General features: G+C 48.9%; 2 protein-coding genes and 1 long non-coding RNA gene across 7 annotated transcripts; 1 reads left to right on the top strand and 2 right to left on the bottom strand.

Annotated features, from left to right (window-relative positions):
* Positions 1 to 20,665: 20,665 nt before the first annotated feature.
* LOC125621851 (uncharacterized) lies at positions 20,666 to 22,999 on the bottom strand. Its single transcript, XR_007352597.1, has 2 exons — positions 22,781 to 22,999; positions 20,666 to 21,920 (listed from the first exon to the last, which is right to left on the bottom strand). It is a non-coding gene; the product is annotated as an uncharacterized LOC125621851 (long non-coding RNA).
* Positions 23,000 to 49,201: 26,202 nt separating this feature from the next.
* Positions 49,202 to 107,361, top strand: LOC125621506 (uncharacterized). Its single transcript, XM_048818355.2, has 7 exons — positions 49,202 to 49,400; positions 50,365 to 50,488; positions 52,636 to 53,680; positions 63,261 to 63,333; positions 67,511 to 68,505; positions 80,870 to 81,914; positions 103,882 to 107,361. Exons 3-7 carry the CDS (start codon positions 52,667 to 52,669, stop codon positions 104,898 to 104,900), a joined length of 4,146 nt encoding a protein of 1,381 aa, XP_048674312.2. The 5' UTR covers positions 49,202 to 49,400; positions 50,365 to 50,488; positions 52,636 to 52,666; the 3' UTR covers positions 104,901 to 107,361.
* An 8,029-nt stretch (positions 107,362 to 115,390) lies between these two features.
* Positions 115,391 to 124,645, bottom strand: LOC125621786 (zinc finger BED domain-containing protein 6). Of its 5 annotated transcripts, XM_048819091.2 has the most exons (3): positions 124,567 to 124,645; positions 123,986 to 124,154; positions 115,391 to 122,378 (listed from the first exon to the last, which is right to left on the bottom strand). In XM_048819091.2, the coding sequence occupies exon 3, from the start codon at positions 120,218 to 120,220 to the stop codon at positions 118,766 to 118,768; it is 1,455 nt and encodes a 484-aa protein (XP_048675048.1). In that variant the 5' UTR covers positions 120,221 to 122,378; positions 123,986 to 124,154; positions 124,567 to 124,645; the 3' UTR covers positions 115,391 to 118,765. The 5 variants fall into 5 exon arrangements, with proteins under 5 accessions (XP_048675048.1, XP_048675051.1, XP_048675050.1 ...); XM_048819094.2 differs by lacking the exon at positions 123,986 to 124,154; XM_048819093.2 differs by lacking the exons at positions 123,986 to 124,154; positions 124,567 to 124,645 and adding an exon at positions 124,297 to 124,535.
* Positions 124,646 to 143,359: the final 18,714 nt, after the last annotated feature.

The following is a 143,359-nucleotide window of genomic DNA, read 5'->3' as shown; positions in this document are numbered from 1 at the left end:
GTTCTGCCACTGGCCAGAACCAGCTGACTCCCAAGCTGGGGTGGGCCTCTTCGTCCTCAGGTCACCAGTTGTTAGGGTTCCCCATCTCCAGGCCGTTGTTTGGGTGTCCTGGCTGCTAGGCAAGGTCACACCTGGTCCACTGCAACAACAAACCCTCTCCCCCCACCTTCTTAAACATGCAGCACATAGGAACACTGAGGAGTACACACACTATTCATGTAAAACACTACAAAAATCACCAACTTTGTTACATCTCTCCCCCCTTTAAGTCTGAAGTGAGTGGGGTCACTCCAACCGGTGATCTGGGGAAGTTCAGGCCCTCCTCTCCAGGACAAAGCATCAGCTATAACATTCTGCTCTTCTTAACATGGTCCACGCCCATATGACCCTCTTGGCGGATCAGACTCCACCCTAGGAGTTTGGCATGAGCCCCTTTCATCCGGTGCAGCCACATCAGGGTGAGTGGTCAGTGTACACCAGGGGTCTCAAAAACGTGGCCTACAGAGTTATTTCCTTCTGCCTGCCATAGCTCCCCTCATCCCCCGCCCCTCTGCCCTCCGCCCCCAAGCGTGCCACATCCCCGCACCTCCACCTACTTCCCAGGGCTTCCCACTGCCAAACAGTTGTTTGGCGGGGCTTAGGACTTTCCAGGAGGGAGAGGGAAAGAGCGGGGACGCGGCACACTCAGGGGAGGAGGCGGAGAAGAGGTGGGGACTTTGGGGAAGGGGTTGGATTGGGGGTGGGGAAGGGGTGGGACGAGACAGGGCAGGTGCAGGGCCTCATGGAACGGGTGGAGTGGGGCGAGGGCTGGGGGTGGAGGGTCGGGGGCTTTTGTATCTTTGTAAGAAAAGGTGTCAATGATGGAGCCCTCAGGCCAATGTACTAGTCCTCATGTGGCCCTTGTGGTGATTTGAGTTTGAGTGTACAAGCACTGCCCAAATAGATACAGCTGCAGCTTTTTAAAAGCCCATCGCTGGGCCAGGAATTCCTTCTTTACGGCCGCGAAGTTCTGCTCCCAGGGGAGCATAGAATCATAGAATATCAGGGTTGGAAGGGACCTCAGGAGGTCATCCAGTCCAACCCCCTGCTCAAAGCAGGACCGATCCCCAATTAAATCATCCCAACCAGGGCTTTGTCAAGCCTGACCTTAAAAACTTCTAAGGAAGGAGATTCCACCACCTCCCTAGGTAACGCATTCCAGTGTTTCACCACCCTCCTAGTGAAAAAGTTTTTCCTAATATCCAATCTAAATCTCCCCCACTACAACTTGAGACCATTACTCCTTGTCCTATCATCCGCTACCACTGAGAATAGTCTAGATCCATCCTCTTTGGAACCCCCTTTCAGGTAGTTGAAAGCAGCTATCAAATCTCCCCTCATTCTTCTTTTCTGTAGACTAAACAATCCCAGTTCCCTCAGCCTCTCCTCGTAAGTCATGTGTTCCAGTCCCCTAATCATTTTTGTTGCCCTCTGCTGGACTCTCTCCAATTTTTCCACATCCTTCTTGTAGTGTGGGGCCCAAAACTGGACACAGTACTTCAGATGAGGCCTCACCAATGTCGAATAGAGGGGAACAATCATGTCCCTTGATCTGCTGGCAATGCCCCTACGTATACATCCCAAAATGCCATTGGCCTTCTTGGCAACAAGGGCACACTGTTGACTCATATCCAGCTTCTCGTCCACTGTAACCCCTAGATCCTTTTCTGCAGAACTGCTGCCTAGCCATTTGGTCCCTAGTCTGTAGCAGTGCATTGGATTCTTCCGTCCTAAGTGCAGGACTCTGCACTTGTCCTTGTTGAACCTCATCAGATTTCTTTTGGCCCAATCCTCCAATTTGTCTAGGTCCCTCTGTATCCTATCCCTACCCTCCAGCGTATCTACCACTCCTCCAGTTTAGTGTCATTTGCAAACTTGCTGAGGGTGCAATCCACACCATCCTCCAGATCATTAATGAAGATATTGAACAAAACCAGCCCCAGGACCGACCCTTGGGGCACTCCGCTTGATACTGGCTGCCAACTAGACATGGAGCCATTAAACACTACCCGTTGAGCCCGACAATCTAGCCAACTTTCTACCCACCTTATAGTGCATTCATCCAGCCCATACTTCTTTAGCTTGCTGGCAAGAATACTGTGGGAGACCATGTCAAAAGCTTTGCTAAAGTCAAGGAACAACAAGTCCACCGCTTTCCCCTCATCCACAGAGCCAGTTATCTCATCATAGAAGGCAATTAGATCTGCCTCCTCCCCAAGTATGCCATGTTCCCACTCCTCCCCGCTCCCTCCCAGAGCTTGCTACAGCTGTTTGGTGGTGGCAAGCCCTGGGAGGTAGGTGGAAGAGTGGGGATGCGGTGCACTCAGGGGAGGAGGCAGAGGCAGAGGAGATGATTCTAAGAGGCGGGGCCAGGGCAGGAATTTGGGGAAGGAGTCAGAATAAGGGCAGGGAGGGAGCGGAGTTGGGACGGGGACTTTGGGGAAGGGGTTGGAATGGGGGCGGGAGGGGGCGGGGCTTGGGGCCTTATGGGGGTCGAGCACCCACTCGCACCAGTAGAAGTCGGTGCCTATGGTAGGTAAGAGCAGGGTTTTGTGCTCAGGTTCCGGGATGTCTTTTTCTGCAAAGAATCCAAACATTATTATTTATGGAAACAGTTTAATTTGTGAAATGTGGACCCATTTCAGTTTTTTATCTTTTTTAATATGGAATACCAATGGGCTAAGGCAGTCCACTATGGAGTAAGAGCCTAGCCACTTTGATTTCAGTGAGTGACCCCCCTTTTCCTGTTTTAAAGTACATGACTTGGTCCCCTGTTTCCCACAGGGCTGCCTTTGTGGGCCTTTGTTTTTGAATTTTGTTGTTCACGTGTTCGATGGCCTGATTAACCCTATACTAGAGGGTGGTTTTATCTTCTTGTAACTGTTTGAGCCATTGAAAATAATCATGCTGGGTTATATTGGAGTTCTCTTCTTGACCCTGTACCAGGTAACTAGGATTCATTATTAGGTGCATTAGATGTCCAAACAGAATTTGAAAGGGTTGACTTTTTTACAAAGGTTCCCCCATTGTTAGAATCTATTATTTTGGGAGTGCCATATCTACATCCTACCTTTTTAAAGAACTTTTTGGTTACCATCCTGGTGCTGTTATTTTTAATGGGAAATGCCTCCACCCATCCTGAAAAGGAATAAATTTTATTACCAATAAGTACTGGAATCCTTCCTTACTTCTTGGCAATTTATCAATAAAATCAATTTGAACCCTGTGCCACGGCCCAAGCCTTCATTGCTGCATCCTGGGTTGCCAGTGTGGAGGACGAGTCTTGTACTGAGCACACCGCACACAATTTCACACCCATGTTTTAACATCATCCTCCATACACTCCCATTCTGCTACTTGCTTTAGCCTTTTTAAAGTTCCTTCCACTTCTTCATGCATAAACTGATGGGCTATATTAAGTAACTTCTGTTTCTTTATTTTTCCTGGAACTTGGTTGGATGTGTCAGCACAGACGTTCCTTTTCTGACCTCTGGTTACAACTGCTATGTCATATTGTCAGGCTATTGTATCTAGCTGGTTATTCCAGGTGGCCTCCACACCTGTTTCTTTACTGTGTGCAGTATTGGGTTTACAATGGCGCCAGAGGCACCCCGGTGCAGGGCCCATGCTCAACAGGGTTAGCCGGCCAGGTGCTACACTTCACTTGTGCTGCGAGCCAAGGGGCCACCGCAGGCTGGCTCCTCTCCTCTCCAGCCCCTCCCCCATACTCCGCTCAGCTGTCTGACCAGCCCAGGTATCCCCACCCCATCCCCTCCACCCACTCACTCCTCCACCAGCTGGGCTGGGGGGTTCTCGGGGGTCACGTCCCACAGGGGTCTGCCTGCCCCACTCCCCAGCGTGGCTCTGGCTCTGGGCAGTCTTACTCTGCCTGCCACCTCCCGCGGCTGAGCTGCCTGGGACGAGTGCAGGGGCCAGATCATTCTAGGCCAGCATGGGGGGGATGGGGCTCGTCTGGGCCCCAGGTAAGGGGGTTCTGAGGGAGCGCGACCTGGGCAGGCCCCTCCTACTCTGATCCACGACCAACCCCAGCTGTGATGTTGACTCAGCACAGAGAAGGCAAATAGGCCCCGCCCAGCGGGCTGGTGAGCGTGGCTGGGGGGCAGGCAAGGCAGGGGTGTGGGTCTCTGGGGGTGGCGCTGGGCAGTGGGGGTCTGTGTGGGGTACTCCTGCACCCCAGGGGGAATGAAAACAGCCCAGATCCCCCTCCTGCAGCGTTCTTTGCTTCCCCGCAGAACGTGAAGGAGGAACATGGGTGGGGGTGATTGGGAAGGCTCATGGCATAATTTGGGGGCAGTGCCCCTGTCATAAATATAAAGGCAAGGGTAAACACCTTTAAAATCCCTCCTGGCCAGAGGAAAAAACCCTTTCACCTGTAAAGGGTTAAGAAGCTAGGATAACCTCTCTGGCACCTGACCAAAATGACCAATGAGGAGACAAGATACTTTCAAAAGCTGTGGGGAGGGAGAAACAAAGCCTCTCTCTCTGTCTGTATGATGCTTTTGCCGGGGACAGAACAGGAATGTAGTCTTAGAACTTAGTAAGTAATCTAGCTAGATATGCGTTAGATTCTGATTTCTTTAAATGGCTGAGAAAATAAACTGTGCTCAATGGAATGGGTATTCCTGTTTTTGTGTCTTTTTGTAACTTAAGGTTTTACCTAGAGAGATTCTTTATGTTTTGAATCTAATTACCCTGTAAGGTATTTACCATCCTGATTTTACAGAGGTGATTCTTTTTACTTTTTCTTCTATTAAAATTCTTCTTTTAAGAGTCTGAATGCTTTTTCATTGTTCTTAAGATCCAAGGGTTTGGGTCTGTGGTCATCTATGCAAATTGGTAAGTATTTTTATCAAGCCTTCCCCAGGAAAGGGGGTGTAGGGTTTGGGAGGATTTTGAGGGGAAAGATGTTTCCAAGCGGGCTCTTTCCCTGTTATATATATTTGTTAGACGCTTGGTGGTGGCAGCAAAAAAGTCCAAAGGCAAAAGGTAAAATAATTTGTACCTTGGGGAAGTTTTAACCTAAGCTGGTAAAATAAGCTTAGGGGGTTTTCATGCAGGTCCCCACGTCTGTACCCTAGAGTTCAGAGTGAGGAAGGAACCTTGACATGGTGGCAGAGCGGTGGGATTAACTTGAGATCAATTTGAGATTTTTTGAACCAGAAGCACAGATTTTAACAGGAATTTTTTTTTTCCTTTGGGCTGCTGGAAAGCAGGTTTTCGGCTGAAAGCAGTTAGAGGTTTTTTTGTTTGTTTTTTTTGTCTCTGCCTGGGGGCCAGAGCAGAGACAAAAGGGAATGGTCTTTTGTGAGCTGGAGTTTTCTCTACCTAAAGGCAGGGTAGTTAACCTCCTGCAGGGAAATTCATAAGTCTTCACAGACCTGAAGAAGTTTTTTTTTTTTTTTACCTAAGAGCAACTAGAGGGGTTTTCTGCCTATTTGCCTGGAGACAAAGGTGTTAGGGGTTTTTTTAAGGATTTTTCTGTAGGCTGACAATCATTATCAGAGAACATAGGTATCCAGACAGCACAGCAAAATTTTACAAGCCAAGTTTTTTGTTTGTTTTATTTCTAACTCTCGGGTGTAAAGTTAGTTAAAAACAGAGAGGCAAACATGAGAGAGCCCAAAACAGAAACAGCCAAAGAGGCTGCCCACAGGAGAGCTAAGGAGGCAAAGGAAAAAGAAATAGAGGAACAGGAAAAAGCCCAAGAGGCTGCCCACAGGAGAGCTATGGAGACAAAGGAAAAAGAATGGAAGCGTGCTGAGGAGAAAAGGGAGGCTGCCCACAGGAGAGCTATGGAGGCAAGGGACAAAGAACTGGAGGAGAAGAAAAAAGAGAGGAAGCATGCACTGGAGATGGAGAAGGCAAAGGCTCAGCAGAATATACCAACAAACCCTAGCAATCCTTCTCCAGGTACCACTTCCCATCCCAGAAAGTTCCCCACCTACAAGGCAGGCGATGATACAGAGGCCTTCTTAGAAAACTTCGAAAGGGCCTGCCTTGGGTACAGCATCTCTACAGATCAATACATGGTAGAGCTGAGGCCACAGCTCAGTGGACCTTTAGCTGAGGTGGCGGCTGAAATGCCTAAGGAACACATGAACAAGTATGAACTGTTTAAAACCAAGGCGAGAGTCAGAATGGGGCTAACACCCGAGCATTCCCGTCGGCAGTTCAGAGCCCTAAGGTGGAAACCAGACGTGTCATTTACCCGACATGCCTACCACATTGTGAAACATTGGGATGCCTGATATCAGGAGCAAGTGTTAAATCTCCAGAAGATTTGCCCTTCCTAATGCAAATGGAGCAGTTATTAGAGGGTGTTCCTGAGGAAATAGAAAGATACATCCTAGATGGGAATCCCAAAACTGTAATTGAGGCGGGGGAGATTGAAGCCAAATGGGTGGAGGTGGCAGAAAAGAAAAAAACTGCTCGCACTTGGAGCGGATACCAGAAGGGACAACCTCAGAGCACACACTACTACTGGGGGCAGCCCAAGGCCCCACCTACCCGCCCAAGGAACCCTCCAGCCACCTTATCGTCATGCCACACCATTCTCCAGGAACCAACCTCACTCCAGTGACCCATCAGCTGGACGATGTTTTAAATGTAATGAGCTGGGGTATGTAAATGCCAACTGCCTCAAGAACCCCAACAGATTACGGTTCATTGCACCGGAATCACACCAGAGGTCCTCAGCCCCAGATACCTCCCAAATACCCTCAGAGCGGAGGGAAACTGTGAGTGTGGGCGGGAAGAAGGTCACCGCGTGGAGGGACACCAGAGCACAAGTGTCGGCTATCCATGCTTCCTTAGTGGACCCCAATTTAATCAACCCAGAGATCCAAGTGACCATTCAACCCTTCAAGTCCAACTCTTTCAATTTGCCTACAGCCAAGTTGCCTGTCTAGTACAAGGGCTGGTCAGGAACGTGGACTTTTGCAGTCTATGATGATTATCCCATCCCCATGCTGTTGGGGGAAGACTTGGCCAATCATGTGAAGCTAGCCAAGAGGGTGGGAATGGTCACCCGCAGCCAGGCTAAACGAGCCTTGAGGCCTAACTCTGTTCCAGAAACTTCTACCAGGACCTGGTCAGAGGTGATGGACACGGACCCCAGGCCAATGTCTGCAACAGCAGTAGTGGATCCAGTTCCAGAGACCCAGACGGAACCAGTCCCAGAACCGGAACTGGCGGAACAACCAGCACCAGACCCATTGCCAGCACTGAATCCAGTACTTGCGACCCCAACACCAGAGGGCCCCACCGAACCTGAATCGGCAGCAGCCGATAACCCTACACAAGAGGCTCAGCCGGAGCATGAACCCCAACATAGTGCACCAGCAGAGAGCGGTTCACAGTCAACGGAAACAGCCCCACCCCCTACATAGTTTCCAGAGGGGCCAAGCCTAGGTCCACAATCCAGTGAGGAACTGATGTCTCCAGCATCAGGGGAACAGTTCCAGACCGAACAGGAAGCAGATGAAAGCCTCCAGAGAGCTTGGACGGCGGCACGGAGCAACCCACCGCCTCTCAGCTCTTCTAATCAATCCAGATTTGTTGTAGAAAGAGGACTTTTATACAAGGAAACTCTTTCTGATGGACACCAGGAAGACTGGCATCCTCGGAGACAGTTGGTAGTTCCAACTAAGTACCAGGTCAAGCTCTTGAGCTTAGCCCATGATCATCCTAGTGGCCATGCTGGGGTGAACAGGACCAAAGACTGTTTGGGGAGGTAATTCCACTGGGAGGGAATGGGCAAGGATGTTTCTACCTATGTCCGGTGTTGCGAGGTATGCCAAAAAGTGGGAAAACCCCAAGAACAGGTCAAAGCCCCTCACCAGCCACTCCCCATCATTGAAGTTCCATTTCAGCAAGTAGCTGTGGATATTCTGGATCCTTTTCCGAAAAAGATACCCAGAGGAAAGCAGTACATACCGACTTTCACGGATTTTGCCACCCGATGGCCAGAAGCAGTAGCTCTAAGCAACACCAGGGCTAAAAGTGTGTGCCAGGCACTAGCAGACATTTTTGCCAGGGTAGGCTGGCCCTCCAACATCCTCACAGATGCAGGAACTAAGTTCCTGGCAGGAACTATGGAAAGCCTTTGGGAAGCTCATGGGGTGAATCACTTGGTTGCCACCCCTTACCATCATCAAACAAATGGCATGGAGAAGTTTAATGGAACTTTGGGGGCCATAATACATAAATTCGTAAATGAGCACTCCAATGATTGGGACCTAGTGTTGCCTCAGTTGCTTTTTGCCTACAGAGCTGTACCACATCCCAGTTTAGGGTTTTCATCATTTGAACTTGTATATGGCCGGGAGGTTAAGGGGCCATTACAGTTGGTGAAGCAGCATTGGGAGGGGTTTACACCTTCTCCAGGAACTAACATTCTGGACTGTGTAACTAACCTACAAAACACCCTCCGAACTTCTCCAGCCCCTGCTAAAGAAAACCTACAGGATGCTCAAAAAGAGCAAAAAGCCTGGTATGATAAACATGCCAGAGAGCGTTCCTTCAAAGTAGGGGAGCAGGTCATGGTCTTAAATGCGCTCCAGGCCCATAAAATGGAAGCGTCGTGGGAAGGGCCATTCACCGTCCAGGAGCGCTTGGGAGCTGTTAATTATCTCGTAGCATTCCCCACCTCAAACCGAAAGCCTAAGGTGTACCATATTAATTCTCTAAAACCCTTTTATTCCGGAGAATTAAAGGTTTGTCAGTTGACAGCCCAGGGAGGAGATGACGCTGAGTGGCCTGAAGGTGTCTACTACAAAGGGAAAAGTGCTGGTGGCGTGGAAGAGGTGAACCTCTCCATGATCCTTGGGCATATGTAGCGACAGCAGATCAAGGAGCTGTGCACTAGCTATGCACCGATGTTCTCAGCCACCCCAGGACTGACTGAACGGGCATACCACTCCATTGACACAGGTAATGCTCACCCAATTAAAGTCCAACCTTACCTGGTGTCTCCTCAAGCTAAAACTGCTATAGAACGGGAGATCCAGGATATGTTACAGATGGGTGTAATCTGCCCCTCTGGCAGTGTATGGGCATCTCAAGTGGTTCTAGTTCCCAAAACAGATGGGGAGATATGTTTTTGCGTGGACTACTGTAATCTAAATGCTGTAACTCGCCCAGACAATTATCCAATGCCATGCACAGATGAACTATTAGAGAAACTGGGACGGGCCCAGTTCATCTCTACCTTGGACTTAATCAAGGGGTACTGGCAGGTACCGTTAGATGAATCCACCAAGGAAAGGTCAGCCTTCACCACCCATGTCGGGCGTATGAATTTAATGTACTCTCTTTCGGGCTGCGGAATGCACCCGCCACCTTACAAAGACTTGTAGATGGTCTCCTAGAAGGATTAGGAGAATATGCAGTTGCCTACCTTGACAACGTGGCCATATTTTCGGATTCCTGGGCAGAACACCTGGAACATCTACAAAAAAGTCTTCAAGCACATAAGGGAGGCACGACTAACTGTTAAGGCTAAGAAGCGTCAAATAGGCCTAAACAGAGTGACTTACCTTGGACACCAGGTGGGTCAAGGAACTATCAACCCCCTACAGGCCAAAGTGGATGCTATCCAAAAGTGGCCTGTCCCAAAGTCAAAGAAACAGGTCCAATCCTTCTTAGGCTTGGCCGGTTATTACAGGCGATTTGTACCGCAATACAGCCAAATCGCCGCCCCACTGACAGACCTAACCAAAAAGAAACAGCCAAATGCCGTTCAGTGGACCGAAGAGTGTCAGAAGGCCCTTAACCAGCTTAAAGCGACACTCATGTCTGACCCTGTACTAAGGGCCCCAGACTTTGACAAACCGTTCCTAGTAACCACAGATGCGTCTGAGCATGGTGTGGGAGCAGTTTTAATGCAGGAAGGACGGATCAAGAATTCCACCGTGTAGTGTTTCTCAGCAAGAAGCTGTCTGAGAGGGAAAGCAACTGGTCAGTCAGTGAAAAAATGTTACGCCATTGTCTATGCTCTGGAAAAGCTACGCCCATATGTTTGGGGATGGCGTTTCCACATGCAAACCAACCATGCTGCGCTCCAGTGGCTTCATACCGCCACGGGAAATAACAAAAAACGTATTCGGTGGAGTTTAGCTCTCCAAGATTTTGATTTCGACATCCAACACATCTCAGGAGCTCCTAACAAAGTGGCTGATGCACTCGCCTGTGAAAGTTTCCCAGAATCAACTGGTTAAAATCGTCCTTGAGATGTGGAAAATATTGTTAGTCTTTATATACTTGGTAGTATATTTAGAGGTGCATGTGTCTTATTAACTCTGTTTTCTCCTAGAGCTCCAAGAAGAAATCACAGCCAGCATTTCACCCTATCTGTGATCTGGGAAACGTGTCATAAATATAAAGGGAAGGGTAAACACCTTTAAAATCCTTCCTGGCCAGAGGAAAAACCCTTTCACCTGTAAAGGGTTAAGAAGCTAGGATAACCTCGCTGGCACCTGACCAAAATGACCAATGAGGAGACAAGATATTTTCAAAGCTGGGGGGGTGGGGGAACAAAGGCTTAGGTTTTAACCTAAGAAGGTAAAAATAAGCTTAGGGGGTTTTCATGCAGGTCCCCACATCTGTACCCTAGAGTTCAAAGTGGGGAAGGAACCTTGACAGAGGCACTAGGAGGTAGGCGGAGGAGCGGGGACGTGGCACGCTTTGAGGGGCAGAGGCGGTGGGTGAGGGGACCTATGGCAGGTTGAAGGAAATATTTTGGAGGCCCTGCGGGACGCGTGTTTGAGACCCCTGGTCTAGATAATACTCAGTCCTGCCATGAGTGCAGGGGACTGGACTAGATGACCTCTCAAGGGCCTTCCAGTTCTATGATTCTTCCAGGATGCTGCCCAGAGTCGAAGTGGGGGTGCGCACACCATCTGTCCTAGACACAGCTAGACCTTTGTGCACGCTGCCCATTAGCGCTGGCTGTAGTGGGAGGAGGAATCAGAGGTTCAGGAACTGGACTAGGGCCCAGAAGAGCTGGATTCAGTTCCTGGCTTTGTCATAGACTCCCTGTGTGACACTGGGCAAGTCCCTGCAGCTCTGTGCCTCAGTTTCCCATGTGTCATATGGATATAATTCTGCTTTGTCTAAGTAGACCAGGAGCTCCTGGGGCAGGGATTGTCTCTTATCAGGTGTCTGTACAGACTCCAGCACCACCGCTGGGGCCTCCAAAATACAAGCAATTCTTATTAACCATTAATAACTGACCAGATGCTCAGGTTCTGTCCTCTACCTTCTCAGAGCTATGACTCCCAGGTGGGCTCCCCAAGAGAGGATGAGGGGGCCTGGCTGTGAAAAGCCCAGCACCCCTCAGATGGAGCTAATTCGCTAAATGCTAAGTACTTGAGTATTTTTCATTGCAGTGATTATACATTCAGATAAGCAGGAGCTGTGCCTTATTGCAATGTGATTACAGCTTGCTCTGAGATTAATTAAGGAGCAGTTTCTTTTTAAAAATTTGGAAAGTCAGTTTAAAAAAATCTGTAAAATCAGCATTAAAGTTGGGACACGAGTGCTGAGAAGCCACAGGATGGGGATCCAGGTGCTGGCAGCCTGCTCTGCTCCACCTGTCTAATGCCCAAACTGAGCTGCTGCCCCAGCCTGGCTGGACAGATATAGGGGTTGAGTTGGAGATCGCCTGCTGAAGAACGAGCAGCATGAATCCTTGGGGTGAGTGGGCCAGTCTGTCTGGTCAGGTTTTTTTTGTAGTTTGTTTACAGTGTGGCCTGTTGGGGCCTGCATGCCCAGGCCTCGCTAGCGGTTCAGGCTCCCTGTGACTGTGGCAGCCAATTGCACCCGTTCACCCTGATTCAGTCTCAGGTCATGGGCCACCTTTGTCACCACTGTGCAGGAGGGAAGGTGCAATGTGTGGGGAGCCAGCCAAGGGGCCCCATGCACAGAGCACAGGGGAGGGCCACACCCTATAAGAGGATTCAGAGGGTCTCAGGCCAGAAGGGACCAGTAATCCCACAGTCTGAACTGCTGTGTGAGGCAGGCCAGAAGATTTCCCTGAATCACGGAGATGCCGGGTGTTTGGGCACAGTCCCCTGCCACAGGGAGAAATGCCAGGAGAAGGTGTGCCATGCAGCAGAGCCTTGGCTGGTTCCTGAGAAGACCCATTCCCATGCCTCAGCCTTTCCTGCAAGTGCATGTGAAAGGACTGGAGGAGAATCCTCCGATGGGACCTGGCTTGGTTACTGGGCTCCAAGGTGATTTATGTGGGAACAGAGAACTATGGGAACCCCAGAGCCGAGAAGGGCCAGGCCCCAGCCTCCAGATTCTCAGAGTTCACAACCAAACCCTCCTAGCCGGGAGGGCTGGTGGGTGTCCTATGGTCCTGGGGACCAGGAGAGGCCTCAGCAGAGACAAGTTGCAGTCCTAGAGCTGCTGCAGTAGCTGACAGAGCCCTGGGAGGCAGCAGGGTCTTTGCTACCCAGAGAGCAGCTGTCCCCAGCGAGTGCCCAGTGCTAGCCAACTCCCCTCCAGGCTTGGGCGACAGGCTGAGGCTGTTTGGGATGTTCCCCCATGCCTCCTCATTGATGCTGCGTCTCACAGCCCGACCCCAGAGATGGATATTTTACCCTGCTTTGCTCACAGAAGGTGGGAGGAGCCTAGCAATGGCACAGGTTGTGTTTTTAGACCGTGCTGGAGTTTCTTGGGGAGAAGATAAGGGCTGGGTTAGATGGTCAGGCTGCTTGGAGCCAGACTCTTGGCCCCAGATGTGAGAGAGATGCATTTCTGGGCTTGTTCTGGGTCTAACATGAGTGTTTGGAGCCAGCTCCCTGCATGGGAGTGGGGAGAGCTGGGACACTCGGGTGCACCTGACAGCTTTGTCCCCAGCTGGGGCACAGGGGAGATGGTGCCTCCACACCTGCCCAATTCTCCAGAGGCAGAAGCAGCAGGGCTCCCCATGCTGGACCGCTCCTGAGAGCTCACACCCAGGTGTCACAGCAGGGTTAACTCTGTGAATGCCGCAGTGCAGAGAAGGGGGCGAGATGTCCCAGGAAGGGCTGACTCCGCATGGAGGGTCACCCCACTGCCCTCTGGGAAAGGCCTGGCACCAGCATCTCTGCCCTGCCCCAGACCTCTCTCAGCAGCACTGGCTTCCCCCCAGAGCTCTCTTGGCTCCCGCTCCCACTTCCCCTTCAGCTTGGGAGCAAGAGCAGGGGCTGCCTGCTGAGGAGTTACTGGAGCAAGGCGGGGGGCACAGGGGGAGATGTCTTGCCAGAACAGACTAGGGGGACAATGGACACAGTGGGCTCCCCTGCCTCCCAGTACAGACACTCCCCAAGGGTGTGCAGTTTGTCTCCAGCCTGCCCATCCCACATCTTATGTTAATGTTATGTTAATCCAGGAGAGACACAGTGAGCACATCTGCCTCCCTGATTCCTTAATCCTGCGCCCACTGCCTTCTGCTGTGCGCATGCTTGCCTGGCTGGGTCCCAGGCTGGTTCCCAGGACACCTGCTGTCAGCTCCTGCTACCAGCCATGGGCACCTGGGGCTCTGTGCCTGACACCAGCGCAGGGAGTACAAAACCCAGGAGCCATGGGATTGGCAGGGAGCTCTGGGATTCCTCCTGGACACCACATTCACACAGCAGCATCTGCGAGTGACACTTTCCACCAGCTCCAGCCATCTCGGAGACTCCCTCCATCACAGCACACGAGGCCTGGCCTCAGAGTCTGGCTCCACATCCGTGGGCTGCGTGATTTGTGCTACGCTGCTAAAAGCAGCTGTGTAGACATGGATGCTCAGGATCTCAAGCCCTCTGCCCTTCTTAGGCCTGAGCACCCATGTCTACACAGCTAGTCTCAGCTCCAAGACCTGCCAGAGCCCCACGCTGCTGGATGGTGCTCCCCAAATGTTTTACGTCACACCCTCTCTTACCCACAATGTAAACTGCCTGTGCCCCACCCCCAACCCCCGCCAGGAGGGGGACGCGGTTGGGGCAGGGAGCCAGTCCAGAGCCAGACTGCAGTTTGGGATCAGGAGCCAAGGGCTGAGGCTACAGCTGGGGCCAGGAGCTGGGGGCTGTGGGTGAGGGTGGGGTGGGGGGTCAGGAGCCAATGCCACAGCCAGGCCAGAAGCCAGGGGCCAGGGCTTGGACTGGGTCAGAGCGGAGCTGAGGGCAGAGCAGGACTGGGTGGCACTCCCTCCCAGCCCCCATTGTGCCCCCGAACGCAAAGTTTGGGGATCTCTGTTGTAGACCCAGGCTCTGGGACTTGCTGCCATGGGTTTCTGCTTGCTGTGTAGACGTAATCCCAGTTTATCCCCGTGAATGCTGTCCAGCAAGTCCAACTGTGAGCAATTCCTGGTCAAAGAGGCTGACTCCCTCAGAAATCCATGCCCCACAGCAGGTATCTGCAGTGACTCCTTGAACCCATTTCAAATCAGAGGTGGGTCCTAGTCCCCTGGCATACCGTGTGGGACGGTCTTCAGGCAGTGTAGCGAAGCAACAGTTCAGACATAGTCCAGACAAGCCGGTACCCGGCTCCCTTGGTCTTGCTGCTGTACGATCCATCCTGCCTTCCTCTGTCTAGCTGTTTGTTTGCCTTTGTCCCAGATAAGAGACTGGGGAGGCCAGTTCTCCTCGTGTCTCCTGTCACCACCGCCCATTGGCCTTGCTGCAAAGCCGTGCTGCGGTCACACGTTCAGCCCGCTGGGAACCCCTGCTTATAGGCACCAATTGCTCAGTCTTTGGGGTTTCCAGTGTCTCTCTCAGGTCTTCCATTGATATGGGCTGGACCCAGCCACTCCTGAACCACCCATTCAGACTACCGCAGAGAACACATCTCCAGTCTCCTGTGCTGCTCCGGGGCAGCATTTTAACCCTTGCGGGCCACTGGGTAACAATACCACAGTGATAGTTATGACCCCTGTGTTTCTATGTTACAGACAATTCTCCCTCCCACCACAGGAGGGCAGGCCTAGCCCAGCTGTATGGGACTAGTCCTTTTTGTGCTGCAGTAACCTCTCCTTGGAAAGCATGGTTCTTGTGCCTGGCCTGCCCTTGCCCGCTGAGTCCGTCTGCCATGTCTGGAGTCTCCCTGTCACCCAGACCTGACCATGCCGCCCTGCACAGCTGCCTGCTGTGTGGCTGGAGCCTGTCGCACAGGCAAGGTAATGTGCAGCATGGCTGGGAAGCTGGGAGCAGCTGCAGCCCCCATCCAGAAATTCCAGATTCCCAAAACTCTAGCACTGGCCCCATCCCCAGTGTGTCCTCCAAAGCTGAGCCCTGAGCTTTCCTGCCACCTCCTTGCAGGATTCCCCGCATAACCCTTGTCCAAGGGGACATGAGGCTGTAGCAGTCAGGGGGAGATACCCCTGCTCCCTGAGTCCCTGCCCATTAATTTAGTTGGAATGCAGGGGCCCAAGGTGTCAAAGATGTTAACATGACCCTGAAACTGTTCAACATTAAACCGTGTTCAACAAGGTCCAGGGTTGGTACACAGCAGCTCAGCCTGCTCAGTGCCAGGGCAAACAACCCACTACAAATCCTTTTAATCTTCTACCAACAAGACAGAAAAGAAGGAAAAGCAGCTAAAGCGTTGGAAATCTCAGTACAAAGAGGCTTTTATTTCAACAACAGCCTTTGTTCCTTTAGCTGGAGCGAGTTTTTAGAAGTAAAAGCCCCTGGTCTGACAATCTCTTAGATGCTAACTGTCCTTGTGGGGAAAGGAGAAAATGGACTGTTGTTAAAGACAGATCCCACTGCCTAAGAAGACACAATGAGACACACACAAGGGGAGGGAAACAAACAGCAAAGCAGGAAAATGCAGCTTCTGTCTCGGGCACCAACTCATGCTTGGAACCTCATGGCAGCAGAAATACTGGCCCAGCACAGAGTGTGATCAGCCACTCTGAGACTTAGCAACCATGCACCAGCATCGGGCTGCCTTGCTTTTAGCTGTCTCTGGTCACAGGCTCCCAGCGCTCTTACAAAGCACGCAGTCTTGGGCAGCTAAGCTCATTACACAGAAGGCAAGAGGAGAGCACTAGGAAAGAAAAGAAACGGTGGGGAAGGAAACGGACAGAATGGGGTGGGCTCGACAAAGTCTCCAGCTGTGTCTACACTTAGAAGGCTACAGCGGCAGTGCTGCAGCTGCACATGCTGTTGTAGCGAGTGTCTACACTGAAGTACAGCGCCAGGAGGGGCTCTCCGGTCAGCACTAGTAATCCACCTCCCGAAGGCAGTAGCTACATCAATGGAAAAAATCCATCCATCCCCCAAACAACGCCTGGGCCAGGGCTAGGGCAGCAGAGCTACAGCTCTCTGAGTGGGGTTTTTAGACCCTGGAGAGACACAGCTATGCCGATGTGAGCTTTTGGTGCAGGCCAGCCCAGGTGGTGTCTGGGACTTAGCCAGAGGCGGTGTCCCTAGGTCCCTCTCTCTGGCTCATCTGGTCAGGACAGGATGGCGAATGCCCAGGGTCCCAGGAGACGGTGAGGGTGGCACCAGGATGGTGATGCTTGTTCCTTCCCTTTCCCCAGCCGCATTTTGGATCCATCCATCCCCATTTTCCCCCTAGTCTCTTTCTGAGGCCCTCCAAAAGTGAGTGACAGGCCAAACAGCTCAGCCCCTCATTAGTTTGTCTACCAATAGGCCTAATTTCTGACACACCAATTTTGGTTTGTGGATTTTCGGTCCCACCTGTCTCTTGTTTACCCAGTGTGACCCGAACACGGTCCCTGAGTTACACCACAAGGCCTTTTTATTTGGCTGATTCACTCTGTCTCCTCCTTGCACCTTTTCCCAGCAATGTTCATTGGGCTCCGACAGTGCAACATGCTAGGAACTTAAACACACGTTTTACAGTTGCACTCTCACAGAATCATAGAATACCAGGGTTGGAAGGGACCTCGGGAGGTCATCTAGTCCAACCCCCTGCTCAAAGCAGGACCAATCCCCAATTTTTGCCCCAGATCCCTAAATGGCCCCCTCAAGGATTGAACTCTCAGGGTAAATTTGTTCTGTGGTGTACAGCACCCAGCACAACAGGGGCCTGGTCCTAGGTGTCAGGGTAATATTGACAGTGCATCACGCGACCAGCCCATCACGGGGCATCCCGGATGTGCAGCCGGTGGTGCCGCAAGCGGGAGGAGCTGTCGCTGAAACCCTTCCCGCAGTCAGGGCAGGTGTAGGGGCGCTCGTCCGTGTGGGACCGCTGGTCGGTGGCCAGGTCTGTGCCCTGGCTGAAGCTTTTCCCGCAGTCCCAGCAGGTGTAGAGCCACTCCCCAATGTGGATGCGCCGGTGCCGGATCAGCTGGGAGCTGATGCTGAAACCCTTGCCGCAGTCGGGACAGGTGTAGGGCTTCTCACCGGTGTGGGCACACTGGTGCTTGATGAGGTAGGATCCATCGCTGAAGCAGTGCCCGCAATCTCGGCAGGCATAGGGGAGCTCCCCAGTATGCGCCGGTGCTGCCGCAGGTCTGAGCTGCGGCCAAAGATCTTCCCACAGTCAGCGCAGGCGTAGGGGCGCTCGCCCATGTGCACCCGCTGGTGCTGCACCAGGTCTAAGCTCTGGCTGAATGTCCGCCTGAAGTCTGGGCAGGCGAAGGGGCACTTGCCCAGCAAGCCAGGCCCATGGCAGGGCCCCTCCTGCACATGGCAGTGCTTGTGCCGTGTCAAGTGGGAGCTGCGACTGAAGCTGCACTGGCAGTCGGGGCACTGGTAGGGCTGCTCACCCGTGTGACTGCGCTGGTGCTGGAGCCGGGCAGAGCTCACAGCAAAGCTCCTCCCACAGGTGGCGCAGGCGTAGGGACGCTCCCCCGTGTGCACCCGTTGGTGCTGCGCCAGATGTGAGCTCTGGCTGAAGTGCTTCCCACATTCAGTGCAGGTGCTCTGGCTCTCGCCTGCGGGCGGCGTCCTACCACCCATGCTGGTCTTGAGAGCTCCCACATGGCGTGCGGATTCACCCCATCTCTCCACCGGCTGGTTTCCCTGCTGACTCTCACGGGCTTCTCCCTGCCCAGGATTCTGGGAAATGTTCCTTTCAGCATCTCCTGACAGTGCCCCCTGTGGTTCCACTTGCTCAGGACCTTCCTGCTGAGGAGTCTCCTCCTCGCTCTCACTCACCGTCCCATCACCTGCTGGGACAGAGACGGAATCCAGACAGGAGTCACTCCCTGTGCGGAGGAGGAGGGAACCTCAGATGGGGAATGAGAAAGGGCTGAACAAAAACAAATAACTGCTGGGGGAGACCAAAACATCAGAAGCTGAATCCAGCAATCCTCTCCCCGGAGCAGAGACAGGAGAGTACCAATTCTTCCTCCACATCCCACCCAAGCAATCAGGGGAAGGAGGCTGGTGGGGAGCGAGCTACTGCCAAGTGCCAGGGTGGGTGGGAAGCTGTGGGTGACATCTGCCATGAGGATATGGCACCTGGTGGCAACAGTCCTGGTCTGGCTGAGATGAGGAAGAACAAGGAGAGCTCACAGTGACTTGGTAGGAACCCCAGATGTTTTCTTTTACTTGCTGACAGTTTTTGAACCAGCTTAGCTGATTCCACACTTGTGTGGGTGCTCCTTGGGATCTCTCGTTCCTCAGAGCCCTGGAGACCCGGGGATCCTCCCCTCCTTCCATCAGTGAGATCACTTTGCATTGGGGAACCAGAAACAAATGAGACCAGAATTTATTACATATTTCTCTAATAATTATTAGACAAAGTAAGCTCCTGAATTTAAACCCAGCCCCTTTCTGTGCTGGCGGCAGGTGTCACCCTAGCAGAGATGGTAAAGACCAGATAGTTCCTTCACCCCACCCCTGTAAGCACAGGGAACAGAAGACACAGTGTTACAGAAAACTGGACCCTGAATGTAGTCGCTACTGGGAGAGATTGAGACGGGCTCAATGTTCAGAAAAGGAGAAACAACTATGTTTCTGTCATCTAATGATTATTCACCCCTATAGCAGGTTCAGCCAAGGATCTGAAAGCACGTTCAAAACATCCTTGAAAGTGTGACATGGTATAAACACAGTAGATCAGGGGCTGGTGTTCACCCTGTCTGACAACACCAGAACAAGGGGATGGTCAATGCAACGGAAAGGTGGTAAATTCAAAAACGAATCAAAGGAAACCAGTTCTCCACACAGGGCAGGTTTAGCTTGTGGGCGTTGCTGGTGTGTCTACACTGAATAAACCCCCGTGGCTGGCCCATGTCAGCTGACTGGGGCTCAAGCAGCTCAGGCTGTGGGGCTGTACAATTGCACAGTGTATATAGAATCATAGAATATCAGGGTTGGAAGGGACCCCAGAAGGTCATCTAGTCCAACCCCCTGCTCAAAGCAGGACCAATTCCCAGTTAAATCATCCCAGCCAGGGCTTTGTCAAGCCTGACCTTAAAAACCTCTAAGGAAGGAGATTCTACCACCTCCCTAGGTAACGCATTCCAGTGTTTCACCACCCTCTTAGTGAAAAATATGTTCAGGTTGGGGCTGGAGCCTGGGCTGTAAGACCCTGTGAGGTGGGAGGGTCCCAGAGTCTGGGGCTCCAGCCTGAGCATTAATGTCTACACTGCATTTTGAGAGACCCATAGCCCATGAGCCCAAGCCAGCTGAGCCGGGCCAGCTGCAGGTGTTTTACCACAGTGTAGACATCGCCACTGAGGCTTGGATTCTGAAGCGCAGGCTCCTGAGAGGGGCTCCCAGCTGCTGTGCTGCAGAAGGCAGGCACAGGGATAGGGTCAACGCATGCGTGTGCCCGCTCCCACTGGGGGGAAGTGCTGGGCCGTTGACAGCCATGCCCAGCGGGTGTGGAAGGCTACCATGCCTAGTGGGGAGTGATTTACACCCACTCACTCTGAGTGCAAATGAGTGCCCAAGGGAACAGGGAATTGGGACAAAGAAAGTGGAAAGAGAATACACAGAAGGAAGGACAATGGTAGATTTGGGGGGGGGGTTACCCTCATGATGCGGAATCATCCATCCCTATGCCTCACTGTTCTAGTTCTCATTCTTCTGCCGCTTCAAACCCATGCCCCTGCCCTGGGGTTTGTCCCCAGCCCTCAGGCACCTTGTCCTTGGGGCAAAGGCACTGCCTTTTATTTGCCTGTAAAGGTCCCATCGTGCCGTCAGTGGCAATATCAAAAAATAATGAGGATCTCCCTTTTGCAGAGGGCAGAAGTGACACCCCCACTCCCCCCGAAGTAAAGTGATGTCCCCCAGGCTGAACAACCAGTTAGTGTCAGAACCGGGGACAGAAGCCAGGTGAGAGTCTCTGGCCTGTGTAAGACAGGAGCTCAGCGCAGATGATCTAATGGCCCCCTCTGCATTTAAACTCTATGACACACAGGAGTCTTGACTCCCAACCCCTCTGCTCTGACCTCTAGACCTCATTCTCCTCCCAGAAACAGAATCATACTCCCCCACTACCAGAACCAGCAACAGAAACCAGGAGTCCTCTCTCCCACTCCTGCTCAGACCACAGCTTCACTCCTCTCTCAAGCCTCAGAACAGAACCCCAGAGGCTTGTACCCACGTGGGTGATTTGGGTTTTTTGACACAAGCTTACCATTTTAGCATGGTTTCAGAGTAACAGCCGTGTTAGTCTGTATTCGCAAAAAGAAAAGGAGTACTTGTGGCACCTTAGAGACTAACCAATTTATTTGAGCATAAGCTTTCATGAGCTACAGCTCACTTCATCAGATGCATACTGTGGAAAGTATAGAAGATCTTTTTATACACACAAAGCATGAAAAAATGGTTGTTTACCACTACAAAAGGTTTTCTCTCCCCCCACCCCACTCTCCTGCTGGTAATAGCTTATCTAAAGTGATCACTCTCCTTACAATGGTATGATAATCAAGGTGGGCCATTTCCAGCATAAATCCAGGGTTTAACAAGAACGTATTGGGGGGAGTAGGAAAAAACAAGGGGAAATAGGTTACCTTGCATAATGACTTAGCCACTCCCAGTCTCTATTCAAGCCTAAGTTAATTGTATCCAATTTGCAAATGAATTCCAATTCAACAGTCTCTTGCTGGAGTCTGGTTTTGAAGTTTTTTTGTTGTAATATCGCAACTTTCATGTCTGTAAGCGCATGACCAGAGAGATTGAAGTGTTCTCTGACTGGTTTATGTATGTTATAATTCTTGACATCTGATTTGTGTCCATTTATTCTTTTACATAGAGACTGTCCAGTTTGACCAATGTACATGGTAGACGGGCATTGCTGGCACATGATGGCATATATCACATTGGTGGATGTGCAGGTGAACGAGCCTCTGAATAGTGTGGCTGATGTTATTAGGCCCTGTGATGGTGTCCCCTGAATAGATATGTGGGCACAGTTGGCAACGGGCTTTGTTGCAAGGATAGGTTCCTGGGTTAGTGGTTCTGTGGTGTGATATGTGGTTGCTGGTGAGTATTTGCTTCAGGTTGGGGGGCTGTCTGTAGGCAAGGACTGGCCTGTCTCCCAAGATTTGTGAGAGTGTTGGGTCATCCTTCAGGATAGGTTGTAGATCCTTAATAATGGGTTGGAGGGGTTTTAGTTGGGGGCTGAAGGTGACGGCTAGTGGCGTTCTGTTATTTTCTTTGTTAGGCGTGTCTTGTAGTAGGTGACTTCTGGGCACTCTTCTGGCTCTATCAATCTGTTTCTTCACTTCCGCAGGTGGGTATTGTAGTTGTAAGAATGCTTGATAGAGATCTTGTAGGTGTTTGTCTCTGTCTGAGGAGTTGGAGCAAATGTGGCTGTATCGCAGAGCTTGGCTGTAGACAATGGATCGTGTGGTGAGGTCAGGGTGAAAGCTGGAGGCATGTAGGTAGGAATAGTGGTCAGTAGGTTTCCGGTATAGGGCGGTGTTGGGTGCACAAATGCCATCTGCCCATGCAAAATAACTGTGTGTGCAAAATGGGGGGGAGAGCACACATTAAAAGGGCACAATTTGCACCATTAATGGCTGATCAGACACTTGCAGGGCCTGCACAGGATTAAAGCCATCCATAGCAAAGAAGCACAGTGACTCCATGTTCATGTTACACAAGCTCCCCCATTTCCAAAGGAACCTCATCCCCTTTCCAAAACCTCTCTTCTCAGACAAGGCCCTGGCTACCCTGCCCAGCACAAACTGCCTTTCTACAATTCTAACTTCTGTGTCTGACTCTTCTGCCTTCATTACATAGAATTAACAGGAAAACAAGCAGACTGTCCAATGAAACTGCAGGCACTGAAATTAGCTCCAGTTTATTAATTAAATAATAACACGTTGCATTTCTAAGGGGCCTTCCAAGCAAGGACCTTAGTGCATTCAGTAATGTGAACAATTAGTAATTATTATCTAATGACAGACTGAGCTTTGCTGTACACATATTAAAGAGTAATTTATGGCTCATTAATAAACCCCCCAGTCATGCATCTGAATAGCAGAGCTCGTTTGAAACAACAATCGGATTATTCCCCAAACCCACTTTCTATTTTAGATTAACTACAGCCCAAGGGGCTGCTTTCAGGCAGTCGAATGATAAGAGACAAACATACACGCATACAGGGGCGTTCCTGGTGTTATAGGCCCCCGGAGTTGGCTCGGCTTCTTGCAGGCGCTCAGGGGGGCAGAGCCTGGGGGGGTCAAGGAGGGCGGCAGCTCGGGACTCGCAGACCCCCGCCCCCCCCGGGAGCAGAGCTGGGGCGAGGAGGGGCCGTTGGTGCGGAGTCACTTTCCCCCCCGGCCCCAGCCCCTTCCCCGGGTCTCTCCCCTCACCTGCAGGCTCCAGCTCAGGGGCTGGTGTCGGCAGAGCCCGGAGCTGGTTCCAGCCCCCGGAGAAAGTCCCCCCGGCTGGCCCCGAGGGGCGCTAGGGAAGGGCTCTCCCCGCACACACCCCGCTGGGGCGCAGCAGCGGTTCAGTCAGGACTCCCGGCTCACAATGGAGGCGACAGTAGCAGGCTCTGAGCCGGGAAGCTGAACAAGGAAGAGACAAAGCATCACCTGGAGCCCTCTAGCGCTCAGCAGGGCTAGGCCAGCACGGCGTGCAGCAGCGTAAGCCCCCACGGGGGACGCTGCATATGCGGAGGCATCAGCAGGGAGCAAGACTAGGACACTACATTGCTTGGGACAGGGAGTCTTTTCCCCCTAGGGGGCACCAGTTCCAGTCCAGCCCCGGGGTGGGGGGACTGGCTGGCACAGGGAATGAGGTATGAAGCCTTGCCCACTAGGGATCTAGTTAGTAATAACCAGAGGTTCTACTTTTCCATGATAACCCCCCCCCTCCAAATTATCGGATTTAAAAATCCATGTTTTTCTGCTGTTAAAATCGAACACTGAAATTCAGTTTCACTAGCCACAATATCTGTAGGTTTCGGTTGAGCACAATGTTTTATTGATATATTTACAGGTTTTAAGCAAGGTTCGAAGCCTGCCAGTCCCATCAATCATTATAATAAAATACAAGTAATAGCATTGCAATTTGTAATCTGTAGCCTTACTGTATACTGTACAGAATGACATTGCCGTCAACGTCAAATTTGTCCTTGCCAAATTCAGTGGCACGGGCTTTAGGGGGGATTGTTAAAGTTTTGGCTTCTTTTCATAATTTACTCAGTTCTGGAGGCTGAAGTGAAATTTGAGATGCATTAAACACAACCCCCCATATGCCACTGAGTAACCTCTGTGCTGGAAGCAGTTTATCGGATAGGGTATGTACACCCTGCAGCTGGCTGTGAGCCTTCCAGCCCACGTGGACACGGTTGTGCTAGCTGGGATGGAGCTAGTGTATTAAAAGTCACAGTGTGGCCATGATGGCTCTGGTGCAGGTTTCGGCCTTAGCCATCTGAAATCAGACCGACGGGGCCAGGTGGGCTTGAGAGGCCAGGCTGCCACATCATCCACACTGTTATTTTTAGTGTGCTAGCCTGAGTCGCTCTAGCTGGGCTGAGATGCTCACTCCCAATCGCAGTGTAGACATAATCCAAGGCACCTGTCTCTCCCCACTCAGTGCACAGGCGCTGAGGAGCCTAGCGTAGGCTTTGTGCATCACAGTGATTTTTCCAAGCACCGATAACTCACAACACTGACTTCTTTTGTGCATTCATGCCAAAGAGATGTACTGTGTCTGCTGGGAGGATTTCAAAGACCTGGTGGTTATTGACTGTGGGCACATCAGCCAGTGCTGGGGGGAGTTGGAGCCAAACTGCTCCTGCCCCCAGTGCAGAGAGACCACCCAGCAGAGAGACCTGCAGCCCAACAGGGAGCTGGGGAACATGGTCAAGTTAGTGAAACGACTAGGGCTGCAGGCAGCGAACGAGCCCGATGGGGAGAGAATGTGTGAGACACCAGGAGGCTCTGAAACTGTTCTGCAAGGAGGATCGCCCCCCCCCCACACACACACACACACCTGCCTGGTGTGCAAGGAGCCCATGCTCACCGCACACACTGTGCTCACCATGGAGGAGGCTGCCCAGTAAGGAATCACTATCAGCATGTGGGACTACAGCGTCAGGGGTGCACTGCACTCACACAGCCCCTGGGTGTGTCTGACACCGCGTGGAGCAGAGTCACACCTTGCCTGAGCATGGGGCTTGGCTGCAGCTCAGGAGGATGGTTCTAGCAGAGTTCTCCAAAATGGCATAGTTTTCAGCAAAAGTGTGAGCAGATGCCCAGGTAGCTGCTCTGCAGATCTTGGGTACAGGGATACCCTTGGAGAAGGCGATGGTCAAGGAGACTGACCTCATAGAGTGTGCATATTGTGGATTGGGGTGCTAAATTGTGACTCTGGTAACAGAGCCTGACACTGTTTGAGACCCATTTGGAGAGTCTTCGAGCTGAAATCGCTGTGCCTTTCAACCTATCTTCAATGGAGAAGAAGAGTCTTGGAGATTTTCTAAAAACTTTTGCCCTGAGCAAATAGAAGGCCAAGGCTCTCCTCATGTCGAGCATATGGAGGTTTGGGATAAAAGGTTGGAAGGCGAATGAGTTGGTCCATACGAAACGCAGAAGTCACTTTCGGGGTGAACTTTGGATGTGGTCTGAGAGTGACTTTGTGAGGGAAGAACACTGTGAAGAGCAGATGCGCCATCAGAGCTGCTATCCCCTCTGTCCTTCTTGCTGAGGAGATGGCGATCACAGGTGAGTGAAAGAACAAGTGGCCATGGGGTCAAAGGACAGTCAGGTCTAGTCAATCCTTTTAATGTGAGATTGAGATCCCATTGTGGAGTAGGAAGCCTGGGGTGGGGTAAACAGATTGCTAGGCGTTTGAGAAAGCTCTTTGTAGTTGGGTAGGGAAAAATTGAGTATCCTGCTACTTGCTGGTAGAAGGTCGCTATTGCTGCTAAGTGTACTTTCAGCAAGCTAATAGAGAATCTTGACATTTCTTGACAGTCATCAAATATTTTAGGACTACAGGTATTGTGGCTGTATCCAGGGTGATTCCTTTGGACTGGCACCAGATTTGAAATCTAGTCCACTTTTGTAGGTAGATATGATGTGGAGCCCCTTTCCTACTGAGTAATAACATTTCCTGTACCACATCAGAGCAGGATATTTCTATTTGCTGGAATCATGAAGGCGCCAGCCAGGCTTTGAGCCACAGTATCCACAGGTTGGGATGGAGAGTGCATGTCTCGTTCTGTGAGAGGAGGTAAGGAGAGGTTGGAAGAGTCACTGGTGGACTAGCTGCAACAGGTTAGGGTACTACATCTGTCTAGGCCAGGTGGGAGCAATAAGTATGATGTTTTTCTCCCTTTATATTTTCAATAGGGCTTTCAGCAATAGAGGGAATGGAGGAAACATGTGAAGGTGGCCCTTGTCCCATGAGAGGCGGAGAGCATCCCCCATGGAGCGCTGGCCGATCTCTGCTCTGGCCCAGTACATTTCTTGTTCTGGTAAGTAGCAAACAGCTCTGTTGAGGATGTCCCCTATTGCCAGAATTTGTTGTGGCGTATCACCATATCACCGAATCTATCTCCTATTCTCGGTCATGTGGGAGCTCGCAGCTGAGACTGTGTGCTGTCGTGTTAAGCTCTTGTGGTAGGTAGGCCGTGGATATTGTGACACTGTGGGAAATGTACCAGTTTCACAGCTTTAGTGCTTCCATGCTCAGGGAGGGCAATCTGGTGCCCCATTGCTGGATTATGTAATACATACAGGCTATACTGTCTCTCACGACCTTTGTGTGTGTGCCTCTGATCAGCAGGAGGAAGTGAGTGCATGCGTTCCTGACCACTCTGAGGTTGATGTGCAGGCACATCTTGGATGGGGACCATTTGCCCTGCCCTGTGAGACCATTGAGATGTGCACCCCATCCTGTGAGGGATGCGTCGGTGGTCAGGAGAAGTGATGGGAGATTCCCGTGCAGGCGTTGGCTGGGTCTTTCCAACAATCCAAAGATTGTTTGGTCTTGCTGGGCATCAATAGTAGTTTGTTTATGCTGTCTCTGTTTGGCTTGTAAATCGAACCGAACCACACTTGGAGGCATCTCATGTGTAGTGTGACCAATGTGCCCACAGGAGCTGGTGGCAGTGTCTGCCTGAAATTTGGGGGCTGGATTGCAGTGTCTCCATAAGCATGGAGTGACTGAGGAATCTGTGATGAGGAAGGAGTGCCTTCACTTGGACAGACACTGTGAGAGACCGTCCCTGCCCCAGCTGAGATCATGGGATGCTGCATGGACACAGAGACTGTCCCTTCAGTGAAAAGCACCCTCATGGCTCAGGCACATCACCCTCCCCCTCCCCCCATAAGTACCTGGCCCAGGACCTGCAGCTGTTAACACCCAGCCCCTGACTCTTTCTGGCCACTTGGCAGTCAGGAATTTGTTTACACGACTTGTCTGGAAGTAGCCCGGTACAGATCCCCCAGCCCAGTGAGAGGAACCCCCTGCTAATCATGGCGAACAGGCCAGCCTCCCAGGGGTGCAGGCTGACTGGGGGGGTTCACTGGGCTCAGACCCAGCCCGAGAAGCAGGGGTACAATTAGCGAAGTTGAGGCCTGTGTGGTCTCTCACCATGGGTGCAGTGGTGGAGAAAACAAAAGACACGACACTAGCCCTGGGAGCAGTGCAGAAAATGGGACATGGAGGCACCTAAACACCCCCCAAATACGACATCTTTTGTTAGAACTGCTCAAATATGTGGAGTCATTTTGGTGGGCTGAAAAATAACTTTAAACAACAAAAAATTCCCCCCACCAAAAAAACAGTTTCCTTCAAAATTCACCAACAGTTTTCCAGCTTTGTCACCCTTGTCTCTCCACGAAGAATGGGAAGCAGGGGGAGAGGGGGAAGAAATAACAAGCAACCCCCACACACACACCAAAATGCCAGTTTGGGGTCCGGTTTGGGGTGTCAGTTTCAAAAGGACTGTGCTGACTAATCCGACCCCATGGCTACTCTCTGGCAAGTCCCCTCAGCCATGCTCCAAACCCGGATCCACCCAGGTGACTCCAGCCCCCTCGTGGCCACGCTCGTGGGGAATAAATGGCTCTAATTCGCTAATTCCCTTCCAAAGTGGCCTGATTCCTTGTGGCTGACAGTGCCTGTGTCCCAGAATAAGGCGCTAGGATGAGAGCTGTTCCCGCCGAGCTGTGCAGGGTCCCCCAGGGGCGCTGAGCCCTGGCTAGTGTGAAAAATCGGGACACTTTCCTTTTTGTGGAGGACAGCAGGGTAGTTTCCTATTTAAGCCAAAGTGCCTCCTATCAGGACAGCTGGACACCCTGTCCCTGGTCACCCACTTAATGGCTTGTCACCGGCTTTTCCTAGCTTACCTCTGGGGAGAAACAAGACCAACCTTTTTGAATGGTTGGCTGAATGCAATGTCACCCATTCGCTCTGCCCTTTGCTCCCAAGTGGTAAAGGGACCTGATTCTGCCTTGCGCTACAGCCCCGCTTTCCGAGCCTGGTAGTGTTAATCACTGGGACAGCTTTGCCAAACCCCAAACGCCCAAAGATCACGCCCCAAGGGCGGGTGGGGAAATCATGAGATTGCGTGAAAAAATCCTGAGATTTTAAAGCAATCTTGAGGGGGTTTGTTCTCTGTCTTGGTTTTTTGGGGGTGTGGGGGATTGAGGGGCCTTCATGGCACATTTTCAAGTGTTTCTATATCACTGCAAGGGCTGGTGCTGGGTCTTTTGTCATTTCCCCCAACTGTACCGATAGCAAGAGGGCAGACATTGCTCAGATCCTCAGCTCTGGCCCAGGTGATCCCCACACACAGGGCACTGTGCCTGTCACCATGGAAAGGGCTCAGACAGTGTCTGCCTCTGGACAGGTTGAATTTTGGTATCTGCTAAAAACACTCAGCCCAGCTCAACACCAACATCCCTTACCTTCCCCAGGAGCAAACCCATCAGAGTCTGCAGCACCTGCCGGAGAAGTACGGGAGGGGTCCTGCAGGAAAGCTCCCCACAGTCTGAGTGTCGGGACAGGAGCTGTTAGCTGTTCCCTTACCAATGGCTTCTGTTAAACACCCCAAGCTCCATGCTGAATCCTCTTGTGTTTTCCTTTCTCTTCCTGCGGGGATGATTGTGGAGAAAGATGAGTATTTGGAGCTGGGAATTGTACAGAGGAGAAGGTTGCTGGGAGTCTGTGACATGAGGTGAAATAGCACCCCCAATGGGTATAAAGTGACCCTAGGGGAAGGGTACGCTGCAGAGTTATTACAGCCAACCATGAGACTGGGGGTTGGTTCCCTGTCTGCACTGTTTTTGTTAGGAGTGTTTGCAAACATCTCTGCCAGCAGCCCCTAAGCAGCCTGAGGGAATGCTTAGGGGATCTGATTACTATATATACAGAGATTGGCTTGAGTCCTTGGAAGCCTCATCCCCTCCTAGGTTTCAGGAACAGACTGTAACCCCACCCAGTCACCTTTAATGGCCGTTCATTGGGCCTCTGACAAGCTCAAGGTCTTGTCTTCACTACACTTTTGTACCTGATTGCACCTGTCCTCATTTGTAACTGATTACTCAGTGACCCCACTTACAAAAGCTGGTGTTGACACTGGGCCCCCCAAGCACTTGATCCAAGCTATTTTACCCTACACTAATCCCCCAGGGGCACTATTCCAAAACAGAGTAACTCTTCAGGAATGAAATAATTGTGATTCCAGAATCACACCCACATCGAAAGCTACTGCAGAATAGCTATGCCAATGAGGCTTGCCCCACCCAGACAACCATAAGAACTCCAAAAGGAACCTCTCCCCTCATTGCCATGCTGCCTGGACTGGCAGTACCAGGTTTACAATGGCGCCAGTGGTGCCATGGAGCTGGGCCCATGCTCAGAAGGGGCCCTGGCCCATTCCGCTTGCACTGCTCCCTGAGACCCCGTCAGCCCGCTGGCTCACCCCCGCCCACCACTTGCTCCTCTCGGTCTGCCAGTCAGCCAGCCAGCCAAGAGCTCCTCTCCGCCCCCCTGCCCCACTCGCTGGCTTCTCAATGCCTCCTGGCCAGACCCCAGTGCACCTCTGACTCCGGGCAGTCTCTGCTTCCCACCACCTGTGGGGCCCCACCTGTCTCCCTGGAACTGAGCTGCCTGGGATTGGTGCAGAAGCCTGGCCCGTCTCAGCCAGTTGCAGGGGGGACAGTGTTGGGGGCTTGGATGGGCCCCTCCAGGCAAGTGGGTCCTGAGGGAGCCTGGCCAGGGCAGGCCCTGGCCTGTTTGATTGTGCCACTCCTGAGAGGCCGGAGCAATTCCCCGAGCTGGGACCAGCCTTGGCTGCACTGCCAGCTCAGCCCAGCAGATACAGTCCTCTGCCAGCAGGGGCGGCCCTTCCATATAGGTGAACTAGGCGGCCGCGTAGGGTGCCAATTAAATGGGGCGCCAAATTGAAGGAAACTAAATCAAATTTAAAAAAAAAGAAAATGGAAAAAAAAAGAAAAAGATGAAAAATAATACAAATAACATAATGAAGATGTAATTATTTCAATTCCCATGCACATATGGTGGGAATATGAATTATAATTCATTTCTCTATATTTCTGAGAATTTATTAATATGTCAAATATTTTATTTACTGAAAAAATAAATAATATTTCAGCTTTTTTTTTCTTTCAATTTGCGACGTAGGGTCAAGATGACCCACTTTGCAATTTTGATAAGCAATAACTCAGCCACAATAAAACACATCCACCAATGGCAAGAGCTGCAATGCTAGTGACACCTAATTCGACTATACAGCAAGGTCGCATAGCCGGAAATTCATCTAGAGCAGAGATATCGTGAGTTGATACATGTCAAAAGGTCATTTTAACACATGTTGCAGGTAGATGGTTAAGAATCGAGTGAATACTATGGAAAATTGTGTTTCTTGGTGTTAAAGAATAAAGAATAACATCTTTCAGCATTATAAATCCAAAATGTGAGTATCTTTAAGTGTTATTAAACCTTAGCGTTATTATTGGGCTGTATGATTATGAACTTTTCTTTGTTATAACTGGTTCACATGTAATAAATAAGGTCCACAAAAGAAAAGTAACAGCGTTAACACTTAATAGACTATGAAAGTGATGACGTCACACTCCAAGCGGGTAACTGTGAGGAAGGGGATTACTTTCCAAACAACCAGTGTCGGGTTATAACGTCGAAAAAGGTAATTTTGTTTCCGGGTAAACACTGTAACTAACTGTTTTAATAGGTAAATGAGTGTGTTACTAATCATTGAACTTTTAAGCAGTGAAAAGACGCGTTGGGATGGCTGCAATGTGGTTTAAATCGCCAACCATGTGCTGGGTATGTCAGCCATCCTTAACGCTATCATGCTTGCAGTCGGAAGCACAGTTATAACAATATTCAAATGCCCCATGGCATAAAGAGGAAAAAGAAAACCCTCAGAAGCTGAGTAGCGTAAATGAAAGGCTGAGAAGGAAAAGGACCAAGCAAAACAGCAGGGATCCTTCCTGAAATAACTTCTCTTTAATCCAAATAAAGATGGAAGCAGTTCACAGCATCCAGATGAAGGAATTTTACTCGGAGAGGAGGTTAGCTCACATTCATATGGAATCAGTTTGGAACATCAAGATGAAGGTAGCTCACATCCCAAAAAAGCAGTTTGGAAACTCAAGATGATGGAAACTTACTTCTAGATGAAGGCAACTCACAGCATCAGACTGATATGGAAGTGGAGAAAATTTATTCACCTTTAGAGACACATGCAGAAATTGGAGTAAATGAAGTAGAAGGAAGAAAGGATGAGGAAGTTACAAACAAGTTACAGTATGGGGACCCAGCTTCATGGCCCAGATGTGATGACAGTGGCGGCAAATACTTGTGGAACATGAACACAAACAAGTTCATGCATTTCCCTTCCCTAAGGATGGAAATAAAAGAAAATTTTCTGATCAGCATTACAAGAGGAAACTCATTAATGGGGAAGAAATTCATTGAAACTGGTTACATTATTCAGTGTTGAAGGACTCTGCGTTTTGCTTTTGCTGCAAGTTGTTTAAAAATCAAGCAATTGGTGCATCACTTATTGAAAATGGTTCGAAGGACTGGAAAAAACATATCTTCAATTCTCTCTTCACATGAAAGAAGCACAAAACATTTGGAATGTTTTCAAAATTGGAAAGAACTTGAACTACGATTGAAAAAAGGAAAAACTATCGATGAAGAAAATTTACAAGTGATCAAGGAAAAAGAATATTGGCAACAAATATTAGAGTGTCTTTAGTGATTGCTTTAGTGAGAGTGCTCAGTGGGCAAAATTTAGCATTCCGCGGCCGCAGTAGAAATGAAAAATTATACACTCCAGGTAATGGAAACTTTTTAAAATTTGTTGAATACCTAGCTTTGTTTGATCCAGTCATGAAGGAGCATCTGCATAAAATAACTAACCATGAAACACAGGTTCATTACTTAGGAAAAAATAAGCAGAATGAACTGATTCAAATCCTAGCAAATGCCATTAAAAAGAAAATTATAGAAGCTGCCCATTCTGCAAAATAGTTTTCAGTAATACTGGACTGTACACCAGATGTGAGTCATATTTATCAAATGACGATGATCATTCGTTTGTGGAAATGGAAAAGTCTGCAGATGAAGATGATAATGTTGACATGCTCATAAAGGAACATTTTTTTGGGTTTCGTACCACTGAAGGAGACGACTGGAGCATTTATGACTGAAACTATTCTACAAGAGCTTAAAACTTACGTGGCCAAGGCTATGATAATGGGAGTAATATGAAGGGTAAAGACAATGGTGTGCAAAGGAGAATGATGGAAATCAACCCTAGGGCCTTTTTCGTTCCTTGCAGTGTGCATTCGCTGAATTTGGTTGTCAGTGATGCTGCTAGATGCTGTTTGGAGGCAAGCAGTTTCTTTGACCTGGTGCAATGTGTTTATGTGTTTTTCTCAAGCTCAACATGCCGTTGGGAGATTCTGACTCACCATGTGCATTCTCTAACTGGGAAACCATTTAATCAGACAAGATGAGAGATTTGCATTGCTGCTTTGAAGCCTCTTTGCTATGAACTTGGAAACATTTATGATGCCCTAATTGAAATTTCTGATGAATTTCTTTACTGGATCATCTGGCAATATGGCATGTTCAGATGCAGAAGCTCTTGCAAATGGCCTTTCCAAGGTCAAATTTGTGACTTCACTCATTTTGTGGTAATATCCTTTTTGAGATTAACCTCACAAGTAGCAGCTTCAGGAAAAAAACTTGAACATACATTCTGCTACTCAAAAACTGCAGTAAACTAAAAATATTCTGGAGGAATTCAGAAGTGATGAAGGGTTCGAAAGAACACTGGTAGAGTCTCTTGAGCTTGCTGAAGAAATAAACTTTCTGATAGAATTTGAACGAGCACCAGTTTGCATTCGGCAAAAGAAACAGCAGTTTTCATATGAAGGCTGAGAAACGCCCATTCAGAACCCAAAACAAAGGTTCAAGGTGAATTTCACCTTTGCAGTCCTTGATACTGGTATTCACTTAGTTGATGAAAGATTTCCACAGATGCAGCAGCTAGAGTCAGTATTTAGCTTTCTATATGAGATCCACAGCTTGCAAAAGAAAACAGCAAAACAGATAAGAGAATTTTGTATAAAACTAGAGTCGGCATTGACTCATGAAAATTCAAAAGACATTGATGCTACAGGTTTGTTTAGTGAGCTTCAGGCTTTTTCAAGACGACTTAAGAAACATTCCACTCCTGAAGAAGTACTGAAGTTTGTTTGTGAAAATAAACTCACAGTTTTCCAAACATGTTTATAGTTCTATGCATTCTTTTAACTTTGCCAGTTTCCATAACTAGTGGGGAACGTAGCTTCTCAAAGTTAAAATTGATAAAAACATATCTGCATTCAACAATAGTGCAAGAGTGACTTTTTGGACTTGCCACAATGGCAATAGAGCATGAAAAGCTGGAAAACTGGATCTAAAAGAACTAGTGACTGAATTTTCAAAACTTAAAGTAAGAAAAGTCATGTTTTAAGAGCACAGAGTGTTTTTTATTCAGAGTGTTTTGTAAATACAGGTTAAAGTTCATTGAAGAGTTTTCTTATTTCTTTCTATATTGGATGTGGTGGTAAGGGCAGTTAAAGCAGGATAGTATAATGGATGATTTGGGATTTGTAATAATAAAAATTATAAATGCAATTTTTTAAATGCATTTTTATTTGAAATCGTACTGAACTATCATCTGGCTGTCGTGTAAAAATCTATTCTGAAAATTTCGTGTCTCTATTTCATCTGATATCAGAAACATTGGTTGGACAGATGGACGGATGGACAAACTGAATAATTAAGTCTGTTTAAAAAAAATGCTTAAAAACCATTAAAAGGCAAAAAGGGGCAAAATGTTTCCCAGTTTACTAAAAACCTCAGCCTAGATCTGCCCTTGGGAATTGGGGGTGGGGGCGCCAATTGCATGGTTCGCCTAGGGTGCCAGTTGCTGGCAGCTAGTCTCGGGCCACCCCTGCCTCCCAGCAGAGCCAGTGAGTGCGGCCAGGAGGCAGGGCATGGGGGAATGGGTTTTGGGGGGGGGTGCTGGGCTGTGTGTGTGGGGGAAGATCTGTGTGTGTTGGGGCACTAGAGAGTGGGGGTTCTGGGGGGGTGCTGGGCAGTTGTGGTGGGGCTGTGGGCAGGGGGGCACTGGGCAGGGGTGGTGCTGTGCATTTGTGGCAGGGTCTGGGTGGGGGTGCTGGGCATAGCGGGTCCGGGTGGGCTCTGGCCATAGGGAATTGAAGGGTGTTCCAGTGTTGGGTGTGGGAAGGGGGAGTTCTGTGGTGTGGCATGGGCCCACCCCCTAGCGGAAGGGGCATCCTGGCAGCACAGGGCCATTGTGCGTCTGGCAACTGCTGGTTTGTAAATAGTGCCTTCACACTGGGCTGGGCAGCCCATGGCTGCTCCTGCCATACCATATCCCTGGCTGGCACCTAGCTCCAGGGACCGACCCCGCCCCACCCCCGCACCATGCTCCATTGCCCCCATGGGGGCCCAAAAACACGTTTGGCGCCAAACCCACAAAAGGTTAATTCAGCCCTGCCCATTGCCTTCCAGGGCAGGGTGGTTTATTTCCCCCCACTGGAAACCCCCTTATGTTCTCATATAAACGCCCACCCATGCTTCATGCGGTGGCACTCACACTGCAAATGTACCACAGTTCATGAGTGTGGCACCTAGGGCAGCTGTAGATGGTGGCACAGGGACACTGGGGAGTTAATGGTTAAATTATTGAAGCTACCCATTGCCACTATGCATACAGCTGGCATTTCCCTGCATGGCCTGCAGCAAGGCCCATGGCACTGGGGAAGGGGCAGCACTGCTCAGGGCCCCTTGCTCGGGAACAGCCTGAATCAGGGATCAATCCCCTTCTTTGTGCTGCAGTGACATAGGCTGGTCCCTCACTCATCCCAAGTGCTCCCCATGCCAAGATGCAGGGCAGGGTCCATGGCTCCCAGTGCTGGTGCTTGCTGTTTGGGGATTTTCAGCAGGAATCTCATCTCGCGCTCACTCTGGTTTGGTTTCTGGACTCAGAAGAGCCCAAGAACATACAGGTAATGGGGGCAAGCCCACTAACACTGATGCCTGTTGGCAACAGATTGGGCCCTCAGTGACTCCACACCCTAAAGGGAGAGTCAATCCCTGGAAATTTCCCATCCTGGTAGAGTTAAAACATGACCAGGGGGTGAGAGCTAATGGCCCCACTGGCATAGGAACAATAATAACTGCGCGGCCCCTGAGTAAAAATAACATTGGGGTGGGGGCAGGAAGTAGCTGGAGAGACTCAAGCCCTGAGTCAGGGATGTGAATCATGGATAATTCTCTGAAAATATCTGCTCAATGTGCAGCAACAGTCAAACAAGCTAACAAAATGTTAGGAACCATTAGGAAAGGCATAGATGATAAGACAGAAAATATCATAACACCACTACATAAATCCATGGTACACCTACATCTTGAATACCACATGCAGATCTGTCACCCCACCTCAAAAATAAAGATATATTAGAATTGGGAAAAGTATGGAGAAGGGCAACAAAAATGATTAGGGGTATGGAACAGCTTCCATATGAGGAGAGAGAAAAAAACAGACTGTTCAGTTTGGAAAAGAGATGACTAAGGAGAGATATATTAAAGGTTTATAAAATCATGAATGGTTGGAGAAAGTGAATAGGGAAATGTTATTTATCCCTTCACACAGCACAAGAACCAGGGGTCACCCAATGAAATTAATAAATGGCAGGTTTAAAACAAAGAAAAGGAAGTATTTCTTCACACAATTCACAGTCAACTCATTGCCAGGGTATGTTGTGAAGGCCAAAAGTATAATGGGGTTCAAAAAAGAACTCGATAAATTCATGGAAGATAGGTCCATCAATGGCTATTAGCCAAGATGGGCAGGAATGCAACCCCATGTTCTGGGTGTCCCTAAACCTCTGACTACCAGAAGCTGGGACTGGATGACAGGGGATGGATCATTCAATAATTGCCCTGTTCTGTTCATTCCCTTCTGACAGGTTTCAGAGTAACAGCCGTGTTAGTCTGTATTCGCACAAAGAAAAGGAGTACTTGTGGCACCTTAGAGACTAACCAATTTATTTGAGCATGAGCTTTCGTGAGCTACAGCTCACTTCATCAGATGCATACCGTGGAAACTGCCGCAGACTTGTGGATTTGTGCTGGAAATGGCCCACCTGATGATCACTTTAGATAAGCTATTACCAGCAAGACAGTGGGGTGGGAGGAGGTATTGTTTCATATTCTCTGTGTATATATAAAGTCTGCTGCAGTTTCCACGGTATGCATCTGATGAAGTGAGCTGTAGCTCACGAAAGCTCATGCTCAAATAAATTGGTTAGTCGCTAAGGTGCCACAAGTACTCCTTTCCCTTCTGACAGTGTCCAGTGCCAGATGGACCATGGATCTGACCCAGTGTGGCCCTTTTTATGTTCTTAATCCACGTCCTGCCAGCCATGCAGGAGACAGACATGTTGGGAGGGGGAGGAACTTGTCCCTGAAGGGGACATACACCTGCAGTCTAAGGCCCCACTGCCCTCTTGGGGTCCTGTGAGGGGAGGGTCTAACACAGGGATCCTGACTGGGAGGTGCAGCAAAGGCCATCCTAGCTCTGAGGTGCCTGAGGGTGTGTGTGTCTGTGTGTGTCTGTGGAGTGGGGGATGACACACCTTAATTCCGCCCCCCAAGCCAGTGGAGCAGCTGGCCTGCATGGGAAGGATGCTAGGGCCCCCCCAAAGGTGAGACAGCTGGAGTGTGCTGGCCAAGGTTCTCCAGGGGCCACGTCTAGGTGGGTTGGACAAAATCTCTCCTGGGGCTTGAGCTACTGCACATCCCTTCCAATCCCACTATGCCTCAGGACCCTTGCTGGGGACAAACTCTGCACTCACCCTGCACAGAGCAAGTCAAAGATCTGGAGGGGGCAGGGCAATGTGGCTCCCAGCCACTGGGAGTTCCAGTCCCCCATTACTGGTGTCCCAGAGCTCCAGTCCCCATTGCCACCCCCACCCCCACCACCCCAGAGCTCCACTTCTCCCATTGCCACTCCCTCCCAGGATCCCCTGCTATCCCAAGAACGACTCACTGCAAAATGAAACGATAAATCACTCACGGGAAGAAGATGATAATGGCAGATTCCCTGCACCAGCTCGGACTCTGACTCTCCCCCAGTAGATATGACTCTGGATTTGGACACAGCAAATCCCTGGCTCATCCTGTCTGAAGATCAGAAAATCAAGAGACTCAGGGACACATGGCAGAACCTGCCTGACAATCCTGAGAAATCTGACTATGGCTAGGTCTCACAGTGCCTAAAGACAGGTTTCAGAGTGCCTAAAGTGGGCCACAGCCGAGAATGCCAAACTTAGGGCAGACTGATAAAATAGGGCAGATATACCCCAAAACTGGTAGCTATTTCTATAATTAGATTAACCAAACCAGTAACAAAAGCAAGCTTTTGTGTCACCAACCAGTCAAAACACAGTCCCCCTTAGGCAATCCAGGTCTTCTCACCATCCAGACACCTGGACTTTATGATGAGAGGTTACTGAAAACCCAATTCACCATACATGAGGTCAGGGCTGTCCCTAGCTATTCTGGGGCCCTATGCAGCCCCCTGCGGGGTGTATATGTGTGGAGCCCCAGGCGTCCGCAGGAGCGGGGCTGGCTTGGGGGGTAGAGGGGACCCACCCCCCAGCACTCACTGGTGGCGCGGCAAGGGCCGGGTCACTGCAATTCCACTGCTGGTGAGTGCAGGCTTGGCCCTGCTGCAGTCCTCAGGGAAGTGGAGGTGGGGCTGGGGTGGAGCAGGGTGGGGGCTTTGGGGAAGGGGTGGAATGGGGGCAGGGCTGGGGTGGAGCAGGGGCAGGGGCCATGGGGAAAGAGGCAGAGCAGGGGCTGGAGCAGCACACAGCTGCACAGGGCACCAGGAAATGTGGTGCCCCAAATTTCCTGGTGCCCTATGCAGCTGTGTACTTTGCATATGGGTAGGGACGGCCCTGCATGAGGTTCTACCAAACCCAAAGGATCAGACACTTACCCCCATGTTAATATGTATCTCAGTGTGACTAAGTGGGGATTTTCCCTTGTTATGTTTTATGTGAACCTATGTGAGTCTTACTGTTTTGCATGAATGCTGTGTGTGCCTCAGTTTCCCTGTGTATTGCATCAATGTCTAGGTGGTGGGAATAAGGGTGTGTGACTTTTGCGGGGGCTGCTCCAGCTGCCTGCATAGATGCTATGGCTGCCCCTTCATAACCTGAGACCCAGGAGGGGGATGCGACCAGGTGACTCTTGGCCCGGGAAGCAAGACAAAGGCTGGAGGAGGAGCAACAGGCAGGGCAGCGGCCAGGCAGCTGGAAGCAAGTCAGTCTGGGCTTGAGGTGCAGGGGGCCAGAGCCCTGGCTCTGGGTTCCCCTTCCCCCCAGGATGGACTTGGCTGAAAGTCACTGATTTCTCTGCTAACAAGTTCTGTCCTATGCTGTGTTCCTGTTGTCTAATAAACCTTCTGTTTTACTGATTGTTTAAGTCATGTCTGACTGCAAAGTTGGGGTGCAGGGCCCTACGGCTTCCCCAGGAGCCCCGTCCGGGCAGACTTGCTGCAGGAAGCGCACGTTGTGAAAAGGGGATGCTGAATGCTCCGAGGTCAGACCCAGGAAGGTCGAAGCTGTGTAAGCTTCTTGCCCTGGAGACAGTATGCCCAGAGAAAGGAAGTTCCCCCAGAGTCCTGACTGGCTTCGTATGGAGTAGTTCCAGAGCATCGCCCTGGTGACTCCGTGACACTCAGATCTTACACAAATATCATGCTGTCAATCTTTAGTAAACTAACTAAAGATTTTATTACTAAAAGGAAAGAAGAGAGTTATTGAATGATTAAGCAAAAAGAAAAGGAGTACTTGTGGCACCTTAGAGACTAACCAATTTATTTGAGCATGAGCTTTCGTACGAAAGCTCATGCTCAAATAAATTGGTTAGTCTCTAAGGTGCCACAAGTACTCCTTTTCTTTTTGCGAATACAGACTAACACGGCTGTTCCTCTGAAACCTGAATGATTAAGGAATCAAGATACATAAAAGTGATTTTCAGTGTTCATAGATCAGGATAAAAGTGATGTTATATTTCCTGACTTGTAAAAAGTCACTCTGGTTTTACCCAAGCAGGTTGGGGATCATTCAGTTCCTTGTTCAATGCTTCCTCAGAGATCGCAATCCAGAGATGAGAAGCAGAAATGAAGACAAAGCAGTGATGTCACAGTTTGCAATTTATAGCTCAGCTCACATGCTTGGAAAGTTATTGGCTAACATGAAGTCCAAGGTCACATGAGCATGGAAAATTACTGGTAAAAGACGGAATTTTAGGTCACATGTCCTCATCACAGGTCCTTACATGGCCCATCAACCTGTGATGGCTAATCTGAATGTAAAATTGTCTGGGGGCATCACCCTGGAACACAACACTTGTTTGAGATAGAAATACATAGCCAATAATCATAACTTCAGATACAAAGGTGATACATGCATATAAACAGGGATATCATACTTATCAGGTTACAACTTTTCCATTGATACTTTACATGACATACTTTGTAGCAGATTTAGTGCAACTTCATAACAGTGGTGATACATTAGTGATTTTAACAATGGTGACACAGCAGTGAGGATACATTAGCATATATCTGGTTATCATTCCTTTTATACTGTGTTACACTGGGCATCAGGCATTACTAGGAGGTGGAGATGGGAGACAAGATTGAGTGGGGCTTGTGGGTTTGCTGAGACTGCCCCAAAACAGGCAGTCACAACATTACCGGAGATTAGGTACGGCATTGTGTGGCTAAGGAATGGGTACAAGGCTCTCACCTCCTACTGACCCCTCACTGTGAGCCTGAGCCCAGACAGGTGGGCATTTTCCTGGACTACAAGGTCTCATTGTACAATGGGGCTAATGGGTCCCCATCTCTTCTCGACCTCCTGAAATCCATGAAACCCTTTAAAGGTAGTTGGGGTTATCTAGTGACCTTACACACCCATAGGGGGTGTCAGCTCCAATCTAGCCCCAGGGTGATGCTTTGTGGGAGGGATAGAGAGACTTTGCCCCTCAAGTGCACTGGCTCTGCTCCAGATTGATGGGGCTGGCAGACTCAGAGTCACAGATAATGGGATACAGGACCCTGAAGGGGCTGAGGATGGCTTCTGTCTGGGAAGCAGGAATTATGGGACCAAACCTGTAGCCTTTGCTCATACAAGGAGTCCTGTTTGGCAGTGACCAACCCCAAGCACCTCTTAGAGACCATTTTACACCCTGTCATGGGGTGAGTTGCTGCTGCAAGGAAGGAGGCGCAGGGAGGCAGCGGGGGCCCACAGGGCTGGGATGGAGTCAGAGCAGAGAAGGGAGATAGGCAGCTTCAGCCAGGAAGCCCACCCCAGCAGAGACCAGTCTAGTTGTTGAAGCCCTATCAAAAGTGACCTCCATTATAATGGAATAATGGCCTGGTCTCAATGGAGTCACTGATGGAATACCTGCATGCCCCCACATGGTGGAGTCCACGCATGCCTCCCTTCTCCATGTCTGGTACTGGGCCCAAAGAAGCCTGGGTTCCTTCTGCACCTTTTCACCTTCCTTTCCTGTGCAGTTCACTGACAACTGCTCCTGCTGCTGGAGGTTTAAGCCTCTTTAAGAATAAGTAACCACACTGAGCCAAATGCCAGCAGGGGCAACTCCCCTGAGGCTGGAGGTTTGGAGTGGCTCCCATGGAGTCTCCATAGTGCTGCCACGGTTTTTGTAGATCCATGTGCAACATTTCTGGCCAACTTTGGAGCCAATGGGGTTTCAAAAGGCAGCACAGGAATAAAGGGGCTCTCTCCCACCTTCCCCTGGGCCTCAACCTATTTCCCTTTTGTTAATTTCTCTCCTTTCCTCCTGCTGCATTTGGCCCTGAATTCTTTGTTACTAAATCAGATCCAGAAATAATAGAAACCCCCAGAACATGGCCACATTAAATCCCACCCCCTGGGCTAGTTCTCCCTGATGCATCTCAACCTGGCCCATCTCCCCCTGCCCAAAGCCCCCTGCCTCGCTAGGTCTCTGGCCACTCCACTGCCTTGATGGTAGGGTGACCATACATCCCCATTTTCCAGGGACATTCCCCAGATGAGGTACTGTTTCCCCACACAAACAATATCCGTGGAAAGTCCCCAGGTTCATGAAACTTATCCCTGAATACCCTTACTTTTAATTTCTCATGTTGGTTAAAATGCCTACTGCATGCCTACGTGCTTTAGAAAGAAATATCCAGAATGTTTCTATTATTATTATTTTATTACTATTAGCTATAACATAGATGGTACAACACTATTGCAGTTGCCATAGCTACAATGCTGACTGAATGGTGTATGATGTAGAAGATCTGGTGTAAAGTGAAAATGTCATTGTCAAAAAATTATAAATTCTGCTTTAATAACCAGCTTCAAAAGGATTTTCCATATTTACAACCAATAGAAAAGAAACATCTATATTATGTTCAATATGTCAGTCAGTATTTTCCATTTCAGGTAGAGACAGCAAATCTATAAAAGAACATGAAGGTACCACAAAACATAAAGCTGCTCTTACAGCATGTGCTAGTTCAAATTCCATTACCAATTTTTTTTCACAAAGTTGAGCCAACACAGAGTGAGTATGACCTTGCTTTGCAAGAAGGAATATATGCATATCATACCATTAGACATAATCACAGTTTCAGGTGAATGGACTGTACTTCCAATTTAAATAAAAAATGTAGCAACCCCAAATTCTTGAGTGCATGGACAAAGTGTGAAGCAATAGTTACTTGCAAATGTTTTTGCTCCATGGGCAAATTATGTGATTGCAGAGCCATTGGCCATTATCTTTGAAAACTCGTGGCGAACGGGGGAAGTCCTGGATGACTGGAAAAAGGCTAATGTAGTGCTAATCTTTAAAAAAGGGAAGAAGGAGGATCCAGGGAACTACAGGCCAGTCAGCCTCACCTCAGTCCCTGGAAAAGTCATGGAGCAGGTCCTCAAAGAATCAATCCTGAAGCACTTGCATGAGAGGAAAGTGATCAGGAACAGCCAGCATGGATTCACCAAGGGAAGGTCATGCCTGACTAATCTAATCACCTTTTATGATGAAATTACTGGTTCTGTGGATGAAGGGAAAGCAGTGGATGTATTGTTTCTTGACTTTAGCAAAGCTTTTGACACGGTCTCCCACAGTATTCTTGTCAGCAAGTTAAGGAAGTATGGGCTGGATGATTGCACTATAAGGTGGATAGAAAGCTGGCTAGATTGTCGGGCTCAACGGGTAGTGATCAATGGCTCCATGTCTAGTTGGCAGCCGGTATCAAGTGGAGTGCCCCAAGGGTCGGTCCTGGAGCCGGTTTTGTTCAATATCTTCATAAATGATCTGGAGGATGGTGTGGATTGCACTCTCAGCAAATTTGCGGATGATACTAAACTGGGAGGAGTGGTAGATACGCTGGAGGGCAGGGATACGATACAGAAGGACCTAGACAAATTGGAGGATTGGGCCAAAAGAAATCTGATGAGGTTTAATAAGGATAAGTGCAGGGTCCTGCACTTAGGACGGAAGAACCCAATGCACAGCTACAGACTAGGGACCGAATGGCTAGGCAGCAGTTCTGCAGAAAAGGACCTAGGGGTGACAGTGGACGAGAACCTGGATATGAGTCAGCAGTGTGCCCTTGTTGCCAAGAAGGCCAATGGCATTTTGGGATGTATAAGTAGGGGCATAGCGAGCAGATCGAGGGACGTGATCGTTCCCCTCTATTCGACATTGGTGAGGCCTCATCTGGAGTACTGTGTCCAGTTTTGGGCCCCACACTACAAGAAGGATGTGGATAAATTGGAGAGAGTCCAGCGAAGGGCAACAAAAATGATTAGGGGTCTGGAACACATCAGTTATGAGGAGAGGCTGAGGGAACTGGGATTGTTTAGTCTGCAGAAGAGAAGAATGAGGGGGGATTTGATAGCTGCTTTCAACTACCTGAAAGGGGGTTCCAAAGAGGATGGCTCTAGACTGTTCTCAATGGTAGCAGATGACAGAACGAGGAGTAATGGTCTCAAGTTGCAGTGGGGGAGGTTTAGATTGGATATTAGGAAAAACTTTTTCACTAAGAGGGTGGTGAAACACTGGAATGCGTTACCTAGGGAGGTGGTAGAATCTCCTTCCTTAGAGGTTTTTAAGGTCAGGCTTGACAAAGCCCTGGCTGGGATGATTTAACTGGGAATTGGTCCTGCTTCGAGCAGGGGGTTGGACTAGATGACCTTCTGGGGTCCCTTCCAACCCTGATATTCTATGATTCTATGATTCTATGAACTAATTGACGACTTGAAAGATGTTGATGGATGGAATCACTGACATGTAAAACTGCATCCTGCCTTGGTTTGCTATTTCAAGGCTTATGAAGGCAGTTCATGTGTGCAAATTAAATTTGTGGATTTTGTGGAACTTAAAGGAGAGATATCAGAACTTATTGCAGTTGAGATAATAAATGTTATGAATAAGTATGGAATAAAAAATAAGATTGTGGCATTAGCAGATAATACAAATACAAACTTTGGTGGCCTATACAGACATGGAAGAGAAAATTTGTACACCAAAGTAAAGATGAGCTTAAAAAGGGAAATGATAGGCCTTGGGTGTCCTGCTTACATAGTGCATAACTGTGCCTGAACTGCAAGGAATATACTGCAAGGAATAAAATCCCGAGAGCATTCTTATTGAGATTTTTGGATATTTTCACATATTCACTGTTTGCGTGGAAAGACTGAAAAGTTTTTGTGAGTAGATGGGACAAGAATATCAGAATATTCTGGGATTCAGTAATGTCAGATGGCTGTCGATTTTACCTGCTTTAAAGAGGATCCTTCAATTTTATGAGTTATTGAAGTCATTTTTCTTGTCTTGCTTTTATCCATGCAAATATCACACAATCAAATCACTTGAGGGAGATGATCGCTGTGCAGTAAAGTCAGCCAATATCTTAAACAATCTCAAAAAGAAGCTGGTTACAAGGTGTAAAGAAAAATGTGTGCCTGTTTTAAGAGAAAACTATTTAGAGATCTAGAAGAAGTGGGGGTTGTGACACATCAATGCTATCTTAATGTGTCAAGATCTTTCTTCAATACAGTTATAAAATACATATGTGCATGGGGAAACCTGTCATAAATATAAAGGGAAGGCTAAACACCTTTAAAATCCCTCCTGGCCAGAGGAAAAAACCCTTTCACCTGTAAAGGATTAAGAAGCTAAAGATAACCTCACTGGCACCTGACCAAAATGACCAATGAGGAGACAAGATACTTTCAAAGCTGGAAGGGGGGGGGGGAGGGTTCTCTCTGTCTGTGTGTTTTTTCTTTTGCCGGGACCAGAGCAGGTCAGAACTCCTGTAAAGGGTTAATAAGCAATCTAGTTAGATATGCGTTAGATTCTGTTTCGTTTAAATGGCTGATAAAATAAGTTGTGCTGAATGGAATGGATATTCCTGTTTTTGTGTCTTTTTGTAACTTAAGGGTTTGCCTAGAGGGATTCTCTATGTTTTGAATCTGATTACCCTGTAAGGTATTTACCATCCTGATTTTACAGAGGTGATTCTTTTACTTTTTCTTCTATTAAAATTCTTCTTTTAAGAACCTGATTGCTTTTTTCATTGTTCTTAAGATCCAAGGGTTTGGGTCTGTGTTCACCTATGCAAATTGGTTAGGATTTTTATCAAGCCTTCCCCAGGAAAGGGGGTGTAGGGTTTGGGGGGGATTTTGGAGGGAAAGACGTTTCCAAGTGGGCTCTCTCCTGGTTATATTTGTTAGACGCTTGGTGGTGGCAGCAATAAAGTCCAGGGACAAAAGATAAAATAGTTTGTACCTTGGGGAAGTTTTAACCTAAGATGGTAAAAATAAGCTTAGGGGGTTTTTCATGCAGGTCCCCTCATCTTGTTGTACCAATAAAATAAAAACCAGCAGGATCTTATTAAAGGGAAAAAGGCAAAATACCACATTTACTGTGAATACAGAAAGAATCATAGTAAGCAGTTAGTTATAGTTATAACATTCCATTCAATCTCATATTTATTCACACATTCATTCATACAAACATACACACACACACACACACACACACAGGTTCTGCAAGGTTGTTATCATAGTTACCAGCCTTAGAGTTGCTCGTGCCAAGCCACTGGCCAGGTGGCCTGGACATGAGGAGGGAGCAGGGCCTTGTCAGATGCTCATCTGATGCTCCTGGAAGTTGGTTTGCAGAATCAGACCCCAAAGTTCTCACTTTTTAGAGTCTATTTTTATAGGAATTTCTTCCTATGCCAGTCTATGGGAATTGCTTCATCATGCTGTTGCTGAATCAATCAGCAGATAGCACATTCCTGACGGCTCCAAGATGTTATCTTGTTCTTTGGTTCTCCCATTCTTGAGGCTGTTGGGTGGATTCCAGTCTGCCCTCCGGGGGGGGGGGGGGTCCTCTGGTTATTTCCACTTGACGCCTTCTTCAGCCGATGGACACTGGATTCTTAGGCTGGCACCTCCCTGATCATTCAGTTATTATCCACACCAAGCATCCATCCACATACATCCTCTATCTCTATTTTAATCACAATTGTTAATACAACAAAAGGGCGGGGAGTCTCTGGGTGCTGTTTCTGTTGTTAGAGTATTGCTTTGAGTCTCTCTCTCTGTGAATTGCTTTGAGAACAGACTCTGTCTTAGAATGTACTAACACAGTTAGCAGCTTGCAAGTTTCACACATAGAGGGAGAGAAACAGTACCAAAAACCAAGAGACCTCTTAATTAGTAATACCCTGGAATTTGAACTATGGGGAATCAAACTCATTTGTGATTTTAATACAGAACTTCTTTAATATGATCCAACATAATCCCCCTTTTGACACTAAGATTTATAATCGTCAGTGTCACTTTCTATGTAGCCTATTCAAGAGAAAGTACTGTGAGGCAATTTGAGTTTGTGATTCCAATTCATGCCACATACATGATCCTAGTGATGTATCTTTTCTACAAGGTTCTGGGGCAACAGGCAAGGTGAGGCACACCCACTTTTGAGGACTCCATTCGGTACAACCTCTAGTGTCCAATAGCTTCCCTCCCTCCCCAGCCCACTGGCTCAAGGTCCAGGGTAGCCAAAAGGATCCCATGTGTAATATGGGGAGTGGGTTAACCTTCAATACCTTTGCCTCCAGGGACTGTTGGTGTGCAATTTTGACAACAATTTCTCCCATTAACAAGTCTGGTTTACAATACTGGAAACATATTGCATCCATTCATATTGATAAGTGTCAAACAATGATCTCTTTCTTTTTTAACAAATGCATCAAACCCTTAATATTTCCCAATATGACCCAGAACATTTTGTGTTCCAAAGTAGCTAGAGCAAGTATCTGCATTTCAGTGCATCCCATAGCTATGGCTGTGTAGTTTCCTATTTCTAATATTTTTTTTTCATATGGATAAGCCATGTGGTAGTATTAAGCCATTACTAAAGATTCCATCGGCCTTTTAGGTTACCCAGACCAATTTGGACCAAGTCTACATTGGCATGTACTTGTTTTTGTATCAGGCTGTCCTGTAGCTGATGTCTGCAAAAGGGGGATTATGTTGGATCATATTAAAGAAGTTCTGTATTAAAATCACAAATGAGTTTGATTCCCCATAGTTCAAATTCCAGGGTATTACTAATTAAGAGGTCTCTTGGTTTTTGGTACTGTTTCTCTCCCTCTATGTGTGAAACTTGCAAGCTGCTAACTGTGTTAGTACATTCTAAGACAGAGTCTATTCTCAAAGCAATTCACAGAGAGAGAGACTCAAAGCAATACTCTAACAACAGAAACAGCACCCAGAGACTCCCCACCCTTTTGTTGTATTAACAATTGTGATTAAAATAGAGATAGAGGATGTATGTGGATGGATGCTTGGTGTGGATAATAACTGAATGATCAGGGAGGTGCCAGCCTAAGAATCCAGTGTCCATCGGCTGAAGAAGGCGTCAAGTGGAAATAACCAGAGGACCCCCCCCCCCCCCCGGAGGGCAGACTGGAATCCACCCAACAGCCTCAAGAATGGGAGAACCAAAGAACAAGATAACATCTTGGAGCCGTCAGGAATGTGCTATCTGCTGATTGATTCAGCAACAGCATGATGAAGCAATTCCCATAGACTGGCATAGGAAGAAATTCCTATAAAAATAGACTCTAAAAAGTGAGAACTTTGGGGTCTGATTCTGCAAACCAACTTCCAGGAGCATCAGATGAGCATCTGACAAGGCCCTGCTCCCTCCTCATGTCCAGGCCACCTGGCCAGTGGCTTGGCACGAGCAACTCTAAGGCTGGTAACTATGATAACAACCTTGCAGAACCTGTGTGTGTGTGTGTGTGTGTGTGTATGTTTGTATGAATGAATGTGTGAATAAATATGAGATTGAATGGAATGTTATAACTATAACTAACTGCTTACTATGATTCTTTCTGTATTCACAATAAATGTGGTATTTTGCCTTTTTCCCTTTAATAAGATCCTGCTGGTTTTTATTTTATTGGTATAACAATCTGTACCCTAAAGTTCAGAGTGGGGAAGGAACCTTGACAAAAGCATACAGATGATTTGAGAGATTTGAAGTGTCTGCTTTTAAAGAAAGCTCCTTTAAGATCCAAATTGAAAAAGCAGTCGAGTTACTGCAGAAGAAATACCCCAATGTGACAATTAACAAGGATGAACTGTTTGATGAAAACAATGAGGAGTCCGGTGGCACCTTTAAGACTAACAGATTTATTTGGGCATAAGCTTTTGTGGGTAAAAAAACCCCACTTTTTGATAAATGCATCTGAAGAAGTGGGGTCTTTTACCCACGAAAGCTTATGCCCAAATAAATCTGTTAGTCTTTAAGGTGCCACCGGACTCCTAGTTGTTTTTGTGGATACAGACTAACACGGCTACCCCTCTGATGTTTGATGAAGTGACTCTGTTAAATGAGTTTGTGACAGGGAAACTATGTGAATGCAATGACACAACTACAGTGATCACAGTGTGTGGCAGATGGGATGAAGTAATCAAGCATCATAGGGAATCCTCAGTACCACATGCAAATATAAAAAAACAGGCAGAACTGATCCGGTGCCTGCCTGGCAGTAATGCTTCAGTTGAAATGGTATTTTGTGTTATGAATGACCTGTGGACAGGAGAAAAATCCAGAGACAAGGTTGAAACTGTGAAAGCCATTCTCAAGTTATTGTCAAAACAAACTTCACTTTAACCTGGAGGTTAATCTCTAGGTGGATTCCACTAGCAGAAGCAATAAGTTGTCATGCTGGTTTTCTTGCAAAACAGAGATAACACAGCATTCATTGATAAGCCTGCCAAAAATAAATGACATTGGCAGTGGTGCAAAGAAAGAGATTCTTTAAATAGGCCATCTGGACAGTGGGTACAGAAAACTGATGTTGTTGAACAATGTTTTTGTAGGTTTCAGAGTAACAGTTGTGTTAGTCTGTATTCGCAAAAAGAAAAGGAGTACTTGTGGCACCTTAGAGACTAACCAATTTATTTGAGCATGAGCTTTCGTGAGCTACAGCTCACTTCATCAGATGCATACCGTGGAAACTGCAGCAGACTTTATATATACACAGAGAATATGAAACAATGTTTTTGTATTGTTTGTAACCAGTGTTTGAATGCGCTTCTTTAGTGTGACATCACATCCACACTGATTACATACATATTTGTTTTGTATTTGTAGTGTATATGTTCAACTGTTAAAATATAAGCTGCTAAATAAATTTGCCTCGCTATGCTCTGCAACTTACATTTTCAGTCTTGGCTTCTTTGCTGTGCTCCCACCTCTGTGTGTCCCTGGATTTGGTTTAAAAAATGTGGTGGTCACCTTACCGTATTTTGAAACCTCGGGGTACGCAAGACAAATCAGACGACTGAAAGGGTACAGTCGCCTGGAAAGGCTGAGAGCTACTGCTCTAGGGCTCTCTCTATCTCTGATTCATTCGATCTGGACGGATTTCTCATTGTTCAGGAAGCAGAGAAGGATTCTTTCTGGATCCCTTTCTGGGAGAGCACAGGGAGGAGCTTTCCTCAGATTCTACCACAAGAGGGCTCTGGCTGTTGCTTGGAGGGGAGGCTGCTCTATGTCTGTCTGCTAAGGATACTGGGGTTGAACTTCCTGGGTCAGACTCTGCTGCTGCCGCCTCCATTGTGAGCCAGGAGCCCGCGCTGATTAGCTGCCGCTGCCCAGCGGGGTGTGTGCGGGGAGAGCCCTTCCCTAGCGCCCCTCGCGGCCCAGACGGGGGGACTTTCTCCGGGGGCTGGAACCAGCCCCTGGGGCAGCCCCGGGCTCTGCCGACACCAGCCCCTGAGCCGGAGCCTGCAGGTGAGGGGAGAGACCCGGGGGAAGGGCTGGGGCCGGGCAGGAAAGTGACTCTGCACCAACGGCCCCTCCTCGCCCCAGCTCTGCTCCCGGGGGTGCGGGGGTCTGCGAGTCCCGGAGCTGCTGCCCTCCCTGACCCCCCGGCTCTGCCCCCCTGAGCGCCTGCAGGAGCCGAGCCAGCGCCGGGAGAGCGAACGGCCCGGGCCGGCCAGGGACCGAGTCTCCCGGGCAGAGGGGAGTGGAGAGGGAGCAGGAGAGAGAGAACAAAATTTCGGGAGGGATCAATACTCCCATGCAGGGCAAGATTTTCAAAAGTGCTCAGCTCCCAACACCTCCCCACAGAGAACAATGGAGAATGCCCCCCATGGAGAACAATGGCGAGTGCCCCCTCCGATGGAAAATCGTGGGAGTTGCTGAGGGCTGAGCTCTTGAAAATCTTACAGAGAACTGAAGAAAGGATAGAAAGTCTGAGGCTGTCTTTGCTGCTAACAAAGGGGGTGTTTTTACAGCAGGAGATAGCTAACACCCTTTTGTTTTCCTGCTGTAAAATCTTAGTGGAGAAATTACTTGAATTTTTACCATGATGTAGCTGCTCAAGAAAAAACCCAGGAGTGGCGAGGGGGGTATAGTGTTAACCTCCCCATGCGGTAAAAATCTGGCTGCACCCTGTCTCCACTGGCATTTTACCAAGAATTGGCTGTCATTTGTTATCTTGTAAAAAACTAAAACAAAACCCCTCTTCTGGCAGTAGAGACAGCCTACCAAAGGCAGCAGGAGGTGGGGAGGTTCCCAGCTCCCAGACCTGCCTAGATCCCTTTCCTGCAGCATCCCTGGGCAGATTCATTTTCCTGGGAACAGGGCAAGGAGCAGAGAGAGGGAAAGCCAGCTCCTGATAATGCCAAGGAGTATCCCCCAAGGTTGCTCCTTTGATTCTGCTTTTTATGATGATGATTATTGTTCTTTTCAGGCACACAAAAGTGGCCTGGGCGCCTTGCAGAAAGAAGTATATGTATATAGTCCACAGCCAATTCATATATTCTACGGCCGGAAGGGACCATTTTGATCATCTAGGCTGATCTTTCAACTCACAGGTCAGAGAATTTCACCTAGTGTTTCCTGCATCAAGCCCAATAACTTGTGGCTAAGCTTAGAGCAGGAGAGTGAGACATCTAATCTTAGTTGAAAGACTCCAAGTGATAGAGAATTCACCACATCCATCCAATGAGCTGTTCCAATGCTTAATTATCCTCAGTTTTAAAAGTTTCCACCTTTTCCCCTGAGTTTGTCTAGCTCCAGCTTCTAGCCATTGGATCTTGTTCTGTCTTTATTTGCTAACTGAAAGATTCTTACTCTATCAAAAATGTCTTTGTTTATAGATACTTAAAGACAGTGATCACATTGCTGCTTAACCTTCTTTTGGATGTGTTAAATAGATTGAGTTTCTGAAGTCAGGTTTTCCAGGCCTCAAATCATTCTTCTCTGAATTCTCCAGGTTCCCAAAATCCTTTTAAAAAGTATGGATACCAGAATCAGATACAGAATTCCTCTAATGGTTTCACCAATGTTTTATACAGACAATATACCACCTCCCTACTCTATATTCCCCTGCTCATACGTCCAAGGATCATATTGGATCTCTTAGCCACAGCATCACACTGGGAGCTCATGTTTAGCTGGGTTCCACCATGTCCCCAAAGTCCTTTTCAGAGTTACTCCCTTCCAGGGTACAGTCCCTCATTCTGTAAGCATGACCTACATTTGTTCTTAGATGTATAACCTTACCTTTGACTGTATTAAGACAAATGTATTTCTGATAAGCTCATCTTACCAAAAGCTCCCATTTGCTCTACAATACTGACCTATCCTTATCATTTTTACTACTCTAATAATTTTTGAGTCATACTTTACCAGCAATGACTTTATAATGACTTCCTTTATCACCCAACTTGTAATCTCCTCAAAAATGATATCAGGTTTGTTTGACAAGAGCTGTTTTCCATAAAACCATGTTGATTGGCATTATATTACCATCTTTTAATTTTTTACTCAGTGGGTCCTGTATTCATTCCATTCTGTTACCAACAGGGCTATCATTATCCAAGACAACCCATTTGCCCAATCTTGCAAACTTTTTTGTGTGTGAATAATTGCTCATGAGAATAATAACAACAATCCTATAAGTTAATGTTTTTGCCAGCTTAACTGCATGCAGGATTGGGTCCAGTGTTCAGACCTAACACAAATGAGGGTCATGGCAGAAGCAATGGGGGACAGAAGGGACAAGTGGAACTGTAATGAGTTCTGGGGATGACTCAGTAAGGTATGGGTGCATCTTGGTGATTATTGTATCAGTTTATTTTTAATTCCTAAAGAAAGGATACAATTTTCAAAAGCACCGTAGGCATTTAGGAGCCTTTCAATGGGAGTTATGCATCTAACCTGTTTATGCATCCAGTGAACTTTTCAAAAGCATCTATTGGCATCTTTAGGCTCCCAAATACCTTTGAAAATCTGTCCCTTAGATGCTTTTGAAAGTTGGAGTTAGGCCCTCTGGAAAATCATAGAATCGTAGAAATGTGGGACGGGAGGGACCTTGAGAGGTCATCTAGTCCAGTCCCCTGCACTGAGGCAGGAACAAGTATTATCTACATCATCCCTGACAGGTATTTGTCTAACCTGTTCTTAAAAACCTCCAGTGATGGAGATTCCTCAACCTCCCTAGATAATTTATTTCAGTGCTTAAAATGTTCCCCTCTGTAAATAGAAGGACTGATTTTCAGGGGTGCTGAGCACCCACTCCTTGTAGCATTATTATTTGTCCTGCGGGAGAGCCTAGAGTCCAGTTCTGTTGTCCTGAGCTTTGTACAAAGACAGTTGCTGTTCCTAAGAGCTTATACAATCTAAAGTACAATTCGCAAATGCAACAAACTGATGGGATGCACAAAGGAACAGTTATGCAATTGTAATCAGCGTGATAAAGAGTGGTCATAGCTCATCGTTACTGAGATGTTTATAGGCATGATGGCAAAGGAGAGTATTGGAAGAGGGACAGTGTAGTGGCTTTGCTAGGTCCATGATGTTGTCATGAATTTAGGGCTCATGAAAGGTGAGGGTTTTTTATTGTGGTAAATTCGAAGATATTTTGTCAACAGGTGTTGATTTTCTGTTCCCCTTCTGAGGTTCCCTTTCCCCCACAGCACAGGGAATGACTCATCTCTGGATTCTTTCTCTATCCCAGCTGTGAGTGACAAGAAGGAGAACAGTCTGAGATGGAGGAACCATACAAGATGTCTCTGACAAGATCCAAAGGCAATGTTTCTGAGAGCCCTGAGCAGGAAAAAACCCCTAGGAGCCCAGGCGAATCAGAAGCACAGCAGCAAAACACTCCAGAGGAAAGTAAATCTGCTCACAGTGGGCGAGGTGTGAGGAAACGCAAAGGTACCATCGTCCGCCGGAGAACATTCATGGGGGAGAGGCCCAACATCTGCATTGAGTGCGGGAAAAGCTTCCTTCAGAGCTCAGACCTTATTAACCATCGGCGAATCCACACGGGGGAGAAACCCTATAAATGCATCGACTGCGGGAAGAGCTTCAGCGTCAGCTCAAACCTTATCCGACACCAGAGAACCCACACGGGAGAGAAACCCTATAACTGCCCTGACTGTGGGAAAAACTTCACGGACAAGTCGACCCTGACCCAGCACCAGCGCGTCCACACGGGTGAGAAGCCCTATAAATGCATCGACTGTGGGAAGAGCTTCAGCCGCAGCTCCCACCACAAGAGGCATCTGAGGAGTCCTCCAGGGAAGAGGCAGGGTAAATGCACCCACCGGGAAAGCACTACTGTTGGGAAGGTCAAAGAAACCAAAGCGTCAAAGAAGAGAACCTCAACAATCGAGATCCCCAACACTTGCGCTGAATGCTGGCAAAGCTTCAGCCAGAACTCGGACCTGGTCAAACACATGAGGATCCACACAGGAGAGAAACCCTACGAGTGTCCCGACTGTGGAAAAAGATTCAATGTCAGCTCAAACCTGATCAGGCACCAGAGGATCCACACGGGAGAGAAGCCCTACACATGCACTGACTGCGGGAAAAGCTTCACTGACAAATCTACCCTGACCCAGCATCACCGTATCCACACGGGAGAGAAACCCTACATATGCACTTACTGCGGGAAAAGCTTTAGTCACAGCTCCCACCACAAAAGACATGAGAAAATCCACAAGGGAAGGAACTCGGTGTCCTTCCTGCCATTGTGGCCCTACCCCACTCAAACGTTCTAAAGAATGGGGTGCATACTAAAGAGCCAGAAGGCGGATTGGGGTGAAATACACAGAGAGAGAAAGTGAGCACCCTGGAGAGTGTGACCTGGAGAGTAGGAACTGCTACATGTCATCAGACCGGCAGTCAAACCACTCCAGTCCCATTTCCAAAAGTTGCTATGAACCACATACCTCAAAGGAAGGTGTGAAACTCCCATAAGGGACAATTTTGCAATAACCTGTCCATGGGGGGAAAGTGGCTACCTGTTCCCAGGCTGTTAATTGGTTGGCTTATATCCTCAATATAAAGATCCCTTAGAAAACTTTATCTTAGCCATGGTAACTGTTGATTATATTTTTTATCATTCCCATAGATGTGTCTAATTCCCTTTTTTTGGAATCCTACTCTTGTTCTCCATAACATCTTGTGACGGTGAGTTCAACATGCTAGCCATGTATTGTGTAAATAGTATTTCTTGTCAGTTTTAAATTAGTACCCATTATTTCACTGGGCATCTCCTTTTTCTTGTACTATGAGAGAGGGCTAGTGGGGAACCCGATTTACTGGTACTTTCTCTCTGCTGTTTATACACCTAAATCACGTGCCCTCTTTTTCATCATCTCACTAGACTAAATAGTTCCAGTCTTTTCATCCCCTTCTCATACAGAAGTCTCTCCTGCCCACTAACAATTGTTGTTCCCTGTCTCTGAACCCCCTCTAATTCTGCTATATCCTTTTTGAAATGGGATGACCAGATCTGAATGCAGTATTCCTGGTTTGGGTGTCCCATCAATTTATATAGTGGCATTAGAATATTCAGTATTATTTCTATCCAAATGTTTATCCATACTTTATTTTTTATCCACTATTGCGCATTGTGGAGAGGTTTTCACTAATGTCTAGTATGACTCCGGCATCTCTTTCCTTAGTTGTTGCACTTAATTTAGATCCTAGCTGTGTGTATGAGTAGATGATATTGTCCCTTTTAATGGGCCACATGGTGCCAGCAATTTCCAAGCAAAACTCTCTCTTTGAATAGGGAGATTAAATATATATCTATATTGGTAGAGACTTTCAAAGCAGCCTAAGGAGTTTGGATGCCCAGGGTGTAATTTTCAAAAGCTCCTAAGTGATTTGTAATGGTATTTAGGCATTGTTCTGCTCAGCATTGCAACACTTAAGTCTCATTTTCAAAGTTGACTTAAGCACTTAGGACCCTAATTCCCACTAAAAGTCAAGAAAAGTTGTTCTGCTGTATCACTTAAGGCCAGATTTTCAAAGGTATTTAGGTACTTAGAGATGCAGATAGATGTCTAGTGGGATTTTCAAAAGTGCCTAAGTGCCTAACTCTCATTGAAATACCCGCTCAAATCAATGGGTGTTAGGCATGTAGGCAATTGTGAAAATCCCTTTAGGTGCCTAAATAATTTTAAAAATCTAGCCCTTAGGCACTTTTGAAAATTTTACCCCCAATTTCCAGAGCTGGGTGTCCAAATCCATTTAGATGGTTTTGAAAAATCTCAGCTGACCTCTGTCAATCATAGGGTTTTTTCATAGAACCCATCACCATACTATTTAAACACTTCCCAGGAAAATGAAATCTGATTTTAAACTGATGGCATGATCTGGCTCAAAGTGCATTGTGTTGCACTTACCTGCGCTGAATTCCATCTGCTGTCATGTTGTCTAGTTCATCTAACATTGTTAGGTCCCCTCTGAAGTAACTTAGCCTTCTTTATACACAAAGTAATGCAAATTTTGCCACCTTAGTTCTCATATTAAACACTGGCCCTAGGCATGGGCAAAGTTTGGATGGGGCAGAGGGGATGTTGCCCCCAAAACTGCAAGCCTTGGGCAAGTGTGGAATTTGCCCTCCCAAGCACAGCCCCATTGGCCTGACTGGAGCTGCCCCCCAAATATAAAAGTCAAACTGTGACCAGATGTCCTCATTTTATCAGGACTATCCTGATTATTATGGGCTTTGTCTTATGTAGGATCCTATTTACTCCCTCACTCCCCCATTACCACTCCCTTGTCCTGATTTTTCACATTTGCTATCTGGTCACCCTAACTAGTCCTAATACAGGACTGTGAAGGCACCTCACTGTTAACCTCTTACCATATTGAAAAACTGATTATTTATCCTTTTTGTTTTCTGCTTCTTTGCCAGTGTCCAATCCATAACAGTACATTTCTCGTTCATCCTGTGACTACTTGGCTGCCTTAAGAGCCTCTGCTGAGGGACTTTGTCAAAAGGTTTTTTGGAAAGTCTAAATAAATTAGATAAATGAGAACCAGTTTGTATATTAGTTTTTGTTAATGAATGATCAAAGAATTCCTCTAGATCAGGGAGACATGATTTTTCCTTTGCAGAAGCTGTGCAGGTTAGTCCCAAACATGGGGTGTTTTATGACTCTCTGTCTTTAGAGTTTGGCCTGAAGTGGACAAGTTGCCCCAACCTGCCATCTCATGCATTTGCAGCCCTGGCAGGTCTTCCTGCATCTCAAATAAAATCTCATGCATGATATGTGTTAGTGGGACTTGCGCATAAAACACCACTTGGCCTAGGAGAAGGTGCACTTGTGAGCCAGGTGACTACATTCTATGCTCATTTCTGTTGCAGAGTAATATTATTATTTCTGTAGTTCACAACCTGATTGACTAAGCTAGGTCTCTAGCTGGAAATAGATCCAAGATCCCTACAATGCCAGATCCCAGTTTCATATCTTTACCAGTGATGTCTTTCAGAATATATATGCCATATCTATGTACCTGGCTACCCTGTCTCTAACCCCAGTTTTGAACACACTTCTCTGCCAAATCCAGGAGCCCTGATTCTCAACATTCCACTGTTGTATCACAAATAGTTGTATAATCCAGTGGCAAAGTGTATGTTGCATCTCTCTCTATATGGATCACCTCCTAGAGGGTAAAGCGTGGATTCACAAAGGAGCAAGGGTACTTGATCCTCGGTCACCCACCTCAAAAACACCAGGCTACAGAGTCATTCTCTCTCTCTTGCTATGGCCCCATGACTCTTTAATTATTTATACACAGTGGAACAGGAGAAATTGAGGGAGCCCCACACCAGAATATCCCAGAGCTCAGTGGTTAGTGCTCTCCTGAGAGGTAAATACTGTGACCCAGAGCTTGGCTAGGCTATGCCTACTGTGAGAAAAGGTGGAGGCAAAACAACACCATGGAGATAACCTTACATTTTAAACTTTATAAAGGCAAAACAATCAAATAGAAAGTAACATCAAATACTCACTTAGGAAAATATTAAACTGTAAATCACCATTCACAATAAAAGAAGTTTTTCAACAACATGCTGTGTGACCCCAGGAGGGAATTAGTTCCTCCTGTCTCTGGCTGCAAAGTCCAGCTTTACCCAGCTGTCCCACCTTTGCCTCTCTGCAGCGTGTGTTGCTCCTTTGATGACTGCACCTCTTTCTAATGAATGTCAGCTTCTCACCCAGCGATCCACACCTTGGCACCAAAGTATATTCCCTCTGTCAGTGTCCCAGTGGTCAACCTCACCAATCATATGCTCTGTGCCCCTCACCACCAGGCTCCTTGCACACAGCCCTTCAAGGGCCAGCTTTCCCCTTTCCAGCAAATCACATTTTTACCCAACACATCCTCTTTTTGGTGCCTTCTCTGCCTTTTTACTGGTAGATCCTGAGCCTCCTCCCCACTTGAGCTGCCCTCTTCTTGTCTGTCCCTCTCTTCAGGACATCATTTTATGCTGCTGCACCACATGTTAGTGCCAGGGCCATGGTTATTACCTGGGAGACCCTTGTTCAAATTATTTCTCCCCCACAGACAGAGGGGGTAAGTGAACCTGGGTCTCCCACATCTCGGCTGAGTACTCTAACCACTGAGTTAAGCTGGATGTCCACATTCTGAATGGTTCCCGGTCTGGTAGGTGGCCTCTGAGCACACCTACCAGACCTGGCCCTACAGGCAAGATAGGGGTTCACCCACCTGTCTTCTCCAGTTCATGGATTGTTCTGGGCCTTAGGTGGAGATATGTGTCTGGATGCCTCGAGGCAGGCAACAGTGTGCATGCTCAGAGGCAGAAACATAGGCACCTAGGGAACTTTTACTCTGAAAACTTAGATGGGGTAAGTTGGGGTGCTTGCAGGCAGTGGAGTGGGGTTTGTGGATCACAGGGGAGCCTAAACTTGGGACGTAGGTGCCTAGCAGCCTGCTTCTGCTACCAATTGCTCCATTAGCTCAAGAAGAAATCCAGGGTGTGGGTCTGCATGGCCTCAGCCCAAATCCTCCTGAGGGAAAACACAGTCTGTGATCTTGCAGTGACAGAATATATTATAATGCACCTGCACAAGGGGCAGGGTGAACATAAGAACAGCCAGATTGGGTCAGACCAAAGGCCTATCCAGCCCAGTATCCTGTCTGCCAACAGCAGCCAATGCCAGGTGCCCCAGAGGGAGTGAACCTAACAGGTAATGATCTAGTGATCTCTCCTGCCATCCATCTCTACCCGCTGACAAACAGAGGCTAGGGACACCATTCCTTACCCATCCTGGCTAGCAGCCATTAATGGACTTAACCTCCATGAATTTATCCAGTTCTCTTTCAAACCTCTCTCATAAGTTTACAGTTACATTATTTATTTAACATTTAGATTGCGATAGAGCCTAGAAGCTGCATCCAGGTCCGATTTCCACTGTGCTGGGTGGGGTACAAACATAAAGCTAGTGACAGTCCCTGTCCCAAAGAGCTTAGCACAGGGGTGGTCAACCTGTAGCTCCGGAGCCACATGCGGCTCTTCAGAAGTTAATATGTGGCTCCTTGTACAGGCACCGACTCCGAGGCTGGAGCTACGGGCGCCAACTTTCCAATGTGCCTTGGGGTGCTCACTGCTCAACCCCTGGCTCTGCCACAGGCCATGCCCCCTTCCAACCCCGTCCCCTGAGCCTGCCATGCCCTCACTCCCTCTCCTCCCCCCCCAGAGCCTCCTGCACGCCACGAAACAGCTGATTGGGAAGTGCAGGGAGGGAGGGGGAGATGCTGATTGGTGGGGCTGCTGGTGGGCAGGAGACACTGGGAGCAGGGGGGAGGAAGCTGATGGGGGCTGCTGACATATTACTGTGGCTCTTTGGCAATGTACATTGGTAAATTCTGGCTCCTCAGGCTCAGGTTGGCTACCCTGGCTTAGCATGTAACAGGTGGATAAGAGGAACAAACAGACGGAACTGAGGTAACAAAAATAATGGGCTATACACAATACTTTGCCACTCAGGAGTAGTAATTATAAATATGCAAATTAGCTCATTAAATAATTTGCCTAAAACATCATACATGGATCTGCACAAAAGTTGGTAGCTCTGTACCACGCACCTTCCACTGGAGCAGAAATGGAATATCAGTTCTTGTATTTCTCTCTCCTGCCTTCTCATCTGTCTGTGCTTGTTTGTGTGTGCTGGGGAAAGCTGGACTGACCCAACAACTTTGTGAGTAAGCTGAGAACACTCTGGCTGAAACCCTGCAAACACTTCCAGCTTTAGCTGAGAAACGCTGCTGTTCTTTCCCAGCGGATTTAACTTTCAGATAAGTTTTCATCATGTGCAATAACTCATGAGCTAAAGCAGGGGTGGCCAACCTGAGCCTGAGAAGGAGCCAGAATTTACCAATATACATTGCCAAACAGCCACCGTAATACATCAGCAGCTCCCCACGCCCCGCTCCCAGCGCCTCCTACCCACCAGAAGCCCCGCAGATCAGTGCCTCCCCATCCCTCCTCACACCTCTTGATCAGCTGTTTTTAGAGTGCGGGAGGCTGGGGTGGGGGTGGGGGAGAGGGCAGAGGAATGAGGGCATGGCAGGCTCAGGGGAGGGAGTGGGAAGGGGGCAGGGCCTGTAGCAGAGCCAGGGGTTGAGCAGTGAGCACTCCCCAGCACATTGGAAAGTTGGCGCCTGTAGCTCCAGCCCTGGAGTTGGTGCCTGTACAAGGTGCCGCATATTAACTTCTGAAGAGCCACATGTGGCTCCGGAGCCACAGGTTGGCCACCCCTGAGCTAAAGCCTTAGAGTGTAAGAAAGTAGCTGGATAGACACATGGCCCTTTGGGAGACAACTGAAGTTGTGTAATTGACGCCATAAGGAACAGGATTTCATCTCTGAAGTTTTTGTCCCAGTTTTGAGCTGCACTAACTCCTGCTTAATCCATAAACCTCAACAACCCCCAGATACGTGCAGATTTTAAAGCCAGAAGAAACAACTCTGATCATCTAGACTTACATCCTTCCTAGCACAGGCCAGAGAGCCTCACCCAGTGATTCCTCCATCCAGCTCAATAACTTGTGGTTGAACCAGAGCAAATCTTTTTTAAAAAGCCTGCCAGTCCTGATTTAAAGGCTGCTGGTTAGATCCTCCGTTGGTGTAAATTGTCTGGAGCTATGATGCTTTATACCAGTAAAGGATGCGCCCCTCCATGTCCTGGAAAATCCATCACGTCTCTAGGTAAGTTCCTGTGGTTAATTACCCGCACTGCTAAAAAACTGCCTCTTATTTCCAGACTGATTTTCACCTAGCATCAGCTTCTAACTTTGGATCTCATTCTGCCTTTCTTTGCCAGATCAAAGATCCTTCTGCAATCAGAGATCTCCTCCGCATGTAGGTATTTCCATACTTTGATCAAGTAACTTCTCAGCCTTCTCTCAGATAAGCTAACAGTAGTGCCCAAGCATTCAAAAGTCATGAGTCAGATCCCCAAACCACAAGATTGGCTTAAAAATCATCAGATTTTTAATTGGATTTATTTAATTCATTTATTTCTATTTTCATTTGCCTTCAGGGTAAAGCTATGTCCCTCAAGACGTGAGAAATTTGCGTGCAAAATTCAACCTGAAATACATATGGGGAGAGGTAACCTCCCCACTGGCTGCTCAGAAGGACTTCCCTTACTCCTGTGCTCTGGGAGCTGTCCTCCTACTCCTCCATCTCCTCCCTGTCACTGTTCTGTCTCCCTCCAAACTCTACCCAGTCTCCTCCCCCACTCATATTCTCCCTCTGTGCTCCCCAGCCCACCCCTGCATTAATCTGTCATCCACAATTTCCCTCCCTTTTCCGTTACAATATCTCCCTGCTCCCCCCCCCACACACACACACACTGACATTTTTTTCTCTGCCTCCCCTGATTCACTCCACATTCCCTGGTGACCCCTCAGCATCTGTCCTGTTTCCAAAATTTCCCTGTCTCCTCATATAGTCCTGTCCACTCCCCTAACCATAAAGCAATGGACATCCTTCCTGAAGACAGCCTGGGCTCAGTCTAACTGAAAATCTGGGGAGGTGGCAGACGTTTTACTGGGAACAGCCTCAGTCCCACACGCTGAGTCTGCAGGGAAAGGGCAGCCACTTTGAAGGAGAGCAGTCTTACCTAAGCCCCAGGGGGGAGGCCTAATGGAAGAATGGCCCAGTGGTTAGGGCACTAGGCTATGGGAGACCTGGGTTCAATTTCCTGTTCTGCCACAGGTCTCCTGTATTACCTGGGGCCAGTCACTTAGTCCCTTCTTGGAAGGATGTGGATAATAGCACTGTCCTACCTCCTAGGGGTGCTTTGTGGCTATGTACATTAAGGAGGGTAAGGCCCTAAGGGAAAGAGGACCATATATGTACTGTAGATAGATGGTTCAGGCAAACACACATGTTTGACACCAGTAAAGTGTCTGCAATCACACAGAACATTAAAAAGCATTTACTGTTGTGAATGGTGGCAAAATTACCACAGGTGGCAACACGGTGCTAAATAGATTGAGCTCTTTAAGGCCTTGTCTACACTACATGGACAATAACAGCATGGCTACAGTGCCTTAGCTATGCCAGCATTACTCTGTAGTGCAGATGCAGGCTAGGGAAGGATTTTTTTCTTCGCTGTAGGACAACCACCTCCCTGAGTGATCGTAGCTAGATTGACAGTAGCATCTTCCATCAACCTAGCTGAGTCTACACCTGTAGTTAGGTTGGCAAAGCTAAGCAGCTGCTCACGGGTGTGGATATTTCACACCTCTGAGGGACATAGCTATGTTGACCTACATTTTATGTGTAGACCAGGCCTTACCTTCATCTCTCACTGCAAGGCAGGTTTTCCCAAGATTGAATTGTTCTTGTAGCTCTTTTCTGAGATACCTACTCTATATTCCCCTGCTCAGACATTATCAATTTCCCCTTCTAAAGATCAATTCTCTGCTGCTTCCCTAAAATCATTCAACTCCCTGACAGCAATTAACTCTCCTACCCCCTTGCAATAATTAATCAGTGCCCTCCATGATCAATTCTCCCTAATCACCCTGTGTGAATCCCCCTACTCAGTACCTCTTTGCAAGTCTCAGGACAGCTCCTGCTAAATAGGTTCCTCATCTGCTCTTTTCCCGCTTCCCCCACATTCCTACACTGTGTAGCCCCATAGAGCTATCCCAAGCTGCAAGTCTGCCACCCCCACAGAGTTGGAGACAGACCAGAGAGCAAACAATGCCAGAATTTCTGGCTAAGAGCTGGACTTGTAGCAGGTCAGATCCGAAGATCTCACAAGCAATGTCCGTCCCCACCCACCAAGGCCATTTGTGGGTCATGGACTGCAGCAGGAGGGGGCTGGGAAGGGCTCTGGGCAGAAGCTCTGCAGTGAGACAGATAGATGCAGAGCAGCTCCAGGGTTAATTCTGCTTCCATCATTCCAACACTTACAATTCAGTGTTAGAAGAAAGTGGCTATTTCTGTGATTATTTATTTACACAAAACAACCCCTGCCAGCATCCAGTTGTCAATTGCGGTAGCCTTATTGGCATTGGCCTGCATCTCCTTGGCACAACAGGTACTAAGAATGCTGGGGCAGACAGATCTAGGCCCAGTCATTGGACCCAGGCCACAAGTGAATTCTGGGGACAACAAATGAAAAAACAAGGACAGGAGTGAAGATTAAAGGTTGGAAATGAGGGATCCAAAGAGGGACACTGTGCAGAGAATCCCTGACAGCACCCACTGCTTCAAAGGTGTCTAAGGAGTCAGTGGACAGCACCCAGAGGAACTCTGCCCCGTGGCATGATCAGATGAGGGAGTGGAAATAGGCCTCAGAGAACCCCTTGTCCAGCGTCCTCCTCCTGAAGTGATGGATGGCTGTCTTGGCCAGTGCCAGAAGGAGGATGACAAGATCTCATGACTTTGTGGGCCTGCAGATGGGGTGTGCATGAATTAGGATGCGCAGGGAAGTGCAGTCAGAACCTCAGTAAGAGTTTCTGGAAGAGGAAAAGCACCTTGATGCATCTTATATAGATGTGCACCAGGGTCTCCGTCTCTGCAGAAGGGACAGGAATTACGTGAGTTCATGAACCATGCCAGGTACATGCCTATGCTTATGGCTCCATGGAGGGGCTGCCAATTAATATCCCTGGCAGGCTGTAGAACTATAGGAGAGTAGAGGCTGGCATTCCTCCCCCTCCTCAAGTGGCAGCAGGTTCCACCATGTGGTGTTGGGGTGGGACGGGCTTGTGAGGAAGTGAAGGATGTGACGCATGAGCATGTACTGGTATTTTCTGGGTGCGGTTCGGACACGGATTGGCTGAATGTCATGCAGCTGACTCAGGTGGCATGTTGGGAGCAGCCAGTGAGGCTGTCGGAGCCCAATGACGAGTTCCAGAGGGCCAGGGGTGAGAGATGGACAGGAGGCACTCTCCCACAGGACCTGCTCAAGAAAAGCCAGAGAAGCACGAGGCAAGGCTGCCCTCACTTCCTAGAGCACATGACAGGGACACAGGGTGGGCAGCCCCATACACTGGCTGAATGCTGTCGGGTCCATCCCCTCCCTTTGCTGCTGCACTGGGCAACACAGTATGGGGAGGAGGTGAGAAGCCCTGAGTGGTGAAAGAACAGGTTAAGGACTATTTAGAAAAGCTGGACATGCACAAGTCCATGGATCCAGATCTAATGCATCCAAGGGTGCTGAGGGAGTTGGCTGACGTGATTGCAGAGCCATTGGCCATTATCTCTGAAAAATTGTGGCAATCGGGGGATGTCCCGGACAATAGGAAAAAGGCAAATATGGTGCCCATATTTAAAAAAGAGAAGAAAGAGAACCCAAGGAACTACAGAGCAGTCAGCCTCACTTCAGTCCCCAGCAAAATCATGGAGCAGATCCTCAAGGAATCCATTTTGAAGCACTTGGAGGAGAGGAAGGTGATCAGGAACAGTCAACATGGATTCACCAAGGGCAAATCATGCCTAACCAACCTGATTGCCTTCTATGATGGGATAACTGGCTTTGTGGATATGAGGAAAATGGTGGATGTGATATATCTTGACTTTAGCAAAACTTTTGATACCGTCTCCCACGGTATTCTTGCCAGCAAGTTAAAGAAGTACGGATAGGATGAATGGACTATAAGGTGGATAGAAAGCTGGCTAGATTGTCGGGCTCAACGGGTAATCATCAACGGCTCGATGTCTAGTTGGCAGCTGGTATCAAGCGGAGTGCCCCAGGGGTCGGTCCTGGGGCTGGTTTTGTTCAACATCGTTATTAATTATCTGGATGATGGGATGAATTGCACCCTCAGCAAGTTCGCAGATGACAGTAAGCTGCGGGGAGAGGTAGATACACTGGAGGGTAGGAATAGGGTCCAGAGTGACCTAGACAAATTGGAGGATTGGGCCAAAAGAAATCTGATGAGGTTCAACAAGGACAAGAGCAGAGTCCTGCACTTAGGAAGGAAGAATCCCATGCACTGTTACAGGCTAGGGACTGACTGGCTAAGTGGCAGTTCTGCAGAAAAGGACCTGGGGATTACAGTGGATGAGAAGCTGGATATGAGTCAGCAGTGTGCCCTGGTTGCCAAGAAGGCCAACGGCATATTGGGCTGTATTAGTAGGAGCATTGCCAGCAGATCGAGGGAAGTAATTATTCCCCTCTATTCAGCACTGGTGAGGCCACACTTGGAGTATTGCATCCAGTTTTGGTCCTCCCCCTACAGAAAGGATGTGGACAAATTGGAGAGAGTCCAGTAAAGGGTTACGAAAATGATTAGAGGGCTGGGGCACATGACTTATGAGGAGAGGCCTAGGGAACTGGGATTATTTAGTCTGCAGAAGAGTGAGGGGGGATTTGATAGCGGCCTTCAACTACTTGAAGGGGGGTTGCAAGGAGGATGGAGCTAGGCTGTTCTCAGTGGTGGCAGATGACAGAACAAGAAGCAGTGGTCTCAAGTTGCAGTGGGGAGGTCTAAGTTGGATATTAGGAAACACTGTTTCACTAGGAGGTGGTAAAGCACTGGAATAGGTTACCTAGGGAGGTGGTGGAATCTCCCATCCTTAGAAGTTTTTAAGGCCTGGCTTGACAAAGCCCTGGCCAGGATGATTTAGTTGGTATTGGTCCTGCTTTGAGCAGGGGATTAGACTAGATGACCTCCTGAGGTCTTTTCCAACCCTAATATTCTATGATTCTATGATCATAGTGCAGGTCTCTGAGTCTGGTGGCACCAGCCAGAACCATCATCCAGTGCACCAGCGGGGACTCCACCACTTCACAGTGAGGTGTGGATTGTGCAGCAGGGGTTCTGTGCAGAGGTTCTCCCACTCAGCAGCACTTACAACCTGGTCTCTGAAACTAGCTTCCTGGTTCTGAGGCAGTCCTGGTAAAAGACCGGCGCTTACAGAGCTCTCTTGAGAGACCTCTTGGATGGAGATAAAAGAGTTGTGTGGGACCCTCAGAGGCGGCAGAGTAAGGCATGTGCCAGCACGCTGTAAATGGAGTCTCTACAGATCCTGAAGGTGGATGGCATGGACCTGGCTGTGGATGCAAACCAGGCCCTGTCTGCCCTCACCCGGGGGAGAATCAGGACACCCACAGAGACCCAGTGCAGCCCTGGCCAGAAAAACTTCAGGATCATCTGGAGGTTAGCCAGGGTGCCCGGGGAGGGGCTCAGAATGTTGAACCAGTGCCAGAGTATGAACTAGACCAACAGGTTGATCACCAGCACCCTCCTCTGAAGGGAAAGGCACCAGAGCAGCCCTGTATACCTCCACATCCAGTCAGACACCCTGGCCTCTAGATCAATCCAATTCTCCAGTGGGGAGGGATTGGTGGCAGAAAGGAATATGCCCAGATAGGCAGGCCACAAGCGACAGTCCTGCTTTTCTAGGGTTTGTGTCCCATTCAATACTCAGACAAAACCAGATATGTTTTTTTTCAAGTGTGAAACAGGGGACACCATTGTGAAGCGCATGTCACTCCGCCCCTGCTGGGTGTGACCTCGCATGCAAGGTCACACAGGAGGAGCAAGGGGGCACATGAGGTGTGATTTCACATCCACCATGTGTCCAAGGTCATGCCAGCAGGGGCAGGTCCACGCCATTCTTGGAGGTACCAGAATGTCCGGTATTCTGGGTATGCATGAGCAGCCACCCTAACATGAACCAGTGCACCTTGCCTCCACCCCCCGTTCCATGGCACAGGTGGGAGGGACCCATCCCAGATCATCAGGCCAGAGTTCTTGGCACAATTGACTTGGGTGGAAGAGACAGGCAAAGAGATGGCTTGGCATGGCACGCATCCACCTGTGATGAACACATGTGGTGGGGACAGGAAGGAGGAGAGTCCAGGAACTCCAGTCAGAAATTTTCTGAGGCATCCCTGAAATAAAGGCCCCAGGGGTTCTCAGAATACCTGGCTGGCAGCAGGGGCAGGTTTCTCTGTGGCTCTGTCTCTGCTCCTTTACCTCTGGAGGTTTCTCTCTGCTCAGGAGAGAGAGAAGGATTCTGGCCGAATCCCCATTGTGACACATTTCTGTGCTGGGTGTGGGGGCAGGGAACGTGTTTTCAGTCAATGTTGTCGCTAGAGGGCCCTGGTTGTTGCTAAGGGAGGGAGGCTGCTGCTGTCTGCCTGTCTGTTCCGCACATCGGGGGTTGAGCTTCCTGGGTCAGATTCTGCCACCGCCTCCATTGTGAGCCGGGAGCCGGGGCTGAGCCGCCGCTGCTGCTGCCCAGCGGGGTCTGTGCGGGGAGAGCCCTTCCCTAGAGCCCCTCCGGGCCCAGTCGGGGGGACTTTCTCCGGGGGCTGGAGCCAGGCCCTGGGCAGCCCCGGCCTCTGCCGACACCAGCCCCTGAGCCGGAGCCTGCAGGTGAGGGGAGAGACCCGGGGAAAGGGCTGGGGCCGGGCAGGAAAGTGACTCTGCACCAACGGCCCCTCTTCGCCCCATCTCTGCTCCCGGGCGGGGGGGGGAGTGTCTGCGAGTCCCGGAGCTGCTGCCCTCCCTGACCCCCCGGGCTCTGCCCCCCTGAGCGCCTGCAGGAGCCGAGCCAGCGCCGGGAGAGTGAACGGGCTGGGCCAGGGACCGAGTTTCCCAGCCCGAGGGGGCAGGAGGGAGACAGGGGCAGAGGCTGGCAGGGGCAGCAGGAGCAATCAGTGGGGAAGGAGGTTCCAGGCTCCCAGCCCCATTCCCTGCAGCACCCCGGGCAGATTGACTTTCCTGGGACAGAGTGAGGCGTAGGGAGAGGAAAAGCCAGTTCCTGCCTCTGCCTGGTCCCCGCGCTGCTGGGGGGATGCGCTGTCCTGGGGACAAAGTCATTGGGATCTCCCAAAGCGGCTCCTTGGATTATGCTCTTTTCTAGTGTTTGGTTCAGAGAATCTATTGCTGGGGTGTTAAAAATGTCTCAGTTGGTTTAGTCTTGGTGCTAGGTGATGGCTTTGCACCGTAATAAAGTGACTAAGAATTTAATATTCTCTGAGTGGGTATTTCTGATGGATGCCCCATAAATACTAATACATTCTGAAGGAAATTAATTGAAGAGTTGTTTTGATTTTGCAGCTTGCAATGGGGTACAACTGAATGTAAGGAGCTGAATCGTTATCCAGGGAAGCCAATACACCGAAGATGTCGCCCAGGAAATCCAAGAGGAATGTGAGCCAGAGCCCTGAGCAGGACAAACCCTGTGAGAGCCAGTGCAGGCCAGAGGAGCCAGAGCCCATGAAGAAGAGACCAGTGAAACTCATCCAAGGAATTAAGAAGCGAAAGGACTTTGTGGTGCACCAGGGAACCCAGACAGAGGAGAGCCCCAACATCTGCATCGAGTGTGGGAAAAGCTTTACCCAGAACTCCAGCCTCATCAACCACCGTAGAACCCACACGGATGAGAAGCCCTATAAATGCCCTGACTGTGGGAAATGCTTCGGCGTCAGCTCCAGCCTCAGCAGGCACCAGCGCATCCACACGGGTGAGAAGCCCTATGCCTGCCCTGACTGCGGGAAGAGCTTCAGCGACAAGTCCAACCTAACCCAGCACCAGCGTGTCCACACAGGTGAGAAGCCCTACAAGTGTATTGACTGCGGGAAGAGCTTCAGCCGCAGCTCCCACAAGAAGAAGCACCTGCGGCACCTGATGGGCAAGAGGCCAGGCAAGTGCTCGTCACCGCAGCAGCGTGAGGGTGCCGTGGGGAAGGCCAAGGCCAGGAGGAAGGTGGAGGTGCTGAACACGTGCACCGAGTGCTGGCAGAGCTTCAGCCAGAATGCCGATCTCATCAAGCACATGAGGATCCACACGGGCGAGAAGCCCTTCAAATGTACTGACTGCGGGAAGAGCTTCAGTGTCAGCTCCAACCTCTTCCGGCACCAGCGCATCCACACCGGGGAGAAGCCCTACACATGCTCTGACTGTGGGAAAAGCTTCACGGACAAGTCCACCCTAACCCAGCACCAGCGCATCCACACGGGCGAGAAGCCCTACATCTGCACCTTCTGTGGGAAGGGCTTCAGCCACAGCTCCCACCACAAGAGACACGAGAAAATCCACAAGGGCGAGAACCCGCTACTGACCTTCCCCACCCAGACATTCTGAACAGCTCGAGGTTTGAGGATCATGCAGGGATCAGTGTGGGCTCCGCTGTGGGGAGCTGTCTGCATGGTGGGGATTTGTCTTCTGGAGATTAGGAACGGCCACAGAGATTGCATAGATGTTCAGAATAGAAGGGACCATTAGATCATCTAGTCTGACTTCCTGCACATCACATGCCTGAGAATCTCACCCAGTGATTCCTGCATCCAGCCCAGTAACTTGTGGTTGAGTGAGAAAGTGTGTTTTAGAAGGAGGAATCCAAAATCAGTTTAAATGCTCCAAGTTATGGAGAATCCACCACAGCCTTTGGGATCTGTTCCCAGGGTTCACTACAATCCCATAAAATCTTACCTCTTATTTTCAGTTTGAACACTGCTGACTTCAGCTCCCAGCCACTGGAACTTTGCTAGAGTAATGAGCCCTCTGGTATCAGCAATATGATCCTCATGTAGGTACCTACAGGCTGTGATTAGATCCCCTCTTAACCTACCCTTCAATAGCTAGAGCTCCGTAAGTTTCCTTTCACTGTAAGGCATGTTACAAATCATTCTGTGTAGCCCTTCTCTGAATCCTCTGCAGTTTTGCAACAGCCTTTTTAAAGTGTGGACACTGGAACTGATACAGCACTCCAGAATGGTCTCTCATCCATAGGATCAGAGCAATTGTCCTTCTACTGCCATCACCTGTCTCCAAAAGTGGCTATTACCACCTCCCTCAAAGGAAGGTGTGAAACTCCCCTAATGAAAAGTTTTCCAGTAGCCTACTCATGGGGAAAAGCTGTCCCATCTATCCAGGAAATGGATGGATCACTTCTGCTCTTTACATAAGCACCCCTTATAAATGTTCCTCCTAGCCATTATAACTAGGGACGGTATTTCTGTCCTTCACATCAATGTCTAATGTCAATGCTACTGTTTGCCTCCATACACCTTGTGGCAGAGATTTCCACAGGTTATTTATGCATTGTGTAGAATAGCATGTCTATCAGTTTTACATTTTCTGTCTCAGTTTCATTGACTGTACCCTTTTTCTTGTATGGAGAGAGAGGGCAAATAGGAGCACCTTCTCTATCCCATTCATTGTTTTATACACCTCTACTATGTCTTCTCATTAATCTCGTCTCTGACACGGTTCCAATCTTTTCATTCTCTCGTCATACAAAAGTCTCTTCTGGGCCTGTAATTATTCTTGTCACCCATCTCTGAATACCTTCCGTTTCTCCTATGTCCTCTCTGAGATGGGGTGACCAGAACTACACACACCATTGATTTATATAGTGGCATTAGAATATTCTCAGTATTATTTTCTATCCAACTGTTTATATGTCTTGTGTGTGTGTGTTTCTTTGTTAGCTACTGCTGCACATTGTGCAGAGCTTTTCATTCAGTTGTCCACCAAGCCTTGAAGGCCTTTTTCCTGAGATGTTACTAGCATTGTGTATGAGTAGTTCATCTTGTTCCTTTTCATAGGCCATGTAGTGCCATTAATTTTTAAGCAGCTCTCCCTAATCAAGTGAATGGAGAGTTATAAAAAAATCTCGTATCTATCTATAGTACGGTTTTGATAGCACCCATCACCATAGTATCTAAGCACTTCCTAGATAAATTGAATCTTCATTAAAAAATATGAAGGCATGCTGTTGTCTGATGCATTACCTCACACTTGTCTGCACTGCATTCACTCTGCCATCACATTGCCTCAGCTTTGCTAGATCCCTCTGCACTCAGCCTCCTTTATATGTGACTAAACTAAAATAATTTTGTGTCATCTCCAAATGTTGTCACCTCGCTGCTCACCCTGTTCCTTAGATCAGTAATAAATACATTAAACCACAGGGCGCCCTACCTATCTCCTCTTTGCTGTGTCAGCATCTTTCTGTGCCTTGTTCTGACACACCACTCCTCTTCAGAGTCCCCTTTGTCCTATCCTTTGTCCTGAGTTGGGGGTGAGCTCTAGGCAGCCAATAGCATTCTCAACTTTTTATTTGCATTACAGTCCAGCCTAGAGTCCCTAACTGAGATCAGGGCCGCATTGTGCGGGAGCTGCACGTGCACATGTTGAGAGACAGTGCCTCCCCCAAAGAGCTCACAGGCTAAATGGACAAGACAGACAAATAGGGGAGGGGAACAGAGGGCAGGTCTACACTTAAAATGCTGCAGCGGCACAGTTGCACTGCAGCAGTTTCAGTGAAGACGCTATTATGCCGACGGGAGAGCTTCTCTCCTTGGCATATTTAATCCACCTCCATGAGATTTTTCACACCCCTGAGTGACGTAGTTATACCGATTGTAAGTTTATAGTGTAGACCTGGCCAGAGACCCAGAGAGGGGTAAGGGACTTGCCTGAGGTCACCCACCTGGCCAGTGGCAGGACTGGGAATAGAATGCTTTGCTCTCTTGGGTTGTCCAGAGTGAAATTACCCAGAGTCTCGTCCTTACTTAGTCTTACTCCTATCGTCTCCTTAAAAACAAACCAGATATATTCAAAATAGAGAAACTATTCTAGTAAACTCAAAGAAATGAATTGCATGACATATCTAGATGTAAACTGCTTGTAAACTACACTAGATGATGTACTCTCAGCTTAGTTACAGAAGACTAAAAGGAAAATATGTTAAATTTCTAGACATCAGGAAATTTCTCTAAACAGGAAAGTTTTACCAGTTATAAACGTTTTACTATTATACCAGTTAAATCCCCATGTGGACAGTTTTATTGCAGTATAGGAGTGACTTTTTTCAGCTTATTTTAAACCCTGTCCCAAGCGACATAAGCTATACCAGAAAAAAGCTGCTTTAACTGGAGTAGCTGTCCACATGGTGAGATATATACGCTGGTTTAAATTCACACTAGCCTATACCAAAATAATCTTTCCTGTATAGATGAGGCCTGACATTCTGTTTGTCAGAGCCCAGCTATCCGCCATCCATCTCCTTTAACCCCCTTTAAAGAGGGTCTTTTCCTCTGTGATCTGTGTTTCAAGATCCTTGTCAGTGTTTCAGTTCTTTTGATATGCCTGGGTTAGTGATCCTCAGCCATTGATACCCCTCACAAAGGCGATTTCTTGCAAATTTCTTGTGGTTTGTTTGCATGACAGACAGCTCCTGTCCCCAGCCTCATAGTTCTTTGTGAGCAAATCCACAAGAGGTGTTTGTTACCCATTCATTAGGGATGCTAATTAACCTCCTTCCAAATGGTTAACTTGGGTCAGATCCATTAAACATCTCTCTTTCTGCATTTATGAATGTAGCTGATAGACCTTCATAATATAACTCTATTCCATATTATATGTTATTGGTATTAGATCAGCGCCTTGAGACCCCAGCCAAGATTAGGCCCCTTTGTTCTGGGCGCTGACACATAGTGAGAGACAGTCCCTGCCCCAAAGAACATGAGGATATAGGAATTGCCAGACTGGATTAGATCATGGTCCATCTAGTCTAGCCTCCAACAGTGGCCAGCCCAGATGCTTCAGAGGAAAGTGAAGAAGCTCTGCAGTGAGCAGTTATAGGCTTATCTATCTCCAGGAAAACTTTTCTCTTAACCCTGAATCGTTAAGTTCCAAAGCCTGAGGCTTCATACCCCTCCAAAACCTGTTTGGAGATGTTTAGTATTTACTCTGAATATTCTTGTCTGTATATAGAGCTTATTATCCAAATAGACATGGGAGGGGAAACGACTTGTCCAAGCTCACAGAGCAGGTCAGAAGCAGACCCTTCATTTGGTGGCTCCTAGGCCAGTGCTCCATTCCTCAGCCCACACTGCTTCCCACGACTCACTCAGCAGCTCTTTCCCACTGTCAGCCCACTGCCAATCTTCTGGGCTGGAAAACTGACCACTGAGCTCTGCTCTTTGTGCCCTTTCCCTTCCCAGTATACAATCCATGACAACGCTTCACCACTCACCCCACGATGTCTTGGTTCCCTTCATGGCTTCTTGGAGGAGCTTTGCCAACGGCTTTCTGGAAGTTGGAATAAAGGATGTCACCTGGATCTTCTTCATCCACTGTTCTGCTGAGGTGCTCTAGAGAATCCCAGTAGGTTCCTTTGGTTAGATCCCTTCATATCATCCTCATTTAGGTTCAGATTATTTTAGTGCCCGTTTCAATCCATGTAGCTGGTATGGAAGCTGGTCTGTAATCTCTGACTCTTCCCTAGCATCTCTTTTAATACAACAGTCTTCAGCTCCTCCTTTATAGTAGGTAACTTGAATGGTTTTAAATTATATTTAAATATTTTGGCTCAGCTGCATCCTCAGGAGTTTGGGAGGCAGAGCTAGTGTAGTGTAAACGATGTTTGTTCCAGAACCTCCTCTTTTGACACCTCAGTCTCTGACAGTGCCTTATCTTTACTACCTGCACAGAGAGCCTGGGGTAGGTTTCTCCACAACACTCTCTGGGATGGAGCCTGAGGCAAAGAAACCCCATAGCTTCCCGGCAATGTCCTTGCCCGCTGAGATAGCTTCTGTTTCACCCAGGTGATGGAACAGCCATTCCCCAAGTGTGGCTCAAGGGACTCTGGCCTTTGGTCCAGACAGCTGGCTGCTCCCATGCCTGTCTCTCCCTCTGGCCTGCCAGCGGCTACTCCAGTTGTTTTTGGCGCTTCATGGCGAGCCTGACAGCCTTGAAAAGTAGCTCGGAATAAGGAGGAGGAGCCAGACTAGCTGCCCCTGTACATGAAGGGAGAGGAAATGGGAATGGTGTCAGGCAATGGGAGAGGAGGTGGGGCCTGGGCAATGGGGACCAGGATAGGAAACAGGACACAAGACAATCTGTTAAGAGGGGTAAAAAGATTTGAGGGGCCGAGGTCTAATGGGCCCACTGACTTGTGCAACCTTCCTACTTCTGGAGTTAGTGAAGAATTTCCAGTTAAGTGTCTTTATGTCTTTGACTTCCCAGATTGCCTCTTCTCCCTCCTAATTCCCCCCTCACTGTTTATGTTCCTTTCTGTTGGCTGCCCACGGGCTGACTTTACACGGTGTGAATGATTCATGCTGAGTGCAAATAAACTCTTCTACCTTGGCATTTAATCACACTGGGTTGTTCTCTTTTAAGCTTCCTTATTTCTTCAGGAGATGGCACAGGAGATTGGGGAATGGGACATGAGGACTTCACCCTCTAAGGGACACTGGCTCCAATCCAGTCCCAGGGTGGGGAAACAGGTTGGCCCTGGGCAGGGGAATGGGACACGGGGACTTCCCGCTGTAAGGGGCACTGGCTCCAATTGAGTCCCAGGGTGGAGGAACTGTCTGGCCCTGGGTGGGGGAGTGGGACATAGGGGCTTTCCCCTCTAGGGGCATTGGCTCCAATCTGGCTCCAGGGTGTGGGGGATTGTCTGAAGAATTGTGAAGTTATGGTGACTCACAATATCACGTCTTTGTCTTTTTAAACCTTCTCATTGTCTGAGGATAACTAAGAACTATAAGGTGGGTAGAAAGCTGGCTAGATTGTCGGGCTCAACGGGTAGTGATCAATGGCTCCATGTCTAGTTGGCAGCCAGTATCAAGTGGAGTGCCCCAAGGGTCGGTCCTGGGGCCGGTTTTGTTCAATATCTTCATAAATGATCTGGAGGATGGTGTGGATTGCACTCTCAGCAAATTTGCGGATGATACTAAACTGGGAGGAGTGGTAGATACGCTGGAGGGCAGGGATAGGATACAGAAGGACCTAGACAAATTGGAGGATTGGGCCAAAAGAAATCTGATGAGGTTCAATAAGGATAAGTGCAGGGTCCTGCACTTAGGACGGAAGAACCCAATGCACAGCTACAGACTAGGGACCGAATGGCTAGGCAGCAGTTCTGCGGAAAAGGACCTAGGGGTGACAGTGGACGAGAACCTGGATATGAGTCAGCAGTGTGCCCTTGTTGCCAAGAAGGCCAATGGCATTTTGGGATGTATAAGTAGGGGCATAGCGAGCAGATCGAGGGACGTGATCGTTCCCCTCTATTCGACATTGGTGAGGCCTCATCTGGAGTACTGTGTCCAGTTTTGGGCCCCACACTTCAAGAAGGATGTGGATAAATTGGAGAGAGTCCAGCGAAGGGCAACAAAAATGATTAGGGGTCTGGAACACATGAGTTATGAGGAGAGGCTGAGGGAGCTGGGATTGTTTAGCCTGCAGAAGAGAAGAATGAGGGGGGATTTGATAGCTGCTTTCAACTACCTGAAAGGGGGTTCCAAAGAGGATGGCTCTAGACTGTTCTCAATGGTAGCAGATGACAGAACGAGGAGTAATGGTCTCAAGTTGCAGTGGGGGAGGTTTAGATTGGATATTAGGAAAAACTTTTTCACTAAGAGGGTGGTGAAACACTGGAATGCGTTACCTAGGGAGGTGGTAGAATCTCCTTCCTTAGAGGTTTTTAAGGTCAGGCTTGACAAAGCCCTGGCTGGGATGATTTAACTGGGAATTGGTCCTGCTTCGAGCAGGGGGTTGGACTAGATGACCTTCTGGGGTCCCTTCCAACCCTGATATTCTATGATTCTATGATTCTAAGAACAAACTCACAGAGTACTGCCCGCTTTCAGACCACTCACCACCTCCCCATTGTTCTCAGTAGAACAGAAGCCACTGGCTGCCCTCATCAAGATGATTGCCACTTCCCCAGCCCTTGCAGGGGTCATGGATGTTTAGCTAGCAAGAGGGCCAGTGGCTTCCATTGTTCCCAGTGGGGTGGAAGCCGGCCACCTGCAGGAAAAGCAGCTGTCCACCATGTCATTATGAGACAAAGAGGGACTGAGGGAGCAGGGATGGAGATGGTGGGGGCAGGGGAAGGTGGAGACTCAGGAGAACACTTGTGGGGCAAATGACTGTGGGGGACAGCAGGAGCTAGAGGGGCAGAGAGGGATGCTGTGGGGCTGCAGCTCCCAGAATTTGTGGGAGACCCCCTGAGTGTCTCAGGTCTCTTGGCATGGACCTGAAGCCCCAGTTCTTACCAGGAGGAATGTCGCCTGGCTGCTCCATCATGATCATGGTTGGGAGGCAGGAAGCTGTGAGCTCAAGTCTCAGCTCTTCCACACACTGGTATCAACGAAGCTGTGTGCTTCCCAGGTCTTATTGGAGAGCAAGGTTTCCTACCTCTGCCCCAAAAGGCAAACAAGCATCATTTCGCCTCTGACTTTAGAGATGAGGTAGTTCCAGCAGCACAGAGAAGAACCAAGTTCCTAATACCAGTGAGTGGAAATGTAGCCACGCTGCGCTTCAGAATGAATGTGCTGATTCTTTGTGCTTGGATATGCCATTTGTAGCCACTGCTGGAACAGCTTGACCACACTCCCCTCCCAAAGCCAGGAAAAGAGCCCAGAAGTTCTGTTTTTCAGTCTCCTTCCCTGCTTTAACCACTAAACAACACTCCCTTTCCAGAGCTGTGAACAGAAACCACAAGTCCTGACAGGGGGATGCCTGGGCCCCTGAATGGCACCAAGGGACACCTTTTTCTGGGACTCTGTCTCTGATCTCTTTGCTCTGGAGGTTTCTGGGGACCTAACTAAGCAAGGGGAATGGGCAACATGATGGACAATTAAGTTCTTTCTGACAATTGTGAAGTAATTTACATTGGAGGGACACATTTTCAACTCTTCTAAATCAGAATTCTGAATGAACTGTATCAACCCAAGAAAGGGACCATTGTGGGCAGCTCTATGAAAAGCTTGGTTTAATGCACAGCTGAGGCGAAAGAAGCTAACGAGATGTCAGCATGCATAAGGAATGGGATGGTGAACAATACAGAGAATATTCTAATGCCTTTATGTAAATCAATGGTGTGACCTCATCTGAAGACCACGGGCAGTAGTGGGCACCCCAGTTTTCACAGGTTACTGCAAAATCGGTGGTGGTGGTGGTGGCGGTGGTTGGGGGGGGGGGCAGAGAAGGACAGGAAGAATGATCAAGGACCCAGAAGAATCTTCATATGAAGATGGACTGAAAAGACTGGGATTGTTACCTTAGAAAGGAGATGAGTAAAAGGGGAGTAAAAAATAATAAATGGTCTAGAGATGGGAGATCAGGAGTTTCTGTTCTCCCTGTCTTATAACACAAGAACAAGGGACACACCACAAAGTTAAAAGGTGACAAATTCAAAACCAGTTAACAGGAAATACTTTTCACACTATATTTAATTAACCTAGGGAACTCATTGCCACAGGAAGTGGTTGAGGGCCACAGACTTAGCAAGATTTAAAAGGGATTGGACATTTCTATGGACAGCAAGACTATCCAGAGGTCCCCTAATCAACGACAACAAACATTTCTGAAGGGATATTGAACCCCCTAGTGTAGGGCGCGAGCCAATCTCTAGCTATTAGAGCCCAGCATGAGACCAATACTGAAGGTTGGGGGGGGGCAGGTTTTCACACATCTGCTACTGCAGGGCTCTTGCACCTTCCTGGAGCATCTGGTTCTGCCAGTGCCGGAGCCAGGCCACTGGTCTCCACGTGGCTCTGGGGTCTGGTCCAGCAGGACTATTCCTGTGGGCTCTCTGGTCAGGAAGGAGGGCGCAGGATTCTGGGCGGTCCCCCTGCGCTGAGTTTCTGTCCCTGGGGGAGCGCAGGGAGCCGGTGCCCCTAGAGTTTGTCGCTAGAGGTCTCTGGTTATTGCTAGGGGAGGGGAGGCGGCTCTCTCTGTATTTCTCCGCTCAGGATATCAGGGTTGAGCTTCCTGGGTCAGAGGCTGCTGCTGCTGCCTCCATTGTGAGCCTGGATTCCTTTCCAGGCTGAGCTACTGCTGCTCCCCAGCGGGGTCTGTGCGGGGAGAGCCCTTCCCTAGCGCCCCTCTGTGCCCAGCCGGGGGGACTTTCTCCGGGGGCTGGAACCAGCCCCGGGCTCTGCCGACACCAGCCCCTGAGCCGGAGCCTGCAGGTGACGGGAGACACCCGGGGGAAGGGCTGGGGCCGGGCAGGAAAGTGACTCTGCACCAACGGCCCCTCCTTTGCTCCCGGGGGTCTGAGCTGCTGCCCTCCCTCACCCCCAGTCTCTCCCCCCCCCCCCCCCGGTGCCTGGCGCAGGATTGAAGTGGTGCCAGGCGTCCTGCTACCCCCTGCCCTGGGGTGAATTTCATCCGGAGGCATTGGAGCTGCTGAGTTAATTACCAGCCACATTACTGCCAGTCTAGTACCGAATTGCGGCTCAGCTGTACTGGTCCCCGGTGTCCGCCCTCCCCGGCGCTCAGGGAGTGCTCAGTGCTTCTGAAAGGCGAGTTCTCAGTCTGGGTATTAACCCGAGCGCGTTTGGGAAAGGTTTGTTTGACAGTGTAATTTGCAGTTTTGTTCTGCTGTATAGTTGGAGGAGGGATGGGTTAAGACTCTGGAGGGCTCTCAGATGGGCTGGGTCCAGCTCTGTCCGAGGTTCGCCGTACTACCATGGCACTTCACTTACACCAAGAGTTTTGGAGGTGACTAGTGATTTTTGAGTACCCAGCTTGCGACCCCACAAAAGGGCCTGATTTTCAGGAGGTGGGTGCTCAGCACTGTATGAAAATCAGGCCCCTTAAAGGGGTCTCAAGTTGGCCACCCAAAGTCATTCATCACCTTAGAAATTACTGGCCTTACATTTCTCTGTGCCTCAGTTTCTCCATCTGTAAAACAGAGACAATAACATTTCCCTACCTCAGCGGGAGTGGCAGTCTACATTGGGGCGCTCACATTCTTTGCTGATAGGTGCTGTAGAGGTACTTAGATAGAGGGGGCCATCACAAAGGTAACTGCATTGTGCAGTTCATAACTGGTTACTTACAGGGGTCAGGTAGTATTGTCTCTTCTCTCTGATTGGACGATTCATGCATCTAACCTACACCACATCAATTTCATCTCGTAGCATTGGCCATAATATTCTGCTGGAATCTGCTGGGTGCTGTACACACACAGAGAAATACATGGTCCCTGCTTTGAAAAGCCTTATCATCCAATCAAAAAATTGAAGCAACACCATGTGACTTGTGTGCTCTAAGAGGTAAGCATTTTTTAATTATTATTTTTATCAAAGTAACCAAAATTGGTATGACTTGCACGGACATTACTCACTATTCAAAACAATCCATGGGTCCAGAGCTACTCACTGAAGAACACGCATAATTAGCTACAGTATATAAGGGCTATCTGTGCTCTTGCTTTAAGGCATAAATCAACCTCTGACTGCCTGGGCTTAGTGAGACTGTATTTGTATGTGCAGGTTATTCTGTAATTGCCCAAGACTGGATTCCTCACACCTTCCTCCGAACTATCTGGTACTCGACACTGACATGATCCTGGTCTGAGGTGAGGTAGTTGGGAGATGGGGATACTGCTCCAGAGGGACCACTAGTCTGAACTGGTGCAGCACAAAGGGTGGTATACCATTCTAGATGGGCCCATTGGTCCGATCTGCAGTGTGCTCCTAATTCTGAAGAACAAGCAGGTTTGAGAATTTTTGTGCCTGTCCAAGGACAATTTGTGAACATAAAAACTGGGAAAATACACTGTTCTGTTCAGGTTCGTGGATTGCGCCCATCAGTGTGGTATCCAAGCCCTGTGAAATGAGAAACTGTAAATGACTTGCTCAGCTCAAACAGATAGGTTTAATTGGTCCTGCCTCTGCCTAATCCCTGCGCTGTTGTGGGAGTGTGCTGTCCTGCGGACAGTGTCAGAGGAATCCCCCAAAGCGCTCCTTTGATTCAGACTCCCTTATTCGGGGGAGAAGGGGTGTTAAAAATTTCTTGGAGATTTTCTATCTTGTGCTGGATGCTGGGAAAACCATAGGAAATGCTAAAACAAATTATTATAATTTGTTTTTACATTTCCCATTCATCTCTCTCAGATTCCTGTCCTCCAGTTCTGGGTAGAGGGGCCAGACTAGTGGAGGGCTGTGGACTGGGAATAGACTGTGTTCAGCTTATTGATGTTAAGGCAGAAAGGACCACTGTGTTCATCTAGTCCAGTGATCACTAACTGGTCGATCGCGATTGACTGGTCGATCCTAGAGGATCTCCCAGTTGATTGTGACCTCTAGTGTTGTAGTGGGCTGTCGCTAAGGCAGGCTCCCTGCCTGCCCCGGCTGCCTGCCGTGGCCCCGGGGGCAGGGATCTCCCTCCACACGCTGATCCTGCCTGCAAGCACCACCCCCGCAGCTCCCATTGGCTGGGAACAGGGAGCTGTGGCCAATGGGAGCTGCATGCCCCCCCGGGGCTGCAGGGGCGCATTGGGCCCTTGTGGGAGCGGCGTGGGGCCAGGGTAGGCAGGGAGCCTGACTTAGTGGCCGCCATGCTGCACCACCAACCAGGAGTGACCAGTGCTGCTCAGTGGGAGGCTGCACCCCCAGCCCTGACCCACCTCCCAGAGCCAGCACCCCGTACCCCCTCCTTCACCCCAACACTTTGCCCCAGCCCAGAGCCCCCTCCTGCACCCAAACTCCCTCCCAGAGCTTGCACCCTTCACCCCCTCCTGCACCCCAACCCCCTGCCCCAGGCTCAGCCCAGAGCCCACACCCCCTCCCGAACCCCTAACCCAGCCCAGTGAAAGTGAGTGAGGGTGGGGGAAAGGGAGCGACGGAGAGAGCGGAGGATGGAGTGAGTGGGGCAGGGCTTTGGGGAAGGGATGGGGCCTTGGGGAAGGGGCAGGTTAGATCCCGGGTTGCCCTTAGAGTCAAAAAGTGATCTTGGGCATAAAAAGGTTGGAGACCACTGATCTAGTCTGACCTCCTGCACCATGCAGGCCAGGGACCCTCCCCGGTAATCAAGCTCAGTGACTCGTGGTTGAACCACAGCAGGAATTTTTGAAAGCGACACTCATTCTTGATTTAAGTTTCCAGCATGGACGACTCCCTGTGTGACCCTGGGCATCGGTGTCTCTGTTCCCACCTGTACTGTGGGGGCAGTGGCAGGGGCCTGCCTCACGGGGTTATGTGAGGGGAAATACATTAAAGAGTATGAGGTGCTGAGATACTGCAGTGATGCGGGCCATATAAATACCTAGCTAAACAGCCGGAGGCAACACAAACCAGTGGCGTGGGGGCTGATCCCTTTGCCTCTGTTCCCCCCCCCCACCCCTTTTGTCTTGTCTATTTAGATGAAGCTTTTGGGGACAGGGACTCTCTCTCGCTGTGTGTCTGTGGAGTACCTGGCACAATGGGGCCCTGATCTCAGCGAAAATCTCTAGGCCCTGCTGGGATATGAATTATTTTTATTAAGCAGGGGTTTATTACACAGGGCCTCAGGACCAACCAAGAGTGGGCCCCATCATGCTGGGTGCTGTACGAACACAAAGTAGTAGACAGTCCCTGCCCTGAAGTAATGGCCCATGCCTGGGCTCTCTCTCTCTGTTCCAGCAGATGACAGCGCTGTGAGGGAGCACAAGGAAGAGAATATTTCTCCGCTGGCCCCAGGGGTTGAGTGCAAGTAGCCACCCGAAATGTCACCCAAAAAGTCCAAAGGGAATGTGGCCAAGACCCTGGAGAAGAAGAAGCCCAAGAACAAGCGTAAGTTGGAGAAGCCAAAGCGCAGCCCCCCAGAGGAGGAGACCCTGGTCTACCAGCCACTGCCCAAGGGTGACAGGCCCAACCTGTGCTCCGAGTGTGGGAAGAGCTTCCTGCACAGCTCGGATCTGGTGAACCACCAGCGCATCCACACGGGTGACAAGCCTTTCATCTGCACTGACTGTGGCAAGAGCTTCCGGCAGAGCTCCACACTCATCACCCACCAGCGCATCCACACCGGTGAGACCCCCTACGAGTGCAGCTACTGTGGGAAGAGCTTCCGCGTCAGCTCCAACTTTGTGCGGCACCAGCGCATCCACACGGGTGAGAAGCCCTACAAGTGCCCCATCTGCGGGAAGAGCTTCACAGACAAGTCGACTCTGACCCAGCACCAGCGCACCCACACTGGCGAGAAGCCATACAAATGTGCTGACTGTGGGAAGAGCTTCAGCCGCAGCTCACACCGCAAGCGGCACCTGCGGAACCCGCCCGCCAAAGGCCGGGGCAAGTGCTCCCACCGGAGCGGGGAAGCCACCGTGGCCAAGGCCAAGGAGATCAAGGTCAAGAAGAGGACGCCGACCATCGAGATTCCCAACACGTGCGCTGAGTGCTGGCAGAGCTTCAGCCAGAACTCGGACCTGGTCAAACACATGCGGATCCACACGGGAGAGAAACCCTTCAAATGCACCCACTGTGGGAAGCGCTTCAGCGTCAGCTCCAACCTGACCCGGCACCAGCGCATCCACACCGGGGAGAAACCCTACAAGTGCCCCGATTGCGGGAAGAGCTTCACTGACAAATCCACCCTGACCCAGCACCAGCGCATCCACACGGGCGAGAAGCCCTACATCTGCATCTACTGTGGGAAGAGCTTCAGCCGCAGCTCCCACCACAAGAGACACGAGAGAACCCACTCTGGCGAGAATCCTGACACCTTCCTGCCCTTGTGGCACTACCCCAGCCAGAACTTCTAGAGTTGCCGACCCCTCTGGCAGGGCCCCAGAGACAGGGGTGGGGTGGGGAGGGCTGTATGATTGGCTGGGTTATGGGGACAGGGGAGGGAGCGGACTGGCTTGCTTGTCGGGGTACAGCTGGCTCGTAGGAGAACTAATTGTTCAGGACCCTGGGGACATGGAAATTTGGTGGCTTAAGAAAGAGGTGTGTGTGTGCGCATCTGTGACTGTGTGTTTTGTGTATGTGCTTCATGTGTGCTTTATAGAATCATAACAATGTAGAGTTGGAAGGGATCTCAAGAGGCCATCTAGTCTATCTCCCTTTGCCGAGGCCTAGACCATCCCTGACAGGTGTTTGTCTGACCTCTTCTTTAAAACTTCCAGTGACGGGAACTCCACAGTCTCTTAATAACCTGTTCCAGTGCTAAACTAGCCTTATAGTTGCAAAGTTTTTCCTAATATCGGACCTAAATCTCCATTGCTGCAAACAGCCTATTCTTATCCCACCTGCAGAGGGAATGGAGAACAATGGATGGCCTTCCTCTTTAAAACAGTCATTAACATATCTGAAGACTTATCAGGTTCCCCCTTGGTCCTCTGATCTCTGGGTTAAACATGCCCAGTTCTTGCAACCTATCTTCACAGGCCAAGTTTTCTAAGCCTCTTACCACTTTTGTTGCTCTCCTCTCAACTCTCTCCAATTTGATCACCTCCTTTTCAAAGTGTGGTACCCAAAACTGGACACAGTATTCCAGCTGAGGCCTCACCAGTGCCGAATAGAGAAGGACAAACACCTCCTCTGTCTTTGGTATGATCCTTCTATTAATACATCCCAGAGTGAAATTTCCTTTTTTTTCAACTGCATCACGTTGACTCTTATTCAATTTGTGATCCAGCCTGAGCTCCAGATCTTTTCTTGCTGTACGGTTGCCTAGACGGTTATTCCTCATTTTGTCTTTGTGCATTTCATTTTTTTCTTCCGAAGTGTAGTTCTTTGCACTTGTTTTTATTGAGTTTCATCTTATTGATTTTGGACCAATTCTCAAATTTGTCAAGGTCATTTGAAGTCTAATTCTGTCCTCCGTAGTGCTTGCAACCCCTCCCAGCTTGGTGTCATCCATAGATTTTATAAGTCATCATGCAAGTCATTAACAGAAACATTAAATAGTACTGGGCTGAGGACAGACCTGTGGGACCCCACTTGATACATATTCCTAGTCTGATATCAAATTATTGATAACTACTCTTTGAATACGTCTTTAACCAGTTGTGCACTCATTTTGTAGTAATTTCATCTAGACCCCATTTTCCTAGTTTGCTTATGAGAATGTCATGTGGCAATGCATCAAAAGCTTTGCTAGTCAAGATTTATTATGTCTACTTTCTCCCCCCAGCCACTAGGCCAGTAACCCTATCAAAAAGGGAAATTAAGTTGGTTTGGCATGATTTGTTGTTGACAAATCCATGCTGGCTGTCACTTATCATCCTATTATCCTCTAGGTGCTTACAAATTGTTTGTTTAATAATTTGTTCCATATCTTTCTGGATATTGAAGTTAGGCTGATTAGTCTTTCCCCCCTTTTTAAAGATAAGTGCTATGTTCACCCTTCTCCAGTCTTCTGGGACCGCACCCATACTCCGTGAGTTCTCAAAGATAATTCTAACAGTTCAGAGATTGCTTCAGCTTGTTCCTTAAATTACTTCAGCTATTTCCTTAAGTACCCTAGGGTGAATTTGACCAGACCCTGGCAACTTGAATACTTCATCTATCTTATCTAAATGTTCTTTAACCCATTTTCCCCTATTCTGGCTCATGTTCCTTCCCCCTTGTAAATATTAACAGTGTTAATCACCTGGTCACAGTCCACCATTTTAAGGAAGACTGAAGCAAAAATGGCATTAAACACTTCAGCCTTTTATGTGTCATCCATTATTGCTCTTTTTTCCCATTGAATACTGGACCTGCCCTTTCTACCTTCTTACTCTTCTAATGTATTTACAGAACTTCTTCTTATTGCCCTTTATGTCTCTTGCTAGGTGTAACTCATTTTGTGTCTTAGTCTTTCTGATTTTGTCCCTACATGCTTATGCTATTCTTTTGTACTAATCTGTAGCAATTTGTCCTTGTTTCTACTTTTTGTACCATTCCTTTTTGATTTTCAGGTTATTAAATAACTCCTGATGCAGCTATGTTGGTATCTTACTATTCTACCTAGAGGTTGCTGTTGAGTCTTTAATATTGTCTCTTTTAGAAATTGCCTCTATAACTCCTTTTTCCCTTAGATTTCCTTCCAGTGGGACCTTACCTATCAATTCTCTGAGTTATTGAAATTTGCTTTTTTTGAAGTGCATTGTCTGTGTTCTGTAGCTCTCACTCCTTCGTGCCCCTAGAATCATAAAATATGTCATGTTCACTTTCACACAAGTTGCCTTCCACCTTCAGATTCTAACCAGTTCCTCCCTGAACATAAAAACATAAGAATGGCCATATGAGGTCAGGCCAATGGTCCATCTAGCCTAGTATTTTGTCTTCTGTCAGTGGCCTGTGCCAGATGCTTCAGAGGGAATGAACAGGGCAGTTTTCAAGGGATCCACCCCCGTCATCCAGCCACAGCATCTAGCAGTTACTTTTAGGGGCACCCAGAGCATGGGGTTTCCATCCCTGCCCATCTTGGCTAATAGCCATTGATGGACCTATCTTCCATGAACTTATCTAGTTCTTTATTGAACCCAGTTATAGTTCTGGCCTTCACAACATCGTCTGGAAAAGAGTTCTTCACACAATGCACACGGAGCATGTTGAAGTACTTCCTTATGTTGTTTTCAACCTGTTGCCTATTAATTTCATTGGGTGACCCCTGGTTCTTGTGTTATGTGAACAAGTAAAAAATACTTCCCTATTCATTTTCTCTACACCAGTCATCATTTTATTTATATCTATCACATCTCCCCTCAGTTGTCTCTTTTCCAAGCTGCACTATCCCAGTCTTTTTAATCTCTCCTCGGATGGAAGCTGTTCCATTCCCCTAATCATTTTTGTTGCCCTTCTCTGTAATTTTTTCAATAATCTTTTTTGAGATGGGGTGATCTGAACTGCACAGGGTATTGAAGGTGCGGGCATACCATGGATTTATATAGTGGCATTATGATATTTTCTGTCTTATCTATCCCTTTCCTGATGGTTCCTAACATTCTGTTAGCTTTTAAAGCTCCTTCCCATTGCCTGAGCTATGAACAGAGGCTTTGGTGTCTGTGAGACTCAGACCTTTTGTTTTAACGCCTGTATGATATGAGTTCCAGGGTCTCAGCCCTGTCTCTAGCAGCTCAGGTATTTACATCAAAAAAACACCACCAGCATCAAGATCAGAACTAGCTGGTCCCCTGGGGACAGTGTCATCTGGGAGGTGAAGTCTTTTATGGGGAAGAAACTGAACTTCTGTCTTCTTCCTGGAACCGATTCCTGCAGACCAGGAGAGAAGAGAGAGAGAGAGCGTGTGTGTGTGTGTGTGTGTGTGTGTGTGTGTGTGTGTGTGTGTGTGTGTGTGAGAGAGAGAGAGAGAGAGAAAGAGAATGAGTGGTTGTGTGTGTGTACGTGTATGCATGTGTGAGTGGTTTGTGTGTGTATATGCATGCGTGTGTGCATATACATGTGTATGTGCAGTGCACGTGTGTGAACGAGTGTGAGTTGTGTGTCTGCTTGGGAGTGTGCAGGTGTGTGGATGAGAGCGAGAGAGCATGCAGGGGTGTGTGTGTGTGTGTGTGTGTGCACGCACAGTTTGGACTGCACTGCCAGTGCTGTGCATCACACAGGACTCTGCTGAGCCTGGCTCCTCTCCCCAGCACTGATCCCCGTCTCTCTCTCATACAGTTGGTTGGATCCGACACGGATCCAGCAGATCCCCATGGGCTGATACATTTAGAAAAGGGGGGTTGTCGCTCCTGCTTTCCTGTGTAAATAGCCCCTCCCCCCAGTTAATGTCACTGTCTCTCTGTGCTGGCCCCCCCCAGCTCATCCGTGACACACAGGACATGGATTGTCATTAACAAAACCTTTGAACCAAACATCACCCCCAGCTCAGTTTGTCTTGGTGTCAGAGCTGAGCTGATGAGAGGCAAGAGCCAGGGGCTGGCGATTCCCTGGTTCTGCAGCTGGAGGCAAAGTGCCCAGGGGTGGGTTACATTCCCTTCAGTCCATCCATTGTTACCCTGCTCCCCACATCACAACCAGCCCGTTAATTGACATCTCTGCCCCAGAATGGAGAGCTGGGTGCTGCCGTGGTTCTGCTCCCCTGGTTCCGACTACCTGGGCCTCAGTCTCCAGAGTTTGTTCCTCCCCTGGAGCTTGGGTCAGTTCAGGGGACTCACAGCTGCACCAGCAGAGTCCTGGAGCCCAAGGGGTGTGTGGGATGCTGCTCAGAGGTAGAGCAACTTCTCCCAGGGAGGCTGGGTGCATGGACCCTCCCCGGCTGGGCTGCATGTCTCCTCCTTGGCAGTGTCTCCAGAGCAGAGGGACAAAGACAAATCAAGGCTTCCCTGACATCATGCAGCCTTAGAGGCCTGGGCATGTCCTAGCCAGACTCTGGCCCTGACTTTTGACTGGGCATTTGTAGCCCCTTTGGGAGCATTTGCTTTTCTTCATAAGAAACCTGCAGTGATGCAAGATGAGTGGTGGCAGCTGCCCAATCAGACAGTACCTGTGATGCTCCCTCTCTGGGCTTGCCCAGCACATCTCTGTTGGCCTAGGCTAGGAGCAGCTACAGCAGAGCTCCTTTCAGCCTAAGCAGATCCACCGACACATGGCAGGGCCAGTCTGAGGAGGGCAGAGCTGCAGGGAGTCCATTTGCTGAGACTGTGTGGCGCCTAGAACCTCAGCATGCAGGAAGGGGCGCTATGCATCTGGAGCTCACATGACCCTGGTGAGCAGCACTCTTGGAAGGATTGGCACTATCAGCTTCTGTCCCCCGAAAACGCCTGCAGCATTTCCAGGTGGATACAGGGCTCTCCTTTGTGTCCTGTCCAAAGTGCTGGGCTTCGTGGCTGTGCAGCGTTTAGCAGAACTGCTGGCCAGCAGTGCGGGAAGGAGGCTGATACTTCACAGAACTGGCTGAAAGCAGCGGTTCTGCAGAGTTAGCTGTTTTCTCTGTGAGCAAATTCTCTGCCACCGGGTGACAATTTCTAAGAAAATGTTTATTATTTGAAATGGTTAGAGTAGTTTTTATGAACATATTTGAAATTGGGATTGTTCCCAAAATGTAGAAGTTTTCCATCGGTTATTCAGTAGTTGTGATTTCCTGCTTTGAGCTGTGCCATTTGTCTGTCTGGATCATCTATCTATCTATGGCCCTTGTCACCATAGTGTATGAGTACCTCCACAGTGTTTCAATATAGAGGTATGGAATATCCCATGGTACAGATTTTGCTCCCTGATTGGCAGACTGACTTGACTTTTATAAACTGCTTCCATCCACCATTCATTTTCTTTCATTGCAAAACAAATTTTGTTCGTTCCTCGAACAAATCTCAGCTAAAGGCTTCTGGCCATGAACACTGGTTTGGGCAAAGCTCTATTTGGAGAACTGTTCACAAATAACAGGGCATGAACAAAACAATTTGAGAGCTGGTCTTCAAAGTTCGAGGAACTGTTCGCCTGGTTTTTACACTACTCAGTCTGCTTTAGTCTAATTAAAGGTGCTATTCATTATTTTGGGTCAAAATAAAATACACAGGTGAAGTATAGTTGAATGCACTGGAAAGGCACATGTGTCTAATGAAACTCTGCCTGTATTGCAACAAAACTCCAGCTTGTGGGGGCTGCAAGAGCTACTGAGCTGAAGACATCAGAACAGTAATTGTCAGACTGGCTCTTACACATGGTCCCTCCAGCTCAGTCTCCCATCTCCAACAGTGGCCAGAACCAGACACTTAACAGGAAGGTGCCAGAAACTGTGCAGTGGGCAGTTATGGAATAGCCTGCCCATAGGAGAGGTTTTCTCTGGGAGCCAGCGGAGTTCACATCACTGTCTGCAGAAGCATCTTCTCGGTGCAGACTTCTTTGGCTCTCTCTCATGGCGAGTGATAATGAAACTGCTTATAAGGAAATCAAGCTGTGGAAAATACGGTTTTGTTAGAAGTAGGTTCCTCTCACCGAGAGAGAGAGAGAGAGAGAGTGCAGAACATACAATGCAGTGGTGTGAGATACATGTCGTGGCTGGGCTTTCCAAAGGGGCACTGTTTTAGGGTGACTGATACAAAAGGGGAAGGAATACAGCCGAGCAGAGACAGAACACATTCTGCATTTCAGTAGGCAGACAAATTGCTTTGGTAAAAGTTATATCAATTTTCTTTTTTCATCAGTTCAACCCATTTGCCCCATCTTCCCTTGGAGAGTTCACGGATAATCTCACACGGATAGTGAGACTCTCCATGGCTCTTCTGATCATTCCTCTTTCCGCAGACACCATTTTGTTCTGCACCCCTTGGCAGCAGTGACAAGAATCTTAAACAGGGTCCTGCCTTTGTGTCATTTCAGTAACCCTGAACCTTTCCTTGACACCAGAGTGTTCAAGATTTTGGGAATGTGTTTCTGAAATAACTTGTGCATCAATTCTCCAACATCGGACCAGAAGCTTTTTGACTTGAGGCGATCCCAGATGATACAGAGACACTCCCCTACATTCTGGTGTCCCCTCCAGCATTTGGATCAGAACTCTGTCTCTGTTTTGTTTTGTATTGTTTTGTGTGAAAATATCATTTCTACAAAAGGAGAAGCATGCTCTATTTCTAGTAGCACAGCATTATAGCCTTCCAATTATCTAGGGAAATTTGCTAGGTCATTTCCTTTCCCCAAACTAATCTTCCATTATCATGTTCCTGTAACTATGTAGAAACTAGTTCAGACAATGTCGCTATTTGATTTTGTTTTCATTTAACCAGAGATCTGATTATCTTGTAATTTCCTTATATGGATTTTCTACTGGGGAGAAATCTACTTTTATCAGTCTCCAGTTCTTATGTTTTTGTAAATAATATCTTAATTGTAACACAAAAGACCGGTCTTTTGACTTATATTGCTCTTAAAAACAGTCTTTTAAACGATTGTATGAATGCTATTTTTCATATCCCTCTGCCTTTAAAACTGGGCTGCCTTACTACCTTGAGAGTAACTGTGCAAGGCTCACTAGGACAGGAAAGCTGCGTTAATACATCTTACTTTTAAAACTCTCTGTAAACAGCTTGTTCCTACATCCTACTGCCATGATTTTAAAGTCCAATTCCTTGGGATAGCTCATATTGTCAGTTCACGTGGGTCAGAGACTGTCTTTTTGTTCTGTGTCTGTAGAGCACCTAGCAAGATGGGGTCCTGGGCCATTGCTGGGGCTCAATTATGAAGAGTAATAATGGGAACAGTTCAGGGCTAGAACCACTGGGAAGCTCTGAATTCTGGCCAGGAACAGTTGTTAGCAAAGTGAAACAAAGTCCAAAGTCAACGAGCTCCTTCCCCAGTCTCCTCGGTACAGGAGGAGACTATTGCCCATTCAGTGAAACTGCGAGGAAATTCAGCTCCGGGAGGAAAGAGGGACATGTTTCTCTGGCATCCTGAGGCATCCGGGGGTTCGACTGTTAGATGGATTTGTGGGCAGAATGCACAATAAATTCTGTGTATCGTGTTGATGTCACCACCACATGTCAAACTAGCAACTCCTACACCCTGAGCTGTTCTTTCCTACCCTGATCTCTATTTAGAAATATCAGCGTGTATACAAGTGGGTATTGTTATTATGTGATCATGTTATTCTTTTATATTTGTCTTAATGCCCATCCTTCCGTTCCCTGCCTTCTTACTGTGACTATCTTCATGTCCTAGGTATGGCTCAATAGGTCCTAATCCTGTGCTGTTAAAAAGTCAATGGGACTGTTAAAATCAAGCCCATAGATTGTAAACTCTTTGGGGCAGGAAGCATATATAGTTTTTAATCTCTAAAGCACCATGCTGTGTTATGGTGCTATATAAATGTTTATTATTAATGATAGTAGTTAATAATTGTGAAGTCTGGCTGCAGCCACTGTAGTTAGGATTGTAATCCTTTATTAAGTTTCCATTATAACCACTGCAACACAAGTAGCTTTTGACATTTTCAAAGCTTTGCATCTCCCTGGGTTTTTTTGGTTTGGGTTTGTTTGTTTTTTAAGTTTTAGCTGGATCCGTTCAACTACTTTGGAGTTATGCAAGAGTGAAAAAAAAATACATTTTCCCCACTGTTTCAAAAACAATTGTTGTGGCTTTTTGTTAATGTGGGACAACTAAAAGGAGAGAGACAGAGAGAGAACCAACGAACATCTGAAACAGAAAGAAAAGGAGTACTTGTAGCACCTTAGAGACTAACCAATTTATTTGAGCATGAGCTTTCGTGAGCTACAGCTCACTTCATCAGATGCATACCGTGGAAACTGCAGCAGACTTTATATATACACAGAGAATATGAAACAATACCTCCTCCCACCCCACTGTCCTGCTGGTAATAGCTTATCTAAAGTGATCATCAGGTGGGAAACTGTGAGTGTGGGCGGGAAGAAGGTCACCGCGTGGAGGGACACCGGAGCACAAGTGTCAGCTATCCATGCTTCCTTAGTGGACCCCAATTTAATCAACCCGGAGATCCAAGTGACGATTCAACCCTTCAAGTCCAACTCTTTCAATTTGCCTACAGCCAAGTTGCCTGTCCAGTACACGGGCTGGTCAGGAACGTGGACTTTTGCAGTCTATGATGATTATCCCATCCCCATGCTGTTGGGGGAAGACTTGGCCAATCATGTGAAGCAGGCCAAGAGGGTGGGAATGGTCACCCGCAGCCAGGCTAAACAAGCCGTGAGGCCTAGCTCTGTTCCGGAAACTTCTATCAGGACCCAGTCAGAGGTGATGGACCCGGACCCCAGGCCAATGTCTGCAACAGCAGTAGTGGATCCAGTCCCAGAGACCCAGATGGAACCAGTCCCAGAACCGGAACCAGCCAAACAACCAACACCAGACCCCGTGCCAGCACTGAATCCAGTACTTGCAACCTCAACACCAGAGGGCCCCACTGAACCTGAACTGGCAGCAGCCGATAACCCTACACAAGAGGCTCAGCCGGAGCCTGAATCCCAACATAGTGCACCAGCGGAGAGCGGTTCACAGTCAACAGAAACAGCTCCATCCCCTATATCGCTTCCAGAGGGACCAAGCCTAGGTCCACAATCCAATGAGGAACTGATGTCCCCAGCATCAAGGGAACAGTTCCAGACCGAACAGGAAGCAGATGAAAGCCTCCAGAGAGCTTGGACGGCGGCACGGAGCAACCCACCGCCTCTCAGCTCTTCTAATCGATCCAGGTTTGTTGTAGAAAGAGGACTTTTATACAAGGAAACTCTTTCTGGTGGACACCAGGAAGACTGGCATCCTCAGAGACAGTTGGTAGTTCCAACTAAATACCGGGCCAAGCTCTTGAGCTTAGCCCATGATCACCCTAGTGGCCATGCTGAGGTGAACAGGACCAAAGACCGTTTGGGGGGATCATTCCACTGGGAGGGAATGGGCAAGGATGTTTCTACCTATGTCCAGTCTTGTGAGGTGTGCCAAAGAGTGGGAAAACCCCAAGACCAGGTCAAAGCCCCTCTCCAGCCACTCCCCATCATTGAAGTTCCATTTCAGCGAGTAGCTGTAGATATTCTGGGTCCTTTTCCGAAAAAGACACCCAGAGGAAAGCAGTACATACTGACTTTCATGGATTTTGCCACCCGGAAGCTATTACCAGCAGGACAGTGGGGTGGGAGGAGGTATTGTTTCATATTCTCTGTGTATATATAAAGTCTGCTGCAGTTTCCACGGTATGCATCTGATGAAGTGAGCTGTAGCTCACGAAAGCTCATGCTCAAATAAATTGGTTAGTCTCTAAGGTGCTACAAGTACTCCTTTTCTTTTTGCGAATACAGACTAACACGGCTGTTACTCTGAAATCTGAAACAGAGTTGGCCAAGAAAAGGAAAACTAGTTTTGTCAAAAATGACTAAATGTCTATGTTGTTTTCATTTTAAAGGACTTGAAATTGATTTTTTTTTCTTTTAGTGAATTTCTTTGCAATTTTAATACTTTTTTTAGCAAAAATTTATTGAAATGTTTTGTTTACCGAAAACTGCGTTTTCATGTAAAAAAAAAAGCCTTAACATTATGTTTTCAGTAGTATTTTCAATAAAAATATCAAAGTGTTTCATTTTTTGCATAGAAAATGAAAAACGTTGATGTTGAAAATTTTTCTTGAAAAATTTCAGTTGAGAAAAAAGGCAATTTTTGTATGAAAAAAAATCCATTTGAAAAAAAATGGTGAAATGTGGCTAGTTTCCCCACACTTTTCTTATTTTGCAGAACATTGCATTAAAACCAAGTATACAATGAACCTGGCCCCATCAATTCTCTGGAACTAGCTACAGTCCTATGCACCAGGTCAGTGCATTGGCATGAGTAAGTTGGATGCATCATCATCATGTTCCTATTACGCCTCTGGCGTATAGGGCAGTGATGACGCACCTCCACTTCTGTCTCTTTCTGGCAAGCCTTTCAGTGGCTCCCCAGCTGTACCCCAGGTTTTTCAGCTCGGCTTCCACAGCTCTTCACCATGTTGTTTTTGGGCGGCCTCATTTTCACTTGCCTTCAGGTGTCCATCTTATTGCTACTCTGGTGATGGAATCAGTTTCCATCCGAAGCATGTGACCGATCCATGTCCAATGCCTCCTGGCAATGATGGTACTCAGATCCTCTTGGCTGCACTGTGTCAATAGATCTTGGTTTGAGATTCTTCTGGGCCAAAAGATATGGAGGATTTTTCTGAGGCAGATTGTACATTTTGTAAACAGAGCCATCTTGGTCACCACCAGGGATTGAACCGTGGGCCTCCAGAGCTAAAAATATGACCATACACAGCGTGAGCTATGAGCCTAACACCACCCTGTCGTAGACCCATTGCCTGTGGGCTCGGGCACAGCAGAAGATATGTAACAGAATGAACGCAGGTTACACTGCTCAGTTGAGTTCATGGGGACATGCAAAGGACTTCTTTTTAAACGGCTCCTGATGCTGCTGAATGCTGTGTGGCCAATGGATAGGCAGAGGCCCTGAGGTGATTAGCTCCTTCCTACTTCTGACGGGCTGTAATAAAACCTTACAAGCTGTTTAGCTGAGCCTCAAAGTTCCGCTCTGAAGCATCACCCCTGATTTTCAGCCAAGCAAGCAGAGCGCTACAGTCACTTGAGTGCAAGATGCCAGGTTAGAACTCAGGCTTCACCTCAGTGCTTGCTGAACCAGCCAGTTCACCTCTCTACCTGGTGCCGCAGCATCTCCATCTGTAACACAGGTAATGCTGTTGCCAGACCAACCTGATTTCTTTGAGAAGATAACTGATTTTTTAGACAAAGAAAATGCAGTAGATCTAATCTATCTGGATGTCAGTAAGGCATTTGATACAGTTTCACATGGGAAATTACTAGTTAAATTGGAGAAGATGGGGATTAATGGGGATTAATTAATGGGGATTAATATGAGAACTGAAAGGTGGATAAGAAATTAGTTGAAGGGGAGTGTAACCGGAGACTCACTAGCGGCACCTCCTGCTGGTCGTCTCAGGGAATTAGCATTCCAGCCTCCGGTGCGCCCTCTTCAGGCCAGCATCTTGCCTTGCTGCTGGCTCCCATGTCCCTCCCAGGACCCCAGTGCCCCTTTCACTGGGTGCTGCCCCCTGGCAATACCCCACAGTTCTGGGTCTCCTGCTCCCAGGGGAACCCCCCACCCACTGTCCCTACCTTGCCTTAGTCATAGGCTCCTGCCAGTCACCAGCTAGCCCCCATGCCCTGGGGCAGACTGCAGTATGAGCCACTCATCACAGGCAAGGTTGGGTTTGGACCTGCTGCCTCTGTCTAACCTTGGGCTGTCCCCTGCAACCCCTGTACCTGCTGGGCCTAATGCTAGGCCGCAGCCTGGGGCTTTCCTGGCTGGAGCTCCTCAGGCCCTTCGCCAGCCCTGCTCCAATCTAGGTACTCTGCTTAGGTCCCTGTAGCCAGGTCCCTCCCTCTCAGAAGCTAGAGAGAGTGTCTCTTCTGCTCCTGGCTTCCCTGGCTTTCTTCATAAGGCCCACTGGGTATGTTTGGGGCGTGGCCCCGAGCTGCGGCTGCTCTGCCAATCAGCCCAGCTCTTCCCCTGCCCCAGCCCTCTCCCAGGGCTATCTTAAACCCTTCTGGGCCCAAGCGGGTGTCCACCCCCCACCTCAAAACCCCCATGCCTGGGGGAAGGGGGGCCTCTCAGCCTGGTCACCCCGCCAGGCTCGCACACCTTCTCTGTGGAGGGAAAAGCCCAGGGTAGAGATCGTCAAACCGTGGAAGTCAATGAATGGCTACGCAGGTGATGTTGGAGAGAAGGCTTTGGATTCTTTGACCATGGGATGGTGTTCCAAGAAGGAGGAGTGCTGAGCAGAGACGGGCTCCACCTAACAAAGAGAGGGAAGAGCATCTTCGCGAGCAGGCTGGCTAACCTAGTGAGGAGGGCTTTAAACTAGGTTCACCGGGGAAAGGAGACCAAAGCCCTGAGGTAGGTGGGGAAGCGGGATACCGGGAGGAAGCAAGAGCAGTAGCGTGTGAGAGGGGAGGGCTCCTGCCTCATACTGAGAATGAGGGGCAATCAGCGGGTTATCTCAAGTGCCTATATACACATGCACAAAGCCTGGGAAACAAGCAGGGAGAACTGGAGGTCCTGGCAAAGTCAGGGAATTATGATGGGATTGGAATAACAGAGAGTTGGTGAGATAACTTGCATGATTGGAGTACTGTCACGGATGGGTATAAACTGTTCAGGAAGGACAGGGAAGCCAGAAAAGGTGGGGGAGTTGCACTGTATGTAAGGGAGGAGTATGACTGCTCAGAGCTCAAGTATGAAATTACAGAAAAACCTGAGAGTCTCTGGATTAAGTTTAGAAGCGTGAGCAACAAGGGTGATGTCGTGGTGGGAGTCTGCTATAGACCACCGGACCAGGGGGATGAGGTGGACGAGGCTTTCTTCCGGCAACTCGCAGAAGCTACTAGATCGCACACCCTAGTTCTCATGGGAGACTTCAATCACCCTGATATCTGCTGGGAGAGCAATACAGCGGTGCACAGACAATCCAGGAAGTTTTTGGAAACTGTAGGGGACAATTTCCTGGTGCAAGTGCTGGAGGAACCAACTAGGGGCAGAGCTCTTCTTGACCTGCTGCTCACAAACCGGGAAGAATTATTAGGGGAAGCAAAAGTGGATGGGAACCTGGGAGGCAGTGACCATGAGATGGTCGAGTTCAGGATCCTGACACAAGGAAGAAAGGAAAGCAGCAGAATACGGACCCTGGACTTCAGAAAAGCAGACTTTGACTCCCTCCGGGAACTGATGGGCAGGATCCCCTGGGAGAATAACATGAGGGGGAAAGGAGTCCAGGAGAGCTGGCTGTATTTTAAAGAATCCTTATTGTGGTTACAGGGACAAACCATCCCGATGTGTAGAAAGAATAGTAAATATGGCAGGCGACCAGCTTGGCTTAACAGTGAAATCCTTGCTGATCTTAAACACAAAAAAGAGGCTCACAAGAAGTGGAAGATTGGACAAATGACCAGGGATGAGTATAAACATATTGCTTGGGCATGTAGGAGTGAAATCAGGAAGGCTAAATCACACCTGGAGTTGCAGCTAGCGAGAGATGTTAAGAGTAACAAGCAGGGTTTCTTCAGGTATGTTGGCAACAAGAAGAAAGCCAAGGAAAGTGCGGGCCCCTTACTGAATGAAGGAGGCAACCTAGTGACAGAGGATGTGGAAAAAGCTAATGTATTCAATGCTTTTTTTGCCTCTGTCTTCACGAACAAGGTCAGCTCCCAGACGACTGCATTGGGCAGCACAACATGGGGAGGAGGTGGCCAGCCTTGTGTGAAGGAAGACGTGGTTTGGGACTATTTAGAAAAGCTGGACGTGCACAAGTCCATGGGGCCGGATGCGTTGCATCCGAGAGTGCTGAAGGAATTGGCGGATGTGATTGCAGAGCCATTGGCCATTATCTTTGAAAACTCATGGCAATCAGGGGAAGTCCCGGAAGACTGGAAAAAGGCTAATGTAGTGCCAATCTTTAAAAAAGGGAAGAAGGAGGATCCTGGGAACTACAGGCCAGTCAGCCTCACCTCAGTCCCCGGAAAAATCCTGGAGCACGTCCTCAAGGAATCAATTCTGAAGCACTTAGAGGAGAGGAAAGTGATCAGGAACAGTCAGCATGGATTCACCAAGGGAAAGTGGTAGTGATCAATGGCTCCATGTCTAGTTGGCAGCTGGTATCTAGCGGAGTGCCCCAAGGGTCAGTCCTGGGGCCAGTTTTGTTCAATGTCTTCATTAATGATCTGGAGGATGGTGTGGATTGCACCCTCAGCAAGTTTGCGGATGACACTAAACTGGGAGGAGTGGTAGATATGCTGGAGGGTAGGGATAGGATACAGAGGGACCTAGACAAATTGGAGGATTGGGCCAAAAGAAATCTGATGAGGTTCAACAAGGACAAGTGCAGAGTCCTGCACTTAAGACGGAAGAATCCAATGCACCGCTACAGACTAGGGAATCATAGAATCATAGAATATAAGGGTTGGAAGGGACCCCAGAAGGTCATCTAGTCCAACCCCCTGCTCGAAGCAGGACCAAATCCCAGTTAAATCATCCCAGCCAGGGCTTTGTCAAGCCTGACCTTAGTCAAGCCTGACCTCTAAGGAAGGAGATTCTACCACCTCCCTAGGTAACGCATTCCAGTGTTTCACCACCCTCTTAGTGAAAAAGTTTTTCCTAATATCCAATCTAAACCTCCCCCACTGCAACTTGAGACCATTACTCCTCGTTCTGTCATCTGCTACCATTGAGAACAGTCTAGAGCCATCCTCTTTGGAACCCCCTTTCAGGTAGTTGAAAGCAGCTATCAAATCCCCCTCATTCTTCTCTTCTGCAGGCTAAACAATCCCAGCTCCCTCAGCCTCTCCTCATAAGTCATGTGTTCCAGACCCCCAATCATTTTTGTTGCCCTTCGCTGGACTCTCTCCAGTTTATCCACATCCTTCTTGAAAGTGATCGAATGGCTAGGCAGCAGTTCTGCAGAGAAGGACCTAGGGGTGACAGTGGACGAGAAGCTGGATATGAGTCAACAGTGTGCTCTTGTTTCCAAGAAGGCCAATGGCATTTTGGGGTGTATAAGTAGGGGCATTGCCAGCAGATCAAGGGACGTGATCGTTCCCCTCTATTCGACATTGGTGAGGCCTCATCTGGAGTACTGTGTCCAGTTTTGGGCCTCACACTACAAGGAGGATGTGGAAAAATTGGAGAGAGTCCAGCGAAGGGCAACAAAAATGATTAGGGGTCTGGAATACATGACTTTATGAGGAGAGGCTGAGGGAACTGAGATTGTTTAGTCTACGGAAGAGAAGAATGCGGGGGGGATTTGATAGTTGCTTTCAACTACCTGAAATGGGGTTCCAAAGAGGATGGCTCTAGACTGTTCTCAGTAGTAGCAGATGACAGAACAAGGAGTAATGGTCTCAAGTTGCAGTGGGGGAGATTTAGGATGGATATTAGGAAAAACTTTTTCACTAGGAGGGTGGTGAAACGCTGGAATGCGCTACCTAGGGAGGTGGTGGAATCCCCTTCCTTAGACGTTTTTAAGGTCAGGCTTGACAAAGCCCTGACTGGGATGATTTAGTTGGGGATTGGTCCTGCTCTGTGCAGGGGATTGGACTAGATGACCTCCAGAGGTCCCTTCCAACTCTGATATTCTATGATTCTCTCTGAGGCCTCCCAGGCCCAAGCCATCTCCCGGACCTGGGTCTCCGCCCTCTGGCGGGCCCGTTCCGCAGCCCCAAGTCGTGCCCTTAGGTCCGGGTCCCCCAGAGCCTCTTCTCTATCTGTCTGGGTCTCCACTATTCCCTGTCCTACCCCAACCTGGGTCCCAGCCTCCTGCTGGGCCCAGTCCGTTTGGGTTTCCCTGTCACAGACCTCCCCGGTGACGGTCTGGGTCCCACCTGGTCGCAGGATCCCCGCCGTCCTGGTTGCAGTCGGGGGGGGGGGGGGGGGGAAGGGATAGCTCAGTGGTTTGAGCATTGTCCTGCTAAACCTAGGGTTGTGAGTTCAATCCTTGAAGGGCCATTTAGGGATCAGGGGCAATAATTGGGGATTGGTCCTGCTTTGAGCAGGGGGTTGGACTAGATGACCTCCTGAGGTCCCTTCCAACCCTGATATTCTATGATTCTATGATTCAGTCTTCGCCACCTCCCCTGGGTGGCCCACTGGCTGGTTAGCCACTCTCTCAGCCACCTCCAGCTGCGTTTGCCCTAGTGGGCAGTCTTTCCGTAGGTGTCCCTGCTCCCGGCAACACAAACAGGTTCCCCGCCTCTGTGTTGCCCGGGCCTCCTGCTTCTTCCTGTTGTCCCTCACTGGACCAGCCCTTCCTGGGTTCCCCTGGATCGTGTTCCTTTGGCCAGGGCACTCTCATCAAAGGTGTCCCCACTGCCCACAGTAACATCATGCCCGGAGCTGCCTGGGTTCCTTTACCCAGCGGACGGCTTGAGGGAACTGCCGCATTCCTGTCCCAGGTTGAGGCATCCAGCCCCATAGGGACAGTCCTGTCCTATGTGCCCGTGCCTGGCACAGGCGTAACAAGTCCTTGTTTCTGCACCAGGCCCTAGCGCCGGGCTCCTCCCTCTGGCCTCGGCGGTTCCTCCTGAACACGTGCCGGAGGAGCTTCCGCAAGGCCCACTGTTCACCCTCCAGCTGGGCCATCTGTCCTTGGAGGGCCCACTGCACCTCCCATAATCAATCCTGGGTCTCCCGGTCCTCCTTCAGGCTGTCAGCCCCCTTCCACTGGGCTGCTGACACCGGGCCCCACCCAGGGACAACACCCGGGGACTCCCCGTAGAAGACCTGGGATACATTGTCCCTGCTTCCTACCTTCAAGTTCTCCTTTCTGATTCGCAAAAAGAAAAGGAGTACTTGTGGCATCTTAAAGACTAACAGATTTATTTGAGCATAAGCTTTCGTGAGCTACAGCTCACTTCATCGGATGCATTCTGATTCGGGCAATCGTCCCACAGTCCGTGCCCTTGCCCTTTGTATCAGGGGTGGACCGCTCATGCCTGCATTCTCCACCACTTTGTAACCCGGTGTAGACTCACCAGCGGGGCCTCCTGCTGGTCGTCTCACAAGCTCAGGGTCTAACTGATCACTATATTTGGAGTCATGAAGGAATTTTCCCCTGAGTCAGATTGGCAAAGACCCTGGGTTTTTTTTGCCTTCCTCTGAAGCATGGGTGACATGCAAGTTTAAACTAATGTAAATGGTGAATTCTCTGTAACACAAGTCACTTTACACAGGGGAGTAGGCCAGTTTATCCCATGGGGCTTCTCACAAGAGTCAAGATATGTATGTGCTTAAAGAGGGTGCAGGATTGGAGCCCTAGGGTTTGTCTAAAATATTGGAACATCAGCTGAGCAGCTTCTGGTGGTAGATGTTAACCAGCCACCACCCAGGCTGTCAGGCGCAGGGATGCTGAATCTGGCCCAATTCCATAAAACTATGTTGGTTGGCAGGATCTTGGGTGCATTGGGCTAAAGGGGACCCACCACCCCCCAACCCCCAGATCTGAGCTCCCCCCCACCACCACCACCACTGCCCTTGTGCATAGCCGAGAGCTACAAGAGAAGCATGGAGAGTCCCTGGAACATGGCCACAGCAGTGAGGTGAGGCCATGAGGCCCTGGCATGGTGCTGCAGGCAGAGTCCATCCCCAGTGCAGCCAGCGCCCAGAAAGTCAGCTCTGGTCCACCCTGCTGGTGCCTGCAAGGGAGGGAGGGCGGGCGAGGACTGAGCAGTGCGAGGGAAGAGAAGAGAAAGGGGGCTGTGGTGGAGGGAGACAGACACAGACACAGGCAGAGCCAGCTGCAGCCAACGGATCTCTGCAGTCCCAGCCCCTCTCCCATCACCCTCCAACCCCCCACCATAGACCCCAAATAACCCCCCACCCACAGCCCTTAACCCCCCTGTCATAGTCCCCCAAGTAACCCCCTCCCCTAGCCACCAACCCTCCACTATAGACCCCCAAATAACCCCTTCCCACAGCCTCTAACCCCACCCACCACACATGCCAAATAACCCCCTCCAACAGCCTCTAACCCTTGCCATAGACCCCCAAATAACCCCCTCCCACAGCCTCTAGCCCCCTGCCATAAACTCCAAATAACCCCCTGCCATAGACCCCAAGTAACCCCCTCCTACAGCCCCTAACCCCCCACCATAGATCCCAAATAATCCCTTCCCCTAGCTCTTAGCCCCCTGCCACAGACCCCCAAATACCCTCCGACCCTCCTGCCATAGACCTCCTTCAGTGTCATCTTAGGACACCCTTGGTGTGTTGACATCTCATGAACAGCTGCCACCCTAAGGAAGCCCAGCTCAGTGTGTGTAGAAACAATCAAAGCCCCTTGGTGGGACCAGGTAGCATCAGTCAGCCCCCTTTGACATGGCGGGGACAGAGGCAGGAGTCTGCTCTAAACCATTGTCAGGGTCCAGGACTCCTTCACTAACAGGCATTGCAAATGTGCCAGGCATAGAGCAGTGGAGAATAGCAAATCATTTGTGAACCACTTCAAGGGGGTGTTGAGAGAGGTCTGCCCAGGAGACCCAGGAAGATCTTGGCGTCACCTAGAGGAGAAAGTGTCATTGCCAGATTCACAGCCCCATCAGGGGAGGAGGGAGAAAGAGCATCAGGGATCAGCTGCTCTGCAGGATTTCCCAGATGGCCCTGGCCCTCCAGTTCTGGTGGCTGTGCCTGGGTGACCAGGGGAGAGGCTCTCAGCACAGGTGGTGGTGGCCTGCATGGGTGAGATTGCTTTTCCATGGGCCAAGAAAGGCCAGCTGTAAGGGTGAGGAACCAATAGCCTCTGGGTAGGGAATTATGGAGTGTGCTCTTTAAATGACTAAAGTCTCTTATGCTTTGGTGGATGGTTCCCCATTAGGATTTGATGCTGGAGAGGATGTGTAAGAATAAACCTCCTCAAATGTTGGTGCTACCTCCTCTGGTGCCTTAGGTGCCCTCAGGAAGGGGTTACTAGCTGTGTAACAGGGCAGGGGGAACCAGATGGTACCAGGTAGGAAGATTTAGTATGTGGTAAGGTGGTCTCTGGAGCTGGGAAATAATAGGTGAGCATCACTGAAGGATTCAGTAATATCGGTTCCAGAGTCACAGAGTGCTCCCTGGTGCTATGTAGGCAATGGGTCTCAATGGGGTCAGTGCTGTAACAACTGGTGCCACTAGCATCTGTCCCAACAACATAGGCACCAAGTGTGTCAGTACCGAGAGTATCAATGCCGAGGTGTTGGTGCCAGACAAGGGCTGGTCAGTGGCCAGGTGGGTACCAAGGGAACCCAGTGCACAATGAATGCCGAAGTGTTGGTACTGGACAAGACTGCTCAGTGGCTGGGTCAGTACTGAGGGCACCGGTGCACCGTCAGTGCTGAGGTGTCAGTAGAGCACTGAGGATCCAGAGATGAGTCAGAGACATTTGTCTCGTAGGCACTGCAGGAGGTGACCTTGAAGCAATGCGCCTGCCTAGCTGGGTCAGTAGCAGTTGAGGCCTGGATCAAGGAGGCCTGTGCAGCCTTCTCAGCTATCAACAACAGGGGCCACTCAGTAGAGAAGAGGCTTGGGCTCTCGGGGAGGCATCCTGGCTCAATGGGACGCTGGCTGAGTGGGGTTTCTCAGAGAGGTGGCCCCCTGACACCCTTGATGTTTGGGTCTGAAGCCAGCTCCGTGGAGTGCGCCGATATGAATGACATCAGATGGGCACCTCGCACCTTCTGGGTCCACGTAGAAAAGGAGCAGCGGATGGAGAAGTGGTCTGGATATTCCCTTCCCCTGGATAAAAACATCACCTGGAGTGCCCATCGTGAAGTGGCACCGGGCAGAGGGCAAGATTTACAGCCTGAGGACTTAGCCGGAAGATTTCAGCACTGAGAAGCCCCCAGTATGCACCAAAAAACCTTAAAATATCATGCAGGGGGAGGAGGGGCAACTGTTTGTGTTCTCTTGCCAATGGCATAAAAAAAAACCTAATTAGACTAACAAAGTCCCTAATTAAGCTAACTATAAACGATCTGAAGGACAAAGTGTGGTGGGGAAACAGATGGATCCTGCTCAAGTTCTGTCCCATTGCTGAGAGGGTCAGAAAGAACTGAGGGGCAGGTGGGCTCGCTCTGCCCTGAACTGGGGCCCCTGGGAACAGCACAGCTCCTGCAGACACCGCTGGCCAAAAGAAACTGCTCTCACCTGCATGAGAACTGAGTGCGGGATCCAGAAGAACAAAAGCCTAGAGAACAACAGGCAGCGTCAGGATATGGTGCCTTTATCCTGGTGTGATCGCGGACATCTGCACCAGGCCCACACTGGGAGCTATTGCAGGAGAAAAGCCCACCCTCTGCTGACAGTTCAAACACCAGGACGCACCCTCAGCCTTACATTTGTGAGTGTGAGCCCCCAGAAGGGTGTGTTTTCCTTCCTTCGTTAGGCGCAGGGTAGGAGCTCCGGCACCACTGGCACTAGGCCTTTCCTGAGCATCTGTGCAGCTCAGTTCACACCTGGGGCAGCCAGGAAGAGTCTTTCCCATGCTACCAGAGCCTCTGGGCTATACAGGCAGCCAGATGACCGGGATGGACCCTCCTGCCCCAGCACCGTGCACCCCTGTTTGGGTGGCTGCAGAACCGAGTCCCCGCGCCGACACGCCTCCCTGTACTGGCTGGGGGTGTCCGTGTGTTTCTGGTCCACAGCCCATGTAAAGCGGGACAGACGGATCCGGCTCCGACGCCGGACTTGCGGCGTTGCGGGCGGGGGCGATTTCCTCAGCGCTGGCCGCCAGGTGGCTCTGCCGCTTGCTCGGGCGGGCGGGCGCTCGCTCCGCGCTCTTGGTCCCTCTGCTCAGCGGGCTGGGGCGGAGCTTCCTGGGTCAGCTGCTGCGCGGCCTCCATAGCTGTGACCCGAAACCCTGCCCTGAGCCGCTGCTGCTCCCCAGCCGGGAGAGCCCTTCCCTAGCGCCCCTCTGGGCCCAGCCGGGGGGACTTTCTCCGGGGGCCGACACCAGCCCCTAAGCCGGAGCCTGCAGGTGAGGGGAGAGACCCGGGGAAGGGGCTGGGGCCGGGCAGGAAAGTGACTCTGCACCAACGGCCCCGCCTCGCCCCAGCTCTGCTCCCGGGGACGGGGGTCTGCGAGTCCCGGAGCTGCTGCCCCCCCCCCCCCTCCGGGCTCTGCCCCACTGAGCGCCTGGAGGAGCCGAGCCAGCGCCGGGAGAGCGACCGCCCCGGGCCGGGCCAGGGACCGAGTCTCCCAGCCCGAGGGGAGGGAGCAGGGGGGAGACGGGGCAGAGACTGGCAGGCGCAGCAGGAGCAATCAGTGAGGAGGGAGGTTCACGACTCCCAGCCCCATTCCCTGCAGCACCCCGAGCAGATTGACTTTCCTGGGACAGGGGGAGGCGCAGGGAGAGGAAAAGCCAGTTCCTGCCTCCGCCTGGTCCCCGCGCTGCTGGGGGGATGCGCTGCCCTGGGGACAGTGGCAGGGGGACCCCCCCTCCCAAGCAGCTCCTTTGATTCTTTTCCAGTGTCTGTTTCAGGGACTGTGACTGTGGAGCCAGGTTAAAAATGTGTCAGTGGTTTGAGTCTGGGTGAGATGGGCCAGATCTGCACTGGAATGAATTCTAACATGAATTATCAACAGATACTTGCATTGTGGTGCAGCTTTTGCCCTTCCCTCTCTGAGGTCCTTTTCTTCCTCTCCCCGCCCCCCCCCCCCCACACACACACACACAAGGAATGACTTTGTCTCTGTCTCAGCAGGTGAATGCAAGCAGGAAACATCTTCATTCACATGTGCTGGTAAAAAGCAACTCATGACAAGATGCCACCAAAGCGATCCAAAGGAAATGGTTCACAGGGACTGAACCAGAAAAAGTCCCTCAAGAATCAGAGGAAGTCGGACAAGCTACAGAAGAGCTCTCTTGTGCAGAGAGAGGGTAAATCAGCTGTCCGCGGGAGAGCTGTGAGGAAGAGCAAAGACACCATCGTCTGCCAGAGAGCATATGCAGGGGAAAGGCCCAACATCTGCATCGAGTGTGGGAAAAGCTTCACCCAGAGCTCAGACCTTATGAACCATCAGAGAACCCACACGGGGGAGAAACCCTATAAATGCATCGACTGCGGGAAGAGCTTCAGCGTCAGCTCAAACCTGAGTCGACACCAGAGAACCCACACGGGGGTGAAGCCCTATCCCTGCACTGATTGCGGGAAAAGCTTCACAGACAAGTCCACCCTGACCCAGCATCAACACATCCATACAGGTGAGAAACCTTATAAATGCATCGACTGTGGGAAGAGCTTCAGCCGCAGCTCCCACCACAAGAGGCATCTGAGGAGCCCTCCAGGGAAGAGGCAGGACAAATGCATACACTGGGAAAGTGCCACTATTGGGAAGGTGAAAGAAACTAAAGTGTCTAAGAAGAAAACCCCGACCATTGAGATCCCCAACACGTGTGCCGAGTGCTGGCAAAGCTTCAGCCAGAACTCGGACCTGGTCAAACACATGAGGATCCACACAGGAGAAAAACCCTACAAGTGTCCCGACTGCGGAAAAAGATTCAATGTCAGCTCAAACCTGATCAGACACCAGAGGATCCACACGGGAGAGAAGCCCTACACGTGCTCTGACTGCGGGAAAAGCTTCACTGACAAATCCACTCTGACCCAGCACCACCGGATCCACACAGGAGAGAAACCCTACATATGCACTTACTGCGGGAAAAGCTTCAGCCGCAGCTCCCACCACAAGAGACATGAGCGAACCCACACCGGGGAGAATCCTGTGTCCTTTCTGCCCTTGTGGCCCTACCCCACCCAGACATACTGAAATGATTCCATTGGTTCTGGGCAGTGGGAGCTGAGGGCCCAGGAACCAAGTGGGAGATTTTCCCAAGCCCCAGCATGATTCAGTAGCACAATCCCCCATCAGGTTCCAGTAAGATATAGGGTCCCCTGTGCTTGTGTCACTTCTGGGCTTGAGACCTAGGTACCTAAATCAGTTAGGTGTTGCAATGTTGCATAGAGTTACGTCTTGACAACTGTAAGAATTTGGGCCTCATATCCCACCCAGAGCAAAGGGAGATCTCTGAGGGGTTTTCATTAGAGAATTAAGGAGTAAGCTACCCCAATTCCATTAGTATTATTTGTATCGTGGTAGCATCTAGCAGCCCCAGTCACGGACAAGAAACCGCAGTGCTAGGCACAGTACAAACACAGAACAGAGCTCTGCTCCACAGACTCAACAGGATCTGGGTGTCTAACTCACTTAGACCCTGTGAACATCCAGAATTTCGTAGAGTTTAGGGCCGGAGAGGACAATTAGATCGTCTAGCCTGACCTCCTGTATATCACAGGCCATGAATCTCACTCAAATACCGCTATATTGAGCCTAATTACTTTAGTTAAACTAAAACCTTTCAGCGCTTAAGAGACTAAACTGTTGTGAGCCAGAGAAGAGAACAGGAGAGACCAAGGGGCCCCTGCCATGGCTGGGAATTGATTAGGTGAGAGATGCCGGTATGATCCCAACATCTCTGCACCAGGGGGAAAATTCTTACCCAACCCCAAATCTGGTGATCAGTCTGACCCTGGGCAAGTGAGCAAAACCTACCAGCCAGGCATATAGAAAAAAGATTCTCTGAACCACTTCAGAGCATTGGTTTACCTCACCTAGGTCTTGTTGCCAATCTCTGATGCTTCAGGGAAAGGTGAAAAAGGAACCCAGATACATCTGGCCAATGGTGCATTGGAAAAAAAATTCCTTCCTGTCCCTTGTAGGGGAGCATCTGAAGTACGAGATTTGGTTATTGTCATTACATAGTATAGCCAGTGTGCAGGGCTGGGGTGGGATAAAGAGCCTGTTCTTTGGGGCACCTCTTTCAGCAGGGAGCTACTACTTAGAAGAATTTATTTGGTTTTACATGATCATTGGCCTGTATGGATGAGTTGAGGTGGACAGTGGAGCCCTGTTCCCAGCTGGGCTGGAGTGTACAATGTGATTGGATACCCCGGAACTGGCACTCGCTGGTCTTTTTGCACAGTGTCAGCTGGGAAGGTAAGCACTCAGGAAGCCCAGAGGATCTGAACTTCCCTGAGCCCCAGGGAAGCCCTGTAGACTTCAGCCAGAGCTATGAAATCAGGGCTCAGTCTGGGTTTAGCCTGCACTTCCACTACCTGTGGTGAGAATATGAAGGGGCCCTTGAGCCTGGCTCGTCTCCCCAGCACTGATCCCCATCTCTTATGCAGTTGGTCAGATCGGACACGGATCCAGCAGATCCCCCTTGTGCTGATGCATTCAGAAAGGGGGGTTTCTCTCTCCTTTTCTGTGTAAATAGCCTCTCCCCCCTCAGTTAACTTTGCTGGTTCTCTGTGCTGGCACCTTCAACCAGTCTGTGACACATCACTCCGAACTCCAGTTTGTCATGCCGTCAGAGCTAAGCTGATAAGATGCTGGAGCCAGGGGCCTGGGGATTCCCCCGTTTTCCAGCTGGGAGCAAACTGCCTTGAGGCAGGTTATATTCCCCTCAGTCTACCCCACCCACCAGCCTTTGTTACCCTGCTCCCCATATCACACCCAGCCCATTAATTGATATCTCTGCCCCAGAACAGGGAGCTGGGCACTGCCGTGGTTCTGCTTCCCTGGCTCCAACACCCTGGGCCTCAGTCTCCAGAGTTTATTCGTCCCCATCCCGTGGAATTTGGGTCAGTTGAGGGGACTCACAGCTGCACCAGCTGAGTCCCGGAGCCCAGGGTGCATGTAGGAGGTTTCTCAGAGCTGGAGCGGCTGCTCCCAGGGAGGCTGGGTGCATGGACACTCCCAGTTGTGGCAGAGCCCCTCTCTGTTGCATGTGTAGTTGCAAAACATGTTAAATGCATTATGCTTTATAGAGAACAATTCTATTTAAAAAGCCTCAGGCGCCTTGGAAAATCCCAGCTTGAGATTTTGGACCATTGTGAGAACAATGAACAGTAATTGCCCAAGGACAAGGTGCTATGTAAAATATCCCCTGTTGTATTATTTCAGCACTAGCTTGTAGGGAGAGCTGAGAGCAACCAGGGCACAGGGGTAGCGTTACATGTTCAGAACCCTGACTTGTCTGCTCACCTGCTCAGCCCGAACGCTCCCTTCATCTGGACATTTTTTATTTTGCATAGATGCCACTGATGCTATTCTAGTGACTGCTGATGCTCTGATTTTTCCTGCTCTGCTGATGATCGGTTTGTATCTGTTGCAGGTGCTAACATTTTGCCTTTTTAAAGTATCATCATTAAATGGGAAACTGACTGTCTTTTATCTGCTGTTTCCTGCCCCCCTGACACCTCCACCCCCCGCAGTTGGTTTCTAAAGCCAAACCCCAGGCCCTGGAATGTTAATTTCCTTAGGACATACAGAGGGAGCAGTTGGGCCTTTCCATGTCTAGTGGTCCAGCCAGCTGAAGCTTCAGTCACACTTCACCTTCACATGGGAATTTTCTGTTAGTTTTTCCTTGTGTTGAGGCTGCAGGTTGAGAGGGGGACAGCTGACATGGGGTTCAGCTTGTCCAAAAGAAGGTTCATTGATTCATAGAACTTGTGGCCAGAAGGGACCATTAGTTTGTTTACTCTGTCCTGTCTAAACAGGCCATTAAATATCACCCATTACCCCGTATAGAACCCAGGAGCTTGTGTTTGGCTGAAGCATCCCTTCCAGAAAGGCACCAGTCTGGATGTGAAGACATCAAGAGATGGAGAATGGACCACTTTCATTAGGAATTTGTTCCAGAGGTAATCACCGTCTCTGTTAAAAATGTGTCTTATTTCTCATCTGAATGTGTCTGGCTTCAGCTTGCAGCCCGTGGTTCTTGTCCTGCCTTTCTTTGCTAGATTAAAGAGCCCTTTAGGATCCAGTATTTTCTCCCCATGAAGGTGCTTAAATACTGTAATCAAGTCACCTCTCAATCTTCTTGAGCTAAACAGATTGAGCTCTTTAAAACTGTCATATAAGGCATTTTCTCCAGCTGTCCAGTGATTTTTGTATCTCTTTTCTGCACCCTCTCCAATTTTTCAGCATTCCTTTTAAAATGTGGACATCAGAAGTAGACGTAGTATTCCAGTGTCGGTCTGAGAGGTAAAATTAACTCATGTCCGACTCGCTACTCCCCTGTTTATACACCCAAGGATCACATTGCACTGGGAGCTCATGTTAGTTACTTGTCCGCTATAACCCCAAACACTTTCCAGAGTCGCTGTTTTCCCAGATAGTCCCCTGTTCTGTAGGTCTGGGTTACATCCTTTGTTCTTAGCTTTATAACTGCACTGGGCTGCATTAAAACACATTGTGTTTCAATGGGTCCTGTTTATTAAGTGATCCAGATTACTCTGCATGACTGCCCTGTCCTCATTATTTACCACTCTGCCGGTCTCTATGGCAGCTGCATCTTGTATCAGCAGTGATTTTATATTTGCTACCAGATTATTGATGAAAATGTTGAATAGTTTGGGGCCTAGATTCCCCCCCCCCCCCCCCCGCTGAACCCCTAGAAAAAACCCCATTTGGTGGTCATTCCCCATTGACTACTTTTTGCGGTCTGGGGGGTACTGGTCAGGGAATGGGGTAGGGGGGCCTTTACCATCCAGGGGCCTCAATTTCAGGCCAGTTGCTTTGGTTGACTTAGGGGGACAGGAGACAGAAACATTGAGGCTTTAGAACACTAGTTCCAGTCAGTGCAAAAATCAACATGCAGGCAGCAGATACTTGGCTGCTCCAGAAAAACAGCTGTGCTACCATAGTGATAAGTGGGGCACAGAAACATACACAGACTAGATCAGATCCCTAGGACCTGCCCTAGAAGTGGGATTGGAACCCAGAGCAGGTATAGGATTTAAAATAAACCAGGAAATGAGAGACTCCTCTTCAAAAGAATGAAATTCCCCTAAGTAAACAGGAGGATGAGCTGCCAGAACAAGGGCTGCTGAACTGTACCTCTCAGCCTCTGAGAGATTGCTGCTTCTCTCCTCCTCCTTGGTTCTCACCTTAGTCAGTCAGCTGACAGTTCCCCTGGGGCTAGGGCCTGGTGCTTAACTGACACCTAGCCTGCTCCTTCACAGCTGGGGCAGAGCACAGCTGCACTCTGTCAATTCACAACTGGCACGTTATCCCCTTAAGGACCACAGGTGATGTGTATTAGAACAATCCTTAGGCTGCTCTAGCATATGCTGATGGGGAGCAGATGCAGTTTATGAAGCAAGGAGCCTGTCACTGTCCTCTGGCTCTCCAGTGTTGAGTTGGAGCTGGAGAAAATCTGGCTTGAAAAATGGAGTTGGGTCCTCGGAGTAGGATTGTCCAGTGGGTAGAGCACTCGATTGGCCCTTCAGAGGCTTCGGATCCATTTAATAAAGAAATAAACCACTAAAAACATAGTGCAGATCCTCACCTCGCAAAGTCAGTATGTTGTTTTTAATTTAGAGCATGGTAGCACACAGCGACCTGAAACAATATCAGAGCCCCAGATGCCATGTTGCACAACTCTCACAATTTTGTTGTGAGTCTTGTCATATTTGGTTATTTCTTAAATCCCCAGCTTCTGGAATCATGTTAATATGTGAGACTCTCAGCTTTCTTCTAAAAAAATGTCTGGCCCTGTGGGTGCAGCGAAAAGTTTAAAAACATGACTAAGTGTGCTAGAATGGTTCAAAACCAGAAGGCCAAGAAAAATAGTCCAAAATACTGCTGCTGCTTTTTTTTAAAGTAATATAATTTTAAACCATTATCCTGATCTTGGGACATCTGACTCATGACTTTTAATGCTTTACTTGAAGGAGGGGGTGGGGAAACTGAGGCACAGAGCCGTGCTGTGACTTGCCTGAGGTCACACACCAGGCCACTGGTAAAGTGTTAAGGAAAAGTTAGCATATGTGACTCCATTTTGGTTTGGGGCCCACCTTTGTCTAAAAGCAAGCACATAATGCACCAGGAGGAGTGTTCCTTAGATACTGCATTCCTGTGAAAACCCTCCCCCTTGTTTCCAGCCTGTATTGACTCCTGGTTTCTGTTCTTTGTCTGTTCCTAACTCCCTGCCTCCTGGCCTTGATGTGAGCCTCCCATCCTGATAAGAAAGGCTACTGGTGCATTGCTTTAGGACCATGTTGTGTAGTTGAAGTAATGGTTTAGCGCAGGGATAGGTGGTAGATAAGGGAAGGGTTTGTCTATTGGCTAAGGTTTCCGATGCACGAGGGCAACATGCTTTGCTAAAAGGTATATAATCTCTGTATAACCTGCATTCGGGGTCCCCTCCTGACTAGCAGGGGGGCACCACGCTCGAGCGTAATAAACTTAGTATCTTTGGGAACTCTGCAGTTGTGGACTTTGTCCGTGTGCCTCAGCCTAGACTCGAACTGTGCGTGACCTATCGGGTATAATTCGCAGCAGTTCCTGTGCGTGACCTATCGGGTATAATTCGTAACAAGAGCCAGGAAGAGAACCCAGCGCCCTAGTCCCATGCCCCAGCCACTAGATCCTTTTGCCTTATCGGAGCGTGTTGCTCTTCTGCCAGTGTACACCAGCTGAGGGAGGCTCTGGTTTCCTGCACTTAAGTACACTCAAAACTATAAACCAATATACAAGCTCTAGCCTTTTCCTGTTCTGCCTCCCTGTGTCCACACGCCCCAACACGTAAACTAGTTGCTGCAGCTCTAGCCTGTGATCTAGCCTAGTGATCTAACCAGATCACTCCCAGACACCGCGTAAGTGGGCCCTGCTTGGGCACCTTCCATTCTCTGAGCACCGTGCACATACTAGCTGAGTCAATTCATATAGCCCTCGGTTTGCAGGTGAAAGGCTCCATAGCAGCCACATGGTAGGGATCTCAATCCCCTTCAGCCCCTCCCTGGCTTAGCTGGTGCAGTCTGGCCACCATCTCCCAGGGCTGCAAATGCTGAATAGAACGATTCCCAGTGATTTCACCCGCCCACTAAATGCACCGTCACTCACTGCTGCTTTGCTGGATCCTCCCCCTGCCAGCATTGCTCCCTGCCCCCAGCCAGCCACTCCCAGGCCAGCCTTCCTGCGTGGTCTCAAGCTTGGCACAGGCCCTGGGGCATGGCAGAGTTTCTGTGGAGTGGGTCTGTTCTCAGCAGGGCATCACTCCCACGAGCCCAGGGTATCTGTGCTGCTGCCATGTTGCCATGGGGCTGCCTGCTACTCGCAGCGATGGAGCTGTTGGGTGGGAACGTTTCTTGGCTCTGTAGGGTGATGGCATGACAAATACCAGCTTTGTCCCAGTTCTCATACGCACTAATGGTCGCCTGTCTACTGGGTCAGGGTTAGGGATGAGAAGGAAGGAATAAACCAGAAAAGTTCCAGGGGGAGCTCAGTGGATATGGGGAGAGGGGAATTTAGGTCTGGTGCCAAATGACTCTGAGTCTAACAGGTAGTGGTTGGGAGATGGTTTCTGTTTCAGCAGGCTGGTCTTGGTAGGGCTCTGAACTGGGCTCCAGGAGAGCTGTGTTCAGTTCCTGGCTCTGACATCAGGTCTCCGTGTGCCCTGCGCAAGGCCCTTCATCTCTCTGGTCTCAATTCACCGGCTCTGAAAGGGGAAATGATTCTTCCTGTGGCTGCCTGGTGTACTTAGCCCATAAACTCTTCATGGCAGGGCCTGTCCATCCATATGTGTCCGTGCAGGGCCCAGCACAAGGGGTCCTCAAGAGACTGTCCTGCAGAGATCACAGTAGAGAAGCAGGTAGCAGCAGAAGGTGATGGTGTGCAACAGCTGGTGAAGCAGTGAGCAGCTGGCGGGGTGACCGGCAGAGCAGTGATGCCAGAGCAAGTGTTGGACAGTAGAGTGAGAAAGGTGCTTTCTCTCTCTCTTCCCTCACCCAGCTTCGGGTGGGAGGTGAACTCACTCAGATGCACCTCTGAACTCTGGGTCTTCACTGACCAAGGACAACCACAGTGAGAGGGATGTGGTGGAGGGAGCAGGGAAGGGCACATTAAAGGAGCTTTTGGTTGTTGAACTCAAGAACCTGAGGTTAAAGATACTGCCCCATGCACTCTACGGTGGGTGTTAGCTTTAGGGGCTGAACACAATCCAGAGAGAGGAGGCAAATGCTAGGGAGATGGATTATTCCATTGCTCCTCTGGAAGTGTCTCTATCTCCTGCTCTGAGTGGGCTCACATCTCCCCATGTCTCCTAATCTATGCTAGTGAGGCCCCTGTGCCCACTGAAGGGGAACAGGAATGGAGAGACAGAACAAGGACATCATCAATGGGGCTTGGGTTTTTTCTGGCTCAAACATTTTGTCAGCTGCAGTTCCCTCTCCACGTGCACTTTTGATCCTCAGCCCAGACCTTTTGCCTCACAGAGATGGGGTTGCAGCATGGAATGAGAGAGATGTTAATAACTGGGGCAAAAATGGGAATGATGGACCCCCTTTTCTAAGCTAATTGACCCAGGGGGAACCCCTGCATTCATGCTTCAAATACACAAGTAGTGCCTAGAACTGAATCCCTCTCTGTCCATGGCTGGAGTGTAACACGTTGGACCAGAGCTGCCCTGTCCTTCTTCAGTAGCTAAGACATAGCTAGAGGTTTGAGAGTCCCTACTAGGTGTAGACCAATGACACTGATCCAGCAATTCATGTAGCAATAGTAGCATGTGCTTTTTAGATGCAGCTATTAAGATTCAGCCCTGCAGGTGGACCCCCCACGGAAGGGGAGGTATTGTACAAACTTCCCCATCACACACCTGGTCTGAATGACAGCCCAACACTATCCGGGTAATACTATAGGGCTCTGGCTGGGCTCATGACCTGTATGTGCTTACACAGATGCTGGCAGTGAGCCAACCACCATCTTGCAGGCTTGAGTCCTTGGCTTTTGAAACTGCCTTGGCATGATGCTGAGGGCACCTCTGGACATGTGCTCTATGGGTGCAAGAGGAAGAGATGGGTTGAGAGATACAGAAAGGAGTATAGCACCAAGGACAAGGCAGGAGAGGAAGGATGGGCTTGTGACTACGGCCCTCTTGTGGGATTTGTGAGCTGTAGATTTAGTTCCTTGTTCTGCCCCTGACCCTAGGGTGCACCTGCACCGCAATTAAACCCCGTGGCTGACCAACAGTGGCAGATTTGGGCTCGCAGGGCTTGGACTATGGGGCTGTAAAACTGCAGTGTAGACAGTTGTTCTCAGGCTGGAGCCTTAGCTCTGGGACCGCACAAGTGGGGAGGGCTGGCAGAGCCTAGGCCCCAGCCCGACTCTGAACGTTTACACCACAGTTTTGCAGCCCAAGTCAGCTTACCCAGACCAGCCACTTGTGTTTAACTGCAGTGTAGACATACCCTGGGTGCATAGCCGCTGACTTCTACTGGCGCTGGTGGGTGCTCGACCCCTGTCTGCCCCCTGCCCCACCCCCTTCCCCAAAGTCCCCGTCCCAACTCCGCCCCCTCCGTGCTCCTATTCCAACTCCTTCCCCAAATCCCCACCCCCTCCCCTGAGCGTTCTAGAGCATAGCCCGGTGACTCTGTGACGGGGGAGGCGCGGGAACTACTCCATAAGAAGCCAGTCAGGACTCTGGGGGAGCCTCCTCTCTCTGAGCAAACTGTCTCCAGGGCAAGAAGCTTACACAGCTTCATCCTTCCTGAGTCTGAGCTTGGAGCATTCAGCACCCCTGTCCTCACTATGCACTTCCCACAGCGAGTCTGCCTGGGCGGGGCTCCTGGGGAAGCCAGAGTGTCCTGCACCCCAACTCCGCAGTCAGACATGACTCACAGCCAGCCAGTAAAACAGAAGGTTTAGTAGATGACAGGAACACCGTCCAAAAACAGAGCTTGTAGTTACAGGAAACAGGACCCCTCAGTCAGGTCCATCTTGGGGCCAGGGAGGCCAGACCCTGGGTCTGGGCCTCCCTCCATTTCCCCAGCCAGCTCCAAACTCAAGCCCCCTCCAGCCCCTTCTCTGGCCTTTGTCTCTTTCCAGGGCCAGGAGGTCACCTGATCTCTTTGTTGTCCAACACCTTCAGTTGGCACCTTGCAGGGGAGGGACCCAGGCCATCAGTTGCCAGGAGACAGGGTGTCTGCATTCTCTGTGCGAACAGCATCACAGTGGCCCACTAAGGCTCTGCAACAATCACACACCCTTATCCCATCACCTAGATACTTAAGAAATGCACAGGGGACACTGAGGCACCCACACAGTATTCAGAGAAAACATTAAGAACATTCCCACTTCGTCACACCCCCTCCCTCCCGGAGCTTGCTACAGCAGTTTGGCAGCGGCAAGTGCAGTGAGGTAGGTGGAGCAGGGACGCAGCACGCTCAACAGAGGAGGAGGTGGGGAGAGGAGCTTGGCTGCCGGAGGGTGCAGAGCACCCGCTAATTTTTCCCCATGGGTGCTCCAGCCCCAGAGCATCCATAGAGTTGGCGCCTATGCCTGGGTGTGTCCCTGGGCCAGTCATCTCTGAGATCCCTGTCTGAAGAATGGAGATAATAATGTTGACCTGGCTCTGGGTGCGATATGAGCTGCTCAGATCCTGTGGTGGTGAGGGTCATACACAGATAGAGAGAGTTAGCACATCTGCAACCTGCAGCTCATGGCTTCTGGCCAGCAGTGTGGGAATGGGATTTGGCATTACCATTATTAACCAAGATTTGGGTCCCATTGTGCCAGCTGCCGCACAGATACAGCATGAGCAATGGTTCCTGCCTGACAGCTTACAAACCCAAAAGACAAGGCAGACCAATGGCAGGAGGGGGAATGGTCACACAGCTGGTTAGTGGCAGCAGGAATAACCCCCAGCTGTCCTAAGTCTCAGCCCAGTAGACCACATCCAGTACACCACACTTAGCTACCAACCATACACAACAACTAGCTCTTATACAGCATATCTCAAAGCACTTACAAAGAAAGTTTGTGTCATTAATTCCTTTTTACAGCTGGGGAAACTGAGGTACAGAAGGGGCAGCATCTTCCCAGAGTTACCCAGCAGGTTGGCGAGGCTCCTGAGTCCCAGTAAAGTACAGCGCTCTATCCGCTAGGAAACACTGCCTCCAAAACCCTGGACTCGCAGACAGTGGGGACAGATCAGAGACAAGGGAACCTGGGGCAGCTACTAGAAGCATGTCAGGCATTCAGTTACCGATGTAGCACTGTCAACACCCCAGAGTCCAAGGGCTATTCTGGACAGCAAAGTACATAAAAGACCTTTTCTGGCAATTGAAATGATAATATTGTTTGTGGAAAATAAATGATGATTGTAGAGCAAAATTTGTAACTATTATTCAAAAAGAATGTCTCAGGGTTAGTGTCCTCACAGCACATTAATAAGCACAGGGAATTATGCAAAATTAATGCAAATAACCTTTTATTTATGTTCCTAAGGTATTTTGGGGTGAGGAATACATCTCCTTTTAAATATATAATCTTTATTCAAATTATTTTGGAGAAACTCATTTAACATTGAACAGTGAGTGCAAATCAATATGCATACAGCACCAAAAACATCTCTGGTGGCTGCATGTCTGTCATTATTTTCAAAGACTGTTGTCCAAATTTAAGCACCTAAAACCAGATTTAGGCACCTACATAAATGTACGGCGGTACAGTGAGATTTTCATAGAAAGGGAGCGTACTGATCAAGTTTGCAAATGCACAAATACAGAATGGGGGATAACTGGCTTGGAAGCAGCATGGCTGAGAAGGATCGGGGAGTTGTGGTGGGTCACAATCTCAACATGAATCAGCAATGCGATGCTGTTGCAAAAAAAGTCAAATGCAATTTTGGTTCATTAACAGAAGAATAGCATGCAAGTCACAGGAGGGGATAGTACAGCTCTATTTCACACTGGTTAGGCCTCAGCTGGAGTACTGTGTCCAATTTAGGTCACCAATGCATAAAGGATCCAGAGGCGAGCAACAAAGATGTTCAAAGGGATGGAATGCAAGCCATATGAGCAAGGGCTGAAAGAATGGGGTATGTTTCGTTTGGAAAAGAAAAGATTAAGGGGGGACATGACAGCAGTCTTCAAATACTCGAAAGGCTGCCATAAAAAAGATGGAGAAAAATTGGTCTCTTTTGCCACAGAGGGCAGGACAAGACGGAATGGGTTCAAAATGCAGCATAGCAGATTTAGATTAAATCTCCTGACAAACTTCCTCACTGTAAGAACAGGAGGACAATGGAACAGACGCCTGGGGAGGTCTTGGAAGCTCCTTCACTGGAGGTTCAGAAGGAGGCTGGATAGCCCTCTGTCTTGGCAGGGGGTTAGACCAGATGACCCCTGAGGTCCCTTCTAACCCTATGGGTCTATGACCTCGTGTATCATCGAATCCAGTCCCCTGCTATCGCAGGCAGCCCAATCAGATAATCATATCCAGAAACTTATCAAGCTCCATCTTCAAACTAGTTAGGTTGCCTCCACTCCTCCTATTGGGAGTCTGTTCCAGAACCTCACTTCTCTGGTGGTTAGAAATTCTCTTCTAATTTCCAGCCTGAAGTTATTAACTGCCAGTTTATCCCCATTTGTTCTTGTGCCAATATTGTCTATTAGCTTCAATAGCTTTTCTCCCTCCCTGCTGTTCACTTCTCTGCTATAGTTAAAGAGCGCAATCACATCCCCTCTTCTCAGCTAAGCTAACCAAGCCAAGCTCTTTGATCTCCTCTCGTAAGACAAGCTCTACATTCCCCTGATCATCTCATAGCCCTGTCCCAGTTTGAATTCATTTTCTTGTATAAAAGCACCTCCAGGGGTTAGGAGCACAAATTCCACAGAAAAATCAGTCAGACTCGTGCTTAGACCCTTTAGAAAATTTCACCGTTAGGCCCCTAATTTTAATCATCTCATTTTTGAAAATACTGGCCTTAATTTTCAGGTCATTTTCTTAAAACATTTCAGAGACCAGCCATACATGGGATTGTATATAAAAAGATTCCAGAATCTAATCACTGCTAGGGCATGTTTTTCTGCAGTCAGTTTGCTAACAGGTCATGTAAATCGAAGGCCAGGAGGCCCCGTAATGCAGAGCTTCCAAAGAGATAATTGACCTTGTACCCCAAAATGGCTTTGCTGTTTTCCCACCCCACATTCCTCCACTAGAGCTTTCCTTGCTGATGGCCTGTTGACTAGAGACCACTGAGGCCAAGCCAGTGGCAGGAATGTAGATGACCAAATCTTTATACAAGTTGATGCCCATAAACTGAAGCACTCTGTCAGCAGCAGCATTGACGTGTGCCAAGGGGTTCACAGCTGTCTATTTACTGGTCCCAATGGGGTGTTTTAAACTGGACAATAACACTGCCCTTTTCCAGGGAATACTCAACAATTTCCCATGACAGATCAAAACACTCCAATATATATATATTTCCGCCTGGTGGTATATACACAGATATACCACTAGACAGATGATGGTAATTACAGTGAAAACCATGGTGCCACTCTTCCCACACCTGTCCTTTGCAGCAGAATACAAATGTAGAGCTGAGAGAATAGTTGATTTTCCAGTTTAGCAAATGAATCAAAAAATCAGGGGAAAAAATGCCATTTCTGGCCAAGCAAAACATTTTGTTCAAACCAACGCAATTTTTTTCCAGTTTTTCATTTCATTTTCAAGTGTTTTTACCCTTTTAAAAAATTAAATCCAGCTACATTTCTAATGAAACATCACTCTGAAATGAAAGATCAACATATTTTGTTTTGAAAATTTCAAAATAAAACATTTTGACTGATTTGTTTTTATTCAGCTGAAACTATTTGCTGAATGGGACCTGAATTTGTCATTAGTTGCCCCAAACCGCATTTCATGGTGAACTATTTGACTGAAACCTTTTGCCAAGCTCTATACAAATGTCCATGAACCACAACCAAGACAAAAGCCAGGGAGGAATGAGTTCTGAGATGGTGACTGGCACCAGTGCCCACTGCTGTGCTCTGCACCCATCTCACACCAATGCACATGAAAGCGTATTGTACAATTGGTCTCCATGAAGAAAGGCAACGTAGGCTCCCGGTGTCAAAGACGCGGGCCAGGGATGGTTTCGACCACCAAGGACATTAAGTAGGGGACACCAGTGGTCAGAGTCCCTCCATGTTATCTTCCTCCTCCATGTTCCATGTTGCTTTGTCCCTGGCACCGGCTGCATGTTCTGGCACCTGGTACTCCTGGGGGAGCAGGTGCTTGTTCATTTTGATGAAGGCCAGGCTCTCCACACTGCCAGTAGAGAGGCAAGTATGCCTGTTCCGCACGATGGTCCCCGCTGTGGTGAAGAGCTGCTCAGAATAGAGGCTGGAGGGGGGGCAGCTCAGGTGCTGCACAGCCACCTGGAAGAGGGGCAGCCACATGTCCCGCTTCAGCTGCCAATACAGCAAGGGCTCGGCACTGGCCGACAGGACCACAGTGTCCTGCAGGTAGCCTTCCACAATCTGGGCTGCCTGGGTCTTGGCTGAGTCCAGTAGTACCGGGGCCACGCTGATGAGGCCAAAGTCCTCCAGGATGTCCCACAGGGACCTGCCCCGGTCTGAGGCACTGCCCTTGCGCTGTTGCTGTGTCTGTCTCCGGCTGGTGCCATGGTCCTGGACATCCCGGATGTTCTCAGCCACCTCGTCAATGAGTCTCTGCGTCCAGTGGTGCAGACCACCCTCCCCTTCAGGCACGAAGGAGGCCATGTTGTTCTTGAAGCGGGGGTCTACATAGGTGGCCAGGACATAGGTTGCTGAGATCCGCACTCAGGAGCACTGTCGGTTGCCCCGCAGGGTTTGCAGCAGGCTGTGGGCCAGCGCCTGGCCAGTCTCCTCGCCCTCATACTGCTGCACCAGTGAGAGCAGCTTCTTCTCCAGCAGGCAGATGAGCGGGGTGGCCTGACTGATGCTGGCATCAGTCCCGCTCACCAGCTTGGTGGCGTCGTCAAAGGGCCGCAGGATGTGGCACAAGATGTGGATGAGGGGCCAGTCAGTCTGGGCCATGTGCAGCCCGCCAGCCCGCTGGGCCTGGGCAGAATGGCGCCGGCAGAAGGCCTGGACAGCAGCTCGCAGCTCATACAGCCGCTCCAGCATGCGCAGGGTGGAGCTCCACCACACTGCCACCTCCTTCTTCAGCTGGTGCCGTGGCAGCTGATTCTCCACCTGCAGCTCCCAGAGCAGGTGGCGGGCAGTGTAGGAGCCCCTGAAGTGGGCACAGACCTTCCTGGCCGCTGCCAGCACCCGGTCCACCTCCTCATTGCTGTGCAGGAACTCCTGCACCACCAGGCCGAGGCAGTGTGCCAGGCAGGTGACACGGGGGAAGCCGCCTTCCCGCAGCACTCGCAGCACCCGCTGTCCATCGTCTGAGGCCACAAAGCCCGATGAGAGGGAGAGGGGCATGAGCCACTCCCTAATGACCCCCTGCAGCTTCTCCAGCACGTGCCCGGTGCCGTGCTGCTTCTCCAGGCCACACATGTACAGGGTGGCATGCTGGCGCAGGATGCTGCTGTTGCTCATGCTCACCCAGTGGGCACTGATGGACATGTAGTCAGTGGTTTGCCCGCTGGTCCACATATCCACTATTAGGTGCACGCGGCCACCCTCACAGCCCTCCAGAGCCTGCAGCACCGCAGTCTTTACTACACGGCACAGCTCCGGCACTGCTTTCTTGGAGAAGAAGGAGCGACTGGGCATCTGCCACCGGGGGGCGGCCGCCGCCATCATCTCCCTGAAGCCCTCGCCCTCTACGTGGGAGAAAGGTAGGACGTCCAGGGCCAGCATCTTGGCATAGGCAGAGTTCAGCGCCAGTGCCCGGGAGTGGGCCCGATAGTACTTGGTGCCCCTCTTCAGGCTCTCATCGATGGACAGGTGGGTGTAAGTGCCCCCAGGTCTCCTGGCAATGCTGGGGGCCCAGCCAGTGCTACTCTGCTGCCTGCTCAGTGCAGCCCCGTGTGGTGTCAGGGGAGGCTCTGCCACTCCAGGCTGCTGGCCCTCCATGTTCTTCTGGCGCATGTAGACAATACTGTGGTTGTGCTTAATGTGGTTGCCAAGCGAAGACGTGCCCAGGCGCTTGGGGTCAGTCCCACGCTTGACCATCTGCTGGCAGATCATACAGGTGACACAGGTCGGGTTCCCAGGGTCAATGGAGAAATACTCCCAGACCCATGATTTCTGCCGGTGGTATCTCCCAGGCCCGGGGCCCTGCGTCGCCACCACAGGCATGGTGCCGATGCTGTGGGAATTGCACTCTGCCCTGCTGTTCCCTGTGGTTTCCCCAGCTCCAGCACTGAGGTCTCCCCCACTCCAGATGGGCAACTCATACTGCTTTTGGACACTGGTGAAATATGAGGCTATGATATGAGTATGATATGATATGAGTCTGATGCTGGGCTACCCCTTCTTGCGTGCTGCCCTCCTCCTCCATGTCTTCTGGGGTAGCTGGCTCCGTGGAAGCTTCCCCGTCCACCCCAGAGGAGTAGCCTGAAAGTGTGTCACCCCCTGATGAGCCTGCCTCCCCGGCCACGCTGGCTCCGTCCTCATCGGCCTCAGACATGACAACCTGCAATACCTCATCTGGGATGAAGAGGGGTCCCCCAGTGCCTGACTCCCCTATGACACCGGATACAGCAGGCTCAGCCAAGCAGTATTTCTGTGTGGTGGATCGTGGTGATCGGCGGCTGGCAGACATGTATGGCTATGACGACAATCCTAGACCAGTGCCAATGCTGAGGCTGGCCACATGCTGCCTGGGCTTAAACGTGGCTGTTTGGCAGAGGACTTTCTCCATCCTCTGCTGCTATGATTATTTCTCTTCATTGTGTGCTAGCCAGTGGTAAAGGCTGATATATAAAAGAACCTAAAACCCTGCTTAACACCAATGAGGAACAAGGACAGGACTCCTAAATCCCCACTAAAGCCCTGACACTGAGACACTCTGACCGGACCCTGGACGTACATGAAATTATGGGGTGCAGATGTGGCAAGAGAAAGTTACATTGAAATCCTGCACCCGGCCAATAAATCTGACAGCAGCCTCAGTTATCCAGAGATGGCACCCCAGAAGTGAGGCCAGTGGTGCCTTATGGGAGAGGTTTAAAACAATCTACTTTCCTAATCTTCTTCTTTCCTACCCTGCTAAATTGACATTCACAACAGCTTCTTCAAGCCCCTCTCCTTGTCACAAGTTATTCCTATGGTGCCAGGGAACTTGGAAAATACCATGTGTCTAATCACCACTAACCAAAGCAGCTGACTGTGGCTATCAAATATTGTTACAAACTATTCACCATCCAGCCAAAGAGTTACCAAAAAACCCCAAAAAACATGTCAAGTGAATTCACACAGGTAGTAGATCAGAGGAATTTCCAGTTTGCTGTCTCCAACAGGAAGAGAGCGTGAATAATTTGCTGAGTAAATAATTTGCAAAGAGTTATTCTCCATGCAGGTCCTCACAAATTGTTACACCAGGTGAGCAGCAAAGAACTCATTATCTGGGGCCCATTCACTCCTTGGCCTATTTGCTGAGACAACAGATCCTGTCATTGTTTTTCCTATGTGGATACCTATCCTACTAGGAACTGCACTGAGACTATCCAGCTCACATCACAAGGGCCACTGAAATAAAAAGCAGACCTCACCCCCAGCTCACTTCCTGCCATATGCTGTTCACTCCCACAAATCCTCACACAATCAGCAAGTTCTCTTTAGGAACCTGCTCCCTCTGCCTATGATCTATCTGACAAACAAGTCATCCAGCTCCTGCGCTCACTGGCTATCAGCACTGAACCCACAAACACAGCTCCATCCTCTCTGCCCTATCCCCCACCACCATTCCTACCCACAAATGATCAATGTTTCCATTTAAACAGGGCAGAGTCTCTGATCTCTACATGGAGGTAGCTCTGACTGAACAATTTCCCTCAGTGAGTAGCTACACAGGGCTCTTCTCCCATGTAGGTCCTCTGAGGCTGGGTAAGAGCTGATTTGGCATCGACACTTTTTGCATGCTCAGGACAGTCACGGATTCTCTCTTCCATGTGGCTCCTCGGACAGCAGTTAAGGTCTGAGCTCTGAGCAAAGCCTCGCCCCTTAGTCAGCACATGTGCTTTATCTTTCTTCTTTATGGGGTTTGCTGGTAGAAAAATGTCATCTCTGAGCTGCCTGATGTCTCTTTGATGGTGAGTGTGTTTACCCTCTCTCCCCACTGGAGTGGTTCCCCTGCTGTCTTCCCTGCCTGTGCTTATTCCTGTAAAATTTCCACGGGGTGAACTCTGGGAAACATTCCCTTTGGATCTGCTTAGTGACATCTCATGAGGTTCCCCCTTCCTCTGGACATTTAGATCAAGATTATCCTCCTCCTTCTCCCTCACGATCCCACCGTCTGCCGGAAATAAAAAATAAAGAGAGTCCAAGCGTCAACCACTCTACCTAGTTTGAAAACCTTGGCAATAAAAACAACAAAGAGTATCACAATAAAAACAAGTATTGATAATCTATTTTGGCTCATGTGACAGGGTTCACCTGGCATAAAGCCCATAGGGATGACTTTGAAACAACTAATTAATAAAAAGGAGAGAAATTAAGCACAGATTTATAATTTCTCACTTCTTCTAAATAAAAGGGCTTTAGGGGTCATAGTGGAAACCAAATGAACATGCACTTCCAATGTGGCTAAAATGCCTAATGCAATCTTTGAGTAAAGGGACAACTGAGTTGAAGAGGTGATATTACCCCAATATATGGCATTGGAGAGACCACCATTGGAATACTGTCTCCAGTTGTGGTTATCCACATTTTTGAAAACTTGGAAAGGATTCAGAAAAAAGTTACAAGAATGATTCCAAGTCTGGAAAACCTGCCTTCTGTTGAGAGACTTAAGGAGCTGAATCTCTTTAGCTTACCAAAGAGAAGGTTGATCATGGTCTATAAGTAGCTACATGATGAGCAGACAACAACAGAACAAGGTTTAGTGGCTAAACATTGAAGTGAGACAAATTCAAACTGGAAATAACACTTTTAACAGGGTTATTAAGAGCTGATCCAGGGAGTTGGTGGAAAGTGGGTCACTTGAAATCTTTAAATCATTGGGCTGGATGCAGGAATCACACAGAAATTCCCTGGCCAGTGTGATGCAGCAGGTCAAACTCATTAGACAACCATACTGGTCCCTTCTGGCCTCAAAAATCTTTGAAATTTTAAGTATCTGGTGTCAAATGAAAAGGGCTGGGCCTTGGGCTAACATTTTAAAAAATAACAACAATTGACATGATTTTATACAAGTAACAATCATACAAAGGTGCCTCAGTGTAAACTGTTTTAACACATCAAACTCTCAAAGTAAGAAACAAATCCCAAAGACTTCAATGGTAGATTCTGACTGCTCAGCTCTTCTGAAAGGCACACGACTACCTATGATATTATGAATGGTATGGTAGGCACCTGTGTTTGAAAATCCAGCTTGATATGTCTAATTGTTATAAGTGAATGATAGATTTTTGAGGGAAAAAAAGTCAAACATAAGGAAACTACCAGGTTTATCACCTTCACTGATTCTCTTTGTTCTTTGAATCAGCTGGGATTTTAACTAAATTACTCTTGGTATTAACTTTTAAACACTGTTACATTACTCAGTAGTTCAAATATTAAGTTAAAATGCTTACATTTTGTCTGGGAATAAAAATATTTTCTAAAGAAACCTTTTCAGAAAGTCTATAATTTCTCCTGCTGCCCCCTCCAGCCTCTCTCCTTCCCCCCTAGACTCGGTCCCTGGCCCGGCCCAAGCTGGGCGCTCTCCCGGCGCTGGCTCGGCTCCTGCAGGCGCTCTGGGGGGCAGAGCCTGGGGGGGGGGGGGGGGGGGTCAGGGAGGGCGGCAGCTCCGGGACTCACAGACCCCCGCCCCCGGGAGCAGAGCTGGGGCGAGGAGGGGCCGTTGGTGCAGAGTCACTTTCCTGCCCGGCCCCAGCCCCTTCCCCGGGTCTCTCCCCTCACCTGCAGGCTCCGGCTCAGGGGCTGGTGTCGGCTGGCCCCGAGGGGCGCTGGGGAAGGGCTCTCCCCGCACACACACCCCTGGGCGGCAGCAGCGGCGGCGGCGGCTCAGCCCGGGCTCTCAGGTCATTTACGGATGCGGCAGAAGCGTGTGACCCGGAAAGCTCAGCCCCTGACAGATAAAACAGAGGGAGAAAGAGAGAGCAGCCTCCCCAGCCTAGCAACAGCCAGAGCCCTCTGGTGGTCACAGCTAAGGAGACCCCTCCCTGCGCTGCCCCGGGACAGAAAGCCCAGCCATGGTCCTTCCCTCCCACCTGAGCGGCGCCGAACCTCCAGAGACTGAACCGGAGACAGAGCCGCAGGCGGGCGCCCAGGCGCCCCGCTGGAGCAGGGGAGAGAGGAGGAGGCTGCAGCAGTTGCAGGCAATGATGGCGGCGCAGCCGTGTTTACATCGCCGCTGGCCCCAGCGGCGCGGGGTGAGTGGAGTCGGCCCAGGGGACCAGCTCCACCAATATTTGGGGCCAGGTGTCCCCCCGGCCGCACCTGCCGCTCTCCCCCAGCCCCCTCTTGCTGCCCCCACACACCTCCCCAGGCCCTGGAGCAGAGCGTCCTTGCCTCTCCCATGCAGCCTTCCTGCAGCAACAGCTGCCGCAGGGTCCTAGTGCCCCCCCCCATCTCCACTGCCGGGGCAGACTGACTGCCAGGACCTGCCCTTCCACCTCAGACCCTTCACTTTTCCTGCGGGACCCTTCACCAGCACAGGGGGACCCCCATGCTAGACAAGGAGGCAGCTCCATCCCTCACCCCCAGTGAGGCTACAGTCAGGGGCAACAGCAGGGGAGGGGGTGCACACAGCACCCCCTGGCACCCACCATGGGGGAGGTGAGGGAGATTCCTGAATCTGAGAGGGGCCCTAGGAGCACATGTAATGACCGTGAAGGGGGTGAGTGTGCTGCTGGGGGGGGGCCTAAAAGGGGGGCTCCTCCCCCAGAGCTTGCTGCTGCCAGCAGGGAAAGGGCTGGGGGAGTCCTCCTCTCTGGTCCCTGTCCCGGAGCAGCCTGCCTGCACCCCAAACTCATCCCCAGCCCTGCCCCACCCTGAAGCCCACATCCCCAGCCAGAGCTTTCAGCACCCCCACCGCATCCTCTACCCTAGCCCTGAGCCCCTCCAACACCACAAACCCCTCGTCTCCAGCCCCAGCCAGAACCCTCATCCCCCTGCACTCCAACCCTCTGCCCCAGCCCTGAGCCTCTCTAACACCCAAAAAAACCCCAGCCCCAAACAGAGCCCTCAGCTACTCCTACTCTTGCCCTGAGCCCCTCCCACATCCCAAACTCCTCATCTGTAGCCACAGGCCTCACCCACACCCCTCACCTCTGCACCCCGTCCCATCCCCAAACTCCCTCCCAGAACCTGCACCCCGTCCCATCCCCAAACTCCCTTCTAGAGCCTGAATTTGTCTTCTAGAGCCTGCACCCCAATCCCCTGCCCCAGCCTAGGGCCTGCACTCCAGACCTCCCCCCGCCCAAACTCCCTCCCAGAACCTTGGGCAGGTGGGTGGTGGAGTTTGGGTGGGGGTGGGTTCTGGGCACCACCAAAATTTGTGGAGAGGTGTCGGGGCAGGCAGGGAGCAGGGGAAGTTGGATGGGTTGGGATTTCTGGGGGCCCTGTCAGGGGGCGGGGAGCAGTTGGATAGGTGTGGGAGTCCCGGGGGTCTGTCTGGGGGCGGGGGTGTGGATAAGGGTTGGGGCAGTCAGGGGACAGGTAGGGGGTAGGGTCCTAGGGAGGCAGTTACAGTGGGGGGGTCTCAGGAGGGGGCAGTCAGGGGACAAGGAGCAAGAAGGCTTAGATAGGGGGTGGGGTCCTGGGGGATGGTTAGGGGCAGGTTCCCAGGAGAGGGCAGTCAGGGGACAAGGAGCAGCAGGGGTTGGGGGTTCTGAGGGGGGCAGTCGGGGGTGGGAAGTGGGAGGGAGTGGATGGGGGTGGGGCTAGAACAGGGCTCCCTGGGTGCACACCCTAATGAAATGTGCTGCACATGCCTATGGACAGAGCCGCAGAGAAACCTGGCCCCCTGACTGCTATCCAGGGCTCCGGGCAGCCTCTCAAGGGCCCATCAGCCCTAGAGCCCTTTTATTTGATGCTTCGCTCCCGCAGCAATCCCAAATCCCTGCAGGATGCTGCATCCCCACCAGCTCCTGGAATCTCTCCTGTCCTTCCCCACCCGCCACTCCTGAGCAGGGAGGCCAATGCTAGTGCAGGGTGCTTCATGGCTGGCAACTTACAAACAAAAAAAGAACAGGAGTACTTGTGGCACCTTAGAGACTAACAAATTTATTAGAGCATAAGCTTTCGTGGGCTACAGCCCACTTCATCAGATGTTAGTCTCTAAGGTGCCACAAGTATTCCTGTTCTTTTTGTGGATACAGACTAACACGGCTGCTACTCTGGCCACAGGGCAATTTCTTACTGACACCCACAGAGAACTTCCAGGCAGCTAGAGCAGTGGTTTTCAAACTGTGGGTCGTGACCCAGTACTGCGTCGCGGAATATAAGGTACTGGGTCGTGGCGACTTTGGTCAGCCCCACTGACTGGGACATTAAAAGTCCCGTCAGCAGTGCTGCCCAACTAAGGCAGGCTAGTCCCTAGATGTTCCAATACCATGCTGTGCCCCAGAAGCAGCCAGCAGCAGGTCTGGATCCTGGGGTAGGGGTGGGGGTTTCCAAATGGAAAAGAAAAGGGGGTAAGGAAAAGAAGGAGGAAGAAAAACAGAAAACTGAAAAACAAAGAAAATTCTGTTTCAATCTGAATTGAATCAAAACAATTTTTTAAATTGTGAATCAAATTTAATTAAAAAAATTCCAGAAAACTTTTTAGAAAAATAATCCATTTCTTTCAGTTATTTTTCGAGGAAGATATGTACTGTTTCCAACCTGCATTATTATTAAATTATAATATAATATTAAACTTTTATTAGAAACCACTCACTAGTCCAGATTTGTTTCCTTGCTCAGGACATTTGTCACTTGCTTTTTTTCCAACTGGTTTGCATGGCTATTGCTGCAGTATTTCTCATTTCACCTGAGGGAGGCGTGGAAAGAGCACTTTAGCAGTGAGCCACAATAGTGTATTGTGGTGTACGGTGGGCTATTGTAACGCTGACAGACCCGGCAGGCAGGTGGGATTGAACCAGAGACCTCTGGAGCTTAGTGCATGAGCCTCTATTCCATGAGCTAAAAGCCAGTGGGCTGTTAGCTAAGGCTGTAGAGCAGACTCATTAATTGCTCTCTCCTAAGTGGTCTGGGTGACACTAGATGGGACAGAACACCACAACCAGGAGGTGTGTGGGTTACACTATCTGGCCCTGCTGTTTGGGGACCTGTTAGGAATTGTGTGGTACTGTGGTGTTCAATGAACCTGGCCAAATGCCACCTAGGACAGAGAGAAGTAATGTATTTCTGGTACATTGTGCAGCGGTGCTGGCTGCACGCCCTGGTGGAAAAAGTTCAGGTGCTGACAGATTGTCCAATACTGTCAACCAAAAAGCATGTATGTCCCAGGCTTGGCCAGCTATTACAGGCTGTTTGTATGGGACTTCGCCACAATAGTCGCCCCCTTTACTGACCTGGTGGAAGACACCAACCCCAAGGAGGTGCAATGATCAGAGACTGGTGACAAGGCCTTCAGGACCTTAAAGGACCAGCTAATCCAGGGGTCAGTTCTTTTCTACCACAACTTCACAAAGCAATTCATTCTGCAAACAGACACATTGGAAGTGGACCTCAGGGTTGTGCCATCCAAAGAGGTCAAGGGCTAAGAACATCTGTCACAGACTCACAGGACTTGTGCTTTCTCTTAGCTCCGTACGGTCCCTAGGAGGAACCCCCTTCAGTGCAACAGTCCTTCTTGGGGTTCCACTCTATCTCAGGGGCTAAGCCATAGGCCCCTCCACCTCCTGGAACTGCACCTCTCTGAACCTTCAGCACGCCTGTCTCTTGCCATGAGCCTCCTCAGGGAGTCCACTTGCCCTGGACCCCCGGGGCTTCCACACCCAGAGGGAATAATGCAACCCTATTCTCTAGACCGGAATGACTCTCAGCCAGCATAGAACAGAAGGGTTTATTGAATGTCTGAACACAGCATAGGAAACTCTCAGGGCCTCAGGCCTAGCATCCCTCAGCACAGTACATCTAGGTCTCTCCAGCCTCCAGTTGGGCTCTGGCTGCTCCCTCCTCCCAGCCCAGAAACCCCCTCTTTCCAGCTGGGCATCCGATATCACCATCCTCCAAGTCCTGCCCAGGCCCACCAACAGCAATTCCGGGCCCCGGGGAAGAACACTCAATGGGCCCCAGCTGGTACCCAGTGAGCTGCCGGCTGCGCTGCTGGGCACACTCGTCCGGCACAGGCAGGGCTTCCACATGCCCACCCGGCTGCCTTCGCCACTGCCGGTACCATCCTGCATGCTTCCAGGAGCATAGGCACCGACTTCCAGATTTCCTGGGGGATGCTCGACCCTCCGCTCCGTCCTAGGCCACTTCCCCCAATGTCCTACCCCACCTCTTCTGATCCCTGTTCCGCCCCCTCCCCTGAGGGAAACCCTTATACAATTGGTGCCTCCCCATAGTGGGGGGGGGGGGGGGGGAAGGACACGATCTAAAGGGCAGGTCACGTGTCCCCCCCCCATGTCCAGCCCAGGGCCACCGCACTCTCCCTGCCCCATGTTACCTGCCGGGGGGAGGCGTTTTGTCCTCCCACTGCACGTGCCCCCACCCCCAGCACATTCTGCCACTCTCCCTGGTGGGCAGGAGCCCCAGTGGGGAGCAGAAGGGTGTCACTTTTAATGCTGGCCCCTCCCAGTCACTGCTCTGGCCCCTTCCAGCTTCTCAGACACTGCTCTTCAGCCCTGCATGGTGGCTGCCTGAGAGAGCCTGGCTGGGGAGGAGTCGGCTTCTGCTCCCTGCCCCGCTCAGCTGCTGGGGACCCTGGCACTTGAGCCCAGGCAGGGAGCGGAAGTCACCTCCCCAGCCAGGCTCTCTCAGGCAGCCACTGCCCAGAGCTGCAGAGCAGCATCTTAGCAGCTGAAAGTGGCTGGTCCCGCCCCTTCCACTCCCAGCATCTGGGCCATGAGTCGCCCAGGCCCGCCTCCATCCCTCCCTCTTCCCACCTCTCACTTCTCCATCTCCCCTCTTTTAAATCACCTGGGCCCCTGGGCAATTGCCCCTTTTGCCGCCTCCATCCTTTGTCTTCTGCCCCAGGTAAATAGGTCGCCTGGGCCTCCTCGCCTCTCAGCCTCTTCTCTCATCCATCCTTTGTTTCCCCACTGCCTGGAACTGGCTGGCTGAGTCATCAGGGTCAGTTCATCAGTTGATCTGCCAACTAGATGTAACTTCAATTACAGGTTTCAGAGGAACAGCCGTGTTAGTCTGTATTCGCAAAAAGAAAAGGAGTACTTGTGGCACCTTAGAGACTAACCAATTTATTTGAGCATGAGCTTTCGTGAGCTACAGCTCACTTCATCAGATGCATACCGTCTGCTGCAGTTTCCACAGTATGCATCTAAGGTGCCACAAGTACTCCTTTTCTTTTAACTTCAATTAGTTTACATTCCATACAGGTACATAGTTCTCAAAATCACAACCTTTAATCTTTGTAATATTGCAAAAACATCTATTAACTAAATAAGTCATAAAATACAATTCATTATCGTCTACTATTACCGTTGGACAATGACTCCTAACACAAACACATTCCCTTCCTGCATACACAAGAGCTGACTTTTGTTCAGTGAATATATCAAACATACATCTTTGAGTTCCTTTGTCTTTAACATGGAAACATTCATCTCTTTCTTGTAAATTTTGATTCTCACACATTTTCATGGGCCACACACTAAACATGTCAATAGTTTTGTATTGTTGGTGTTCTTTATGTGCCCACGAGTGATGATCAGCAGAATACATAACCAATTTTTTTGTTAACTGGATTCCCACGGGTACCATTGGATATATATCAGTAGTGAGACTGGTTTGTACAGTTACTACATATGCTCGTAGAACCATTTGATCTTTATTTAGTGTAAAGTTTACCAATTTCCACCATGCCATTAATTGTGTCTCCCCTACTGTAACATTTTCCCACACAACATTTTTATTTCTAAAGGCAAATTTCCTTGCATGCCTTCCCAGATTATTTGAATGGCCAGTTGCTGACTTATTTGCTAAAGACACATTTTCTTGTATTGATCCCATACACTCTGCTAAAAATAACAAATCCTTTTCACGTTGCTGTTGCCGTACTGACAGTATTTTAGAAAATAATTGTTGCCGGATTCCTAATTTTGACAAGGCTGCACTGATGGGCTTCCCCAATTCTTGTATCTCACCTGTAACATAACTTGGTTTGTTGCCCATACCTCTATATTTGTAGCATCCATATATTTGTATATATATTTGTATATAATCCTGTTCCACCCAAGACAGTTTCCAATACACCCCTTGGGGTCCCTTTCCTTATGGATTTTTCAATATACCATAATTTTAAGCATTCTGCCCACCCCTTAGGGAGAGTTTGTACATATGGAGCACATTGAGGTACAACCTTGGACGCATTTAACCTAGTCAGGTCCAGCTCATTTGCTTTAGACATCATATTGGTGATATAATAACTTGTTCCCTATGATCCAATTTTACCACATGTGGTCCATTTAATGGATGTCTTCTTGATTTTTGCATATCAGGTTCAGTGATAATTCTTTCAACATTTAATTTTATCCAGATGTTTTTCAATATATATTCACCAAGTGGGGCAGGGATATTATGAACATTAGTTAGATACTGGTATTGTAATTGAACTTTAGGTTGTTTTTTAGTATATTTACTGCCCTGAGTTTTTTTAATCCATTCTGGGGGCCCATTTCCCCTATATCCCAGATATCCACCTGCCAAGGTGTGTTGGTGCAGTTTCCTGACACTTGCAATTACTGCCCTGAGGGAATAGTCAGTGTGTTGGGTCTTGGTTCCCAGATTTGAAGCAGGTGAGGATCATTAAACCCATTCAGGATACTAATGTCAATGTTCCTTGCTGCCAAGGAAGACCCATGACCTTCAGCATCCCACATTTTGGGATGAATACAGGTGTGACATTGCACTCCATAATGCTTTATAAAAATATGTTTATAAGTGTGAATATGATGTAACTGGAATATGCTTTATGCAAAAGGTCTCTTGTAAGGTATCATTACAAAGCTTATAATCTACTGAGTGTGTTCATCCTATTTCTTTGTATGTATCATTCTTGTATCTAAACCTAGGAATATTAAATATAACTCTGAGGTCCTATTGTAGTTATGCAAAGTGTGGGCCATTAATGGTGATTAAGAATCTTGATGGCTCAAATTGTCTAGGAAAATTAGCTGTAGATGGCTCTATTTACCTGCAAGCCTCCACTGCATTCGTGCCGGCCAGCCTTGGAAGAATGGAGACTAGGGGTCTCACAGGACATGTGACCATGTCACATGATACTGGAATTCATCTTAAACCTGGTGCTTTTCCACTTAGAAGAAGGGGTGGGGACCCAGAGAGACGAAGGATTCCCACCTTATGCCAAAGCTATAAAAGGGTGTGGAAGAGAACAAAGGAGGCTGCCAGTCATGGAGAAATCCCCTAGTTACCACCTGAGCTGGAACTAACAAGGATTGTACTAGCGGAAAGGATTGGGCCCAGACTAGGAAGGAGTCTAGTCTGTGAAAGAAGCTTATTGGAACATCTCTGAGGGTGAGTTTTACCTGTATTCGGTTTCTTAATGTATTAGGCCTAGACTTGCGTGTTTCATTTTATTTTGTTTTATTTTGCTTGGTAACTTACTTTGTTCAGTCTGTTATTACTTGAAACCACTTAAATCAAGTCCTGTGTGACGGATATGACAATTTTTTTCAATATCTTTGTGAGATCTTATGGAATTAAGTTAATGTATCATTGTGGGTCAGGGATTGTATGTAACTCCATGGGAGAGGGAGACCACAGCCCTCCAGGAACTAAGAACAGTGGTGGAAGAGATTAGGCAAATTCAATCAGGTTGTAACACCTCCAGAGAGGTGCCTCTCCACTACATGTAGAGCCTCATCTATACTGTTTCAAACTGGATTCTCCAGAGATCAACAGAGAAAGAAAGGACTTTTGGAAAAATACCCAGAGTTTAAATGGACTCAGGGCCTTCTTTCAGCTCTTCAGACCTTCTGTCCAAGGGATGGGGGAGCTTTCAGCCTGAGAATAAATGTGCTTGCTTAGGAAGAGCTGTGTGGGAACTTACAACTCTGAGCATTTATGCTGTTTGTAGCCTCTGGAGAGAGAGCAGAGCATAGATCCTGGTCTGTTTAGGCAGTCTGGCTTGCTGGGGATAGCACATTGTAGCCAGGGAACTCTGCGGCTGGGAAAAACCCCAGTCAGGAGGGAGAGGGATATGGGTTTCTGCCCAAGAGAAGCAACAGCTGGGAGCCCGAAGTCTAAAAGTGGGTGCCCTTGCTGGTTCACAGAATGTAAATACAGATGTCCTGAACTGTGACATCCCATATCAGCTATTCCATTATCTTGGCCAGGATTGATGTTAGGCTGACAGACCTACAATTCATCCTGTTTATCCTTTTTTAAATATTGGCAGAGTGTTAGCTTTCTCCCAATCCTCTGGAATTACCCAATGTACCAAGACTTATTAAAACTAGGGTTTAGAGAGAAACTGTTTCTTTTCCCTCCGTGGATGATGTAAGCAACTAACCAACGCAGTGGACATAGTGAAATTTGCACTTGAATGCATCATTTTAAATTTGCCTTCAGTGGAAATTTAAGCTTAAAGTGTTCTTTGTGTGGAGATGTGTGCTAATCATAGAATCATAGAATATCAGGGTTGGAAGGGACCTCAGGAAGTCATCTAGTCCAACGCCCTGCTCAAAGCAGGACCGATCCCCAATTAAATCATCCCAGCCAGGGCTTTGTCAAGCCTGACCTTAAACTTCTAAGGAGGGAGATTCCACCACCTCCCTAGGTAACGCATTCCAGTATTTCACCACCCTCATAGTGAAAAAGTTTTTCCTAATATCCAACCTAAATCTCCCCCACTGCAACAGTACTCCATGTTCTGTCATCTGCTACCACTGAGAACAGTCTAGAGCCATCCTCTTTGGAACCCCCTTTCCAATTGAGCTGGGGTGGCGTAAATCTAAAAAACTGGCAAGGGCTTACATATGTTTCTTTTCTGAAAACCTCTCTACAGCTCAACAACACCTTTCTAGTATATTTTCTAGAGGACCTGGCGGGGTTGTATGTCTTTTAAATCAAAAATAGTCTGTGAGTCTTTGTGTAAAGAGACCTATTTACAGCAAAAAGTTGAAGTGTGTGTGGTAGAATCCTGCGGGGGCGGGGGGAGGGATTAAGGCGTTCAATATCATATGTTCGCAAAATGAACAGGAGTACTTGTGGCACCTTAGAGACTAACAAATTTATTAGCGCATAAGCTTTCATGGGTTACAGCCCACTTCATCGGATGCATAGAATGAAACATATGTATAGACGTTAGTGATCATCAATAATGACGTTTGATGGGTGTACACACACACTATGGGAGGCAGGTGGGTGAAGATGGTGAGCTCTGATTAATATCAAATGAAATAAAACCTCAGGATTTCGTAGAATGCTATTGGACAGTTTAAATAAAACCACAGTAATTGGTTGAATGCTATGGGTCAGCCTATCTAGCAATTCAAAGTCATTAAAAGTTTAAAATAATATCTTTACAAAAATAAACAAGGGTCTAACCCAAAATTGAAATGTTTCAAGAGTTCACAAACCTCCACCATACTAACAAGCATTTGTTGTAAGAACAATCAAACATTTAAAAGATATGGGTATTTGTAGGGTGTTTACTGTGGTTATTTCAAAACAAACCAACAACATTATGCATGAAAGAAACATGTTTAAAATAAAAATAAAAAAAAGAACCTGTGACATTATTGACATGAACTGTGACCATATAGATCATTGTTGCAATCAGGGTCCTGTGGTTGCACAAGGTCTTGTACAGATGAGGTCAAGTGGGGTGTCTATGGAAAGCTTGTAGTTTGCTGGTTATGATTATACTGTCTGTATGTGTGTGTCATTTTTGTATTTGAAGTTGTGAATATTGGCTATGTACTTGTACCTCAATGTGTTTGATTCTAAGTAGCCTCAGTGAAACATTTGGTCAGTTTCTTGAGAAAGGACTATTCTCAGTAAGTGCCCAATCAAGAAACACTTAACTGACAATGGACTTTGGGAGATGCCAATCTACATCTGAGCTTTCCTGGGAATGTTCAAACTAACATGTAAACAATAGTCAAAAAGCTGAATCTTTTGTAGACATGTGACTTGCCCAGATAGCTACAAACTTCATCTTGTTCCTGTGACTCTGCACAGAAGAAAAAAGGAGTTTCTGCCCACAAGAGACACAATGTAAAAGGCCCTAGAAGCCTCTCCATTTTGTCTTCAGCTGGCTTAAGAGATGGCTTCTCCACCCCAAAGAAATGCCTGAAAGAAACTGGAACAAAGGACAGTAACTATGGGGGTGTGAGTGATTGCTGGACCCAGACTAAGAAGGAGTCCAGTCTGTGAAAGAAGCTTATTGGAACATTTCTGAGGGGTGAGATTTCATCTGTAATTAGTTTCTTAATGTATTAGACTTAGACTTGTGTGTTTTTGTTTTATTTTGCTTAGTAACTTACTTTGTTCTGTCTGCTATTACTTGAAACCACTTAAATTCTACTTATTATACTTAATAAAATCACTTTTGTTTATTAGTAAACCCAGAGTAAGTGATTAATACCTAGGGGAGCAAACAGCTGTGCATATCTCTCTATCAGTGTTCAAGAGGGCAAAAATTTATGAATCTACCCTGTATAAGCGTTATACAGGGTAAAACAGATTTATTTGCGGTTTTGATGGATCCCATTGGGAACTGGGTGCCTGGGCACTGGAGAAAGGTGAGCTGCTGAGTAGTTTTTGGTTAAGTCTGCAGCTTTGGGAGCATGGTTCAGACCCTGGGTCTGTGTTGCAGCCAGCTGCCATGTCTGGCTCAACAAGACAGGGATCTGAAGTCCCAAGCTGGCAGAGAAGATGGGCTCAGAGGTAGTCTCAGCACATCAGGTGACAGTCCCAAAGGGGGGGGTCTCTGTGGCCGAACCTGTCACAACAGGGATCCTAAAAGAATTGACCCTTTCTTATTTCCATACACGCTTAAGGCATTCAATATCATATATTTGCAAAAAGAACAGGAGTAGTTGTGGCAGTTTAGAGTCTAACAAATTTATTAGAGCATAAGCTTTCATGGGCTACAGCCCACTTCATCGGATGCATAGAATGGAACATATATATCTATATATAGAGAGAGAGACAAACCTCTGTCCTTGCTTCCATGGGTCCCGCGTTTCCTGGCGGATTTCACTAGCCTCAGAGGCTCACTGTGACCCTCCACGTAACCCTTCTCTCTCTAGAGACAAGGGTCACAGTCTACTGAGCCATTTTCATCATAAGCCAGCAAGGGAGGTGAGGAGAAGTTATCCTTCCTTGCACAGTATCTGTTGTCTCCCAGTCTCAGTGATTAATCAGGGGGCAAAGGTAGGGGGGGAGCCCAGGCCCACCCTCTACTCCAGGCTCCAGCCCAGGGACCCTAATATTATCAGCTATGGTAGCTGACCTTTTAGAAACATGACATGTACAATTCCCTGGGCTACTTCCCGCATAGCAGTCCTCACTTCCTCAAGCTCCACTTCACCCTTACCTCAGAGCCTCCTTCCTTGTGCCTGATATGGTGTGTGCTACTCAGCCTCTCCAACAGCACAACTTCCTTCCACAGCTCCCGATATGCACACCCACCTGACTAACTGAGAGGCTTTTAACTAGTTTCAGCCAGCCCGTGATTGGCTTCGGATGTCCCAAACAACCTAGCCTTCTCCCTGCCTTCTGGAAAGTTCTTAATTGGCCCCCCAGGTGTCTTAATTGACCTGGAGCAGCTGCCCTTTAACTTATCCTGGTACCAGGGATTTGTTTAGCCTGGAGCTAATATACCTATCTCCCATTGCTTTTCTATAGCCATCTGGCCTTGCCCCATCACACAATATATATATATATATATATATGCACACACACACATACAGATAAGTTGGAAGTTACCATACAAACTGTGAGAGGCTAATTAGTAAAGATGAGCTATTATCAGCAGGAGAAAAAACTTTTGTAGTGATAATCAAGATGGCCCATTTAGACAGTTGACAAGAAAGTGTGAGGCTACTTAACTTAAGGAAACAGATTCAATATGTGTAATGACCCAGCCACTCCCAGTCTGTATTCAAACCCAAGTTAATGATATCTAGTTTGCATATTAATTCAAGCTCAGAAGTTTCTCATTGAAGTCAGTTTTTGAAGCTTTTCTGTTGCAAAATTGCCACCCTTAAATCTTTTAGTGAGTGGCCAGAGAGGTGGAAGTGTTCTCCTACTGGTTTTTGAATGTTATGATTCCTGATGTCAGATTTGTGTCCATTTATTCTTTTGCATGGAGACTTTCCAGTTTGGCAAATGTACATGGCAGAGGGGCATTGCTGGCACAAGATGCTACTCTGAAAAATATCATATATTGGGGCTTTAGGTCCTATATAATTTCCCATCATACTGTTGATTTTTCAGTTATTAAGAATGACCTAGATTGGGATCATGAGGAGTCTGGTGGTACCTTAAAGACTAACAGATTTATTTGGGTATGAGCTTTCGTGGGTAAAAAAACCCACTTCTTCAGATGCATGGAGTGAAAATTACAGATATAGGCATAAATATACTGGCACATGAAGAGAAGGGAGTTCCTTATAAGTGGAAGAACCAGTGTTGACAAGGCCGAGTCAATCAGGGTGGATGTGGTCCACTCCTATTAACTGATGAATACCAAGAGAAGGAAAGTTGCTTTTGTAGTGAGACAGCCACTCCCAGTCCCTATTCAAGCCCAAATTAATGGTGTTAAGTTTGCAAATGAATTGTAGCTCTGCAGTTTCTCTTTGAAGTCTGTTTTTGAAAATTTTTTGATGAATGATGGCTACTTTTAAATCTGTTTATTGAATGTCCAAGGAGATTGAAGTGTACGTGTACTTGTAAGGTAACTGTCTTCTCTTCATGTGTCAGTATATTTATGCCTGAATCTGTAATTTTACATTAAACAATTGCCGGGCTATAGTGAAAGCTGGGTTAGTCTTTGTTGGATGGCTTCTATTCATTTTGTAAAGGGATCTACTAAACAATACTTTTGCTCCTTGGGGTAACTGGGAGAGGTCCAAAATAGCCAATCTGTTACCAGACTCATAGACCCTCAATCTTTTGGTGAGCAATGGGACCCTTTTGTGTCTGTGGGTCTGCATTGACCATAGCACACTACAAATAATTATTACACCAGCGGTCATAAATATACAGATAAGGGTAGCATAAAATCCCTCCTGGGCAATTGTACTGAATCTTTACCTGTAGGGGTTAAGAAGCTCAAATAACCTGGTTGGCACCTGACCAAAAGGAAAGAAGATACTTTCAAATCTGGGGTGGCGGACCGGGGGGGGGGGGGGCGTTGTTTGTGCTCTCTTTGTTTGTTCCCTCTCTGGACGGAGAGAGAGAAGCTAAGCAGGGACAACATCTCCTGAAAATATAACTGTAATAATCCATCTAAGAATTACAGAACTTGTGAGGCAAGGAAATCCGTTATGTTATCTTTTGTTTTAGCTTGTGAATTTTCCCTACGCTAAGAGGTAGTGTTATTCCTGTTTTTTGTAACTGTGAAGCTGAGTCCAGATGGGAGTCCTCTGTGCTTTAAATCTTTTTATTACACTGTAAAGTTACCCTCCGTCCTGATTTTGCAGGTGTGATTCTTTTACTTTTTTCTTTATAATAAAGCTCTTCTTTTAATAACCTGATTGATTTTAGTGTCCTAAAGATAAAGGGTCTAGTTTGTACTTACATTAAAGGCAATTGGGTATATTATTCTCAAGCCTCCCTAGGAAAGGGGGTGAAGGGTCTTGGGTGATATTTTGGGGGACTAGAGACTCCAAGTGACTCTTTCCTGAATTTTTGTTTCAATCACTTGTTGGCGGCAGCAATACTGTCCAAGGACAAGGAAGGGAATTTGTGCCTTGGGGAATTTTTTAACCTAAGCTGGTAGAATATACGCTTAGGGGGTCTTCCACGTGGGTCCATACATCTTTACCCCAGAGTTCAGAGTGGGGAGGGAACCCTGACACCACCACTTTACATCTTCCTTTAGGTTGGGCCACCATCCTCTATCTTTGACCCTTTCCAGAGTTTTGTCCACCCCAAAATGCTTGTGAACATATTGAATCAATTCAGTCCTGACTTTCTTAGACACTAACCATCTTTTAGGCTGTTCCAGGGGCCTATGTTTGATTGATGGTAGGCCCGTTATACTACTGCTATACATAGGTGTGCGGCTGTAAAGGCCCCACAAGGAAGGCAAGCAGAAGAACTCTGACTGGCAAAACAGTTACAATAATATGGCTAATTAAGCCCCTGGATCTCCCGGTTGCCAGGGAGGTGGGGTTAGTGGAAATACAATACCTGCACAGCTGGAACACTATCAATGAAGACACCCCTTTCGAAATCGCCGTTGAAGCTATGGCATGGAGTTTCATCCTACGATGAGGTTATTACTCGTCCATACCCGAATTACTAGATCATATGAACCTTACCTTGGCTCGTCACTCTGGACCACCTGAAGTGGTCATGAACTACGACACCGTGGGTAGGAAAGTAAGACTTAAATCTGCTGATTTTACCTATATGTTTTCTACTGGCAGGGAGCTAACTAACATTCTGGGTTTGGGCCCCAAGCACAGCGTCCAAAAAAAATCCCCTTCTTGGCAGATATTAGAAGGGGTTTCAACTCCTTGTATTTATACATGGATATCGTAGAACACCAATTTGTGGGGGACTTTTCCATTCCCCTGTTACGCTGCATCCCCATCCCAGGAAGGAACAATGAGTTTGTCACCGTCACCTATGATAAACCGCATTATGTCCCTGTCAGTAAACACCACATCGACACCATCATCACTGAAATAAAGACAGATCAGAACAGACATATCTCATTTTGTTTTAGCAAGGTGATCATCAAGCTGCACCTGCGTCCCTGAAGAGAGCAAGGTTTCTAAAAAGCAAAGCGCTATGGTGACCCTAAAAATTACTGCAACCCCACCATCTACCGAAACTATTACAAAGCCCAGGCTGGATACAACCTTCCTGGATATCATGGAGCCCCCATGATGTACGGGGCTGGCATGGGCGGAATATTCCGTAGCCTCTTTCAAAAAGCCATACCGCTTTTGAGGAGGGGGGGGGTGGCTAGAGATTATTAACCCCTATGTAAAAAAATGCTGCTCAAAACATAGCTAAAGACGTGGTAGGCCACGTCTCCTGTGCTGTTCTGGAGAATGTGGGGAAACCACCTTCACAGGAGGGATCAGGGCTGATGTACATTAAAAGGAGGAAGAGAAAGAGAAATGCATCATACCCCCATGCACAGATCCCCCTAAACCCTTTTGTCAGTGTTCCTTCCCCACTCTGAACTCTGGGGTACAGATATGGGGACCCCCCATGAAAGTCCCCCTAAGCTTAGTCTTACCACCATAGGTTAAAACTTCCCCAAGGCACAGATTCCTTTCTTGCCTTGGGATCACTGCCACCACCAAGTGATTTAACAAACAATCAGAAAAAGGACCACCTGGAGTTCTATTCCTCCCAAAATATTCCCCCAAGCATACATCCCCTTTCCTGGGGAAGGCTTGAGCATATATCCTCATCAATTGGTTACAAAGGGACTACAGACCCAAAGCACTGGGTCTTAGAACAATGGAAAAATCAGTCAGATTCTTAAAAAGAAGGATTTTATTTAAAGAGAAAAAGGTAAAAGAATCACCTCTTTAAACTTAGACTGGTAGTTAACCTTACAGAGTAGCAGAAAATTCAAAGAGCACAGAGGAACCCCCTCTAGCCTTAGTTTCCAACTTACAACAAAACAGGGATAAACCTCCCTCTAGCAAAGGGAAAGTTCACAAGTTGAAAACAAAAGATAATCTAACGCGCCTTGTCTCATTTACTTACTCTTTTTTAATATCAGAGACTTGTACATAATGGTTTATAGGAGAATGAGTTTTTTTTGACCTGGTGCTTCTCTGCTTTACCCAGAGAACACACCTACAAGATCTTTACCCAGAGAACACCTCCCCACCCAAGATTTGAAAGTATCTTTCCCCATTGGTCCTTTTGGGCAGGTGCCAACCAGGTTATTTGAGCTTCTTAACCCCTTACAGGTAAGGAGGAATTCTAGGCTACCCTTAGCTGTATAGTTATGACACCTTTAAAAGAAGGGCTTTGATGTGCAGGGCTGGCCATAAGCGAAAGTCCAAGAGGAAGCCTGGGTGAAAGAAGAAATGCCCTCTGCCTGGTAAAAGAGATATATTTTAATTAACATGACTTTTGTTCACTGCAGGTCTGAAGAGTGCACCAAATCCCAACTAGACTTGTTCGAAATAGCCCCTATGCAGCCCAGCATCGAGAAAAGCATCTACATGGAGGTGCCGACTCTATCGGCTGTTATGGAGGCTGCCCCCATCGACTTTTTTATAGCAGAGAATGGCATAGATTATATGGATTTAAACAACACATTGTTGTACCTGTGTTGCAAGATTGTAAAAGGAGATGGAACTGAAGTCGTCGCGGACGCCGAGGTGTGCCTAGTGAATTACCCCGTGGCCTCTATTTTTAGTCAGCTGGATGTCATGCTGCGAGACCGCCTCTTAAGCCAAAGCAACAAAACTGTTACCCTTATAGAGCCTTTATAGAATGAGTGCTCAATTACAGCGCCAACACCCTTGCCACGCAACTTTCTGCCGTCCTGTTTTACAAACACACTGCTGGACAACACGAAGAAATAGAGTTGGATGGTGGGATCTAGGGTTTGTGAGGCGGGCAAAGCTGATGGCCCAGAGCAGGACGATAGAGCTGTTGGGTCATCTACACAGGGACCTGTTTTTACAAGAAAAACTTTTGTTGAACAGAGTGGATGTGAAAATTAGGGCATGGCTACAGTTACAGAAGTAGAGCATTGTGAGTTAAACCAGCCCTCAGAGACCACAGCAGGGAAAGTGCTGCCATGTGTTCACACTGTCAGCTGCAAGAGCACTGGTGTGGCAACATTTGTGCCACTTGCAGCGGCATTCCGAGAGGTGCATTATGGGCAGCTATCCCACAGAGCACCTCTTCCCATTCTAGTGCTGTGGCTTGTGAGAAGGGGGTATGTATAACATTTTTATGTATAGCATTAGAATATAATTTCTAATGCTATACATAAAACACAGGTGGCTATCTACATCACCGGTGATCAAACCCCGACACTGCTCACAACGCCTTCTCTTACACCTGTGTCCCTTGTCCACGTAAGACTGACACTGATCACATAAAAGTTTAGACAGGCAGTTGACTTGTTTTTTCGATGCGCAGTCTACTTCTCTCGCTAAACATTCTTTGGAGCAACAATACAGTCTACAGCTAGGACACCTCAGCTGCACACCCACACTCTCAGAGCACGTTGCACTCAAGCAGAGGCACCAACGATACCTGCAAGAATGGCTATCACTGTACACTGTGTGGTAAAACTCACAATAATTTTTCATACCGAACAGCTTTTTCACATCCACAACCCCATAATAATGCTCATCATCAACACGATGAAAAAAGTCTTGGCGTACACTGGCACTCCCATTTAAAAAAAAAAAAAAAAAAACCCCAGCCACCGTTTGCCCCATAAAGCACCACCTGTATGTCGACTCCTAAATGCTCTTCAAACGCCGCTATGTTGCTGAGCATAATCTTTTTTTGATCTGACCACCCCAGTTTCTCATGCAACTTTCTCACCCAGTCTAACAATTCCACGTCTGTTGCTTTACAGTCAGACATGACAGCCAAGAACCCACCCGCAAAACACAGATTAGTACCAGTGTAAGTCAGGTCTACTAAACATGGTCTCTTTTTATGGAGGATTTGACTATAGAGGAAAGAATTCAAAACTCTGCGGCCACTGTATCCCCCGTGTATGGCTTCAACGACCTGCTGAGCTGAATTAATTCTCTCAAGATTGACAAAACAAAATTCTTCACGATACACCGAACCCCCAAACCTAGGTAATTCCCTTTGACAATTTCTCACTCTCGCTATATACACGTCTGTTTGGGGGGTCTGCATCTGCATTTTCAGGGTTACTTGGGGGTTCCGCTACGGAACCGTCAGCTGCTTTTTCTACATCAGATGCTATTTGAGAGTCAGACTCCAAGGGCCAGCGTGAGGATCATCAGAAGTATACGGGGACCCATCAAGAAAGCCTTCTGGGGAATTTTCTAAACCAGACTCTGTGAGAGTCACCACTGCCCCCAGGTCGGATTCCGCCTCCCCAATCTCAGACACCCCAATTTCAGAGCCTCCAGGAGGGGGCATCTCTTTTTGTTTTTTGATCCTCATCACCTCTTTAGCCTTTTTTAAAAAATTTCAGCGACCCTGGCCTGTAACTTTTCGGCAGACGTACGTTTATCCGCCAACACTGTCCCCCCCTTTTGTTTACGCCTTAGCTAATGTGTAGCTTTGAGGATGCCCCTTTTACGAAAGCCCCTTTCCATGACTAACTCAGAAGACTAACTCAGAATACCTTGGATCTATGTTTTGTGTTGTTTTGTGCGTGGTGTTTGTCTTGTTGCTAGCATTGTTGTGTTTCAATAAACAAGAAACCTCATGACATGGGTAGGGGATGGCTTCAAAAGGCTGACCTTGGTGGGGAGATGTGTATGGGAATGCAGAATGCCCAACTAGGAGGCAAGCACCTGTGTACTAGCTACCGTGGTACCTGGAAATGGAATGGCAACTAAGGTGGTCCCCACAAGAAATAATATAGAAATAATGAGAAGGAGCTTACTGGGAATCAATGGAGGGGTGTGTAAAATAGTGTAAATCAACAGAAGATGTTTGGATGTGCCCCTCTCCTGTGACTATGGAGGAGCAGGATCAATGGCCTGTGCAAGGGGTGGACAATTGGGTGTACAAGGTGTTTTGCTGGGAACATACATATTACTAAGGGCACAATTACACCAGCCCATAATCAAACTATACACATCTACATGCTGCCATCTGGACTATGGTGCACAAATGCATCTGTAAATCTTATTGCTGTAAATACTCAAGCCAGGGCATATCGCCTGATTCCATACCAAGTGGTTAAGCTGGTTTGGACAACATCCCATTTCTCTGTGAACATTCAATGGACTTATG

The sequence above is a fragment of the Caretta caretta genome, chromosome 14 (genome assembly GCF_965140235.1).
Source record: "Caretta caretta isolate rCarCar2 chromosome 14, rCarCar1.hap1, whole genome shotgun sequence".
In the NCBI taxonomy this organism is placed as follows: domain Eukaryota; kingdom Metazoa; phylum Chordata; order Testudines; family Cheloniidae; genus Caretta; species Caretta caretta.
The sequence above is the reverse complement of the archived record's forward strand: the minus strand, read 5'-3'. Positions and strand labels throughout refer to the sequence as shown.

Bases quoted from the DNA above. Each gene is read 5' to 3' on its own strand.
- LOC125621506 (XM_048818355.2), top strand. From the start codon at position 52,667: ATGGAGGAACCATACAAGATGTCTCTGACAAGATCCAAAGGCAATGTT. The intron at 68,506-80,869 runs TGAACAGCTCGA...GAGTGCAAGTAG, and splicing joins CCTTCCCCACCCAGACATTC to CCACCCGAAATGTCACCCAA. The intron at 81,915-103,881 runs AGAGTTGCCGAC...GCTGGTAAAAAG, and splicing joins CTACCCCAGCCAGAACTTCT to CAACTCATGACAAGATGCCA.
- LOC125621786 (XM_048819091.2), bottom strand. From the start codon at position 120,220: ATGCCTGTGGTGGCGACGCAGGGCCCCGGGCCTGGGAGATACCACCGG.